The 144,179-nt window shown below is 42.2% G+C and overlaps 2 protein-coding genes and 1 long non-coding RNA gene across 5 annotated transcripts; 1 reads left to right on the top strand and 2 right to left on the bottom strand.

The window, feature by feature from the left end:
* Window positions 1–32,926: 32,926 nt before the first annotated feature.
* Window positions 32,927–48,125, top strand: LOC142193714 (uncharacterized). Its single transcript, XR_012714998.1, has 3 exons — window positions 32,927–33,032; window positions 43,317–43,385; window positions 47,970–48,125. It is a non-coding gene; the product is annotated as an uncharacterized LOC142193714 (long non-coding RNA).
* A 27,864-nt stretch (window positions 48,126–75,989) lies between these two features.
* SMIM29 (small integral membrane protein 29) lies at window positions 75,990–90,385 on the bottom strand. 3 transcript variants are annotated; one of them, XM_075264233.1, is made up of 5 exons: window positions 90,339–90,385; window positions 88,281–88,438; window positions 86,507–86,532; window positions 83,391–83,490; window positions 75,990–80,882 (listed from the first exon to the last, which is right to left on the bottom strand). In XM_075264233.1, exons 2-5 carry the CDS (start codon window positions 88,389–88,391, stop codon window positions 80,814–80,816), a joined length of 306 nt encoding a protein of 101 aa, XP_075120334.1. In that variant the 5' UTR covers window positions 88,392–88,438; window positions 90,339–90,385; the 3' UTR covers window positions 75,990–80,813. The 3 variants fall into 3 exon arrangements, with proteins under 3 accessions (XP_075120334.1, XP_075120332.1, XP_075120335.1); XM_075264231.1 differs by having other exon boundaries at window positions 90,335–90,383; XM_075264234.1 differs by lacking the exon at window positions 90,339–90,385 and adding an exon at window positions 89,382–89,422.
* Window positions 90,386–115,504: 25,119 nt separating this feature from the next.
* On the bottom strand, window positions 115,505–131,071 carry NUDT3 (nudix hydrolase 3). The gene is made up of 5 exons (XM_075264230.1): window positions 130,964–131,071; window positions 125,204–125,314; window positions 119,134–119,178; window positions 118,074–118,158; window positions 115,505–117,570 (listed from the first exon to the last, which is right to left on the bottom strand). Exons 1-5 carry the CDS (start codon window positions 131,060–131,062, stop codon window positions 117,410–117,412), a joined length of 501 nt encoding a protein of 166 aa, XP_075120331.1. The 5' UTR covers window positions 131,063–131,071; the 3' UTR covers window positions 115,505–117,409.
* Window positions 131,072–144,179: the final 13,108 nt, after the last annotated feature.

Raw genomic sequence — 144,179 nt, 5'->3', positions numbered from 1 at the left:
TACAGAAAGAAATTGATGTCCTTACTAAGATTGAGAATGGTTGGATTGGAAGGATAGTACTTTATAAAATGTTGACACTCCCTATAATTCTGTATTATATAAGAACTTTGGTGATTCCGATACCTAAAACTGTTTTCCCGGGATTTCAGTGGTAGATTATGACATTCATATGGAACGGTTGCAAACCTAGAGTAGCCCTGCCGACCATTTTCAAATCAAGGAGTACTGGGGGAATGGGTGTCCCTATCATTATCATTTGGCGACAATTCTTGGCCAAATTAGATTTTGGCTTGCGCCCAAACATGACAAATTATGGAAGTGGAGGCTCAATTAGCTCAGGCTACCGACTGGGAAGGTTACTTATTGGCAACGGATCCCTCTAACTGCTTGATTTTTCCCATCTCTCCTGCCATACAGGCCACAGTGGGAGCATGGCGTGCCTTCTGTGTTATTTCAGTACATTTACACAACATTTCACATCTGTCATTAGAGTGGTGGAACAACTGTGGAATAAAATTCATTTCTGATCTATACAGAGGTGGTGTTATAGTACTCTTCTCTGCGTTGGTGGAGAAATGCAATCTATCTAACAGAGAATTGTTTATCTATACTAGATTAGCCTCTTACCTATAAGATAATCCTTTGACTCAGGTGCGATTGCCACAACCGGTACTCTTACTCTTGACGGTACCTTCCATAACACCAAACATATGAGCTTATGGGAAGATGACCTGGGCTGTAGATTTAATACTAACTGTTGGTGATAGGCGCATATTTGGGCAAAGAGATCCACAGTGTTTGCTTTGGACTGGGAACAGTACAGTAAGCTACTCTTAAGATGTTATTATTCCCCCTCCGTCTTGCAAAGACTTTCCCTACATGTCCCACTGTTGTTATAGAGAGTGCGGAGGAGCTAGTTCATTGTTCCATATATTTTGGCATTTTCCATTATTCGTCCCTTCTGGGTGTCGGAATTCTCTCTGTGTGGTGGAGGAGTGAGATGTTTGCCAGGGATGGAGTTACTCCTGCTGGGTATATATAAGCTAACTAGCAAACATAGAATGGTTGTATGCCAAGTACTGGGAGCTGCTCACCTACTCATCGCATGCAGGTGGAAGTCCACCTCCTGCCCATCCCTGTCTGAATTGATTTCCATGTGGAGTCGGGTTGAGGTAGTAGAGAACTTCATACAGTTATGGTTTTATGATGATATTGTGCCAGGGAAAGATGCTACCATTATGACAATTAGATCTTCTGGTGCGTAGTAGTGAAACGCACGTTTTTAACCCAAAAACTTTAAGCCTACGGGCCTGGGAAGAGCCCAGGCCCAGTTCTCGTTATTTAAAGGGTATTGAGTTATCATTTCAGATCTAAGAGAGAAAGACACATACATGAATATAAATTCATGACATTGTTTCAGACACTAGAGTGTGGGATTAATGCATCACAGGGGTTCATGTCTTTTTACAGTAGCGTGTGATCTGACAAGGACCTGTAAGTGTTTATATTGTCTCCACCAATTACCACATTGTCTTGACCAAATGTCTCCACCAATTGCTTACATTGTCTCACCAACTACTAACAACCCCCCCCTCCTCCTGAAATCTAACACCCTTTGTGCCTGCTCTGTGTATATATATATATATATGCATCCTTCAAAAATGTTTTTAAATTTGCTTTGACAAAGGAGCCTTTTGTGCTTCGAAACGTTAGCCATTTGTCATCATTATGAGTTAGCCATTAAAAAGGTATCAACTACTGAAGATCACCAAGTTTTCGTGTTTTTTTATATTTCCAACCCACTGGCTAACACGGTACAACAACGAACATTTTCCTTTTACCAAATGGAGGATACCAGAATCTACCGGACCATCATGGACCTAAAGACACTTCTGAAGAAACTGGCACAACTGGACAGCGACATCTTTTTTCTATCTAAATGCAAAAAGGAGAAATTAATTCCTAAAGGACTCAGGCTCACAAACCCCATCGCATCTACCTATAATACTCACTATGCACAAAATTTGTGTTATAGAACTTCAGAGAGACTCAGAAACCATCTCATACATCTCTTCTACGGCATCAAGAGCAAAGTCCAAAAGGAAATTACAACAAAATGGAACAACATCGAGGAAAATTCCAGGATAACATTACTACAACACTATGAGAAACTGCAGATATCTCTGATCCTCAATAAGCGAAAGAAACTCCACGGACTGAGACGTGATGCAGGTTTCTACAAGAACACACACAAAGCAAGATATATATCTAACAACAACCAGAATCACACACATGCTGATTTGGAAACACAGAACTGTGTGATCAATCTCTCCACCTATGAACCCACCAAAGCAGAATTTGGGGTACTCTCCAGGGGACTCTCATTTTGTCCTTCTAAAACCATGGACAAAATTGAACTGTGCAGTGACATGGAGGATTTTTTCAGGAGGCTGCGCCTGAGAGAATATTTTCATGACACAGAGGAGACCCAACCCACCCCTTCAGAGGTTCACAGCTTAACTAAGAAGGAGACATCTGATTGGACACCTCCAACTGGACGAAATTTCGTTCTGGATAATTATATAGACTGTTTCAGACACATGGTCAATTCAACTATACTGGATACAAATAAAGCCCTGCCGTCTAACATCACTGCCCAGGAAAGAAGGGCTATAAAATCTCTGAGAAATAATAACGACATCATCATTAAACCAGCGGACAAGGGTGGCGCTATAGTCATGATGAACACATCAGACTACATACAGGAGGCACACAGACAGCTGAATGACACGCACTACTACTCTAAATTAGATTCAGACCCCACAGTGGAGTACTCTAAAAAACTGAAAAAAGTTATCTCTGGCCTAACTGATGGAGCCAAAGGCCTAAGCAGCCTCATACCAACAAGCCCAAGAATGGGAACTTTTTATATGCTCCCTAAACTACACAAACCTGGGAACCCAGGGAGACCGATCATTTCATGTGTGGGGACACTGACTGAACAGATCTCTGGATGGGTGGAGGGCACTCTGAAACCCTTAGTGAAGGATACAGCCAGCTACCTTCAGGACACCACAGACCTATTAAATAAACTAGCCACTATAGGTCCCCTTCCAGATGGAACCATCCTGGCCACCATGGATGTAGAATCCCTGTACTCCAACATCCCACACCAGGATGGTGTAAACGCCTGCCAGTTTTTCATGGAAAAGCGAGGTATGAGCGCTGAATCAGTGGTGAAACTCACGAAATTCATCCTCACCCACAATTACTTTTCTTTTGGTGACTGTATCTATCTACAGCAGACTGGCACCGCAATGGAGAGCAAAATGGCGCCACAGTACGTTAATCTCTTCATGGCCAAGCTGGAGAGTGACTTCCTCTCCACCTGCACCACCAGGCCTCTAGCCTACTACCGATTCATTGACGATATCCTAATCATTTGGACTGGGTCTGAACAACAGCTGAAAACCTTCCATGAACTATTCAACCAATTCCATCCCACCATCAACCTGACGCTCAATCACTCCTTCTCGGAAATAAACTTCCTAGACACAGTCATCAAGATACAGGACAACAAAATTGAGACATCACTGTATCGGAAGCCGATTGACCGACCAACCTACCTAGGATGGGACAGCTTTCATCCGAAACACATAAAGAACTCTATTGTGTACAGCCAGGCCATCAGATACCATCACATATGTTCTAACCCTGCAGATAGAGAAGAACACCTCGGAGTCCTCAGAGACACATTCTTGAGGCAGGGTTACCATCCAAGAATGATTGATAACCAAATCACCAGAGCCATCAGGATACCAAGATCGGAGTTATTAAGATACAATACCAAACAGGAGAACAACCGAGTGCCCCTGGTTGTCACTTATAACCCCCACCTGGAGGCGCTGAGAGGTATCACACGCAAATTACATCCACTACTACAAAAAGACAACCGTCTAACATCCATATTTCCGGACCCCCCTCTCCTGTGCTATAGACAGCCACCAAACCTCAGGAATATGATGGTCAGTAGCTCACTATCATCCCCAACTAACACAGGAACATTTCCATGTGGGAATAAGAGGTGCAAAACCTGCCCCCACATACTGACCACTGACAGGATAGAGATACCAAACTCGAACAAGGAATATAACATTCCAGGTACCTTCACCTGCAGCACATCCAATGTAGTGTATTTAATTATGTGTACCAAATGCTCCACTGAAAATCTGTATGTTGGAGAGACCGGACAGCAACTTAGACTGCGCATGAACTCACATCGCCATACTATTAAAGAACAAAGATCTGACCTTCCCGTGTCAAAACATTTTTGCAGGGGGGACCACAACATTACCAATGACATGAAAATTCTGATTTTGAGAGGGAATTTCAGATCTAAGAGAGAAAGACGCATACATGAATATAAATTCATGACATTGTTTCAGACACTAGAGTGTAGGATTAATGCATCACAGGGGTTCATGTCTTTTTACAGTAGCGTGTGATCTGACAAGGACCTGTAAGTGTTTATATTGTCTCCACCAATTACCACATTGTCTCGACCAAATGTCTCCACCAATTGCTTACATTGTCTCACCAACTACTAACAACCCCCCCCTCCTCCTGAAATCTAACACCCTTTGTGCCTGCTCTGTGTATATATATATATATATATATGCATCCTTCAAAAATGTTTTTAAATTTGCTTTGACAAAGGAGCCTTTTGCGCTTCGAAACGTTAGCCATTTGTCATCATTATGAGTTAGCCATTAAAAAGGTATCAACTACTGAAGATCACCAAGTTTTTGTGTTTTTTTATATTTCCAACCCACTGGCTAACACGGTACAACAACGAACATTTTGATTTCCATGGTATCGCTGAACTACTAATTTGAATAAATCTTTGCTCGCAATGGTGGAAACTTAGACAAGTTTCGAAAGAATTTGGAAATTTGGTCGGCTTCCTTCCCCTCACCAGTGGTTCACTGATAGTACGTGTCTGTGTAGGTCTTACTGAGAGATCATCTTGTTGAATACTTTCTAACACCCCTGGAATGCATTCACAAATCCCAGTCTCCAATTCATAGATATTTAGCATTTGGCATGGGTAGGTCTGCGATATCCTTAAGCAGCGGACCGTCTCATTTCATTTCATTTCATTTCATTTCTTTATCTCTTTGACAGATTCCAAGTGTTCCTCTCCCTTCCTTCTGTTTTTTAGACCTGCTATTGTTGTTGTTCATATTTGTGTTTCAGCTCACGGCCAAAAATTACATATATTTATGTTCAAATGTTAATTAATATGCCTACCATACGTTATTCACGTTTTATTTTAAAATAAGCCTAATACTTTTCTTGATGTGTATATTGTCTTGCCATGTAAACCTGTATTATTTGCTGTTCTGACCTTTTGTTTTGTATTTTGAAAAATTTCAATAAAAAACCATTGTCTTAAAAAAAAGATGTTCAGTAGAGTCAATTCTAACCAGCTGAGAGAGAAGCTTAGCAGCATAAACGGGGACAATATCCTCAAAGTGACAGGAACACAAAAAGCATTCTAAATAGGACCACTAAAAAACATATATTTATGGGATATAGCCGGCCAGACATCATAGAAAACCAATATGGCTAACTAAAACAGTAAGAATTGTAATGAGGGATAAAAAGGACAATGTATTAAAAAAAACTATAAAGAGAAAAATGCACTACCGTTCAAAAGTTTAGGGTCACTAGCGCAGTTTTTTTCAATGAAGATAACATTAAATGAATCAGAAATACACTATATACATTGTTAATGCGGTAAATGACTATTCTAGCTGCAAACGTCTGGTTTTTAATGCAATATCTACACTCACTGGCCACTTTATTAGGTACACCATGCTAGTAACGGGTTGGACCCCCTTTTGCCTTCAGAACTGCCTCAATTCTTCGTGGCATAGATTTAACAAGGTGCTGGAAGCATTCCTCAGAGATTTTGGTCCATATTGACATGATGGCATCACACAGTTGCCGCAGATTTGTCGGCTGCACATCCATGATGCAAATCTCCCGTTCCACCACATCCCAAAGATGCTCTATTGGATTGAGATCTGGTGACTGTGGAGGCCATTGGAGTACAGTGAACTCATTGTCATGTTCAAGAAACCAGTCTGAGATGATTCCAGCTTTATGACATGGCGCATTATCCTGCTGAAAGAAGCCATCAGATGTTGGGTACATTGTGGTCATAAAGGGATGGACATGGTCAGCAACAATACTCAGGTAGACTTTGGCGTTGCAACGATGCTCAATTGGTACCAAGGGGCCCAAAGAGTGCCAAGAAAATATTCCCCACACCATGACACCACCACCACCAGCCTGAACCGTTGATACAAGTCAGGATGGATCCATGCTTTCATGTTGTTGACGCCAAATTCTGACCCTACCATCCGAATGTCGCAGCAGAAATCGAGACTCATCAGACCAAGCAACGTTTTTCCAATCTTCAATTGTCCAATTTCGATGAGCTTGTGCAAATTGTAGCCTCAGTTTCCTGTTCTTAGCTGAAAGGAGTGGCACCCGCTGTGGTCTTCTGCTGCTGTAGCCCATCTGCCTCAAAGTTCGACGTACTGTGCGTTCAGAGATGCTCTTCTGGCTACCTTGGTTGTAACGGGTGGCTATTTGAGTCACTGTTGCCTTTCTATCAGCTCGAACCAGTCTGGTCATTCTCCTCTGACCTCTGGCATCAACAACGCATTTCCGTCCACAGAACTGCCGCTCACTGGATGTTTTTTCTTTTTCGGACCATTCTCTGTAAACCCTAGAGATGGTTGTGCGTGAAAATCCCAGTAGATCAGCAGTTTCTGAAATACTCAGACCAGCCCTTCTGGCACCAACAACCATGCCACGTTCAAAGGCACTCAAATCACCTTTCTTCCCCATACTGATGCTCAGTTTGAACTGCAGGAGATTGTCTTGACCATGTCTACATTCCTAAATGCACTGAGTTGCCGCCATGTGATTGGCTGATTAGAAATTAAGTGTTAACGAGCAGTTGGACAGGTGTACCTAATAAAGTGGCCGGTGAGTGTACATAGGTGTATAGAGGCCCATTTCCAGAAACCATCACTCTGGAGTTCTAATGGTACATTGTGTTTGCTAACTGTGTAAAAAGGCTTAGGCTGAGTTCAGATGGGGTTATTTGGTCCGGAAACTGAGGCAGAGGCCTCCTCAGTATCCGAACCAAAAACCGGGTAGCTGCGACTTGATGCCGGAGCGCACTCCGCTGGGCCTAGTCTGGAGGAGGCTGTGTCTTCAGGCAGATTCGCGAGACAAATTGGCCTGAAGAATGAGCATGTCTGTTCTTTTTTCCGGGAGCCAGAACAAACGGCTCCCGGAAAAAAGACCTGACCGGCTCCCATTGATTTCAATGGGAGACGTCTTTTTGGTCGGGATTTTGAGGCGAATACAGCCTTATGGATGCTTAGAAATCCCTTGAAAACCCTTGTGCAAGTATGTTAGCACAGCCGGAAACAGTTTTGCTGGTTAAAGAAGCTATAAAACTGACCTTCCTTTGGGCTAGTTTAGTATCTGGAGCATTACACTTGTTGGTTCGATTAAACTCTCCAAATGGCCAGAAAAAGAGAACTTTCATGTGAAACTCAACAGTCTATTCTTGTTCTTAGAAATGAAGGCTATTCCATGCGAGAAAGTGCCAAGAAACTAAAGATTTCCTACAACAGTGTGTACTACTCCCTTCAGAGGACAGCATAAACAGGCTCTAACCAGAGTAGAAAGAGAAGTGGGAGGCCCCGTTGCACAACTGAGCAACAAGACAAGTACATTAGTCTCTAGTTTGAGAAATTGATGCCTCACAGGTCCTCAACTGGCAGCTTCATTAAATAGTACCCACCAAACGCCAGTGTCAATGGCTACAGTGAAGAGGCAACTCCAGGATGCTGGCCTTCAGGACAGAGTGCAAAGAAAAAGCCATATCTGAGACTGGCTAATAAAAGGAAAAGATTAATATGGGCAAAAGAACAGAGACATTGGACAGAGGAAGATTGGAAAAAAGTGTTATGGACAGATGAATCTAAGTTTGAGGTCTTTGGATCACACAGAAGAACATTTGTGAGATGCAGAACAACTGAAAAGATGCAGGAAGAGTGTCTGATGCCATCTGTCAAGCATGATGGAGGTAATGTGATGGTCTGGGGTTGCTTTGGTGCTGGTAAAGTGGGAGATTTGTACAAGGTAAAAGGGATTTTGAATAAGGAAGGCTATCACTCCATTTTGCAACACCATACCATACCCTGTGGACAGCGCTTGTTTGGAGCCAATTTCATCCTACAACAGGACAATGACCGAAAGCACAACTCCAAATTATGCAAGAACTATTTAGGGAAGAAGCAGGCAGCTGCTATTCTATCTGTAATGGAGTGGCCAGCGCAGTCACCAGAGCTCAACCCCATTGAGCTGTTGTGGGGGTAGCATGACCGTATGGTATGCAAAAAGTGCCCATCAAACCAATCCAATTTCTGGGAGGGTCTTCTGGAAGCATGGGGTGAAATTTCTTCAGATTACCTCAGCAAATTAACAGTTAGAATAACAAAGGTCTGCAAGGCTGTAATTGCTGCAAATGGAGCATTCTTTGACGAAAGCAAAGTTTGAAGGAGAAAATTATTATTTCAAATAAAAATCATAATTTCTAACCTTGTCAATGTCTTGACTATATTTTATATTCATTTTGCAACTCATTTGATAAATAAAAGGCGAGTTTTCATGGAAAACACAAAATTGTCTGGGTGACTCTAAACTTTTGAGCGTTAGTGTAAATTGTGCAAAAGACAAATAAAGGAGGCGAAGATCGAGGCTGAGAGAGAAATTGCCAAGGAAAGTAAAAGTAATCCAAAATTACTCTTCAATTACATAAATAATAAGAGAATAAAACCTGACAATGTGGGCCCTCTCAAAAATAATCCATGTGTATTGGTGGAGGTGGATAAGGAAAAGGCACAACTACAGTCCTATGAAAAAGTTTGGGCACCCCTATTAATCTTAATCATTTTTAGTTCTAAATATTTTGGTATTTGCAACAGCCATTTCAGTTTGATATATCTAATAACTGATGGACACAGTAATATTTCAGGATTGAAATGAGGTTTATTGTACTAACAGAAAATGCGCAATATGCATTAAACCAAAATTTGACCGGTGCAAAAGTATGGGCACCTCAACAGAAAAGTGACATTAATATTTAGTACATCCTCCTTTTGCAAAGATAACAGCCTCTAGTCGCTTCCTGTAGCTTTTAATCAGTTCCTGGATCCTGGATAAAGGTATTTTGGACAAACAATTCAAGTTCAGTTAAGTTTGATGGTCGCCGAGCATGGACAGCCCGCTTCAAATCATCCAACAGATGTTCAATGATATTCAGGTCTGGGGACTGGGATGGCCATTCCAGAACATTGTAATTGTTCCTCTGCATGAATGCCTGAGGATTTGGAGCTGTGTTTTGGATCATTGTCTTGCTGAAATATCCATCCCCGGCGTAACTTCAACTTCGTCACTGATTCTTGAACATTATTCTCAAGAATCTGCTGATACTGAGTGGAATCCATGCGACCCTCAACTTTAACAAGATTCCCGATGCCGACATTGGCCACACAGCCCCAAAGCATGATGGAACCTCCACCAAATTTTACAGTGGGTAGCATGTGTTTTTCTTGGAATGCTGTTTCTTTTTGGACGCCATGCATAACGCCTTTTTTTTTATAACCAAACAACTCAATTTTTGTTTCCAAAATGAAGCTGCCTTGTCCAAATGTGCTTTTTCATACCTCAGGCAACTCTATTTGTGGCGTACGTGCAGAAACGGCTTCTTTCTCAACACTCTCCCATACAGCTTCTATTTGTGCAAAGTGCGCTGTATAGTTGACCGATGCACAGTGACACCATCTGCAGCAAGATGATGCTGCAGCTCTTTGGAGGTGGTCTGTGGATTGTCCTTGACTGTTCTCACCATTCTTCTTCTCTGCCTTTCTGATATTTTTCTTGGCCTGCCACTTCTGGGCTTAACAAGAACTGTCCCTGTGGTCTTCCATTTCCTTACTATGTTCCTCACAGTGGAAACTGACAGGTTAAATCTCTGAGACAGCTTTTTGTATCCTTCCGCTGAACAACTATGTTGAACAATCTTTGTTTTCAGATCATTTGAGAGTTGTTTTGAGTAGCCCATGATGCCACTCTTCAGAGGAGATTCAAATAGTAGAACAACTTGCAATTGGCCACCTTAAATACCTTTTCTCATGATTGGATACACCTGGCTATGAAGTTCAAAGCTCACTGAGGTTACAAAACCAATTTTGTGCTTCAGTAAGTCAGTAAAAAGTAGTTAGGAGTATTCAAATCAATAAAATGATAAGGGTGCCCATACTTTTGCACCGGTCAAATTTTGGTTTAATGCATATTGCGCATTTTCTGTTAGTACAATAAACCTCATTTCAATCCTGAAATATTACTGTGTCCATCAGTTATTAGATATATCAAACTGAAATGGCTGTTGCAAACACCAAAATATTTAGAACTAAAAATGATTAAGATTAATAGGGGTGCCCAAACTTTTTCATAGGACTGTATTAAATGCCTTCTTCTCTACAGTGTTTACACATGAAAATCCAGTGGCCAGCAACATGATTAGGGGTAATGTCAACTCTCTTTTGTATGTAAATGAGCTCTCTCGCAGCACTGGGGGCGGGCCCCAGCACTCAAACAGCACTGGGGGTGTTCCCAATGCTGCCAGAGAGCTCTCCAGCGCCGCCTCCATCTTCTTCTGCGACTAGGTCTTCACCGTGTCTTCTTCTGGCGGCGTCTTCTTAATTTTAGGCCTTGGGCCTAGTGCAAGCCGACTGCGCATGCCCGCCGGACATGAGAAAATGGGCGCTTACAATACATTTACATACCGAGAAAAAACGGGATTGCAGGCGAACGGCGGCATGAAGAAGAAAAGGAAGGGTAGGAGACGAATAGCCTTTCTTAAGGATATTCCGACATGTTAGGGAGAAAAAATTGTGTTTAAAGATAGAATCCCTTTAAGGATTCAATAATGACTGGGTCTGTTTCACAGGATTGGCGACTAGCAAACGTGGTGTCAATTTCCAAAAAAGGGTCTAAAAGTGAACCTGGAAGTTATAGGCCAGTAAGTTTGTCTTCCGTGGTGGGTAAGATATTTGAGAACTTTCTAAGAGATGCTATCCTGTAGTGTCTCAATGTAAATAATCTGATAACATCCAATCAGCATGGGTTTATGAGGAATCGGTCCTGTCAGACTAATCTGATCAGCTTCTACTGTTGTAGGCTGGACATGGGTAATGCAGTGGAAGTGGTGTATCTAGACTTTTCAAAGGCTTTTGATACTGTATCACATAAAAGGTTGGTATTCAAAATAAGAATGTTGGGACTGGGGGAAAACAATGCATTTGGATTCACCACTGGCTCAGTGATAGGAAACAGGGTACTTGTTAATGGTAAATACTCAGACTGGGTCACGGTCACCAGTGGGGTGCCACAGGGGTCAGTATTGTGTCCTCTCCTGTTTAATATCTTTATTAATGACCTGGTAGAGGGTTTACAGAGCAGGGTGTTCATATTTGCAGATGATACTAAACTTTGTAAAATAATCAAAAATGAGGATAGTAAAATATTATGGGGGATCTATGGAAGCTGGAAACATGGGTGGAGCCTTGGAAAATTCCACACCAATTTCTGTCAAACAGAAAAAAACACCAAATTCCTATGTGCTAAATCCCCTCCCCTTTGTGATCAATGAGGCCCCAACAAGTGGGACCCCTAACTAATCAGTATAATAAAGGGTTTCAGTCACTCACTAGAGTGCAGCTCCTTTACTGAAGTAATGCTACAGCACTACTGAAGTGCAAAGAATTTCTCTACATTGCTGTTGTACAATACATTAGACATTGTGATGTTCCACATAAGTGGACAGTAAAAGACTTTAGTCTTTATGCAGAATTTCATAGGACCTTGCAATGAGAGGGAACACTGAAACAGCCTTACAATGAATGGACAGTGTCTAAGCTAAAGATAAGCAAACCCCATAAGATTCATTTCATCCTGTGTTCGGACGAAGCATTCTCCCAGGTCGATCTAATGTCAGAAGGGAAATTAATATACTTTGCAGTCACTTCAGACCAGGGAAGGTGACAAAAAAAAAACGTTTATACTAACCTTCCATTAACTCTTTTGGGCCTTCTCACTGTTGGAGATTTAGCATCATGTTCAATATGCTATTTGTACATTTTACACAATTGAATGGTCTATTTTAATGCAAATTATTCTACCAAAGAACTGAGAATTTCAGGGTCTTTTGGTATATATAAATGTTTCCTTTGTAGTAATTTTATTGAACTGCTTGAGGATGAGACCAGTTTAGTTTAATAATGCATACCAGTTTCACAATAATATACTTCATTGTGTTAATCTACTTTTCTGCTTCAACAACCACCAATGTGGACCGCAATGAATTCACTGAACTACATTTTCTCTAATTGAATTGTTCTCATTCAGCAAATATGTCACTGGCCAAATTTTAATTTCCTGAGCACCATTAGATTCAGAGTAACAATTAGAAATGGTTGGAACTAGCCCGGTGATCAAAGAAGACATTTTTCAAATAATTTAAATATATACTAGACTATACTGTACTTTTTTAAAAGTAATATGTCAAATTTGCTGGATATAAGAAAATAGAACTTACGGTACCTTTAAGGTAAGAGCTTTCTGAACATCCACTGTGATGTATGAGGAGGTTACTGTGGAGGGATGGGGAAGAGGAGCAGAGCTTCACCTCCTAATGCCAGCAGTGGATCCTGTGTTATCTGCCTCCAGCTTTATAATACAAGTGCTACATGGTAACTGCTTATCATGCATCTAGAGTACATATCAGAAGCTGAACTGTGACAGACATGTGAGGGCTCAGTGACTAGTGAAAAATGGAATGTTTAATAATAATAATAAATTTTATTTATATAGCGCCAACATATTCCGCAGCGCTGTACAATTTGTAGGGTTCAGATACAGACAGATACAAAACAAAGAACGTCTAAATGTTTAAGATATTATATTATAAAAAGTGACTTAAACTTTTGTTTGAAGTAGCAAAAAACTTGATTTCAGCAATAGGTCATTTTCAGATGATAGTTACACTCTAATCCTTTCAGTTTCTGAAGCTACTTCCTTTCTTTTCTAATGTAAATTGTGAGACCCATATAGGGCCCACAATATACATTTTTTCGCCCATCAGTAAGTTTTGGAGTATAGGAGGAAATCCACGCAAACATGGGGAGAACATAAAAACTCCTGGCAGATGTTGCTCCTGGCAGGATTCAAGCCCAGGACTCCAGCGCTGCAAGGCTGCAGTGCTAACCACTGAGCCACCGTTTTGCCCCTCTGATCTTTTTCTCTTGCTTGCCCTAATTCACTGCATTTTCCTGCAGCAGACAATAGTGGGAACACAATGTAAGATTTTTAGAGCTTCTATTGAGTTCAATGCTAGCTGTATTAATTCCTATGCACTCAGCTTTCCCTATTGGTGGCTGTAGGCAACAAGTTTTATCACTGTAAAACTGAGAGAGCAGTATCAATGTATTTTTACTAAATGTATTTTTATAAAATGGGAACTGACAAGGCATGTCAAAATGATTTTGACATAAAATTGAGACTTTTTGTCCTGCTGTAATAGTATGACATGGGAAGTTGTTAGTTATCCACCATACCATACTATTATAACATGAGTATGTTGCTCGCTTTTAGCTGTAACACTCTAAGTCAGAGATGCCATGTAAGGGGTTTAGCAAAACTTCAGGGGGCACCGTTTTTTGTTTTTTTTCCGTGTCAGGCCTGTCTTCTTCATTCCTGTCTATGCTCTTGCTTCTAGTAGGATCTCTGACAAGCTGACAACCATTACATATTCTAATACTTCAGTACTGAAGTGTAAAATACTGAACAAGCAATCAGATGATTGCTGGTTCAATTCCCATAGTGGGATTAAAAAAAGAATGTAGAAAAAATGTTTTTAAAAATTGATCAGAAATATAAAATAAATTAATGAAACGCAAATAAAAAGACCCCTCTACCATATAAAATTGTGAGAAAACAAATGTTGGGTGCGCTTTCTACTACTACTACTACTTGTGTAAATTTAAAATTTTGAGTTAAAGTAACCTCTCATTGTGAAATATTTTTTTTAGTTGTTAATGAATTATATGAAACACCTGTGTGACAAAAGTAATTATTACCATGGGCAACACAGTGGCTTAGTGGTTAGTACTGCAACCTTGCTGTGCTGGAATCCTGGGTTCGAATTCTGCCAGGAAGCAACATCTGCAAGCAGTTTGTATCACATCTACATTAAAAAAAAAAAAAGTGCTTACTACCTGACTTGAAGCATTCCATGAGGGAAGTGGTCACTTTTTAAGATTTTGCATAGTACATGTACTTTAGGTATTCCATAAAAGCAATATGGAATCTGAAAATTACACCTGCAAAAAAGCCATATTGCTCATTTTCTGTTCTAATACCGGGTTCACACATAGTTTTTTGGTCTGGATTTTGACGTGGAATCCACATCAAATCCGGACCAAAAAACTGCCTCCCATTGAATTCAATGGGAGCCGGTCATTTCAAAAACTCGCCTCCCACTGAATTCAATGGGAGCCGGGAAGAAACCGCTCGTGGAATAAAGAAGCGACCTGCCCTTTCTTCCCGCGGATTCCGCGACTGAAATCAGGTGCGCAAAATTCCCTCCGAACTAGGCCTATTCATTTGGGCCTAATCCAAAGCGGTATTCCACGACTGGATGCCGGAAAACTCTGTGTGCACTGCACCGGCATCCAGTCATGGCTAGCCTTGGGGTAGATTTTTTCTTTTTTTTTTAACTCAGGTTTATTGACAGAAAAAATAAACAGAACAATGTAGTCACATGCACTGCAAAAATCTCGAGGCGCAGCTCGGAGTTCCAGAAAGCAAAAAAGGGCAAAAGCATATAAGGCTACAACACAATTGAGTCAATAAACACCTTTTAGGTTTTTTCATAATTATTATAACACAAAATAAGGGAAGGGAATTGGGATACATAAAGGTAGGGGAGTTGGGAGCAGATACTCACAGACAAGGGAGAGAACACATAGAAGAAGAGGAGGGGGTAGATGAGAGAAAGAAAGAAAACAGAAAGAGGGAGAGAAGAAACAAGACAGAAGAAGGGGAGAAAGAGGCAGACCTAGAGGAAAGAAGTAGAAAAAAGGGGGAGTCTCAGAGGTGACACCTAATCGGCCTAAAACACCAGAGCAGCAAGTACAAATAACATGAGTATGACAAAGTCATCTACAGTCCAGCCATGGTGACCATGTCTTCACATATGAAGTTCTATTTCTTCTGGTCCAACTTAACATTTCCTCAAACCTAGCAATCTGATTTGATTTAGCAATCCATTCCGCTACAGTGGGTGTCTGTTTCTGCTTCCAATAAGCTGGTATCAAGGTTTTTGCTGCAGATAACAAATGGTAGATCAGTTTCTGAGTATGAGCAGACAAGTCCAGAATTGGTAGAAACAGAATTAACAAAGATGGGGTAAGTTTAAAAGTATCCGAGGAGATGGCTTGTAACTTTGTCTCCACAGAGTCCCAAAAATCCCTCAAGAGCGAGCAGGACCACCAAAGATGTAGAAATGTGCACGTCTCCGTCCCGCACCTCCAACATTCAGCAGTATCAGAGAGTCCATGGGCGGCTAGCCAGGCCGGAGAGCGGTACCACCATGACAGCAGCTTGTAATGGGTTTCTTGTAGTCACACACAAGTAGATGTGCCTTGGGGTAGATTTTTTTGTGCGTCAAGTTACGCTCCAAAAAGCCCCGTGTGAACCCAGCATAAGTCTCGATAGTGTACTCATACAGTAATTTACAACCAGATATAGGGCATTTCCATATTCGTAAGGAGTTGCATAACAAATTGTTTAGTACATTTTCTCTTTTATCCCCTTGTAAAAATTAAAAAAGTGGGGCTAAATGGATTTACGGCAGTTATTGGGCTTTTTTTTTTTTAATTTTTCATTTTCATGGCTCAGTGTTAAAAAAAAATTCAATGACATACCTGTGGGATCAAAATGCTCATTATAGGCCCTGATAAGTTTTTTTTTTTTAGTTCTGTGGTTTTCAAGATGGGGGTAATTTTTTAGGTTATCCATTGTACTAGTACTTTAGGGGCTCTGCAAATAAGACATGGCACCTGAAAACGGACAAATATGCACTTCAAAAGCCAAGTTGTGCTCTTTCCCTTCAGTGCCCTGTTGTGTACTCATACAGCAGTTTTCAACCACACATTCGAAGTTTCCACATTCTGGAGAAATTGTAATACCATTATTTTTATTTTTATTTTTTTTCTCTATTACCCCTTGTGAATTTTTTTATTTATTGGAAAAAAAAGTCTTCACACCCTAATGTTATATGAAATGGCAATGATGACCAAAATGATCCCTGCAATTTCCCTTCTGCGCCCTGCGACGTTTTTTTTTATGTAGATTGTGAGCCCCACATAGAGCTCACAATATACATTTTTCCCTATCAGTATGCCTTTTTAGAATATGGGATGGAAATCCATGCAAACACAGGGAGAACATACAAACTCCTGGCAGATGGTTTTTTTGCCCTTGGCGGGATTTCAACACCAGGACTCCAGTGCTACAATGCTGCAGTGCTAACCACTGAGCCACCGTGTGGCCCCTTGCAACCTGCCATGTGATCATACAACATTTTACATTCAGATGTGGGTTATTTCCATACTTAGAAGACGTTTCATGATAAATTTTGGGATGCATTTTCTTTTCTTTTTATCTCTATTTACCACTTGCAAATGCGTAAATCTTCAGGTTAAACGGCTGTTAAACATTTAAAGGGTTAATAAATTTCTTAATTGTTGTTTTGAATGATTTTAAGGGTGAAGTTTTGAAAATGGGTTGTTTCACGGAAGGTTTTAAGAGCCCCTTTAGAAAATGGGAAAATTGCTGTTAGACTTATAAGCATCCTAAAATAATTGAAGGACTTAAAAAAGCCAAGATAAAGCAGAACTATGGTAGGTAATATGTATTAACCAGTGTGGGTGGTATGACTGAAAAGCAAGGCAGTTGACATTTTGAAAAAGGCAACCAAATTTCCTATTTTTCATAAATAAATGCAAAAAATATCAACCAAAGATTGCCACTAACACGGAATGCAATGTGTCACTAAAAAAGAGTCTTGAAATTACTGGGTAAATTAAAGCATTCCAAAGTTATCCTATTAATATTATAAATGTGAAAGTTTGTGAGTTTGTGGGTTTGTGGGTTTGTGTGTTTGGATGTTTGCATGTTCGGATGTTTGTTCCTCAATCACGGAAAAACCGCTCCACCGATTTGGCTGAAATTTTCCACAAACATAGTTAATACACCCGATTAAACAATAGGCTACTTTTTGTCACAATAGCGCACATACGTTTTTCCCAGGACCCCCACAAAACCCAAACTCACACCACTATCTCTGCAATCTCACACACTTTGGACCCCGATTTGGCTGAAATTTTCCACAAACATAGTCCCTACACTCGATTGCGCAATAGGCTACTTTTCGTCACAATAGCGCACATACGTTTTTCCCAGGACCCTTTGGATGTTCGGATGTTTGGCGGTCAATCACGCAAAAACCGCTCCACCGATTTGGCTGAAATTTTCCACAAACATAGTCCCTACACTCGATTGCGCAATAGGCTACTTTTCGTCACAATAGCACACATATGTTTTTCCCAGGCCCCTTTGGATGTTCGGATGTTTGGCGGTCAATCACGCAAAAACCGCTCCACCGATTTGGCTGAAATTTTCCACAAACATAGTTATTACACTCGATTAAACAATAGGCTACTTTTCGTCACAATAGCGCACATACGTTTGTGCCAGGACCCCCACAAAACCCAAACTCACACCACCATCTCTGCAATCTCACACACTTTGGACCATAGCAAGCCACAAAATTCCTATTGCCCTCTACAGCCTCGCCCCTAACCCCACACAATCACATATACATATACTTTACCACTTTGCCCCTCACCTTAACGATTCTCTAGGAGGCTCTCTTTAACGCTCCGGAGCAGCCATGTTTGCCCCCACCACTCTGACAATCCGCGACACCGCCCACCCATGTCAATACCCCTAGGCGGTCTAATAAATGCAAAAAAAAAAAGTTTAACAAAAAAGTAAAAAAAATATAAAAAAAATAAATAAAAAGGATTAAAAATTCAAATCACCCCCCTTTCCCTAGAACACATATAAAAGTAGTTAAAAACTGTGAAATGCATACATGTTAGGTATCCGCGCGTCCTAAATCGCCCGCTCTACAAACTTATACAAATATTTTTCCTGTTCGGTAAACGCCGTAGCGGGAAAAATGGTGAAAAGTACCAAACCGCCGTTTTTTCACTGTTTTGATTCTGCTAAAAATTTGAATAAAAGTGATCAAAGCAATAACATTTCCCAAAAATGGTAGAACTACAAAGTACACCCGGTCCCGCAAAAAAAGACGCCCTATACATCCCCGTACACGCACGTATAAAAAAGTTACGGCTGTCGGAATATGGCGACTTTTCAAAAAATAATTTATTAACACAGTTTTGGATTTTTTTTAAGGGGTCAAAATGTAAATAAAACCATATAAATTCGGTATCCCCGGAATCGTAACGAAGCACAGAATACAAGGGACATGTCATTTTGGTTGCACAGTGAACGCCATAAAACCAAAGCCCGTAAGAAAGTCGCAGAAATGCATTTTTCTTCAAATCCATCCCATTCTGAATTTTTTCCCTGCTTCCCAGTACATTATATAGAATAAATAATGGTGGCATGAAAAATTTGTCCCAGGAAAAATTAAGACCTCATATGGCTCTGGGAGCGGAGAAATAAAAAAGTTATGGGGTTTAGAAGGAGGGGAGTCAAAAACGAAAATCAAAAAATGCCATCGGCGGGAAAGGGTTAACTTCAAATACTTCTGTCCCAAAGTCACTATGTAAAGTTTCTCACAACACCGTATATATAGCAGCTCACATACAAAGTAACTTCAACACAAAAGTCTCATGTATTCTCTGAATTACAGCAAAAACAAGATACAAACTTACATTTCATATCCCATACCATATTCACAGTACGAAAACCTTACCCACGCCTGTATATACCCACTGCTACAATCACCGCAGACGAAGTCGCGGGTACCAGCTAGTTACCACATAAAATGACACATCAGATTTGGAAAATGATAGGTCTTTAAGGTGATTTAAGGTCGTTAAGTGGTAAGAGATGTAAACTTCCTAATAACTTTGGCGCATTTCGCTCCAATACTCCAACACTGTTGTTCATTAAGATTAGCATACTGTATACCTTTCTTAATAAAATCATCGCCATGGATAATGTACATTAATGTAAAGCCATGTACACATTTATTTCATTGAAAAGATTCCTTAGCTTTATAAAAACATCATGGGGGGCCCTTATTACATATCGCTGTGGGGACTTAGATGTCTGTGTATGCCCCTGAGATGGTCTTCTCATCCTTGGTCCCCACCATGGCAACCTTCTTAATTCTAGCATTCAGCATGGGTCCTTCTTTGGACCCTTCATTCCTACTCAACAGTATGGCTTCCCCTCTCATTACCTGTCCCCAGCATTTATACCCTCCTCTCATCCATGGTCCCCAAAATGACTCTTAGCGGTTTGTCCTTTATAAGGTGGGTTGATTTCAGCGTTCCTTACCGCCAACATCAGAGCAGTCATGCTACATGTATTTTTGTTTATTTGGTCATTTTGGGCAAAGAATGTGAATGGAAGTATCTTTCTGCTATAGCCCCTGATGATTCTCTATGAGAGGAAACGCGTAGGAAGTAGAGATGAGCGAACAGTAAAATGTTCGAAGTTCGATATTCGTTTCAAGTAGCCCCTCAATATTCGACTACTCGAATCGAATATCGAACCCTATTATAGTGTATGGGGGGAAGCAGTCCGAGCAGTCTTCTCCTTGCAGCGTCCCCGCTGCGTCTTCCAGCTCTTCATTCACTCTGCCAGGCATCGGGCCTGGGCAGAGCCGACTGCGCATGCCCGCAATACAAGCGGACATGCGCAGTCGGCTCTGCCCAGGCCCGATGCCTGGCAGAGTGAATGAAGAGCCGGAAGACACCGTGGGGAAGCTGCATGGAGAAGACTTCTAAAGGTAGGAGAAGAACCAGCGTTGATTGGCCGACTGTATAGCATTCGGCCAATCAATGCTGGTTCTGCATCAAACTTTTACATTCGAATAGCAAGTGGTACTCGACTACGAGTATTTCGAATACCGTAGTATTCGATCGAATACCTACTCGATCGAGTACTACTCGCTCATCTCTAGTAGGGAGGTTTATATGCAGTTACATGAACAGTTTATCTAGCTCCATGTCTTTTTTTAAACCATTCTAGTGTGGGAAGTGTTGTACCTGTGTAGGGATACATTAGACACTGATCCCTGTTGGTGTGGCAATAGACCAGAATCCTCAGGGTAGGTGCTTATGTCTCTCTATAGCGCATCATTATACAGGTGAACACATACATTATATTATAACCACACTTTAAATGTTTTTTTTTACTTGTCCTTGTGGTATAGCGAATGAGGTATTTCAGTTGGAGGGATATGACATCTAGTCTCATAGGGCAGCATACCCTTTTATACTCCTCCTTCCACCAGCAGTCAAAGGGACTTGTCTTAGTCTTTATTAAGAAAGAGCTATTTACAGCCTTCCTATGTATGGTGAAGTGTGATGTACCTTACTGTGATGACTCTATTTTTTATGTTACACAATATCGTTTTTTTATATCATACAAATAAAAGTGAAGTTTTATATTAGAAACACTTAAAACTTAGCTTTTAATTAGCTTACGTTAAAATAGGGCAAAAGACGGCCCCTATAGTATCTGTAACAGTGATGGTGTTGATACTAAACACCTAAAGGTAATAAACCAGACCCCAAATCAGCTGTCATGGGGTGAAAGCAGCAACGTTTTTGGATGCAGTCAGAGTTCTCTTTTTCAGTCCACAGTGTGACTACCACCTATCAGCCTGTAATATCACCCTGAGGGTGGCTCAGTGTTAAAACAAATATTGAAATGCCACAACACACTACAGATAGTAATTGTGTGTCAAATATTGATAGCCCTATATACTTTAAAGCCAAGTAGCTATCATGATATGCACAAAATTACAGTTGGGCTGAGTGTCTGGGCTAAAGAGCTGTATTATCCCTCTGCCTCAATTGTTGGGCCGCTTTGTGGCTACAAAGTAACATTCCCAAATTCCTGGGTTCTAGGAATCCAAGTTTCTGGTCTGACTTGTGAACCCCATAAGGCATTGCTAGTGACTAGTTCAAGATCACCGCTGGCAATAATTATGCCTTGAGACCTATGTTTAGTATCAACATCATCACTGTTACAGATACTATAGGGACCGTCTTTTGCCCTATTTTAACCTAAGCTAATTAAAAGCTAAGTTTTAAGTGTTTCTTTTTACTTTGGGAGCACTCTTATTGTTTATTTATTATTTCTTTGGTAGTCCCAGATCCATTGTACCCTGAAGTTTTATGTTAGTTCTATATCAGGGTCTTTAGAAGTTATGGTTTGTGAATTAAAGGGGCTCTATCATTGGGAAAAGTCATTTTTAGCTAAGCACATACTTGCATAGCCTTTAGAAAGGCTATGTCACGGGTACCTTTAGTATGTAGATTGCCTCAGTAGTTTTTGAATAAAGCCGTTTTTATTCATATGCTAATTAGCCTTCTCCGTGCACCGGAAGTTTCACTTCTCTCTGCTATTCTATGTGTATGTACAGCAGAGGCTGCTGTACTGATGAGTCATCTCCCTGCTCTCATACACGGTGAATAGCAGACGGTAATCACAGAAACTTCCAGGGTGCACTGAGAAGGCTAATTAGCATATGAATAAAAACAGACTTATTCCAAAACTACTGAGGTGAGACATTGCATTAATTAAGTGAGAGATATCCTTTTGGAGGGTCTGAGGCAAAAAGCTGCCTAGGTACAGTTGTATGTGCCCTTTTAGGTTCGTTACAGAAAAAGTTAAGCAAACCTGGACGGTGTGGGGCTGATCCCAAGAATAAAAGAATTACAGCTATAGAGATTGTAAAAGCAAAAGAGCATGCTGATGCAGTGAAGGAGTGTAAGAAAATGTTCAGAAAGACTGGTATGCCTAAGACAGGATGTTTAGATGTTGCCTAAGTTTAGGGTGCCAAAAGATGTAACTTTGTTAAAATGTTAAAATGTAGAGAAACGTGTTAATATACAAATAAAGGATGGTTATCAGCCAAAAGGTTTAATAGACAAAAAATGTGTTGGTTGAAAATGCCTAAGGAAGTTCATAAGGGTTGATTTAAAGGGATCCAATCAGTCAGACACAATTTTTTCTAGGTACCATGTCGGTATAGCCTTAAGAACGGCTTTTCGTCTCCTACCTTTCGTCGTCTTCTCCGCGCCGCTGTTCATCTACAATCCCGGTTCTTGTCGGTATGCAAATTAGCTCTCTTGCAGCACTGGGGATGGGCCCCAGCGCTCAAACAGCACTGGGGGCGTTCACAATGCTGCGAGAGAACTCTCTCCAGCGCCGTCTCCATCTTTGTCAGCAGTGTCATCTTCAGTCTCTTCTTCTGGCGGTGGCTTCTAACTTCTGGGCCTTGGGCCTTAGGCAGAGCAGACTGCGCATGCCCACAGGCCACGAGAAAATGGCCGCTTGCACAGTATTGCCTCAGGCGCAGTCTTCTGAAAAAATTTTCCATGTCACTGCACAGCTCTATTTTATCCATGGTTTTAGAAGGACAAAATGAAAGTCGCCTGGAGAGTACCCCAAGTTCTTCTTTGGTGGGTTCATAATCAGAGAGATTGATAACACAGTTCAGTGTTTCCAAATCCGCGTGTGAGTGGTCCCAGTTGTTAGGTATATATTTTGCTTTATGTGTATTCTTGTAGAATCCTGCAGCAAGTTTCTTCTGGAGTTTCTTTTGTTTATTGTGGATTACAGATATCCGCAGTTTATCATAGTATTGTAGTAATGTTATCCTAGAATTTTCTTCGTTATTGTTCCATTCTGTTTTAATCTCCATTTGGACTTTGCTCTTGATGCTGTAGAAGAGATGTATAAGGTGGTTCCTCAGTCTCTCTGAAGTTCTATAACACAAGTTTTGTGCATAGTGAGTATTATAGGTATATGAGATGGGATTTGTGAGCCAGAGTCCTTTAGGAATTACTTTATCTTTTTTTGCATTTAGATAGGATTCTGTTTTAATCTCCATTTGGACTTTGCTCTTGATGCTGTAGAAGAGATATATAAAGGAAAAAGATGTCGCTGTCCAGTTGTGCCCGTTTCTTCAGAAGTGTCTTTAGGTCCATAAAAATCTGGTAGATTCTGGTATCCTCCATTTAGTATAAGGAAAATGTATGTTTTTGTACCGTGTTAGCCAGTGGGTAGGAAATATAAAAAACAAAAAACTTGAGCGTCTTCAGTAGTTGATACCTTTTTTAATGGCTAACTAATAATGATGACAGATTACAACGTTTCGAAGCTCTGGGCTTCTTCTTCAGGTATATCTAAAAACAATTTCACACAAAAATTACATCCACTACTGCAAAAAGACGACAGTCTAAAATCCATATTTCTAGACCCCCCTCTCCTGTGCTATAGACAGTCCCCAAATCTCAGGAATATGGTTATTAGCAGCACACTGTCACCTCCAACGAACACAGGGACATTTCCATGCGGACAGAAAAGGTGCAAAACCTGCCCTCACATACTGACCACTGACAAGATACCAAATTCCAACAGGGAATATAAAATCCCAGGTACGTTCACCTGTAACACACCTAATGTAGTGTATTTAATAATATGCACCAAGTGTTCCACTGAAAACAGGGACGTCGGGTTATATACCTATCCATCTACGCCTTCCACACACCATGTCAACAGGTATATTACACATGCCTGTCATGTGATCTTTTTGGTTCTTTGACATTAGTATTTTTGACCACATAGACCATGCTATATTTATTCTTGCATGACTGAATTAGGTTCAATCCTATGACATTATTGGTTCTTCTGACTATATCATGAGCTTGTGGTTCTTTTTAGCCCCCATGTGTCATATGGGAACTATAGTTTGACACACATATTGATATTTTTATTGATTTAAGATCTATGTGATAGTGGCTGTCCGTTATTTTCACATGGGGGTCTAACTAGATATTAACCATTTAGGTATTTGCACTGGTGTAGTGATTTGCTAATTGGATGTTTATATGTGCAATTATATATTTGAATCACTATTTTAGTGTCCATTATGTAATATTATTGCATATTTATTTTCCCTGATGTAATTACAGTGTTTTATATTGGCTTGTCTGCCCAATTTTGCTTGTTAGTCCATGTTTGTCGAAATTAACTTTGATGTCATTCAATAAATATTTATTAATTTTTATAAATGAGACAATAATTCTTTAAACTGAGTTGTTTTTGTGGTAGTTTTGGTGTTTGCATATATTTATTCTCAGTTTGCGAGGTATGTGTTTTTGTGCTGGGATAAAAAGTAGCCTATGTGTTAATCAAGGTTACAAATCTACCCATGTGCCAAATTTCATTCAAATCCATTCAGCCGTTTTTGCGTGATTGAGTAACAAACATCCAGACACACAAACTTTCACATTTATAATATTAGTAGGAATAGGATAGGATAGGATAGGATAGTGTGGGGGAAAGTAAAGAGGGTGGTATACTTGTGTATTAGTATAAAATATGGAGGGGAGCCTGGCAACTTGTTTGACAAAATTGCGGAGTAATGCTTATCAATGTAGTTCTGATAAAGAGGGGCATGGCTAACAAATTTGATAGGGGCCCTGAGATGACAACTGAACAGTACAGAAGCAGAATTATTATCAGAAGCATCTGTGGTTGACACATACTATTATTGGAAGCATCCATGGTTGAACCGTAGTAATCAGAAACATCATACAATCATATAATCAGAAACATCTTTGGTTGCCATATGTTGCTATTGGGAAAAGTGTGAGAAGGAGCGCTATCGCAAGTCCTTCCTTCCAACCACGATCAGGCTGTATAATCTACATCAGACCAAGCGAAGATCACTCCGAACAGAAAACTAATTGAGTATGATTATGAAGTCTTCCTTCTTTCTTCTGTTCTTAAGCTGCTATGGACGCCTAGTTTATCATCTCTTCTCAGCATATGTGTACTTCTGTAATATATTAGGGTGCCTTCACATGATGTAACGTGCAGTGTGATGTGGCACGTATAAGGCCTCGTCATTTTGCGGCCATGATTTTGCGGCCACAAAATCACGGCCGCAAAATAACGCCGCGTATATGATCCTAACTCCCATTGAAATCAATGGTAGCTTTTACGGCGTGCAAACACTCACACATAACACACTCTCGCCACATCACGCTGCACGTTACATCGTGTGAACGCACCCTAACTGTGTATTATCCTGTATCTGTATTACTATGCTGCTGTAACATACTGAAATTTCCCCACTGTGGGACTATTAAAGGATTATCTTATCTGTAGTTGAGTTATAATATTATTGGAATCATCTATGTTATTCGGAACACCTGTGGTTGAACCATAATATGAAAAGCATCTGTCGATGACATACTGTATGTTAAGAGGAGCATTTGTGGTCGACACATACTGTTATCGAAAGTGTCCATGGTTGGAACACAAAGTTATGGAGGAGCATCTGAGGTTGAACCCCATTATTATTCAGAGCAACTGTGTTAGACACATACCGTTAATAATAGAATTTATGCCTTAACTATAATATCAGTAGGATCTGTGGTTAACACACAGTTATCAGGGTTTAAACCGCAGATCTGGAGTTGACACATTCTTTTATCAGGGGCAACTGCAATACTGTTGGTTGAATTACACTGTTATTGGAAGCATTTGTGGTTCAAGCATTTTGTTGCTGGGAAGGTCTATGGTTCAACCTTACTTTGGAAGCATGGGAGCTGACAAGTTATTGGTAACATCTGTGATTGACAAATACTGTAATGTTATTTTGAAGATTTGTGGTTGAATCGTACTGTTACCAGGAGCATATGCTAGGGCTCATTTACACATTTAGAATTTGTTGAGGATTTTGGTAAAGATTCCATCACTGTTATCTTCATCAAGAAAGTAGTAATTTAGCTGCACGCATACGTTTTAGCTTGAGGTGAAAAGAAGTAATCCTTTAATTGTGACTTCATAACAGGAAGTTTTTGTACAAAAAGTTACACACCATGTAATACCCATGTAATAACATCAAGACAAAGAATGACCAAGCTGTGGATCAAAATATGCTGTAACGTTTCGGTCAGTGTGAGTAGGGGCTACTATAGGTCTTAATACTGTATGCAGGGTCCACAATGGGGCATAATACTGTGTGCAGGGGCCACTATGGGGCATAATACTGTGTGCAGGGGCCACTATGGGGCACAATAATCTGCGCAAGGTCCACAATAAGGCATAATACTGTGTGCAGGGCCCACAATGGAGCATAATACTGTGTGCAGGGCCCACAATGGAGCATAATACTGTGCACAGGTGACACTATTGGGCTTAATACTGCGTGCAGGGGCCACTATGGGGCATAATAGTGTGTGTGGGGCCACTATGGGGCATAATAGTGTGTACAGGGGCCACTATGGGGCATAAGACTGTGTGAATGGGCCACTATGGGGCATAATACTGTGTGCAGGGGCCACTATGGGGCACAATAATCTGCGCAAGGTCCACAATAAGGCATAATACTGTGCGCAGGGCCCACACTGGAGCATAATACTGTGTGCAGGGCCCACAATGGAGCATAATACTGTGCACAGGTGCCACTATTGGGCATAATACTGTGTGCAGGGGCCACTATGGGGCATAATAGTGTGTGTGGGGCCACTATGGGGCATAATAGTGTGTACAGGGGCCACTATGGGGCATAATACTGTGTGCATGGGCCACTATGGGGCATAATACTGTGTGCATGGGCCACTATGGGGCATAATACTGTGTGAATGGGCCACTATGGGGCATAATACTGTGTGCAGGTGCCACTATGGGTCATAATACTCTGTGCAGGGGCCACTATGGGGCATAATACTGTGTGCATGGGCCACTATGGGGCATAATACTGTGTGAATGGGCCACTATGGGGCATAATACTGTGTGCAGGTGCCACTATGGGTCATAATACTCTGTGCAGGGGCCACTATGGGGCATAATACTGTGTGCAGGGGCCACTATGGGGCATAATACTGTGTGCAGGGGACACTATTGGGGATAATACTGTATGCAGGGTCCACAATGGGGCATAATACTGTGTGCAGGGGCCACTATGGGGCACAATAATCTGCGCAAGGTCCACAATAAGGCATAATACTGTGCGCAGGGCCCACACTGGAGCATAATACTGTGTGCAGGGCCCACAATGGAGCATAATACTGTGCACAGGTGCCACTATTGGGCATAATACTGTGTGCAGGGGCCACTATGGGGCATAATAGTGTGTGTGGGGCCACTATGGGGCATAATAGTGTGTACAGGGGCCACTATGGGGCATAATACTGTGTGCATGGGCCACTATGGGGCATAATACTGTGTGCATGGGCCACTATGGGGCATAATACTGTGTGAATGGGCCACTATGGGGCATAATACTGTGTGCAGGTGCCACTATGGGTCATAATACTCTGTGCAGGGGCCACTATGGGGCATAATACTGTGTGCATGGGCCACTATGGGGCATAATACTGTGTGAATGGGCCACTATGGGGCATAATACTGTGTGCAGGTGCCACTATGGGTCATAATACTCTGTGCAGGGGCCACTATGGGGCATAATACTGTGTGCAGGGGCCACTATGGGGCATAATACTGTGTGCAGGGGACACTATTGGGGATAATACTGTATGCAGGGTCCACAATGGGGCATAATACTGTGTGCAGGGGCCACTATGGGGCACAATAATCTGCGCAAGGTCCACAATAAGGCATAATACTGTGCGCAGGGCCCACACTGGAGCATAATACTGTGTGCAGGGCCCACAATGGAGCATAATACTGTGCACAGGTGCCACTATTGGGCATAATACTGTGTGCAGGGGCCACTATGGGGCATAATAGTGTGTGTGGGGCCACTATTGGGCATAATAGTGTGTACAGGGGCCACTATGGGGCATAATACTGTGTGCATGGGCCACTATGGGGCATAATACTGTGTGAATGGGCCACTATGGGGCATAATACTGTGTGCAGGTGCCACTATGGGTCATAATACTCTGTGCAGGGGCCACTATGGGGCATAATACTGTGTGCATGGGCCACTATGGGGCATAATACTGTGTGAATGGGCCACTATGGGGCATAATACTGTGTGCAGGTGCCACTATGGGTCATAATACTCTGTGCAGGGGCCACTATGGGGCATAATACTGTGTGCAGGGGCCACTATGGGGCATAATACTGTGTGCAGGGGACACTATTGGGGATAATACTGTATGCAGGGTCCACAATGGGGCATAATACTGTGTGCAGGGGCCACTATGGGGCACAATAATCTGCGCAAGGTCCACAATAAGGCATAATACTGTGCGCAGGGCCCACACTGGAGCATAATACTGTGTGCAGGGCCCACAATGGAGCATAATACTGTGCACAGGTGCCACTATTGGGCATAATACTGTGTGCAGGGGCCACTATGGGGCATAATAGTGTGTGTGGGGCCACTATGGGGCATAATAGTGTGTACAGGGGCCACTATGGGGCATAATACTGTGTGCATGGGCCACTATGGGGCATAATACTGTGTGAATGGGCCACTTATGGGGCATAATACTGAGTGCAGGTGCCACTATGGGTCATAATACTCTGTGCAGGGGCCACTATGGGGCATAATACTGTGCGCAGGGGCCACTATGGGACATAATAGTGTGTGTAGGGGCCACTGAGGGACATAATACTGTGTGCAGGGGCCACTATGGGACATAATACTGTGTGCAGGGGCCACTATGGGACATAATACTGTGTGCGGGGGCCACTATGGGACATAATACTGTGTGCAGGTGCCACTATGGGTCATAATACTCTGTGCAGGGGCCACTATGGGGCATAATACTGTGCGCAGGGGCCACTATGGGGCATAATACTGTGTGAAGGGGCCACTATGCGACATAATACTGTATGCAGGGGCCACTATGGGGCATAATAGTATGTGTGTAGGAGCCACTATGGGATTCAATACTGTGTGCATGGGCCACTATGGAGCATAATACTGTGTGCAGGGGCCACTATGGGACATAATACTGTGCACAGGTGCCACTATTGGGCATAATACTGTGTGCAGGGGCCACTATGGGACATAATACTGTGTGTAGGGGCCACTATGGGACATAATAGTGTGTGTGGGGGCCACTATGGTCCATTATACTATGGAATGCGGTTTGTGCGGGGGAAAGCTGGGGAGCCCCATGTCAAATGTCCTCCTTGGGGCGCTGCCTTTCCTAGTTACGCCATTATCCATGACGTTACTGACGGCCAACGGTTTTACTTTGAGAAGACGCCGAATGAGCAGAACCGGACCAACTGGGAGGACTCCGGTGAACCAGGGAGTATGATTTTTTTTTTTATTGTTTTCACCTCCCCTCCGACCTATATAAAAATGATATTTTGCATGGATAGCCTCTTTAGCTCTGCTACATCAGTATAATATAGACATACTGCATATGGCAGCTAGCCTACCCGTCAGCACACAGCTATATTATTACAGCTGCTGTCTTGTAAACCCAGTGTATAGGGAGGGGATCCCCATCGCGGCCAGACAGCGCTGAGCTGAACAGACCTCTCCGGGCTATCACCTGCTCTGGGGCCTATGGCGACCTGTGGTATGGACTCTGAGGATAAGGACAGGTTAGGGCGCTGGATTAGACGCCCATCTCTCCTATGCACTGTCCTCTCCTCCCATCAGATGACATGGGCAGGACACAAACACGCCCTCCCGAGCCTTTAATCTGCTCTGATAGTATAAATATAGGAGCGGGGGAGGGGTAATCGTCCTTTCCTGCACAGCTACAGGGTAAGTATTGTGGGCACAGGCTACAGGTAACAACACGAGACGTATATTATTATTATGGCGGAGGGAGATGCCATGCGTTACATATACTGACGGCAGAGGGTTACTGCTATGGGAAAGCTCTGCGTTCTAATAGCGATACATGGCAGCGAGAATAGCGCTGGGCGTAGCTCCTCGTTATCAGGGTGTGGGGGCACCATAGCCCTTATTATAGGGTGGGCTCAGTGCATGTTATGGGGAAAGGGCATTAGCGCGGAGGATGAATGAGTGTGCTGTGTGCTTCATCTGCCTGGCACTGCCTGACGACCCCTCACAGGGCATGGGAAGTAACCACTTGGGTGGGTGGTCACAATAATGGCTGATAGTACCCACTAAAACCTATTAATGAGCTGAGATTCCTTAGGTTTATGCTTGGCTGCTCCTCTAGAGTTACTAAGTCTCCTTATTGAGTTCAGTAGTTTGGATATGTCGGTGGTTCTGTGGCTGACAGAATATCCTCATGACAGAGTATGCCATAACATTACAACTGGTTAGGTATCTGACCTCTCTGGCATCTCTGCCAGCTTAAAGGACAAGTTCTTTTAACCCCTTCCCGCCATGGGTATTTTTAGATTTTCGTTTTTGACTCACTCCCACATCCTTCCTAAACGTATTATCCCCTTAACAAAAATATAAAAATGTGAAAAAAATTTTTTTGTCTAAAAGTTGCCATACTTTGACACCCGTAACTTTTTTTATACTTCCATATATGGGGATGCATAGAGATTTTTATATACCATTTTGGGGAATTGCTATTGCTTTGATCATTTTTTATTAAAATTTTTATCAGAGGCAAAACAGTGAAAAAATGGTGGTTTGGCATTTTTCATTTTTTTCCCGCTAAGGCATTTACCATATGAGAAAAATATTTTCATAGATTTGTAGACCAGGCGTTTTCGGACAGAGGGATTCCTAATGTGTAGGTGTTTCACAGTATTTTATATGTCTTCTAGTGAAAGGGGTGATTTGAATTTTTAATACTTTTTTTTTTTTACTATTTCTTTATTCATTTATATTTTTGCATTTATTAGACCCCCTACAATGCTAATGCATTGCAAAAAAAATTGTCATTTCCTTTGCAGACTACATAGAGTAGCCTGCAAAAGAATATCATTGAAGACAGGCCTAAGCCTTCATAAGGCTCCAGGCTGTCATGTCATTGTGACAATAAAATAGTGTCCTGTTTGACTAGAACACTATAATTGGGATACTAACTTCTCTATTCCTAGATATATGGAGCATGTAACAGTCCTCTTTAGCATATTGTAATGTTTGTGGGGTATGTTTTGCTGCCATAGGGTCAAATGCACACTATACCATTTCATTTGATAATCTTTAATAATATCAGTGACGTTTAGGGTTTGTGAATCACACCTGGTACTAATTTTGGTACTATTCCGTTATCGGGCCAGCAGCAGCGCAGTTCAGCAGCAGCTTTCGGGACAGCAGTTCAGCAGCGGGAATTACAATGACATCCGAGGACTGCTGGCCCGATGCTTGTGCCCAGTAACCAGTACATCGATGACCCCCCTCCCCCATCCTTCTCCTCCTGCCAGTGCTGCCCCCCAGCTCTCCTTACATCTTCCCCGTACCCTCTCCCCGCCACACGACTAGGCCTCACCTCAGCGCTAGTACCGAGACCGAAAGGAAAGACACCGGGGCTCAATCCAGGCCCTGACAAGAAACACGCCGACTATAGGAACGGTGAGCTACAGCGAGCCGGAGGGACAAACTTTCTGCAGCGTCCGGCGGCTATCTAGTAGCATTCATTGCTCAAGATTTACGGTGAGGCCTATTACAGGGAGAGGGTACGGGGCAGATGTAAGAAGAGCTGGGGGGCAGCACTGGAAGGAAGAGGAGGATGAGGGCATCGATCGATGTACTGCCTACTACACACAAGCACGGCCTCTATCATCGGGCCAGCATCGGCTTAGTCATGTGGCGGGGAGAGGGTACGGGGTAGATGTAAGGAGAGCTGGGGGGCAGCACTGGAAGGAGGAGGAGATGGAGGGGGGGTCATTGATGTACTGGCTACTGGGCACAAGCATCGGGCCAGCAGTCCTCGGATGTCATTGTAATTCCCGCTGCTGAACTGAACTGCTGTCCCGAAAGCTGGTGCTGAAATGCGCTGCTGCTGGCCCGATAACGGAATAGTACCCTAATTTTAAATAATAAAGTATTGCCTTTGTCTTAGGGCTAGTTCACACGGGGCACGGTTAGGCGTATTTTGGTCCTGATTTTGATGCGGGAAGCCACGTCAGAATAGGGCCAAAATGTGCCTGCCACGACTGTCGCGGCTTCTGACAGTCGCAGCTTCCCGCTCCATAGTAGGCTCAAATGAATGGGCCTAGTACGGAGGACGCCAGGGCTGAATCAGCCGTGGAATCTGCCTGAAGAAAGGGCAGCTCGCTTTTTTTTTTCCGTGAGTGGGAACATACTGCTCACGAAAAAAAGTAAGCTAGTGGTCTACATAGACCTCTATTGTGAGGGGGCGGATTCTGACGTAGATTCAGCGTCAAAATCCGCCCCCTCTTGCCCCATGTGAATGAGCTCTAAGGTGTTCATTTTTGCTTTTTGTTTTAGATTTATTTTTTGAACATCAACCCCTTTATTGTATTATATTTGTGAGCTTGTAGGAAAAATAAATTCTTCTACTTCAGTACCTGTTACAACTTAGTCTTTCAGAGTTGTCAGCATGAGTGACTCAAAGGCTAAAACTGATCCAAAAGGTGATACAGCAGGGGAGACTGAGAAACGAGGTAGAGGACGTCCTCGAAAAAAGACACAGGTATGTGTACAAGCTTGTTTTGTTCACAATCTCTTTGGAAGTTGTGTTACTGTGATGTGTGTTTTTTTTTTTTTTATTAGCCATTTAATGAAGACCTTTTTTTGTTTATGGTAAATTTATTAAACACACATATACAAGAAATTGTAATGGTGGTCACATTGCAATTAACAAATTATAAAAAAAACAGAATGGAAAGTAAATAAATTTAACTTCACCCATGACAGCACCTCTGTGAGTAGGATCACCCATCCATGACAGGAAACCTGAAGCTATAAAAAATGCACAACCGCATCACACCTCAGTTTAGGTTTCCTTTCATCGAGATGGTTTATTCTGGAGATACTACCTACTCACACTCTTGGCTGATGGAACATAACTCATCTTATGACGCTGCCTGATACCCAGTGTGTCCTGGCCTGTTCTGTGGTCCTCTCCCACTGCCAAAACTAGTTTGGCGCAATGGACGTTCCCAGTGCCTGGAACTTTCTCTTTGGGGCCTTTTTAGGAGGGGGAAGGTGCTCCTGGTGATGGCCGGCGGTTCTACATACTTTTCAGACCTTTGGTTTGGCATCAGTGCTTCTATATACCTCTAAAACGCTACTTCTGTTGGCATGTGATGTTCCTTCGGAACACAGACCTGAATTAACCACTTTGTGGTCAGAAGTTGGTGTGGGAATATCCTGGGTGAAGCGTCTAATGTATCTTCAGCACTGCAGGTGATGGCGCTTTAAAAATAGGCACAGACCAGGCAGCCAGCCTAAAAAACTGTTTTGTACTAGGAAACTTACTTATCTGGAACAAGCTGAAGGTTAGCCTAGCTGCTGCGGACATAACTGAAGCACCAGAAGAGTGCCGACACTGGAGAATACCTCAATCATCCACTCTGGCATCTTGCGGGTTCCAACTATTTTTCTGCTTCTGATTGAGGTAGGAGATCCTCTGTGAATGTTAATTGGCAGGTTTTTTTTAATTTTTTATTAGACTAAACTGGTTAGGAAGCAGAGTTCGGGTTGTAGAACCAGGTCATGTGGCATTTGTAAAAGTACTTTAACCTTGCCACCATGACAGCACCAACACTGGAGAGATTGACCCTTGACCCTTATAGAAACAGGAACAACGCTCCTCTGTGTTTTCCTGTTAGGATCAGGTCGCAGAGAGTCCATCTCTGATGAGGTGTTATCCTGGTGAAAAGGCAGCAGGGCATCGCCACTTTCAAGGTAGCCTTCCGGCATAAAGTCTGTTGTTGGGGTACATTCATCCAGTCTGGGGCTCCTTCTTGCTGGTGAACAGCGCTCCAAAGGGATTTAAGTTTCTGGCATCACCATACCTGGCCCAGGTTCCCTAAGGTAGGTTCTTCCTGGAGCCTCTGCAGCTTGTTCACTTCTGCTTCGCAGAGTTGTTACGTGTGTGATGCAAATGTCACAGGCCGGGAAATTTATGTTTAATGTGATTTTATTAAAGTTCTCAAATATAACAGAAAGGCAGAAAGAAAACAAGGAAATCAAAACAAAGGCGTAGTGGCTCACATGCGTCGCCTATGAACAAGAGGCCAGGGGGTGATACCCCAGCCGGCAATATAAAACTGGCTAATATAAGAAAAGTGATGTAAGGCTCAAAAGTACAGGGCCACAAAAAACACCATTGAAACATATATGAGGGCAAAAAACAAACAGACAAGGGGAAAGCACATAAGGAACTGCTTTCGGGAAAGCGCATACAGAAAAAAGAGGGGAGGGGGGGGGGGGTGCAATAGAGAAAAGAAGGAAGGGTAACCAGCACCCTCTGCCAGGGGAGGTAGAGAGAGGATGAAAGATAATACAGCAAGGCTGGGAAATTTTAAAAAGGGCCAGCTGGATACTCCTGCATAGACCAGAGTGGTGTTTCCCTTCCTCTCTGTTCCAGACAGAGCGGGCGGGGCTCCTCTCTTTGATGCCAAATTCAGACCCAGAAGATATTTAAGGTAAGAGATGTACTTCTACTTGGCTTTTTGGTGGCTTTTACTTTTCCTCAAGTGGAAACGCAGACTTCTCAAAAAAATAAATAAATAGATTTTCAAGTGTTTAGTCCTAAAATCAGACATGCAAATGACCTTTCTTCGCCTGAGAAAAGAAAATCAAATTGGGGGAAAAAAAATATAGCCTTTCAGAAGAAAGATCCAAACCTGAGCAACCTGGTATCCAGAACCAATAATCACAGTTACCACTGATGCAAGTTGGCTTGTGGAGCAAAACTCCAATCCACTCTACTGCAGGGTCATTTTTTCCCCCACATAAAACCACTATCTTCCAATTACAAAACATCGAGGGCAATATGGGATATACACCAAACTTCTCAGCACTTTCTTGCCAATCACCATGTGAAAGTTTACTCAGACAGCTTGACTGCAGTAGCCTTTCTCCATCATTAGGGAGGCATAAAGAACAGGTTGTTACAGTCACTATATCAAAAAATAATTTGCTCAGCGGAATGCAATGTCTGGTCTATTACAGTGGTATATCTGAAAGGCAAAGAAAATATGGTAGCAGACTTTCTCAGCAGACCTGAGAGAATGGTCCCTAAATCAAGAAGTGTTTGTTCTCCTCACTGAAAAAGGGGGGCATCCAGACATAGATTTGTTTGCATCAAGAAAAAAAAAGACAAAAAATTCTTCTCCCTAAACAGAGCAGAAAACCCTGCAGCAGTTGATGCTCTAGTACAAACCTGGAACTTCAAACTAGGTTATGCCTTTCCACCACTTATGTTGATCTCAAGGGCTCTGCAGAAAATTCAGTGTGACCCCTGGTAAACACTAGCATATGTATTTCGTCCGGGGAGAGTCCGCATGGAGACCCATCCGGATGGAATACAATTGCAAGCGCTGTGTTGTCAAAGCGCACGGACCCCATAGACTAAAATGGGGTCCGTGTGCTTGCCGCGCAGTGCCCGCATGAATGATTCGTGCGGGCAGTGCGCGGCAAGCACACAGACCCCATTATAGTCTATGGGGTCTGTGCGCTTTGACAGCACAGCGCTTGCAATTGTATTCCGTTCGGGGGGTCTCCATGCGGACTCCCCCCGGACGGAATACATAGGCTAGTGTGAACCAACCCTGAGAACATTCAAGTGATTTTTGTGGTCTCCTTCTGGCCATAGAGGAGATGGTTCAGTTTTCTACAGGACCTAGCAGTGGAGGAACCCTTCTCTGTACCAGTAAGAGTCAACCTGCTAACTCAGGTTCCAGTGTGTCATTTGAATCTGCCAAACAGCTTGGAAATTGAGGTCAGTCCTAGCTAGAAAGGATATATCTACTGCAGTAGTTACCGTGCTGTCTTCAAAAAAGTTACTTCTGCAATTTTTTATAACATTTGTATTAATTTTTTTTTTTCATGGTATGGATCCTCTCCTCCTGCTCTATCCAAGCCTAATATTTCTCAAATTTTGAACTTCTTCCAGGCAGGTTTAGAAAAGGGTCTTTTTTACCTAAAGCTGAAATATTAACTTTGAGGGTACTTCCTTTGACACTCCATTAGCAGAACATCGTTGGATCAAAAGGTTCCGTAAAGCAGTCACAAGATTGAAATCTAGAATAGCTAATCTAACCACGTCATGGGATCTCAATTGAGTCTTGTCAGGTTTAATACTGTATCCCTTTAAATTCCAATTTGCGAATTCTAACCATAAAAAATGTTTTAGTCACTATTACCATGGTTAATTGAAGTGAGATTCAAGTCGAAAACAGACCCAGTATTTGTTCCCAAGGTGGTCACTGACTTCCACAGGTAACAAGATATTGGTACCCTCTGTTTGCAAAAATCCAAAAAACAGGCTTGCTATACTCTGGATGTACATCGGGCGGTTCTGGCTTACCTGCAGATAAGGTGGGTGGATAAAAATCTGCTCAACCAGTTCTAAGGTCCTAACAAAGGCAAGAAATCCTCTATTTCTCATTGGTTAAAGTTGGCAATTTGTAAAGCCTAAAGGCTTTACAAGGATCCTCCACTTTCAATCCGATAATTCCGTTTCACATGCGCCTATGACAGTATCTCTGAATTTCCCTCCCTTGAATATATTATAGAACCCTATATGAGTGATCCTATTTATGAAACCACTGATGGGGAGGGTGCTTTTAATCTGTGTTCCTGTTCCTATTGGGGTTAATGAGCAATCTCTTCGGTGTTCGTGCTTTCACAGCATCTCGTGAAAACGAATTATCAATAAGGCATAATTCTACCTTTTTGCCTCGTACCCTAAGCATTTATGCCATCCTAAGATTGAGGTGGAAGAATCTCCTTCAATGATAGATAGTATAAGGCAAATTGTCAAACGGTAGGTCTACTTTTTCCTACAGAGAAATAGACTTTCTTCCTCTTTACAAAGTGCATCTAGAGTCCCAAGACCATGAACATCCCAGATATGTCCAGCTGATGAAGTTTCTGTTGGAGAACTAAACTATGCCTCCGATTCCTCTTCAGAAGGAACTTCAGAAAAACCATCCCTTCTCCAAGAAGATAAGGAATTTTTAGAACTATAATGTAGTAGAAAAATTCCATGGAGATCAGCCCTACTTCAGACTTAATGTTCAAGATGGTCTTCCTGGTTCACAATAATGTAAAATTTCTAACAAAAATGGAGTGTAAAAATCCAAATAGAAAAGTTTCTTTTTCACTATAGAGTAAATACCCCTTTGATGAAAAGGACTGAGGATTTGGTCAAGGCTCCCAGTGTGGACTCCCCAAGGTCTCCAAAAAGGATGCACTTCCTTTTGAGAATATTAGCTCTCTGGGTGACCACCTAGATAGAAAAGCTGATGCCTTTCTTAGGTGCTCCGGGGGGGGGGGGGGGGGGGGGCTGAGACAGGTAGCTTTAGACATAGTATTGCAGCTACATACGTGACTAGATCAATGAATGTCTGGCTTGCTCGAATGGAATCTCACGTTAAAGACAACATACCTACTGAGCAGTTTTTGGCCTCAATTCCTTAGTTTATGAATGCCTTAGCCTTAATAGCTGATGCCTCGACAGACTTAAACTCACTGCCATATCTTTTTCTAACTCTGCATGAGGGGCCTGTGGCTAAAAGACTGGAAAAAGGGGTTCAGGGATCAAAAAATAGGTTGTGTTGGATTCCATGCAAGTGCAGATTTTTCCTTACTTGTTGCCTACCTGCAGTGCACCTAAGAGAGAAAGAGAACATATACATTCTCAACAGAACTCGCCAGGGAGAACGGTATTTACACAAAAACATTTTCATTTGGCTAAAAGGCAGGTGAAGTTTGTGTTTTTTTTTTTTTTTTTATTAAATCCCTTAGCCCAATGGCAGTAGATGCCTTCTGTCAGAGTTAGAGTCTGGCTCTAGGCTATGCTTCTCCCCCTCTGCTTGATTTGGAGAACCGTGAGAAAATTCGGGAGGACAGAACAGAGGTCATTCTTTATTGCTCTGAACTTACCCAGGACAGCCTGGTACTCTTGATTATTAAAGGGGTATTCCCACCTCACATACTCATCAGTCTCTACTGCTGTAAAATCTTCTTTCTTCCTGGTTTCTTGCATCATTTGGTGGGCGGGGTTTCACATGCAACCTGCCGTTTAGCTCCGCCCCCAGATTCATGTGTAGCTCCTCCCACCCATATTGGACTATGAAGTACAGACAGCAGCAACTCCATTCTGTGTTACATACAGAGACTGCCTGTCTCTGCCATAATGAACACAATTGAATTAGCTGGCCTGATAACTGGGAGAACAGAAGAAATGAAAGCAGCTACTCTCCCCTATCTGCTAACAGGAAGCTAGGTCACGTGGTGTAGACACAGGAATAGCTAGATACACAGGCTCGCTCCCCTGCACTTAGCCCCTCCTCCCTCCCCCCTGAGAGCAGCAGATACATCACTTGACTCATGAGCAGCTAAGTCAGGGCTGTGGCCACAAAGAATTGAATAAAGTAAGATAGTGGGCAAACAAAGCAGTTTTACTGAAGCATTGTATTTAGGAAAAGTCTTACATCCACATTAACAAGCAGTATAGATAGGATCCTTGTGATGGGACAACCCCTTTAACCCTTTTAGTGTCTTCACCCCACCCTTTACCCCCATGGCCTCTACCAAGGAGGGAGGACCTTCTACCATATGGGCCTCTGTTCCACTCCAGAGGCAACAACCTTCAACTAATGCCATGAAACTTGAGGCAAATTTTTTCTAGGAGGGAATTCTCTCAAAACATAGAAGATACCTTGTTGGTCAATAAAAAAAAAACAAAAAAAAAAACCTATTGCACCTTAAATCTATTTAAAGATTTGGCAGGTTTTCATCTTGCCAATCACTTTTTATATCTTCAGATTTCCTTTCTGGGATCTTACTCACAGGGGTGTTGTCATGGTCTTCCAGAAAAATAATTACCGGTAAGTGTAATTCTGGTTTTATCAAAGTTGTTCAAAACTAATCAAGTCTTCGCACTGCAAAATAAATCAAATTGCCAGGTTACAGCATTCAGTGCAAGTTGCACAGTGGTAGGTCCTAAAATGTAGAATGACAGAATCCAAAAGAGCACAGGACTGATCACATCTGGCCATGAGCACCTTGTCCTTGTTAAATTTTGACCGATATGTTTTGTCTTTCAATGTGAAAAAATAGTAAATTTGGTGAAAACTTTGAAATAATGTTTTCGATCTTTGAAATTGCATTGTTTTCATATAGAAAGTCAAAATTAGTACTCAAAATTACTTAATGTACCATATCTCTGCTTTATTTTGGCATCAAACTTTAATCACCCTTTCATGTTTTTCAGCTATTTTCAAAATTTTCAAGAATATTTCCATAACACATTTTTCAAGGGACCAGCTCAGTTCTGAAGGGTTCCTGAAAGGCCTCTCTAATAGAAACCCCTGTATATCACCCCATTCTCAAAACTACATTTCTAAAAGATTTCAGTACAGCATTTAGAAAGTTTCTTATCCTTTTCAGCATTTCACAGAAATGAAAACAAAATGGAGGTCAAGCATTTGGACCCCACTGGTATGACATTAATTTATTTTCCAGAAATTGCAGAGGATGACAGTTAGACCTGTGCACCGTTCATGACAGTATAAGGAGGTGATCTACCATGGAAAATAAATGTATGAAATGAATTCATGTGTGGTACAGTCTGAAAAAATCAGAACGGCTCGCATAGACAGCAAATGACCCCAAACATACACAAAGACACAATAGATGTACTGTAGAAAGCAGAGGTCACAGAAAAATTCCAATCACATAACATAAGTAAAAATCTCAATTTATTGAAAAATCTACATTTTAAAATCAAGAAATGAAAAAGTAATAGCGGGGCCACACAGTGGCTCAGTGGTTAGCACTGCAGCCTTGCGGTGCTGGAGTCCTGCTGTTCAAATCCCGCCAAGGGCAAAAAAACATCTGCAAGGAGTTTGCATGTTCTCCCCGTGTTTGCATGGATTTCCATCCCATAGTCCAAAAAAGATACTGATAGGGAAAAAATGTACATTGTGAGCTCTATGTGGGCTCACAATCTACATAAAAAAAAAATGAAAAAGTAATACAGCAGGACTAAGAATAACAGAACACCAATACTACATCAGAAACTCACAGGTACATATATATAATCAGTGCACAGTGGCAGTCATTGATCAAATAAGCAAAGCTAAGATGTAGAGGTCAAGAAGCAAATAAACAAAGTTCTGGTTATGACCACACAGACTCCAATGAGTCAATATGCAGATAGAATAATCTACATGCACACCTTCATGCACAGGTCAGGTTTTTCGGGGCAGGTGTCACATTGATATATTGTGTCTTTCCTTATTCCTCTTTTGGAACAGACTGCACCTTTTTTGGCTCTTCTCTTTCTTTGCAGTTTGTAGGATTTCACTGGAAAAATGTTGCCCTGGTATAATACAGGCGCCTTCAGTTCCAGAAGTACTTGGACTTCTAGGTTTCCAAATATCAGGGTCTTAATAACTGCCTCCAGAAACTTAAGGAAAGTTTCTGTTGTGGTGGCACGTAAACATTATACATCGCCATCTGCACGATGTACACGACCAGCTTTTTGTACCACACTTTTGTTTTCCGCATGGCACTGTTTGGCTTCAGGAGTTGATCAGATAGATCAGCCCCTCCCATGTACCTGTTATAATTCAGGATGCAATCTGGTTTGGGGGCAGTGATCCTGGTACCACACAGCGGGACAGGTTGTTGCTGCTGCCATGAATTTTGGTCAGTACAAGTATAAGGACAAAATAGATGTCCTTGAACAACAGCATATTTTCATTGCAGACTGCCCCACTCACCCCTTCTGAGGCAATGCACTAGATGTGCCCTAGGGAGGCCTCTCTGATTTATGCCCACTGTCTCACAAGCTTCAGTTCCTCTGGCACTGAGGCACCTATAGAGTGTGATACTGGTGTGGAATTCATCTGCATATAGCTGATAACATTGGTCGAGCAGTGGGTGCAGCAAATCCCACCCTATTTTCCCACTAATTCCTAGGATTGGGGGGCATCGTGGGGGCTCAATCCCTGTGTCCCTTCCTTCGTAAACCCTAAACTTGTAGGTGTACCCTGAGCTGCTCTTGCACAGTTTTTACATCTTAATGCCGTACCGTGCCCTCTTACTGGGCAGGTATTTGCGGAATTTCAGCCTCTCTTTGAAATTGATCAGGGACTCATCTATAGAAATGTTCAGATCAGGGATGTATGATTACAAATTTGGCGTTAAAGTGGTCAATGACTGGCCTGACTTTGTATAGGCGGTCAAAGTTTGGAGTATCTTAGGACAGGCACTATGCATTATCGTTTATAGTGTAAGAATTTCAGGATCATTTCAAAACATGTCTTAGTCATGGCCTTTCGATAGATTGGAGTATTATACAAGATGTTTGTACACCAATATTGTTGAATTTTTGGTTTCTTCACTATGCCCGTGTGCAGAATAAGACCCCAGAAAATCTTCATCTCTGCTGGTGTCCACCTCTGGGATATGAAGAGGGGGAATTTTGTTCTATAAGTTGTTGCGCATACAAACTTGTTTGGGCCAACATTAAATCTATGAACTCATTTGAAGAAAAAGATTTTTAAAAATTAATTTTCTCTAAATCCTTCAGTCTCGATGTGTATTCATGACCTGCCCACATTCAGGAAGCTGAGGCTGAGCTGATGTTCTGGGGGTGGGGCTATATTGGTTCTGCAGCTTTAGAAACTACCTCCGCAATAGTTTTAGGGAAGTTGCTGATCACTGGATTATGAGGAAAAGAAAAAATAAAGGAATGGGGCATTTTCCTCTTCTCCCTCACTAGCATTGAAATTAATGCACGCAGCCGGCACACGGCGGGTTAAGCGGCCGGCTGCCGTCAAACCGGAAGCACCAGGTGCTTCCATTCATTTCAATGCGTGCGTGCTGTTCGGATCGCTGATCCGAACAGTACTCGCTCAACTCTACTAGCGGTATCAGTTTCTCAAAGGCCTATGCTTCTTCTATTGAATACCTTTTTTGGGACAATTGGGAGCTCTGGGACATTTTTGTATTTACTGTGTTTTACACATGTATAATCTTTTTCTTGAAAGTGTAGGATGTATGTAGTGCTTCAAGACACACATATATGTAAAGATGTCACCTTGCACTAAAACAAACTGAGCACAGATGTGATCAGTAACGTATGTGTTAGGGCCCCTTCACACAGAGTTTACTCTGTCTACGCGCTGTGTATTCTGTACATTTTACAGGTGTAAAAATACACGTGTAAAATGTAGTCAACCATTGAGTTAAATTGCTTTTTCGCGCGTGCAAAAAGAAGTGTGTTATACAAACATTCCATTGAACTCAATGGCTAACTACATTTTACACGTGTATTTTTACACCTGTAAAATGTACAGAATTATAATATATATATATATATATATATATATATATATATATTTATATATATATATATATAATTATAATATATTTATATAAAAATTATAATATACAGAGCGTAAACTCCGTGTGAAGGGGCCCTAACTGACCAGCACTCAGTGGTGGCTGGACTTGCACAAAAAAAAGCTTGTACAATAAAAAAAAAAAAAAAAAAAAAAGGGTTTCTACTGATTTTAGCTAAAATTGAAATGTATGCTGGGTTTCCGTCTACTGTCCAGTTTCTCGGGCAGAAGACAAACCCACAAAGCGGAGACCGAGCGCAGGTGTGAACCCGCCCTTATAAGTTATGTTTTGTTTTCTTTATCAGTTTTGTTTGTCTCCCCTTATTACACCTTTACTTGTGTTTGGATAAAGGATGTTGTATTTACTCAATATTTCATTTACTAAGGTGACTTCAAGCCAAACTTCTAAATCGTCCTCCCCTTCACAAGCACAGAGTGATTCAAAGGAAAGCGGGGTAAGTCCAATCAACACTTTACAATATAACCTTGTCTGTGGCTAAGGCTACACGCGGAAAAACAGTTTTTGTTGCAGATTTTTACATTGTTTTTGAGCCAAATCCAAGAATGGCTTCAGAAGGAATGGGAAATGTCAAGGAAGCTCTTATACTTCTTCCCTCTAAATCCATTCCTAGCTTAAAACTCAGCAAATCTGCAACTTGAAACAGCTTTTCCATGTGTTACTTCAGCCTGAGACACCGATCACAGCACAAGTATCATTTTATATTCTGCTCATAAAATACAAAAGCTGTATGACTGCTCTTTTGGGTAGTTTTGGTAAAGAATGGCTGATTGTTTTGCACTTTTGATGACTTTGACTGTCCATGGTTGTCAGCAATTTATAAAGTAGTCTGAGCCAGACAGGAGCAGGCAAAATTTATTTGATTCAGGAAAAAAATAGTGATTGTGATAACGTGGGACGCAGAAGAGACTATAGTGCCTTAAGACAAGACAGAATCTGAGCAGGGAGAGAGAAGCTGCTTATGCTAACTTTCAACAGCTGGCCAAGAAGATGAAAAAATCTCTGGGGGAAAAGGGATTGTCTATCAGTTATGTATAGGGTCCTTGATGGAACATAACTATGACCATTGCAAACTTTCCTGACTTTTTCTGCCAGTAAATGTAGAACAATCTCTACATTTAATTGCACTCAAAATTGCATAGTATATTTGGTGTTTTATTTTGAAGCTGGCGTAACGTTTTTTCTGACTCAAACTCTACAGTTTGGGTTTTAAGTTGATATTGTGGACAAACAAATTTGTTCTGCTTCCAAGATTTTCCGAACTCCTTCACTAGACACTACAGCACTTAACAGAAGGATTTACTACCTCCCATAGGGACATGAAACTGCATTAAATAAAAAGCCCCTCCCATATCACATCACCAGTTGTTTCCTGTCTCCTTTAGGGCATTGCAAACAAATACCAACACAAGGCACAACAAATGGCAGATTCACCATAAAAATAACAAATCTTATTTAAGTTATAAAAACATAACATGAAAAGAATGAAATACAGTACACAATAAAGAAAGGGGGGACCAAAATGCTTCCAAATAACATGTGGGATAAATGTTATAAATGACCAATCATTTCTGTGGGATTACAGGGCAAGGTGCAACAAGTGAGGAAATACATATTGTGGGGAACCGCTCAGGTAGATGCTTGTAGCAGAGCAGGAAACAGGGACACAGACACTGGGTTGCACACAAGTTCAGGCTTTATTCACTTGCAGTGCATTAATTGCCTTTGCAAAGGCACAAATAAACTAAACAAATCCTCTGCTGAGAACTAAATTAAACACAAGCAAACTTTTCCCTGTCTATACAGAAGTCTGGTTACCAGACTCCCACCTTGGCAACCACAACGGGTGGCACAGTACCTGCTTTGTATGTTTGGTCTGAACAGGTCAGCTCTGTCAGTGTGGTGCCACCCTTCCCAGTCTTCACACACAGACTATATCAGGCCTTGATTACCCAGCTGACCTCCCTGGTGTGGGTCTTTACCAAACACCCTTTAGGTGCCTGGCTGGAATGTACCTGTCTTCTCAGACCACACCCTTCACTCTCTTACAATATGGATGGCTACAAAGACTCAACCTGCATTCTAGAGTGGTGTATACAAAAATGCTACAAGTCAGCCAAACATTGTAATAGATGTGTACATAAGCACCAAAAGACCCTATTAAAATTGCATGTGCATATTTTATGTACCTACCACTAGACATGCTCTGACGCGCGTTTCGCCATTACAGCTTCGTCAGATTGTTCCAGCATCTCAGCAACTAGCTGGGACGCCATATAATGAGCGTTTTGTTTGCACCGATGATCCCCCTCAGCTCTGCTTGAGGAGAACTCAGTTGACTTCTTGCTACCTTCATAGCTGTCGTTTAGAATTTTGCAACACATTAGATTTTCCTTTTCCCGGCATGTTTAAAAGTAGCAAAGTGCCAATTTGGATTAAAGGTGTTTTCCCATCCAGTGTGTCAGCACTGCCTGAAGCAGCTCAGATAATATGCAAATGTGTGTACACAATGGACTGAGGGTTAACTCGGTGTTTACATAGAGAGATAACAGACCTGGCTTTATCAGAACCTGAGATGAGCTGCTGCCAAGAGCAGTGTAATATAGTTTGTGAACACAAATTCATAACAGTTGTGAAGCCATGTCATTTACCGAGATAAAAAGTAGCCTATGTGTTAATCGAGGTTACAAACTACCTATGTGCTGAATTTCTTTCAAATCCACTCAGCCGTTTTTGCGTGGTTGAGGAATAAACATACAAACACACAAACTTTCACATTTATAATATTAGTAGGATTGGTTAAAAAGGGCCTGGTTTCCTTTACTCCATCTTTCAGTTGATCAGTACTGGACTTTGCCACTGGTGCTGGATCTTCTGCAAGGCCCACTCAATTATTTCAAGATGTAACAGCTTCACTGTTCTTTTTAGGAGACTTCTTTCAGCCTACAGGCAAAGGATTTTCTGATGCTGTAATTTCCACTATTCTCAATAGTAGGAAACCCATCACCTAAAAATTTATGTTTGCATTTGGAATTATTTTTTCTACTCTTCACAGACAAATCCTGGGATCCTTCTTCTGAGCCAAATAGGTGACTTGAGAAGTTTGAAAATCAGCTCCCTGAAATTACTTCTATGAATTTGGTCCTTTCTGTGATTTCAGAGGCCCCCTTTGAGCAGATTTCTGAGATCCCTCTCAGGATACTATAATACAGAGCCTTGTTTCTTCTGGCCATTAGTATGAACAGGAGAGTAGAGGAACTTCTGGTGTTTTCTTATAAGCCCCTTAGCCTTTCGACCTGGAAGACAGAATAGTTCTAAAACATCATCCTTCGTACCTATCAAAAGAGGTTGCTCTTCAATCTTTGTGTCCTAATATTCTCTGAGAAGGAAAAAACTTCATTGTCTTAAATGTATTTCTCTGCATTCTATTTTAAGTAGATTAGAAGAATTCAAGTAGTCCGATAGATTACATTTCGGTTCCAAGGCCCAAACAAGGGCCCTGGGGCCAATAAACCAGGTTCCTCAAAAAGGGCTTGAGGTTTACTCCACCAGGACAGTGTCTGCTTCATAGCCTTAGATTGCAAAAGCCAACAGATATGCTGGGTTAATCATTCAACCTTCTTACATCAATATAAAGTTTATGTACTCTCAAATTCCAACTTGTCTTTGTACGGAAATTTCTGTCTGCTATTGTTCCTCCCTCATGGTCTCTTCTGATAATCCACTTAAGTGGCATTGTGACGGCGGCGTTGGGAAAAGATGATTACCCTTACTGGTAATTGGATTTTCTGTAGCCTTCACAACAGCATGGGATTCCCCCTCCCCTGTCTCATCCTATCCTATCCTTCCTATCCTATCCTACTAATTCTCCTACTAATATTATAAATGTGAAAGTTTGTGTGTTTGTTCCTCAATCACGCAAAAACAGCTGAACGGATTTGAATGAAATTTGGCACATAGATAGTTTGTAACCTCGATTAACACAAACGATATTTTTTATCCCGGTAAATGACATGGCTTCAAGACTGTTATAAATTTATGTTCACATACTATATTAAACTACTCTTGCAGCAGCTTATCTCAGGTTCTGATAGCCACGTCTGTTAGCGTGTAAACACATGCTAACCCTCAGTCCATTGTGTACATGCATTTGCATATCATCTGATATGCTGCAGGAGGTGCTGACACACTGGATAGGAAAACACCTTTAATCCAAATTGTCAATTTGCCAATTTTAAACATGCCTAGAAAAAGAAAATCTAATTTGTCGCAAAATTCTAAAACAACGACTAGGACTTCTGACTATGAAGGTAGCCAGAACTCACAGAGTTCTCCTCATGCGGAGCTGAGGGGGATCATTGACACCAACAAGGCACTCTTTATCTGGTGTCTTAGTGAACTGCTGGTGCAAGGAACAAGTTCAGCGGCAGGCCAGCTTGAGAGCTGCTGAAACGCAGGAGCATGCGGATCATTGAAGCCAACAACATGCTCATTATATGGCGTCCCAGCGAGCTGCTGAGATGCTGGAACAATCACAGGCACGGCGTGAGAAACAAGTTCAGCAGCAGGACAGCTTAAGATCTGCTGAAACACCAGAGCAGGCAAACCATCGACGTCAGCAATTTGCTTAAAATAGGCGGGTCATCGATGCCAGCAGCACGCTGACAAAGTCGCGGGTAGAGGCTAGTTTGGTATAAATATATATCTCTTCCATTTTGCTCTCCATTTACTAACTACCTTATCTAGTGGCTTTTTATTTTATTCCATGCTGTTTCCTGTCCCAGCAAGGTGGGGAATCTTCCTTTTAAGTGCAGTTGTGAAGGCTACAGAAGAGTTACCAGTTAAGAGTAATCTTCCTCTGTCCCTGTTAGTCAACAAATAGTATGAAATACTGTGATAAAGTAGAAGCATGTGTATAGATAGATAATCTATTATATGCTGAGTAGGCAAAGGCAAATTGTGTTGCACAATGCATAATTGTAGTCACTAACACCTAAATGTTTATATTCAAATGTGAAAGGAGCCAAGCGGTTCTCCCACTAGGAAGCGTCAACGTGGTCGCCCTAAAGGCAGTAGAAAGAAGGTCAATGCAAACAAAGTAACTGCAAATAGTAAGGTAAGTTTCAGACTATGTGGCATCCCAACCTCATGTTTGTCTCTTGCATGCCTCAACAAACTAAAACTAAAGGCTGTTTAGAGTCTCTGTCCAGCTGTAGAGCAAGGTGAAAAACATTCATGGGTTTTGAATGAAATGGCTGATCCTCACTCTTACCAAGTGAATCCTATCCAACATTCTGAATGAAAATGGATGTGGTACAGCACAGTCTGAGGATGTGTGTAGGCACGGCACACATGGACAGACTGAGTGTTTGGGAATCCACATGGCAAATGAGGTTCAATGTAGATAAATATAAAGTTATGCATCTGGATCAAAATAATCTGCATGCAACATATGTCCTAGGGAGTGTAAAGTTGGGAGAGGCACTGGTGGAGAAGGACTTGGGTATACTTGTAGATCATAGATAAAATAGCTGCATGCAATGTCAATCTGCTGCTTCTAAAGCCAGCTGGATAATGCAGTGTATTAAAAAGGGTATCAGCTTGAAGGAGTGGAATGTAATATTACCACTTTTAGAAATTTGTGCAGCCCTATCTGAAATATGAAGTTCAGTTCTGGGCACCACTTCATAGAAAGGATGTGCTAGATTTGCGAAAAGGTTCAACAGAGGGACATGGATGACCTCAGTTATGAGAGACTTGAGGCATTAAATGGTCACAAGCTTTTCAGACCACTTAGTCTTATTTCATAGAGCATGTATTTATGGACAACAATGTAATACACTTTTTAAATAAAAAGTGGCTCCTTTATGCCTGGACAACTTCTCTAAAGCTCCTGACACTCTCCCTTCTAATTAGCAGTTCACTCTTTTGTTACCAAGGAAATCATCCATAGATATTTTCCATTCTGTCTTGCTTATCTCAATGAGTGGAGAGGGCAGTTCTTTACTCTCTTTACACAGTGAATGCTGAGAAGGGGCTGATTCTCCTCACAGCTTACATAAACATGTCTGCAAACTGTTGCTGTGTGCAAAAGACTGAGGATTATGCAAATCTCATAGCTAATAATATTTATAGAGCGGCAACACTTTACAAATCAGAGGACACTTGAACAGACAATACGAGAAATTACAATATGACAAAGAAATTCACATATCAAACAATAAGAGTGAGGGCCCTGCCCGGGAGAGCCTATTTTCTATGAGGAAATAAGGAGACTCGAGAGGTAAAAAGACTTGTTTGGTGCAAAGGTTCAGTCATCTTTTAATAAACAAGGTTGCATAACTAAAACAGTATGAGCCCATCATCAGCCAGCCGGTATCTGTGAATATAAAGATACTAAGTGCAGTGTAACTTCTAGATGAAGTGGTCAGGATCTGAGAAAGAGAGGAGGAATGATAGGATAAGAAATGTTAGTGTAATGTGCAGAGGTATAGAACAATGTGCTTAGGTCATGTGATAAGCCTGCCTAAACATGTAATTTTAGGGCAGTTTTGAAGCTGCTGTAGTTGGGGATTAATCTGATAGTCCAGGGCAAAGCGTTCCAGAGCAGAGAAGTCTTGGAGGTGAAAGTGGGATGTTCAGATAACACAGGATTCAAGTCTAATGCCATTGGCAGAATGAAGAGGACAGTTACGGCAGTAGACAGTGACGAGGGAGAAGATGTAGGGAGGTGCAGCACTACGGATGGATTTGTGGGGGGAGTGTGATAATTTTATATTGTATTCTGTGGCGGATGGGTGACCAGTACAGTAAATCACACAAGGTAGATGTATCTGTGTACCAGTCTGACAGAAAGATGAGTCTGACAGCCACATTCAAAACAGATTGTAAAGGTGATAGTTTAGTAAGAGGAAGCCCAATTAGAAAAGAATTTCAATAGTCAAGACAAGAGAAAATCAGAGCAACAATTAGGGTTTTTGATATTTCCATGGTGAGAACTGCAAATTAAACTGTCTGTGGGGTGAAGGTGAGCTCTGAGTCAAATACAACCCCCAGTCATGCTGCCTCTCTGTAATAACACTACAGACAGAAAGGGAGATATCAGGATTAGGTCAGTTAGTGGATGGAGGGATCACAAAAAGTTCAGTTTTTGAAAGATTCAGTTTCAGATAGAGAAGACGTGATGTTACAGACAGCAGAGAAACAGTCACTGGTGTTCTGTAGTAGTGCTGGGATGATGATACACAGATATATACCTCATCCGGTGACCTCAACATAAAGATGGTATTGAAAGCCAAATCAGCTGATGGTCTGCCTAATAGGGGCTGTGTACAGAAAAACTGATGGGACGCCATGTATAAAGACTTGTACAATCTTGGTACAGAGTGCCTCGCAAGACTTTCACAAATTTCAACTTTTCTTGGAAACCCTTACACAGGCACTTTTCAATTTTTATTTTTTTATACCCCCTGCCTTCCAATATCTCTATATTATAAAAAGGAATTCTTGTCTGTCTGTTCTCTATGCGCGACCAAACGACTGGACCGATCTTCATCTTTTGTACAGATATCAGGTATCTGGGAAGGTTTAAGACGATACTCCAACTCACTTGGACGTACCGTTGCTGAGATACAGCCTTCTCAACACAATGCCCCCCCCCTTAGTCAATACAAACCTGCAAGTCTTTCACTCATATTCCAACTTCAAAACACACGGTCACTCCACATGCACAATGCAACACTGATATCCAAACTGAGATACACGCATCAGAGGATTAGATACACAGATCAGCACACAGTATCACACGCCAGAGGATCAAATACACGTGTCTGCACACAGTCCCACACACCAGAGGATTAAATATGCACTTCTGCACACAGTTCCACACACTGAAGGAATAGATACGTGCATCTGCACACTGTTCCACATGCCAGAGGATTAGATACACGCGTCTGCACACAGTACCACACGCCGGGGGATTGGATACATGCATCTGCACACAGTACCACATGCCAAAGGATTGGATACACACATCTGCACACAGTTCCACACACCAGAGCATAAGATATGCACGTCTGCACACAGTACCACATGTCGTAGGATTAGATACGCGTGTGTACACACAGTTCCACACTCCAGAGGATTAGATACACGCGTCTGCACACAGTTGTACACGCCATAGGATTAGATACACGCGTCTGCACACAGTACCACATGCCGTAGGATTAGATACACACGTCTACACACAGTTCCACACGTCGTAGGATTAGATAAGCGCATCTGCACACAGTTCTACGCGCCAGAGGATTAGATACATGCGTCTTCACACAATACCACACACCGGAGGATTAGATACACGCCACTGCACACAATAACACATGGTAGAGGATTAGATATGTGCCTCTGCACACAGTACCACATGCCAGAGTATTAGATACGCGCCTCTCCACTCAATACCACATGTCGGAGGATTAGATATGCGCCACTGCACACAATACCACATGGGGCAGGATTAGATACATGCCTCTGCACACAATACCACACGCCAGAGAATTACATCCGCCTCTCAGCACACACTACCACACGAGGGAGGATTAGATACGTGCGTCTGCACACAGTACCACACGCTAGAGGATTAGATACACGCGTCTGCACACAGTACCACACGCCAGAGGATTAGATATGCGTGTCTGCACACAGTACCACATGCCGTAAGATTAGATATGCACGTTTGCACACAGTTTCGCTTGCCGGAGGATTAGATTCACGCCTCTTCACACAATACCACACGGGGGAGGATTAGATACACGCATCTGCACACAGTAGCACACCAACAAGGGTTAGATACTTGCGTCTAAATACAGTACTACACGGGGAAAGATTAGATACTTGCGTCTAAACACAGTACTACACGGGGAAGGATTAGATACAGCTTTACTCCAGGTATCCATAACAACTGATCACAGGTTTTTCACTGATATCCAAAATGAGCTACACATAATCACATGACGCTTATGAACATACCTACAAACCACATACAAAATACACCAATGCAAAATTGGACAATTCTTATGGGGCCATTACACAAACATAAAATGTAATACACTCGTGTGAAGCCGGGTCCTTATGTGTGTGTGTGTGTGTGTGTGTGTGTGTGTATTTTTTTTATTTTTGCGGTTCCTGATTTACTTTATGGATTCCATTCTGGAGAACATCTGATGGTTTGATTGGGTTTTCATTAATGCTTTCATTGCCAAGGGTCTCTGGAAATTTTGCACCTCCAGTAGCCAGAGCAATTTTCACAGTTTTGTAAAGGGACAAATCAAACCTAAATTGCAACATTAAAAAAGCATCCAACCCCCCCATACCTATATATTTTCTTAAAGTAGACATCTGCAGCATTGTCAGAATGCCACTTGATACTGTATATGAACAGACACCTTCATGCAATTTTGATTTAATGTGAGTGTTTTATGAAGAAATACAAATAAATGTATATTAGTTGCTAAAAGCGGAAACCAAACAAAAAAATTAAATGCACCAAACCTCCTAAAAATAAGAGTTCAACATGTGCAGAGTTCATTCATATCACTATGGCCTACAACCGCATGCACGTGTCTTCAGAAAATCACCAGAACTGGAAGGAACAAAAATCTGCTTTGAAGCTGGAAATGTTAAAGTATCATCCTATAAAATGTAGGGATTTCACACCATGAAAAGTAAGTGAACCCCTAAACCCTATATATTTTTTGAAAGTAGATAACCTGAAGATTACAAATGTCTTAATGGGTCATCAATAGCCACATCCACCTTCATGCAACTAATTTTTTGAAAAAATGCAGTAAAACACATATTTGAACCTAAAACTCATGTTCAATCTCACATTCTTATACAAAATACATTTAAAGTAATAGCTTAAGGTGTAGACATAGTGTGTGTGTGTGTGTGTGTGTATATATATATATATATATATATATATATATATATATATATATATATATATATATACTATACTATACTATACGTACTGCAAACATCAACTACAACAAGAGTTCAGACTCCCAAAATCCTTAATACAGAAGATAGGTAGGATTTTTCTGTTATTCACTAATATGTTAAAAATCTATACTGCACCTTGCAAACTGTGACTGTGATACCAAAATCTAACTTTTTCTAGATTACACAGCATACCGTATATAAAAACACAATTTAATAGTTCATATATACAATCATCTTCATGCAACGTTGCGGCAAACAGATTGCAAGCAAAAATTGCACAAAAATTCAAATTTCAGTAAAGTGCGGCTCAAACAATCCCTTTCTGCAAACAAAATGTACTGTCAAAAAAACTGCAAGATATGAAGAGTTCATACATACCACACATGTATATATTTACAGGGGCGGGTGGTAAAGAAACGCCAAAAATCGCAGAAATGCGCCATCCCATTTTGTGCATGCAAATTAAGTAGGACTTTACATAAAAATGTTATTTTCCATCCCCCTATAAAAAATTTAGCAACCTATACATTCATCTCTATTGATAATCATTATTACTATTATTTTAGCGTGTAGCGGACATCACTAGAGACGTATTTTACTGTAGAAAGCTCAGGTATGGACAGGACAGGGATTGGGTGAAATGTAAACTTTATTTGCGACTTTGTATATATGTTGTCTAAGTGTTTGGTGTGACTATATTTTGGCGCTGCGACCTGGACAATAGTAAAGTCTGGGTCACAACGCCAATAAAGTTCCTGGTTATGTTTAGAGGGTATTACATAAGAATACCCCACTAGTAAAGCTCAGGGGGAATTATATTTTACCTGTATGTGACAATCAGACAGCAAATGTATAGTATGCTCTCTGATTGGCAGGAGAAGGGTTAATAGGGACAGAAGAGTCCCTGCCACCCCCCTCCTGGTGTCACATACAAGTTATGCAGAGTCAGATTGTTTCTCTGTCTCTGTTCATGCTGCTGGGCTGCTCGTGCCCCGCTCCCTTTCCTGTTACAGTTCGCAAATTGCTTGCTTAGACAGGAGGGGGGGACCTTTTAGAGCTCTATATCTTTGGACTGCATCAACATATCTTGATGCTTTAAAATGCATTTTAAAAATGTGAATCTCATGTTTAAAATAATACCAAGAACTTGATGAAACAACTTATAGTTTTGGAGCAATTCACTGTTGAAATGGTGTCGGGAATTGAGATCTGCAGTTGGATCTCAATGCCAAATAGCGTATTCATCAGTGACTCACTCCAAAACTGTAAGTTTTATCATCAAGTTCAAATGCATTTTAAAGCATCAAGATATGTTGATGCAGTCCAGAGATATCGGCATTAGTAGGGAGGACGTAGTAGCTAAGTCCTCGGCTACTTATGTGCCACCTTGGGAGGACGTAGAGCTACGTGCTTGGTAGTGAAAGGGTTAAAGAAAATTTTTTTGGGGGAGATGAAATGGCAAAAAAAGCAGTTTGGCCTTTTTTATATATATTTTTCTTAAAAAAAACTTATTGCATGTCTAATAGACTGTAGTTCAACTGTATTGCACTCTATGGGAGATTTGCTACATGACTATTGAAGCTGGTCATATACAGGGTCGGACTGGCCCACCAGGGAACCAGTGAATCCCCTGAGCCCCGACTGTTAATTCCCCATTTAGCCACAGCAGATGCACTGGTCGGGGGCCTGAACGGGATCCTGAGCAATGCATTTGCCTCAACACACAGGGGCCCCCCATTAGCTGATGCAGAAGCTGTACATGGTGTCCTCCCGATATATAGGGAAAGTACATATCAGAGGACACCATGTGCAGCTTCAGCATCAGGTAATGGCCATTCGTAACCCCTCACTTATCTGCAGTAGCGATCTCTGCTTTCTTCCCTGTCCGTGCTGCCTGAACTTCTCCCCTCCCCCTCATAAACTATTGCCTCATCTCTTACATCGGAGCGTGTGGGGAAGACAGGGAGAATCTGCTGCGATGCTTCGCTTCTGACAAAGGTGAGTATATTCTTTTGGTAAAATATGTATATTTAATATGTATATATTGTCAGGGTCTGGGGTTGCTAGGTGGGGTGGCATAGACACAATAGTCCAGTTTCTTTTAGTCCAAAACAAAGGTAGAGTTTATTTCACTCAAAAAGGTAGTGCAGCAACAAAAGGAAACAATATAAAAATAAATACCTGCCCGGCTAGGCTCTAACTAAACATAGAATAGGTTACTTCACCTAGAATAACAGAAATCCAAAAGCCAGTAGAATCATTCAGGACACAGCTCCAAAAATATGACCTCTCTGTCAGCTCTCCAGCCAAACTCTGCCAAAGGTCTGCTGCTGGAATTGACTTCTTAAGCCTCCTTGACGAAGAGACTCTCAACAGCTGAGTCGCTGCCGGAACATCCCCAAAGTGTGGACTGGAGGGGGAGGGGGTGGAATGACAGATCCCATTACCAACCTACCTGCCATTCCTAAAAATCCAGCCCAATAACCGGAAATTTGAAATAACACTCAGCAGACAAAATTATCTGCTGAGAAACATTCTTTCTGGAGTTTTCTCATCTCACCCACCTTAGTAGTCTGGGTGAGATGTACACCCCTTCCATTACCCGACCAGCCATCGGCTTACAATATGTGTACATTTCTTTAAAGTATGTGTCTTGTATACTGTGTGTTTGTATACAGGTATGTGTGAGTATATATAGTATGCTATAATAAGGTGTATGTGTGTATATATAGTATTCATATACAGTCATATAGTATATAGCAAATGGATTACTGAACGCAGATGTGAACCAGGCCTGAGTGTGCCGGTATATAGTGTGTGCAATCCCATCCACACATTGCAGAAAAATACACGCAGCAGACACACTGCAATTTCCAAAACTGTTGTGGTTTTGGAAATCGTACCATGTCACTTATAGCTACAGAAACACCGGCGGTTTCCCTATAGGTATAATGGAAGCAGAAAGACCTCAGAGGAAACCTCTGTGGAATTTCTGCAATAAAGCGGTGTACACACTGCCGAAGCTGTCCACCCCGGGGTGTCTGTGGTATACCCTGGGGAAACCGGACAGCAGACGGCTTGCGAGCGGTCGGCTTTAAAAACCATTAATTTGAATGGGTTTTCAAAGGTGACTGCCCGTGAGCGTTTTCAGTCTCTCCGCCTGGTGTCCAGGTTTTTTCCGCGGACACAAAGTTCTGCATGTAGGATTTTGTGTCCGCGGAAAAAAAACAGAGACCATGCGGAGAGGCTGAAAGCAATCATGGGCAGTCACCTTTGAAAACCCATTCAAATGAATCGATTTTAAAACCGACCGCTCGCAAGTCGTCTGCTGTCCAGTTTCCCCGGGGTTTACCACAGACACCCTGGGAGGACAGCAGTGGCAGTGTGAATGCCGCTTTAGCAGTGTGGGAAAAATTGATGCATTGCCGCCAGGATTTTTCTTACAGTGCTTTTTTTTTCTGTGGGATTCTACATGGGGCCTTAGCCTTAGTGTCCATTCACACGGAGGAAAATGGCGCTGAATTTGGTGCTGAATTTCAGTGCTGAAAAAAGCCTTTCATTAATTTCAATGGGTTTCTTTTTCTGCTAGCAAAAAAAGGAAGAACCAACCCATTGAAATCAATGGAAGGCTTTTTTTTCAGCGCTGAAATTCCACACTAAATTCCTCACCATTTTTCTCCGTGTGAATGCACCCTTACAGTGTAGTACACAGTATACTGAGATGATAAGGATGAGGCCCAACAGTGAGACTCAGCTAAAAACCCTGTGGAGAAAAATAGAGGTGAATCACAGTGTATTTTTTCCACAGTATTTTTCATTGCGCTTTAGATGCATTTTCCCTGCACTTTCTCCCAGTTGCACAGCTGAAAGTAACCGGCCATGTTTTTTTGAAGCGCACACATTTTAGAATTTGCGGCTGTTCCACATTTTTTTTTCCTGCAACGTGTAGATGAGGTAAATTTAATTCACTTTGCTGATTTTGTAAAACACTTTTTTTTTCTGTAGTAGCCAAAGACGTTGCGTCTCTGCAATGTGGGGTTTCAGGTATTTATGGCCTATACTGAGCATAGGCCATAAAAAAGATTAACCCTGGACAACCCCTTTAATATGTCCCACAGTGAAACGTCCCCCTTCCGCACATGATAGCCCCATCACTGCTCCCACACAGTATAATGGCCCCATCACCGTTCCCCATACATTATGGGGGACCAATGAAGAGGCCACTGTATGGAGGGAGCGGAGAAGTGGCCATAAAAGATTTGGCCCAGATAACCCCTTAAAAGAAGTTGCCTATAAACGGGAGTTATCACTGTGGTGGTTGCCATGGAGGTGCATACTCACCTGTCCCCAGCACCCCGTTGTTCCCTGCCTGTGTCTGTCAGTCTCATGGCAGCAACTCATTTCTGGAAATCCTGTACCTAATTGGTCTCGGCGATCACATGACGTGCAGGACTCCCAGCAAGGAGGTGCCAGCATGAGACTGAACGGACACTGGCAGCGCACAATGGAGACAGGTGAGTATACTTTTTTATTTGTTTTTTATTTTACATCTCCTGTCCGGCACATGAGTTGCTCCAATTCCTGGACAACCACTTTAAAGGATTTTTCCATATTTCTAATATTGATGGGCTGTCCTTAGGATAGGCCATCAATATTACATCTGTAATGATACAACAGCCAGGACCTCTGCAGATCAGCTTTTCCAGGACGCTGCAACTACAGGTAATGGTAACATTTCTAGGAGCCACGCTGTTCACTTGCCATACAAGGTGTAGCAGTAGGTTTAGGTAGAGCACATGGTATAGTGCGTGAGCATCATGGCTCCCGGCATGTTATTACCTTTAGCCATCGTGTCTTGGTACCACTGATCTGCAGGGTCCTGGTGGTGGGCCCTAGACACCCCAGTCCGACCCTGCTCCCAGATAAACAATTGGTAACTAATTCTGGTTTTATCATCGCCCATGAGAGCACCCCTAGTGAGATTAAAGGGTCTCTTTCATTGGGAAAAGTCATTTTTGAATAAGCACATACTTGCATAGCCTTTAGAAAGGCTATTCCACACCTACCTTTTTTTGTGTAAATCGCCTCAGTGGTCTTTGAATGAGCCCGCTTTTATTCATATGCTAATTAGCCTCTTGGTGCACCACGGAAGTCTCATTGTGCACTCTTTTCTGCTATTCTTTCCTATGTATGTGTACAACACAGTTTGCTGCTGATGATGACTCAGCTTCCTGCTTGCACACACAGATAGGAGAGAATAGCAGAGATGAGTGCTGCTGGGAACTTCCTGTGCTGGCTGGAAGCTAATTAGTATATGAATAAAAACTGGCTCATTCAAAAGCCACTGAGGCAATTTACATAAAAAGAGTGTGTGGAATAGCCTTTCTAAAGGCTTTGCAAGTATAGTGCCTACAGTAGTACCTTCGCCTCACCTCTGTCATTCTTTTTGCAGGCGCATCTTGTAATGTCCTCCTTGCATAAGTGTTTCTTTGTTTTCTTTTATTTTATATTTAAAGGTGGTTCAGTAGGGTGGTGTGAGGGTTAAAGTGCTTGTGATATTCATGTTCTGACTTCCAACAATACAAAGAACCAGGGTCTGGATCCCCCATCCTGATAAAGTGGCTGAAACTTTGTTATGCCACTCCTCCATTACAATGAGGGAACTGCTCCCCTGTTCTTGGGATCAGTGGGAGTTTGGGTATGGGAAAACTTCATGTTCTATCAACAATGAATAACTTTTTAAGTTGTAACAACCCCTTTTAACCTTTTCGCTGCCAAGGGTCTCTGGAAATTTTGCACCTCCAGTAGCCAGAGCAATTTTCACAGTTTGGAGATGGACAGATCAAACCTAAATTGCAACATTAAAAAAGCATCCAACCCCCCCATACCTATATATTTTCTTAAAGTAGACACCTGCAGCATTGTCAGAATGCCACTTGGTACTGTAAATCAAAATTGCATGAAGGTGCCTGTTCGTATAAAGTGAATGTTTTATGAGAAAATGCAAATAAATGTATATTAGTTGTTAAAAGCGGAAACCAAACAAAAAATTAAATGCAACAAACCTCCTAAAAATAAGAGTTCAACATGTGCAGAGTTCATACATATCACTATGGCCTGAACCCGCATGCACGTGTCTTCAGAAAATTGCTAGAACTGGAAGGAACAAAAATCTGCTTTGAAGCTGGAAATGTTAAAAAAAGTATCATCCTATAAAATGTAGGGATTACACACCATGAAAAGTAAGTGAACCCCTAAACCCTATATATTTTTTAAAAGTAGACAACCTGAAGATTACAAATGTCTTAATGGGTCATCGATAGCCACATCCACCTTCATGCAACTCTGCGACCAACACAAATAATTTTTTGAAAAAATACGCTAAAACACATATTTGCACCTAAAACTCATGTTCAATCTCACATTCATATACAAAATACTTTTAAAATAATAGCTTATGGTGTATACAATGTGTATATATACTATATGTACCGCAAACATCAACTACAACAAGAGCTCGGACTCCCAAAAACACGAATACAGAAGACAAGGAGGATTTTGTTGTTGTTCACTAATATGTTAAAAAGCTATACTGCACCTACCAAACTGTGACTGTGATACCAAAATCTAACTTTTTTCAGAGTACACAGAATACGGTATATAAAAACACAATTTAATAGTTTATATATACAAACACCTTCATTCAACTTTGCCGCAAACAGAGATTGCTAGCAAAAATTGCACAAAAATTCAATTTTTTTTTTTTAAATGTAGATTATGAGCCCCACATAGAGCTCACAATGTACATTTTTTCCTATCAGTATGTCTTTTTTGGAATATGGGATGGAAATCCATGCAAACACGGGGAGAACATACAAACTCCTTGCAGATGGTTTTATGCCCTTGGTGGGATTTGAACACCAGGACTCCAGCGCTGCAAGGCTGCAGTGCTAACCACTGAGCCACCGTGTGGCCCCAAGAATTCAAATTTGCCACTAAAGTGCGGCTCAAGAAATCCCTTTCTGCAAACATAATGTACTGTCCATAAAACTGCAATATGTGAGGAGTTCATACATACCACACATGTATATATTTACAGGGGCGGGTGTTAAAGAATCGCCAAAATCACAGAAATGCGCCATCCCATTTTGTGCATGCAAATTAAATAGGACTTTACATAAAAATGTTATTTTCCATCCCCCTATAAAAATTTTAGCAATCTATACATTCATCTCTAGTGATAATCGTTATTACTATTATTTTAGTGTGTAACGGACATCACTAGAGACGTATATTACTGTAGAAAGCTCAGGTATAGACAGGACAGGGATTGAGTGAAATGTAAACTTTATTTGCGACTTTATGTATGTGTTGTGTAAGTGTTTGGTGCAACTTTTTTTTTTTGGCGCTACGACCTGGACAATGGTAAACGTCTGGGTCACAGTGCCAACTAACTTCCTGGTTATGTTCAGGGGGTTTTACATAAGAATACCCCACTAGTAAAGCTCAGGGGGGAATTACATTATAACTGTATGTGACAATCAGAGACAAATGTATAGTATACGCTCTGATTGGCAGGAGAAGGGTTAATAGGGACAATAGAGTCCCTGCCACCCCCCTCCTGCTGTCACATACAAGTTATGCAGAGAGTCAGATCGTTTCTCTGTCTCTCTCTCTCTCTGCTGGGCTGCTCGTGTCCCTCTTCCTTTCTTGTTAGAGATCGCAAATTGCTTGCTTAGACAGGAGGGGGGGACACTTTGGAGCTCTATATCTTTGGACTGCATCAACGTATTTTGATGCTTTCAATTGCATTTTAAAGAGGAGAATCTCATCTTCAAAAGTTTATCAAGAACTCGATGATTGGATGTACAGTTTTGGAGCAATTCACTGTTGAAACGCTGTCGGGAATTGAGATCTGCAGTTGGATCTCAATGCCAAATAGTGTTCAACAGTGAATTGCTCCAAGACTGTAAGTAAAATCATCAAGTCCCTGGTATCATTTTAAAGATGAGATTCTCTTCTTTAAAATGCATTTTAAAGCATCAAGATATGTTGATGCAGTCCAGAGATATCGGCATTAGTAGGGAGGACGTAGTAACTACGTCCTCGGCTACTGAACTGCCACCTTGGGAGCACGTATAAGATAAGATAAGATAATCCTTTAATAGTCCCACATTGGGGAAATTTCAGCGTGTTACAGCAGCATAGTAATACAGATACAGGATAATACAGAGTAATATATTACAGACGTAGACACAGATAAGCTGAGAAGAGAAGATATACTAGGAGTCCATGGCAGCTAAGGAAAAACAGAAGAGAAAGAGGAAGACCTCATGGTCATCGTCATAATCATTAGTTCTCTGTGCGGAGTGATCTTCGTTTGGTCTGATGTAGATTATACAGCCTGGTCGCGGTTGGAAGGAAGGACCTGCGATAGCGCTCCTTCTCACACTTGGGGTGAAGCAGACGGTCGCTTACAGTTCTGCCAAGTCCCATCAGGGTCCCATACATGGGGTGGGATTTGTTCTCCCGCATGGAGGTCACCACAGACAGTATCCTTCTGTCACCCACCACCTGTACTGGGTCCAAGGGGCTCCCCAGGACAGAGCTGGCCCTCCTGATCAGCCTGTCAAGTCTATTTCTGTCCCTGGTTGATATACTGCTTCCCCAGCAGGCCACACCAAAAAAGATGGCTGAGGCAACCACAGAGTTGAAGAAGGCCCTAAGAAGTGTCCCCCGGACTCCGAAGGCCCTCAGCCTCCTGAGCAGGTAGAGTCTGCTGTGGCCCTTTCTGTGCAGCGCCTCCAGGTGATCAGCCCAGTCTAGTTTATTGTTGAGGAGCACGCCCAGGTACTTATAGGTCCTGACTATCTCAATACATGTTCCTTGGATCTCCACCGGGGTCGGAGCACCTCTCCGTTTACTAAAGTCCACCACCATCTCCTTGGTCTTCCCAGCATTAATCCTGAGCTGGTTCTGCTGGCACCATTCAACAAAATCCCGGTTTAAGTCTCTGTATTCCCTATCATCGCCATCAGTGATAAGGCCGACTATAGCAGACTCATCGGAGTACTTCTGTAAGTGCCTGAAGTCAGCAGTGTACAGTGTGAAGAGGAATGGGGCAAGAACTGTACCTTGTGGTGCCCCCGTACTACAGATCACAGTGTCAGACACACAGTCCTGGGCTCTCACATACTGGGGGCGGTTTGTCAGGTAGTCTAGGATCCAGTTGGACAGGTGATGGTCCACACCACCAAGGTTCAGCTTCTCCCTCAGTAGCCCTGGCTGAATGCTGTTGAAAGCACTAGAGAAATCAAAGAACATTATTCTCACAGTGTTCCTGGGTTTCTCCAGGTGAGAGAGAGCTCTATGAAGAAGGTGGATGATGGCATCATCTACCCCAATGCCTGGCCGGTAGGCAAACTGGAGGGGGTCCAGAGCTCACTAGGGGGCGTAGGTGTGTCAGGACCAGTCTCTCTAGGACCTTCATCAGGTGTGATGTCAGTGCTACTGGTCGGTAGTCATTGTGGCCCATCGGGTTGGGTTTCTTTGGGACTGGTACCACGCAAGATGTTTTCCACAGTTGAAGTACTACTCCCAGCTTCAGGCTCATATTGTACATGTGCGTAATAATGCCACCCAGCTGGTCACTGCACATTTTAAGAAATCTTACGCTTATACCATCAGGTCCCCCCGCTTTGTTTGCTCTAATATTCTTCATTTCCTTACACACCTGAGACTCCTGCAGGATCAGATAGTCAGATTGCAGTTGACCGCAGTTCAGTGGGGGTTGGGTCTTGGTGTGTGAGGGGAGGGCGGTTGGCTGACATGCTGGTGGAGGGAGCATTTGCTGGGAGTCGAATCTATTGAAGAATAGATTAAGCTCGTTAAGCCACTTCCTGTCCCCTACTATTCGGTGCCCTGTCTTTTCCTTGTGTCCTGAAATTGCCTTAAGGCTGTCCCACACCTCAGAGATTCTACCCCCCCCCCATCTGTAGCTCCATCTTCCGCCTGTAGTTGGCTTTCCCTTCTCTGATCAGTTGTCTTAGTTGTTTCTGCACCGCCCCCAGGCCATTTTTGTCCCCAGACCTAAAAATTCTCTTTTTTTCCTTGAGGAGAGTTTTAATCTCAGAGTTGATCCATGGTTTGTTATTGGAGAAACACCTCACCTTTCTAGTTGGTACCGTGCTGTCCACACAGAAATTAATGTAGTCCGTTATGCAATGTGTGAGTCCCTCAATGTCCTCTGGAAATGAGTCTTGAAACACTTCCCATAAAGTTATATCAAAGCAGTCCCTTAGAGACTCGACACTTCCCTCTGACCAAATCTTCACTGTACGGGTAACTGCCGGTTCTCTGCGCACCAGTGGAATGTATGTGGGTCGCAGATGTACCAGGTTGTGATTTGATCTGCCTAGGGGTGGTAGGGCAGATGAGTTATATGCATCCCTCACATTAGCAAAGAGCAAGTCCAGTGTTTTGTTGTCTCTTGTATGGCAGGTTACATACTGTGTGAAGCCTGGTAGAGTGGATGCTGAGACGTGGTTGAAGTCTCCCGACACTAGGAGCAGGGCATGGGGGTGAGATGATTGCAGATCGCTCACAACCGCATGGAGGACCTCACAGGCAGAGTCAGCTTTAGCAGAGGGGGGGACATAGGCAGCTAGTACGATAACATGTGATAGTTCCCTTGGCAGGTAAAAAGGTCTCATGCTCACGGCTAGCAGTTCAATATCCTTTCCACACAATTGTTTCTTAACCACAATATGTCCTGGATTACACCATCTCTCATTGACAAATATTGCAATCCCTCCGCCTATTCGCTTACCGCTCTCCAGTGTTCTGTCCGCCCGAAGAAGTTTGAAGCCCTCCACGGAGGCAAGTGTGTCCGGAGTGATTTCAGTAAGCCAAGTCTCTGTAAACAGCATCATACTGCACTCACGAAAATCCTGTTGATGTCTGGTCAGTGCTGTCAGTTCATCCATCTTATTCACAATTGATCTCACATTCCCCATAATGATGGACGGGATCACATGCTTTTTGCGTTTTTTTCCTTCGCGTCTCAGTATAGCTACGTGCCTGGCAGCGAAAGGGTTAACTCTTTAAAAAAAAGTCTATTCTGACCATTTCCTATGGATACCATCACTGCTGGATCCCAGGAACATGTATTCTTGACAATGTGCAGTGACATACTGCTCAGCCATGTCTGTATCAATACATATCTATGGAACCGTTGTCAGCAGTTGCAGTGGCCTTGAGCTGTCCTCTAATGCTACATTGACCACCTTCCTTTCCTGTGTTCCTCACCCTACCACGATGCAGCCGTTATACTGATGAAGGTCATTCTAGACCGAAATGTTTATCATTTGAATGCAAATAAAGCACAATTCTTTGCAAATTACTAAGAGTGCTAGAAATTCTTTTCTATTTTGCTCTAATGTTACAGTTAACACACAGCTGCCAAGTGGCAGTAGTTTGTATATGAAGTGCATGTGTTGCAAAGCCATGGATCCAACAAAAGGCAAAGAATAAATTCTGGGTAAGAAAAGAGTCTGGAGGTTAATAATTTTATTTTTTTCAGGGCAAAAACTGAATGACACAATTTTTTTTATTTTTTTTTACATATCAGGATGGCAGCTATTGTCAGTCAATTTACTTACAGCTATTGTTGATCGTCATAACTCACTGTTATAGGGAGTCTAATATTAGAAAATTACCTCTTGAAGTAATGGCACTTTGGAATAGCCTTTAAAAGGCTATTCTACTCATACCTTCCATTTTCTTCTGCTCCCCGCTGTTTCTGTAAAAATCTGATTCTTGTGATATGCAAATTAAGCTCCAGGAGCACAGGGGTCGTTTCCACTGTGCTCCAAGCACACCGGCATCATCAGGTTTGTATGAGGCTGGTCACAAAAATGTTAAACAAAGGTACACTAATTTTATTTTTTTTCTCCCCACATCTTCTAGAAATCTGAAAGCAGAAAGGATAGTGGGAAAAATAAAGCCTCTAAAAAGCAGGTAAGATAGTATAGTACATTTACCATTGGGGAAGGGTGATGGGGAGTAAATACTTTAGAATCACCTCTACAAGATGCTGTAATTTATACTGTGTGGTTTATACAGTCTCATATAAATTACCAGTCTATCCAGTCTATATGGAAAGGAGGGGGAAAGTGCCTGGGAATCTTCTGGTCTCCACAGCAAAACCGTTTTTCTTTAACTGGACACAAAGTCCTGCATGGCTGATTTTGTGTCCAGTTAAGAGAAAACGGTTTCGTCGCGGAGGGCAGAAGGCGCTCACGGGCAGACACTTTGCAAACCCTTTCAAATCAATGGGTTTGATAACTGTCTGCCGGTTTCAGTCTCCTGTCCAGTTTCTCGGGCAGAAGCCTGAAAGCGGAGATCGGGTGCAGGTGTGAACCTCAGGCCCCTTTCACACCATATTTTTCATGTCAGTTTAACTGATCAGTTTAACGGATCTGTTATTTTAATCAAAAAACTGACACAAACTGATGTCAATTCATGCATCAAAAAATCTGATCCGTTAACAGATGTGCATCCGTTTGCATCAGATTTTTGCTAAAAAAAAAAAAAAAAAAAAAAGGATCCATTTTTTTTATGTTTACCTCTGCTCTCCCCCACATGTGTTTCATCTAATACCATCAGGGGTAGCACATATGGGGAGCAGCAATCAATCCCTAATGGCTGCCCCCGCAAGTGTGCTGCCCCTTATGGTATTAGGTGAAGCACATGTGGGGGTAGAAGAGGATCTTTCCCCCAAGTACTACAAATCACAGCACAATTTTTTTGTTGAAGCACTCCCCACATGTACTTCACCTAATACAGGGGTCTCAAACCCACGGCCCGCGGGCCAACTGTGGCCCTCGGGACAATAGTTTGTGGCCCCCCCGGCGGACGCCGGGAATCGGGCGGCCGCCATAGCTGCCGGGTGTCTACTGTTTTACACAGTAGACACCCAGTGCTAATGCCCGCAACGATCAGAGGCATTAACCCCTCCAGCGTCTCAGTCAAAGCTGACCGAGGCACCATTATCCTGGCGGCGCATGGGCGCCGCTATTTTGCCTGTGATCGCCGACACCTGGAGCATGCTCCAGGGCCGACGTCACGTTGGCATGACAGCTGGGAGCCTTGTAAAGGCTCCCCGGCTGGTCTGCAGTGAATTTCTTTTGCAGGCTGCTCTATAAAGCCTGCAAAAGAAATGACGATTTTTTGCAATGTATTGCAATGCATTAGCATTGTAATGCATTGCATTACTGATCAGACCCTGGGGTTCAAGACCTCTAGGGGGTCTGGTAAATCCCCCCCCCCCCAAAAAAAAAAAAAAAGTAAAAAAAAAAATATTAAAAAATTAAAAAGTATTAGAAATTCAACTCACCCCCTTTGCCTAGAAGACATATAAAAGTAGTTAAATACTGTGAAACACATACATGTTAGGTATCCCTGTGTCCGAAAAAGCCCGCTCTACAAATCTATAAAAATATTTTTCCTGTACGGTAAATGCCGTAGTGGGAAAAAAAGTCAAAAGTGCCAAACTTTATTCACTGTTTTGCCTCTGATAAAAATTTGAATAAAAAATGATCAAAGCAATACCAATTCCCCAAAATGGTATAACTAAAAAGTACACCTGGCCCCGCAAAAAAAGACACCCTATACATCCCCGTACACGGATGTATAAAAAGGTTACGGGTGTCAGAATATGAATATGAAAAAGAAAAAATTTGGGAAAACCTGATGCGGCCCAACCTCACCCAGACTCTACCTCCAGCGGCCCCTGGGTAAATTGAGTTTGAGACCCCTGACCTAATACCATTAGGGGTATCGCATGTGTGGGGGGGTAGCAGACGTGAGGATGCACCTAAATACCATCAGGGGTAACACATGGGGGCAGTCATTAGGGTAGCACACGTTGGGGTGCAATCAATCCCTAATGGCTGTGCCCCTCATGTGCTATCCCTGATGGTATTTGGTGAAGCACATGTCGGGGTAGCAGAGGAGCTGTCCCCATGCACTCCAAAATACAGTACAAATAAAAAAAATTGTGCTGTGATTTGAAGTACTTGGGGGACACCTTCTCTGGTACCCCTGCATGTCCTTCACCTTATGCCATTAGTGGTGGGCGAAGCTATTAGGGATTGATTGTCTCCCCAATGTGTGCTACCACTGGTTTCAGCATGAATGATACTGCCATTTGTAAGCCCCATTAGAGACTGCTGCTTCTGCCGCCCCTCCCCCACTTCTTGTGTGTCCCTGCTCCCGAATGTCTGAAGCGCCTCCCCAGTCCTATCTTCTCCTTCAGAGGATGAACTGATCAGCAATAACAGAATGCTAGCTGCAAATTGCTCACATCCGTTTACATAGGGACCACCATTGTGGATCTGTTGTGGTCAAAAGAAAAGTGTAGTAGTACACGTTTTTTTCTGTTTGAAATAACAGACAGGGGCATAGAGAGACCACAACGGATTGTCTGTTTGTTTTTTATTAGAGGCAATGGGTCCGCTGACGACTGTGCTACAACTGGCCGGCCATGAATTAAAAGCATGAGGGACACGGGGCTGTTCTCTGTGTGCCGCCCATGCACGGGCCGTGCTTCCACAGCTCTTTTCATTAAATGAATAGGAGCCACAGAAGCAAGGGCCACAAAATAGGACAGGAATAGGACCTGTTCTATATTTTGCAGCCTGGAGTGTTAGCCTCCACACGGGACCGTGAAATTCATGATCTTATGTACGGGCCCATAGAAAAAAATGTGTCAGTGTGCTATCCATGAAATACATGTATAGTACACTGATCACGAACGTCTGCAAGATGCCTTAGATGAACACATGAAGAGTGGTGGGGGAGTTAACGAAAATTAGACCAAATCGCAAAAGCAGGCTCTGAAATTTTATTAAACTATTACAGATTTCATAGAAAAAGCAAGGGTAAGTAGCAGCCGGGTGCTGCTAGTCAAATCTTTGAGTAATAGATCATCAGCAAGTGTGACTTCCTTTATAAAAGGAGACCTTTTGGTACGTTTGGTGTCAGAAAAACACTAAAAAATCTAGCATGCCAAAAAAATAACATTTAACTTTTACTTCATATTAGATAAAAAAAAAAAAGTCCAATAACATGAATCCATGAATCAGATAAGAACAAAATACAGCTTACGCGTTTCAGGAATGCATGGTGGATCCCTTACTCTTAACTCAAACCATACTGACAAATAAACCTAGTTATATAGCAGTTGGATCCACATAGCCTCACCCATAAATCAATAAAGACTTTTAACTCTATCTGTGCCATTAGAAATAAATAAGCATTATTGCAATAACAGATGAAATATGATCATGAGAACCAGTAATTGACAAATGTATAGATATATATATCTCAAACACTCAGAATGAACTAGAACATATTGCTGATGGTATATCAGTATTGAAAAGAGTTCACACTATGCGATTTAAAAAGGTGATGTAACTTAACCAAAAAAAAAAGGGGTAAATAATGAATAACAAAAACCCAAATATCTGAAGAAAAGAAATATAAACATAATATAACAATATCACAATAACAAACCTCAGATATATGGCCAGTGATGCAGTTTGTCTTCCGCTTGCTTAGGTATTACACACCACCAAACTTATAGTTTATTGGTGAGTTGTGTGTTCTTTTCATCTTATCGATCGGGACCTTGACTGTCATCTACATGCCGCAGTGAGTTTAATGCTGTTTACTATATGTTCTAAGTTCATTCCTTTAAAGTTGCATTGCATTGCTGACCAGGGTCAGTCATCCATGTATATGTGGTGAGTTTCATATTGCTCACCGAGTGTTTTAAGCCCATTTTTTTTTATTTAAGTTCACCAATACGTTTTTGATGTGTTTTGTATTTGTATATAGATTCATATCATATCTGAGGTTTGTTATTTTTATATTGTTATATTATGTTTATATTTCTTTTCTTCAGATATTTGGGTTTCTGTTATTCATTATTTACCCGTATAGCTCATAGTGAACCAAGGGTTGGAAACCTCTGTACTACATGGTACATTGTGTAGGAGCTGTGCTTGGTACTGGGTTGTTGCTGTACCATGTGACCAATGCATGTGGCTGAAAATGCTTCTTGCCTGTGTCGAAGCAAACGGCTGACTTGTGAGGGTGCACAGGGAGATCCCATGTACCAGAAATGAAATCTTCACCAGTCGTAGATTTATTTGTGTGGCAGAAAAATCTATCTGACAGGCCAATGAGTCACCAGCACCTGATGGCAAACTGAATAAAACAGGAAAAGTCAGTTATTGCGCAAAAACTCATGCATGTGTGACAAACTTACTTTTTATGGCTTTTATACCACAAAACTAGCAACAAATGCATATTAGATCAGACTTGGTTATTACTGCTACAGTTGGTTTGACAAACCATTGATCAATAGGGTGTACTTTAATTTATTTATATGTGGCTTTTACACATTTTAGTTGAATTAAAACAAAGGTCTTCCAGAGACCAGATTCCAAAATTCAGATGAGAATATTTTGTCCCAACACCTAACATAAATTGCAGACCGACATAAAACATTGATAAACTGTACTTGTGATGAATAAAACAACAAGAGATTTATGAAAGGACGGTCTCTTGCCCAATGCAACCAATCACAGTGCAGCTTTAAGAACTCCATAAGAAATTAAATATGTTCTGTGATTGGTATCAAAGGCCATTTTTCTTTCAGAAGTTCTCTAAATTGGGTCTAGTGTAGTAGGACAAAGGAATGGCTACCTGATATAATGTAATCTACATTGATGTGTAAGGAGTCACTATGATGAAACGAACACACCACTGTAAAAGCCAGTGAGCAGTAGGTACTTGATTTGGTAAGTTTTCTTGTACTTTCTTGCAGTTTTGTCTTACACTGATAAATAAGCCATAACTGATAAATTTACATAATCTTTGTCTTCTCAGGAGGACGAGGAAGAAGAAGTGGGCACAGCAGAATCTTCAGAAGATCAGTGACCTCATCTTTTCAACCAACCTCAGCTTCTTATTTGAGATCATGTTTATAGTTGGACCCATCTATGTGACCCTTTAAGCTGACAAAAAACTTATGCCGCCTTCTACAATACTCAGGTTATTAGTGCTGTCGGTTTTGCTACAATCTGCTGTGCTAGTACTGGTATATTCTGAATTCATGCTTTCATTTAAGTCTGACAGCATTAATATAATCTTTAGATCATAGGAGTATGCAGTAGTAACTTCCCAGCACAATGGTACTTTACTGAATGACAAAAATATCCTAATGTGTAATATCCACCAATTATCAAATTGGCTTTTTATCTGTGATTCAAGAACACTGGGGCAGATAAACAAAAATGGGAAGACAGTGCAAAGTTAAACTAGACATTCTTAAACTACATCAGAAGTGTCTAGTGCCATTCTAGACTGTCTAATCCAGTGGTTCTTAATTGGGGTTCGATCAAACCCTAGGCCCTATGCACGGTTCATTTTATGTACCAGTAAAAAAAAAACATATACCTATGTCTTGAATTTGGAAAAAAAATCATATTTGATTTATCACTAAAGAAGGGTTCGGTGAATGTGCATATGAAACTGGTGGGTTCGGTACCTCAAACAAGGTTAAGAACCAATGGTTTAATCTAAGGGGGTGTTCACACTTGCGCTCATGTCTGCTGGGTTGTTTGGCACTCCTGCGGTCACCCTCCTTACCTTTACTGAGCCCTCTCATCCTGTGAGTGTTCGGGTCTCATAGGATAAAGTTTTATAAATTTTATATATTAACCCCAAGTGGGTCGGTACTAGCCACAAACATACATAGAGACATATCAGCGGATTGACAAGCAAATACAGTTACAACGGCATGGTACAGTACAATAAAAAAAACAAAGGAGAACAAAAGGTTAGAAAAAGAGATATAATACCTAGTTGGGTTGCTGGAGTTTCTTCTCATAACATCCAGGGCACATTGCTTGGAGTCCTTAATCCTCAGGCTTTTGGGGGGGCATTCCCCATCAGTAGAACAGTCCAGAGCGCATGGCTTCTTTAGTCTTAGCACATAGTATCCATAAAGCAAGAGATTATAGTCCAGGTGTGGCACCTGTAGTATCCAGGGTAGCAGAACACACAGCAAGTCCATAAAAGTTCATCAGTACCATCAAATGGCTTCCAGTCCTTTTGTTCCCCATCCCCCCCTCCATACAATGTTTGGACCTGGAACATGCGCCTTCGCACTGCGCACCTGAGGAATTTATTGAGGTAAATGTAACATATTCTCCTGGGGCAATATCATCATCAAAACCATATCCCTTTGAAGTGGACTTGGCTCCCCACAGTCTGAGCTGTGGGCCCTAGGTTTCCTGCTTGATAGGAAAACCCCTGTGGAGGTAATGGCATTGACCAGGACGTAACAAAAGGCCTTGATCAAAGCTGTTCGGCCACTTCTAGTACTCAAACAGGCTTGCCCATTTGACACCTACCCCATATCCTGTGATCAAGAAGGGCGAATATGCATGTGGTAAAACACATGAGACAAGTACATGGCTGAAGATGGCGGTCAGTTTTAAAACACATTCATTTGAATGGAGTTTTTAAAGCAAACCACCAGTGTCCATATGCAGCCTCTCTGCAGGGAAACCATCATTTTCTGACATGCAGGGCATAAGTGTGAACACCCCCTGACTTTACATCACTTAAAGGGGTATTCCCACCTCACATACTCATCAGTCTTTACTGCTGTAAAATCTTCTTTCTTCCTGGTTTCTTGCATCATTTGGTGGGCAGGATTTCACATGCAACCTGCCGTTTAGCTTCGCCCACCCATATTGGACTATGAAGTACAGACAGCAGCAACTCCATTCTGTGTTACATACAGAGACTGCCTGTCTCTGCCATAATGAACACAATTGAGTTAGCTAGCCTGATAACTGGGAGAACAGAAGAAATGAAAACAGCTCCTCTCCTCTATCTGAGAGCAGGGAGGTCATGTGGTGTAGACACAGGAATAGCTAGAAACACAGGCTGGCTCCCGTGCACTTAGCCCCTCCTCCTTCCCCCTGAGAGCAGGCAGATACATCACTTGACTCATGAGCAGATAAGTCAGGGCTGTGGCCACAAAGAATTGAATAAAGTAAGATAGTGGACAAACAAAGCAGTTTTGCTGAAGCAGTGTATTTAGGAAAAGTCTTACATCCACATTAACAAGCAGTATAGATAGGATCCTTGTGATGGGACAACCCCTTTAATTGGCTGATTTTCATGGCACACTATCTGGCTCAGTTTAGCATATTAAACCATGCCCCTTCTCAACAAGCACCATCCATATTCCATATAAGGAGTCTAAACAGAAAGTGTCTAAAACACATAAAAAATAAAGTGTAAAGCATGTATGCCACTTTTGGTGCATATTCAGTATGTGCTGGTTTTGCAGTTATGAATCTCTTGCAAATGAGTCCCAGGCAGAGCCCATCTTCTAACCAGTTAACTTGGTTTGTATCCATATGTGCCTGGGTAACAATGGTAGTATAGTGTGGCCATTTATGGGACCACTTGGTGCAAACTGTATAAATGGTGCTAATGATGCCCATATCTTTTGAGTTTTGCACTAGTTTTGATATAGCAGTCAGTTTCCACATATATCATTTTTGGGTCCTTTTCTAAATTTGCTAATGTTTCAGTGCTGTTTGAATACTAAATACTACATTACTGAATAAAAGTGCTACAAATGTAGACAACGGTGTAGAGGAAATAATTTTACTGTGGTTGAAAGGATGTGTTAACTATTAATGAATGATTCTGATTGGTATTCTGTGCTTGTATGTGTTTTATGTTTGCAAATACAATGTGCTAGATTTGTTTTACAAAGTGATGTTTCTACTCATGTAATCTGTTTAGCTAAAACTAAATGTACAACTTTTGATAAAGGACACTGAAGAGTTGATGTGAATACTGCTCTAGTCTTAACAGGTCTGCTTAAAGTTACAATAAAATTCACTTTTTTTTTTAGTGCAATTGTCATCTTCCCATTTATCCCTCTATTCTTAATAAATAGTCTAATTTTCATCTTCCTTTTCCATCTATTTTAGGTCTGCTAAACTATGGGTTTCTTAGCCTACATTCACTTGAACCTTACTGGAAATTACAGTTCTGGAAGTTAAAGGGGCTCTATCATTGGGAAAAGTCATTTTTAACTAAGCACATACTTGCATAGCCTTTAGAAATGCTATTCTACAGTCATGGCCAAAAGTTTTGAGAATGACACAAATCTTCTATTTTCACATGATCTGCTGCCCTCTGGTTTTTATGTGTGTTTGTCAGATGTTTTTATCACATACAGAAATATAATTGCAATCATATTATGAGTAACCAAAACTTATATTGACAGTTAGAATGAGTTAATGTAGCAAGTCAATATTTGCAGTGTTGACCCTTCTTCTTCAGGACCTCTGCAATTCTCCCTGGCATGCTCTCAATCAACTTCTGGACCAAATCCTGATTGATAGCAGTCCATTCTTGCACAATCAATGCTTGTATTTTGTCAGAATTTGTACGTTTTTGTTTGTCCACCCGTCTCTTGATGATTGACCACAAGTTCTCAATGGGATTAAGATCTGGGGAGTTTCTAGGCCATAGACCCAAAATCTCTATGTTTTGTTCCCTGAGCCATTTAGTTATCACCTTTGCTTTATGGTAAGGTGCTCCATCATGCTGGGAAAGGCATTATTGATCACCAAACTGCTCTTGTACGGTTGGGAGAAGTTGATCTTGGAGGACATTCTGGTACCATTCTTTATTCATGGCTGTGTTTTTAGGCAAGACTGTGAGAGAGCCGATTCCCTTGGCTGAGAAGCAACCCCACACATGAATGGTTTCAGGATGCTTTACAGTTGGCATGAGACAAGACTGGTTGTAGCGCTCACCTCGTCTTCTCCGAATAAGCTGTTTTCCAGATGTCCCAAAGAATCAAAAAGGGGATTCATCAGAGAAAATGACTTTACCCCAGTCCTCAGCAGTCCACACCCTGTACCTTTTGCAGAATATCAGTCTGTCCCTGATGTTTTTTTCTGGAGAGAAGTGGCTTCTTTGCTGCCCTCCTTGAGACCAGGCCTTGCTCCAAGAGTCTCCGCCACACAGTGCTTACAGATGCACTCACACCTGCCTGCTGCCATTCCTGAGCAAGCTCTGCACTGCTGGTAGCCCGATCCAGCAGAAACACTTTTAAGAGACGGTCCTGGCGCTTGCTGGTCTTTCTTGGGCGCCCTGGAGCCTTTTTGCCAACAATGGAACCTCTCTCCTTGAAGTTCTTGATGATGCGATAGATTGTTGACTGAGGTGCAGTCTTTCTAGCTGCAATACTCTTCCCTGTTAGGCCATTTTTGTGCAGTGCAATGATGACTGCATATGTTTCTTTAGAGATAACCATGGTTAACAGAAGAGAAACAATGATGCCAAGCACCAGACTCTTTTTAAAGTGTCCAGTGGTGTCATACTTAATCATGAGATTGATCTACAGCCCTGTCCTCATCAACACCCACACCTGTGTGGAGCAATCACTGAAACGATGTTAGCTGGTCCTTTTAAGGCAGGGCTGCAATGATGTTGAAATGTGTTTTGGGGGATAAAGTTCATTTTCTAGGCAAATATTGACTTTGTAAGTAATTGCTGTTAAGCTGATCACTCTTTATAACATTCTGGAGTATATGCAAATTGCCATTAGAAAAACTGAAGCAGTAGACTGTAAAAATTAATATTTGTATCATTCTCAAAACTTTTGGCCATGACTGTACACGTACCTTTTGTATGTAAATCGCCTCAGTGGTTTTTGAATGAGCCCATTTGTATTCATATGCTAATTAGCCTCGTGTTGCACTCCAGAAGTCTCATCGTGCACCTTCTGTGCTATAATTTCCTATGCATGTGTACAGCACAAGCTGCTGCTGCCTTCCTGCTTCCTCTTTGCACACACAGATAGGTGAGAATAGCAGAGAGACAGTGCTGCTGTCTCTAGGGACTACCACTAACATAAGTAAAATGTGTCACCAAAAAAAAAAAAAAAATCTCAATCATTTATGTAAGTTACTGCAAAGTGACATATAAAGTGACATATCAGTTTTGAAAAATGAGGCTGTGTCCTTAAGGGGTTAAAGGTATCTTGGTTGTTTGCTGTTCCTTTGGGGCTGTGGAATTCTTCTGGAGGTGCAGTTGTGTAGGTGTGGAGAAAAAAAAAAAAAAAATTTTTTGAGCGCTTGTAAACAACTACAGGCATCTACCCCCCACACAGGTAATTTTTGGACTTTTTTTTTTTTTTTTTTTTAAACTTAAAAAGCATCGCAAACTTAAGTGCTGTGTGTTTTAAACCATTTAGACATACCTGGCCTGCACAAATTATAATGCCCTCTCAGTGGCCCCACATAGTGTAATGGCCCATCATGTATTAATTTGCCCACCAGCAGTCCCTCAGATGAGTTGAATTGTGGACATGCCACAATTTGGCGGTCCAAAGGGGACCCCAGCTTCTGCTATAGACCTCACTAGTGACCTGCCATCCCTTGATGCTGACGATGTTACAGGATACAGATGTAGTCAAAATGAACATGACCAAGTAAACAGTTGGTAATCATTTTTCTTTCCGTTTTTTTTTTTAAAGGAGCTATCATTGTCATATTGTCAAGTTAAGGATGGCTAAATCTGAAACTATTATATAAACTATGTATATATAGCATGCTGTACTTGTGACAGTTCACAAAGTTGATATTGGGCCAAATGCAATGTGTTGATGACAGGACACGTTATTTCCAATAATGATTATGATTTTTTTGAGCATAAGAGTTTACACCCCCCTAAAAGTGACTATAAAATATAGGTATGGCATTTCATAAAAAATATTTTTACCCAGCTTCATATTTTTTTATGATATATCAATCATCCAGCACAGAAGACTTGGTGCTGCCAAGCCACTAGAGGGTGCTGTTCTTCAATAGCGAATCATCATCAGCCAGGACTCAACATTAGGAGGCTAAAAGAACTAGACCATTACTTTTTGACAAACAGCTTTACTTTTGTAATAACTTTTACATGGATTCAACACAATTCATATATTTAACAAAAAAAACTTAAAAGGAATATTACCATGAACATAACCAGATCTAGATTTGTAGATAATTAAAAGTTAAACATTTTTGCAAGTATAAGTAGTTAAAAATTCTGCAGAGTTTTAAAGATTTTCTCTAATGTGGTGACATTTGTTGTCTTCATCAGTTGCCAATAGATACAACCATGAATACAAAGACTTTCTAAGGCCTACAACTAGTCAGGAACTCAGCCATGATTTTCTTTTTTATTTTAGCCTGCTTATCAGGCATGGACACTACATGTATTCGAAGAAATATCGGCAACAATAAAGAAATCAGGGCTGTTTTCTTTTTTTTTTCCTCAGAAAGGTCCTGCAACCGATCAAGATAACAAAACTGTGACCACAAAATATTTAGAGAAAATCTTTAAAACTGCAAAATGTTTAATTACTTATATTAGCAAAAATGTTTACATTTTAATTATCGACAAATGTAAAAATGGTTAATGTTTGTGGGAATACCCATTTAAGTTTTCCATAATTACAAAATATCAGTCAGCAAAATACAGTAGAGAAATATATTGTAATTAGGGCTGGGCGATTATGCCCCAAGTCAAAATCACAATTTACAGTGTTGGGCGGACCTCAGGAGATTCACCTCTCCTGGGCTCCCACATGACTCCCTGCTAACATCAGGGATTGCTGAGGACTGTGATTGGGTCTCAGTATCACATGATGTTGTGACGCCATATAACCGCTAAGGCCCAATCACATGCCTCAGGCATCCCTGACTGTTTGATCGCCTCTGATTATTATACGAACATTAGCTTTGTTTTGGACATGTTCAGTCTGAACAAAACTGCAAATATTGCAGTAACTGATGGGAACAGGTTGATGTTCGGTTTTAGTTGTTTCCCAATTGATAGCCCAGCACTAATTGCAATCTACAACCCATTATTGAGAAACAGAGACTACAGGAAAACAGGCAACACTCAAAAGGGGTATTCTCAGTTTGCATAAGATATAAATGTCTGCTTGGAGGTCAAGGATTCCAGAAGTAAGACCAGCACCTCTCTCCCCATGAAAGTGGCAGTTTGCTCCTGTGAAATCAGATAGTGGGGGCCATACTTGCTTGCAGGTACTATAATCAGAGCCACCGTGGGGCCATCTTCTTGAAAGATTCAATCCCATCCAATGAAAAGCCAAATCTGAAGTCTAAAGCACTGCTCACTTTGACGCTTCTGTGGTAATGTAGTAAAGTCTGACAAAGGGAATTTCAAGTGTCTTTGAGGCTACAAAAAGTACAGTTAAACCTTTAAGTAGTTGGTCACTTTCAGACCCATATTGAGAGACAAATTTTATTGTTTGTATAATAAAAAGTTGCATAATTTTTCAATATACTTTCTGTATCAATTTCTCACAATTTTCTACATCTCTGCTTGCTGTCATTCATTCTGCTTACTCTCAGTGGATAAAAAACAGTCTATGGTCATGTAATGGACACTCAGCTCTTTATAGTCACTGCATAGTAATTGGACAGCTGCCTGGTAATGAGCTGTGCCACTGTGTCTTCATCACATGACTATGGTCTGATTTTTATCGATTTGGAATAAGAGTAATCAATGAAAGCATTCAGATGGTCTAAAAAAAAACCATGAGGAATTGATACAGAAAGTATATTGGAACATTGTACAACTGTTCATTATACAAACAATAAGGGAGCCTTCACACAGGCTCATTCTGAATGTAAAACTCGTTCAGAATGAGCGCGTAAAAACCTGCTCCCATTGATTTCTATGGGTGCAGGCAAACGTGCGCTCCCCATTGAAATCAATAGGGGAAAAAAGCCTCCCATTCATTTCAATGAGGAGCGCTCGTATGCCAGCACCCATAAAAATGGGATCTGGTTTTTACATGCTCATTCTGAACAAGTTTTATGTTCAGAATGAGTGGAGTGTATACTCCATGTGAATATTGGTCTCTCATTATTGATCTGAAAGTGGCCAATTACTGGGCCATACATAATTTTAAAGTATATATCACATACACAAAATAACATCCAGATATAGCCACAGACAAAATGTGCTGAATGTTTGAATGAAACACATAATGATGGGATGTACTCTGTAAAAAATGTCTGCTCCTGTTATAAGGCACTTGTAAATGTACCATCTTGTAAGCCAGAAGCAAGAAAGGTCTATCCAACTGAAGAAAACATTGGAGGATTTGAGCAAGAATACCATTATCAAGTAAAAGTTTGGGCAATGGTGGTTAGTGAAATATCATACAGTAATGGAATATATTTATAATAATTATTCAACACTGCACCTTTATCACAAAATAGAATAGCTACGCTTTGGCATTATATATAACTCATTAGAAACAAAACAGTGTTAGGATTCATTCACGCTGCAGTATGTTTTATGCCAAAACTAGGATTGTAGAATAAAAGAAGAAGAGACTCTGGCACAAAACGGACAGTGCTTATATGGATTAAAGTATAAAGTGGGTAGAGCTGGATCAAAATAAAATTTTCAGAGCCAGTTTCCAATAAAAATAGTCAAGAAGCTGATGTCAATTTTTCAGTAACAAAGAGTGGACTAGTAATTTGAGGATTCACTCCAGAAAGACTAAAGCAGGGCACAAGATGTTTTAACTATTCAATATACATTTATTATGACATTTTTATTGTGAACCACTTGAAGGCTGAAATCCCACATTGCAGAAGCACAGCTTTTTTTTGTTGCAGATTTTTCAGCAGTTTTTTTTTTAGCCTAAGGGCTTGTTCACATCTGGTCTCCATTATACAGGTTTCTGTTTCCTGCCCGAAACTGGAAAGCATAAAACGCTCACCAGCACTCACAGCCGGAGTCTGACAGGTTTCCGTCTTCTGCCGGCAGAAGACGGAAACCTGAGTACGGAGACCAAACGCTGGTGTGAACTCAGCGCATCCCTTCAGCAGGAAGTAGAGAAGAAAAGACCAAGCCTCAGATTTGGTAACAATCTGGGAAATAAGGAACTGCGCTCCCCTTCTTAGTTTAGTAAAAACGGTTTTATTTATGGTAAACTCATACACAACGCTTTTCGGGTGTTTGCAGCCCAGCGGTTAAGAAACTATTGCACCTGAAGAAGGGCGTGGTTAGACGCCCGAAACGTGTTGTGTGTGAGTTTACCATAAATAAAACCGTTTTTACTAAACTAAGAAGGGGAGCGCAGTTCCTTATTTCCCAGATTGTTACCAAATCTGAGGCTTGGTCTTTTCTTCTCTGCATACGAACATCTTTTGAGGTGTTGGGATTACTGCTGCTGAACCCGTGGTGGACACTCCGGTTATACATGTGAATACAGAGTTGTGACTTTGATTCACAACCATTAAAGGTGAGCGTTCACCACTTATCAGGACATTTCCCATTCCAGAATTTACTACACTATGGTTGCTCGGTGTCGTTATTCCCTTTTGTTTTGAGCTTCAGCAGGAAGTAGAAGTCCTATGCATTTCCCATTCCTTTTGTAGCAACTCTTGCCTTGGATCAAAATATTGCAGCAAAATCTGCAAAAAAAAAAGACTTACCTGTAAAGTGGGACTTCAGCCTACGACTGCCTGTACATGGCTTTTTGTAGACTGTTAAGGTCCAATCTCCACACTTTTTGCAAGGTATTTGCTTTGTCTAAAAAAAAATTCCAGAAAGACTCTAGTGTTGCATGAATTTGTTTATGGCAGGTTTTGTTTACTGCATTTTTCTTATAACAAATGCCTGAAAGAAAGTGCCACAGGATCAGATCCCATTACATAGAAGCAGGAATTCTTCTCCTAAGGCCGGGTGCAGACGATCGTGCTGCAACTGGTCTGCCGTGAATTAAAAGCACAGGCTGCAGATGGGGATATTCCCTGTGCTGCCCGTACAAGCGCCGTGCTTATGCAACTCCTTTCATTAAATGAATAGGACAGGAATAAGACCTGTTCAATCTGATGCGTCCCAGACACGAAACTGTGAAAAGAATGGGTCAGTGTGCTTTCTGTGAAATACACAAATGGCACACTGACCCACACCACGGTTGTCTGCAAAGGGCCTTAGCGAAAGGTTTTAGCGTTTCCATCAAATGGCATCTGATTTCATTATAGATCCAAAGTAGATGGCGCTCACAGACAAAAATACAGCCATATAAATTCAGCTTAAGGTTCATTTCACACTTATGCTTTAGGAATATTTTCTCCTTTCTATTTATGTTCATGAAAAATCAAGGAGTCTCATTCTAGAGAGGGAAAAAAAAGAACTCTGAGGCCAGGGCTCCATGTACTGTAACACCGCAATTTGGTTGCAGCAGAAACACCGCAGCGTTTTAAGTACAGTACAGTAGATGGGATTTTGGATAATCTTATCGACAGTGCTGCGATTTTTAAAACTTAACATTTTTTGTAAATCGCTGCATGTGAATTATAGCTATTGAAACACTGGCTTTTCCATATAGCTATTACAGGAGGAGAAAGTCCGAAGAAGGAAAAGTTTCCTCCTGTCATTGGCCGTGAACAGTTCCTTGTGAATTTAGTATGAATGTAAAGCTGAGTGGCAACAACTTATTCTTTCTCATATCAAATGGTGTATGCTGACAACCATACTCCAATTATATATACATGCAAATTTCCACACAGAATTGTTAGATATGTACATAAAGACAATATGTTTTTTTTAAATAAAATATTAAGTAATAAAAGATTTTTAAATAAAGAACCACTGTAGGTCTCTGACAGGGGAGGATTCTGTGCTCTTCCAACCCGTGTTCAGACTTTCTTTATGCTGTCACATCCCTTAATGATGCCCTTTTGTATTGATGGTATCCACTTGTCCAGCCACGTACAACCTGTAACAGATTATATATTTTGAGGAAAATACATTTCAAAGCTTGATTCAATCTGTCTACAATTCTTATAGTTAACTTGTCTTCCTAACTGTGACTTTTACTGTTATTATTTCTCTTACACTCTAACCACACAAAGCTAAGGCTTGAACATGTGTAAAACAGACTAATCTTTATATAAAAAAAAAAAAAAAAAAACACCACATGCTTTATTTTTGCACAGATCACTGACAGCATATGAATAAGGAAGTCGATTGACTGAATAGGTTCTTAAGAGTTCACTAAGATACATCTGAGTGTACATCCAAGGGTAATCTATTCTCACGGATCTCTCATTCAATTCAGTCAATTGAGGGGTCCATGAAAACGGCTTGAGTAAAATATAGATTTCTCTTACCAGTAATCAGATTTTCCATAGCCTCCATAACAGCACTCAACAGGAGGATTCCCTGACTTCCACAGAACATGAAACAGCATGGGACCCAAGATAAAAGAGCCCCACTATACCCCAGTAAGGGCTAGTTCACACAGGGCAAAATGGTCAGGATTTTGATGCGAATCCACGTCAAAATCCTGCCGCCTCCCATTGAAATCAACGGGAGCCTTTCTTCAGGCGGATTCTGTGGCTGATTCAGCCATCCGCACCTCCCTCTGGACTAGGCCCATTCATTTGGGCCTAATCTGGAGCGGAAAGCTGCAACGGAATGGCATGTGAACTAGCCCTAATAAAGTAATACCAGACTGGGAAGCCATGACAGATCTAAACAAACAACTAAAAAAAGAAAACAGAACATAGGAAGGGAAAAAGAAAAAAAAAAACAACATCAACAAAAAAACTGTGCTGCTGTGGAGGGTATGGAAAATGGCACTCAACAGGCGTAATAACAGAATAGTTACATATCTAGGGCAGGACCATATATATATATATATATATATATATATATATATATATATATATATATATCAGAGTTGGAGAGGATATCCAGGTTATAATGACAGAAGAAAGTCTGAGGATTGGTTCACATTGCAGCTCAGCAGCTCTGATCTATAAACAGCGCAGTAGGCTTCGAGAAGCTCTAGGAGGGACCATGTCTCAAGCCTCATAGGCCAGGGAAATAGTCATCTTTATCCAACGAGCAATGATGGCTTTGCTGGCTCCATCGCCTTTCTTCATCATTCGAAACTGAATGAGACATTTTTCAGATTTCTTTAACTATTCTGATCCCTTTAAATAGGTTATAACACAATAATGGACATCAGACAATGAAAAGTCTTTTCTCAGTCAAAGGATTTGGACAAAAGGAAGGCAAGACCACTTCTTGTTGCTGATGAAACATCAGAGACTACCTTTGGTTAAAAGAAAAAAAAAAAAAAAAAGGAAGTCTGATGCTTAAGAACAATCCTATTGACCTAGATCAATAGATAAAGGAGGCTTACACAAGAAGCCTGCTGCTCCATTAGGAAATGCTTATAGAAAGATTCCTTATCAGCTAGTTTTTGATCCAGTTAGGCACTTAGTGCTGCTACATGGAATCTAAGAGTCCATTCACACGGAGAAATTTGGTGCGGATACGGACGCAAAACTTGCATCAGAATCTGTGCCTAAGCCTCACATTTATTTCAATGGGTTCCGTTTTCCACGCAGAACCCATTAAACTCAATAGGAAAAAAAAACCTTCCATTGATTTCAATGGGTTCTGCACGGAAAACGGAACCCATTGAAGTCAATGGGAGGCTTATTTTTGCTAGCGGATTCTGACACGAGTTTCACGTCTGGCACGGATTCTGACACGAAACTCGCATAGGAATTTGTTATTTTGTGTCTGTTTATTTTCTGCACATGCTCAGAAAGCATAAACCAAAAAAAAACAAAAACGGACCGTATAAAAAAAAAGGACACTAACTGATGCGGACACCAACTGATCCATTTTTTTAACTGATCCATTAAATGGATCAGTTTAAAAAAAAAAACAAACAGACAAATTAACATCAGTTACATCAGTTAGTGTCAGGTAATGTGTGTTATGATAGGTGTCCGTTTTTTTTTTCTTTTAAAAGGACACCTTTATAACGGAATTCAACGGTAGTGTGAACCCTGCCTAACATTGTAATCACTCATATGTGTAAAAGTAATGATATAACTAACATTTCATTCACTTCCAACAACTCCGTCAAGTGTGTTATTTTGTGTCAGTGAATGTATTTGTATCTTATGAAGATATTGCGTTTATCACCTTAACTTCACGACATTTGAATGGCGATTTCTATAATTCAGCAAAATGTTTTGATAATACTGACTCATTCACCTGCAAACCAGCTGATCAGCTGCTGCTATGGAGGAATTCTTTAACAAATCCAGCGACTCTTAAGAAAAGCACCACTCCAGACCTGCTCAGTGAGCCCTACAGTTATCTGGTAATACGCCCCTCAAAGCTCTTGGATCAAAAGATGGCTCATCCCTGACACTTCTGGTTTATGATAGCCTGCATTGCAGACAAATGAAATAATTACTTTTGTGTCTTGTCCTAGTAGTTCCTGTTCTGCTTCATGAATTTCTTCTGCAGGGTCATAGCTGTATAAGGGTAGTAGATGATGCCGAAGTCTGTCCACTCTAAACAAAATAAAACACAAACTTTTTTTTTATTTTTTTTATCACAAACATGGACAAAAAAAAAATAGATTACAGGTTGTGCAGAGGTTGATTTACAATCTAGAAAAATGAATACTACTCTTATTGGTAATGAGATTTCCTCAATCCCATAACAGCACCCACAAAGATAGGAAGATATGCCACCAAGGATACATAAAATCTTTCAGACCAACTTTTGTCATGAGTGTAGTTACCAAGCTTGAATCTAGGAGAACTGTTAATTACCTGGACCTCACATCCAGTAAATAGCGCAGAATAAGCTCTTTCTTGTTAATGCATACCCCAACAAGATGTATGGATGTACACAAACTTGGACATGCAGGACTTCGTGTCTGTGCGAAAAGAATGGTTTCACAGCAAAGAGGCTGCATAAGGACACCAGTGGGTTTGCTTTAAAAACCCATTGAAATAAATGGGTTTTTAAACTGACCGCCGGCAAGCCGTCCCCAAGCTGTTTTTCCTGGAATTTCAATGGAATTACAGCAGGCGAACAGTGGTGCAAGTGTTAACGCCCCATTAGTGCTAACCTCATAGCCAACTCTTCCATAATATGCATCTAGTCTGGAAAAAGAAATGAGCTTCCTACTGAGGAATTTATTATCCCCAAAAACCTCCTTACGTTGGGTTCACACCAGTGCCTGAACTCCGTTTTCAGGTTTCCGTCTTATCCTGTCATGACGAGTCCGGCCGTGAGCGCCTTATGTGCTCCGCGGCAAAAACAGTTTTGTTTTGTTTTTAAACCGGACACAGAGTACGGCATGTCCGACTCTGTGGCTGATTTTTAAAAAAAACGGTTTCGCTTGGAGCGCATAAAACGCTCACCGACGCACACGGCCGGAGACTTTTCTAGCCCATTCAAATGAATGGGCTTGAAACATGCCGGCAGTTTTCTGTCTCCTGCCCGTTTTGTGCAGGAAACGGAAACCTGCAGAACGGAGTACGGGCGCAGATATGAACCTGTGTCCATCGCATGACCATGGACTGATTTTTATCCACTAAAAGTAAACAATGAATGATAGCAGGCAGAGATTAGAAAACTGCACCATTGCCTCTCTGCCGTGTCACCAACCAGTGAGTCTGCGTTCGGGATCCAAATCCTATGCATGATCAGTTAGTTCTGCCATGTTGCTTTGGGACATTTTCTTGTGGCCAAACAGACGCTTGTGTAAGAGGCCACAGGAAAATAGCTGAAAAGACATACGCAGTTGGCTCTGCCTAAGGTGCCATGGCAGAGCCGACTGAGCATGTGCAGGATTTGGATCCTGAACGCAGAGTCGCCAGCTGATGATGCGGCAGAGAGGCGTCGGCAGAAGAAGACAGAGGCATCGCTGGTGAGTCTTTCGTGAGCATAGAATTGTAAAAGATAGAGAAACACCAAGCACACTTTATAGTGTAGACAGTCTATTCACCTTTTTAGATAATTGTAATGAATGTATCAGACCTGGTGGCCTCTCACCTGGTTTGCTTGTGAGCGCGTTCACAACTCCTTACTAAGGTGTATATGATACCAGGTATGGGGAGCAGCACGTCTCAAAGGCACCGGTTGTGTCAACCGGAGAAACAGCAGAGGAATAGGGCAGGACGGCGCTCACAGGTCCAATAGATTTTACTAATAAGAAGAAGTGCAATTCTTCTTATTAATAAAATCTATTGGACCTGTGAGCACCGTCCTGCCCTATTCCTCTTTCGTGAGCACGGGGACGGCCCCTGTGCTTACTGAGCACAGGGGGAATGCCCCCTGTACTTTCTGAAGACTCATTTGCATAAGGAATAAAACAGAAAATTCTCAGGAACGGTGGCGCAGATCTGAAAAAGGCTATTCCTACATGGTCTTTGTAGCTCCACCCACTTCTCTGCTGACTCCGCCCATTCTCAATCATTTTTCCATGTGCCCCACAAAGTAAAATCCTCCTACAATCACCCTTACATTATACCCCCCCCCCCTTCCCACATTATAACGTTTCCCTTCAAATGTCCCACAGTATTAAGTCCTTCTCCTGGTGCCCCAGTATAAACTAGCAGAAACTAGAGGGACCATTAAACTGGGGCAGCTGGAGGGAGACATGTCCCCCTCCAGCTACCCCCCATGGTTTAATATCCTCCTCCAGCTGCCCCAGTTTAATGTCACCCTCCATCTGCCCCCTAGTTTAATGTCCCTCCCCCCCATGTGTATTCAGTTTAACTGCCCCCCTACATCTGGCCCTAGTTCCCACCTCTTGCTCACACATGCTGTCTCTTCTCTCTCCATGCTCTCACATGCTGTCTCTTCTCTGTACAGCTGTCTCTTCTCTGTACAGCAGCCTCCATTGCCGGCAGCTTACAGAGAGCACACAGTCCCGTGTGGCTCTGCCCACTAACGAGTCATAGCCTATCCTGGTGATAGGCTGTGATGACATCATCACAGGTCCTCTCTCTATCATTCAGCAGCCCCCATTGCCAGCAGCCTGGTGACATCATCACAGGTCCTTGAAGAATCTTACAGTAGCTATGCGGGCCGCGTAGAAGCAGTCAGAGGGCCGGATGTGGCCCACGGGCCGCACATTGCCCAGGTCTGTCTTTGTAGATAAAGAGGTTCTAATGATAGAATCCCTTTAACTAAGGGTGGGTTCACATCTGCGCCAGAGTTTCTGTTGGAGGCCACTGATAATCAGCAGAGAAAAAAGACCTGCAAAGAGGACCTTTTTCTTTCCTGCTTTCTGTTTCCAACCACTGTGTAGCAGTCCGGTTCTCTGTCGTTGGGGGTCCCAGAACCTGGCGCTAGTATGAACCTAGTGTCAGTTTCCCAGATTTTTCCCTTACGATGTAATTAATATTTCCAATACAACAGTCTCTAAGCAGCCCATTCCTCCATATGACCTCCATATACCCCTACTATTTCTAAGCTTAACTTTGAGCCCAACATCTCAAAAAGAGGATTGTGTTTCACAAAATAAAACAGAGATCTTATAAACTTGTTTGTTTCAATTTTTGTAATTACCTTTTCCTCTTCTTTACATACATGATCTGTTAAGTGACAACAAAAAGAAGTACAGGGTTATCAACAAAGATATACAGAACGGATTTAAGAGTTGCATATTAGATATACAGTATATTTGTTCCCATGGCCACTACCATGTGAGAAAAAGGAACTACAAGATAGAAAGTAGGTCCTGCTGTTATTACAGGAAGGGAAGGTTGCTGAGGGTAGCTGCCTTTTGTAACAAGGGTAGAAGACCAGTTAAAGAGTTCAACAGAACTGCATTTAAACTTGCAGACAATTAGAAGGTAAACATTTTTGCAAAGATTAAATATATTAAGGATTAAAAAGTTTTCTCTAACCCTCTTAGCAGCGGCTTGTCTTGATAAGTTGCTGATATGACCATAAATGCAGGAACCTAGGACTGGCAGTTGTCAGATAGGCAGCCGTGATTTCCTTATTATGTCAAGGTTATCAGACAGGAAAAAGAAAAGAAAAGAAAACACACATGCGTGCGCGCGTACACATACGCACGCACACATACGCGCACGCACACGCACGCACGGAAATTATGGCTGCTGTTTTGAAAAGTACCTGACCATAGAATGTTCCTGCACTTATAGTCATATCCACTGGCAATCTATCAAGAAAAATATTTCACCTCTAAAATGGTTAGATAAGATCTTTAAAAAATCTTCAAAATATTTTTTTTTTCCAAAAATGCTTACCTTGTCTACAAATTTATATCTGTTGTGTTCATGGAAAATCCAAACTAAGGCTAAGGCCCATGAGCCAGAACTGCCGCACTAAAGCGCTGCGGGAACAACTGCAGTGTGAACACATTGCGGTTCTTCCCACAGCACTTTGAACAGAAAGTTCACAGAGATTTCTTCCACGGACTCTCTGTTACAACTATATCTATGGGAAAGCCGCTGGCGTTTCCGTAGATATAATTGACATGCTGCGATTTTCAAGCTGCAAAAGTTTTGGAAATGCTGTGATTTTTTCTGCAAAGTGGGCATGGGATTCGCATGAATTCCATCCACTTTCCAAGTACTGTAAAATGCAGTGGCATTTCCGATTGGAAAGTGCAAAGTAGTATGAAGATCATACTTTTCTTTTCAAAAATACATTCATTAGACATTCCCCAAACTGATATAAATAAAAGTACATCTGATCTCGGCTTACGTAGCCTCATGTACAAAAATATAAATATGTTACAGGTCATGGAATATTGCAGCTCCAGAAATGTTTTTCTTTTTTAAGGAGTTAAAAAACATACCAAAACTATATTAACTTGGTATTGTCGCATTTGTTCCAACCCACAGAATTCAGGTACATGTCAATTTGGCTGCAAAATTAATGCAGTAAAAAACTGAGCCCGTAAGAAAGCTCAAACACAGTTTTTTAATTCCACCCCATTCTGGAATTTTTCTTCTAGTTTCCCAGTACATTGTACAGAATATTAAATGGTACCACTGTGAAATACAATTTTTCCTACAAAAATTAAGTCCTCATTCAACTCAAACAAAAACATTAAAAAATTATGGATTTTTAGAAGGCAAAGAATAAAAACAAAACAAAACAAAACTGAAGAATGGTTGCAGAAGGGAAGGGATTAAAAAGTAGCTTTTTTGACTATTAGAGAATTAGTAAAACCTCAAATAACATGTTAACCCAGACTCGCATTTACTGCACTTCCCTCTCCCCTTTTTCTGGTGTAATATGAAGAAACTGCTCCTTAACCAGCATCCCTACAGCTATCACTATAGTCTAGAAGGCATCAAATACTCACCACAGCCACGATGACACCAATCACAGTAATAAGGAAGAAAGGTACCAAAACAATTCCTCCCATAGAATCAGCATCCATATTACTAGGCCCAGGATCCGTAGAGTTACTCATGGCGGCAGTGAGGAGAGCATGAGGATGACAAGGAGCCGCAGACAAAACTGTAGTATGAATAGAAGGAGAAAAAAGAATTAGCAAGAAGGACATGGTAAATGAAAGGAATGGGGTGATGTACAGAAACTATTGCACACTATGATACCAAAAAAAAAAAAAATACTGTCCATAAAATTCAAGTAAAATTTGTTTTAGATCTATTTAACAATACAAGCAAAACAAAAAAAAACTGTTGCTATTATTTTGCAGCAAAGGAAAACTATGCAAGACAAAAATACATCTAAGGCGGGGTTCACATCTGGGTATTGTCAGAAAGTCAAAAATCGGAGGAATTTTTTCTCGCCCGCTTTCAACTTGAAAATGCTGTACACCCTGAAAATCATATTAGAGGTAGCGTATTCGAATGATGAAGAGCACAGTGCAAATGAACTTAGCGTCACATTGATTAATTTCCATATATGTACAGTGTAATACTATCTCCAGTCTTCAAAAAAAGTATATATTCAAGCCACAATGAATATAACTGCAAACAACATCTCTATCATTTACTTTTCATATTGGTGTTGGACAGTTTTTTTCCCCTTAATGTTCAAAAAGGCTTGTACATTGGGGCAAGAAGTAAATGGAAAGGGCAAATGTCTATATGAACACGTCCCAAAATTGACTTCTATGGGAGTTAGCTCTGTAGGTGTGACTGTCTAGGACTCCTGGACCCCATACGATTCAGTTGTTCCAGCTGCCTCTGGGAGCCGGTGTATACAGAACAGCCCTCAATTAATGGTCAGAAACCAGAGCCAGGAAATCATAGCTCAAAACCACAGTAAAAAACAGCAGTTGTTTTTTTTTGCAGGTGGGCCCACTATGGGATGCCCTCTGCAGGTAGTGCACACAACACATATGAGCTAACATTAAAGGGTTTCCCATCCCAAACATCTATAGCATATTCACAGGATAAGCCATACATTTCTTACAGATGCAGGTAACATCTACCTTAAGAACTAGGGTCAGGGACCCCCATATCCTGCAGTCACTGTGGGAAAAAAAAAAGAAACGAGGTGGCCATTCAACATATCAACCATGGACAGCAAACAACACTAAAATTAGCAGGATCGTAGGGTTTCTGCAGTGTGTGGCCTCAATCTCAAAGTGGATTTCAATGATCACAAGTGGGTTTTCTAACCCAATTCATATGCATTGTACTTTATTCATAATACAGATGTAGTTGTGCAGATCACTGGGCCTAAACAGATAGGGAAGAGAGCAATAGCCTCCCTTCCCCATCTGTGTACAGTGGTGTGGTGGTTGTGTAAGCCATAGAAGAAGGGAGGCTCTGTGTTAGCATTTTATGACAATGGTCAAAGTGCAGGGAGAAATGCAGGAAGGCATAGACATTGTATTAATCTCTGGTTTACTACAGGTCGCAGATATTACATTGGCCTTCTGTAAAACAACTGACCCTTGTGTTGCAATGAGAATTGTTATTACAGCCACGAACCCCCCTCCCCCCATTCCACAACACTCCCTGCACTTTGTGTCACTGGTGTGAGAAAGACCATTACAAATGTCAGTCACTGTCATGTGCTTCATGGGACTTCCCGGAAGGCGTTATATAATCCTATTCATTCTTGTACAGGTCCCTTGTTAGGACAAGATAATATTCCCATCAGGCTCCACAGCAGAGGTTTATGTAGACAGTACACACAGCGAATAATAACAATGGAAACAAGCGGACACACACTGTGTACATGCACGACCAGGTCACAAGAGTTCATGATCTGAGGAAAGGGAAGCGGCGACAGAAAACAAGAAAGGAATATCACTGACAAAGGTCAGAACCCCGGAACAGAGGGCGCCCATCAGTCCGCAGACAAAGCCAGACACAGACATGATGGAGGACACGGCCAGGGTGACAAGACACAAAGCGGCAGCCACAGCAACCTCACCCACACTCTCAGCTCTCCTCTCAGCCCCGTCTCTCTACCCGGAAGACTAGCTCACAGACTGTAGCCAATCAGCGCACGGAGGCGGGGCTTATGGTCTAAGCTTGGCGCTGGGAGGAGGGGCCTTGTATCTATTAGGACTCTGAGCTGATGGAGTATTCGGCCCAAGCTCGAGAGCAATGAATAGGGGCAATATAAGTGTGTGGGAACCGAGGAATGGCTCCTCCTGTCTATTGACGGAAGTGAACAAGAGCCTAGGCTACAGCCGCTTTATTACTGCCATGGATAAGAGGGTGGAGGGTGTATTCCCGTATAGCCAGAAACTGTGTCTGTACCACAAATGAGTAAGATATTACTAGCAGTGTAATATATGAAGTAGAATGGGGCAAATGCAGGTTTTATGAGGCTCTTGCTCCTAATATGTTTGAGAAACTGAGCCAAAGCCTCAGAGTGGCTACAGTGGAGCTCACAATTTTTTTTCTGCTATTGGGGGAGGTTGGGGGCTGTTGGCCATTTTTGTAATATACTGTAAAACACTTAAAGGGGTTGTCCCATCACAAGGATCCTATCTATACTGCTTGTTAATGTGGATGTAAGACTTTTCCTAAATACATTGCTTCAGCAAAACTGCTTTGTTTGTCCACTACCTTACTTTATTCATTTCTCTGTTGTCACAGCCCTTGACTTATCTGGTCAAAAGTCAAGTGATGTATCTGCTGCTCTGAGGGAGGAGGGGCTAAGTGCACGTGAGGGGGGGGGGGGCACCAATACAGACCCGGCATCCGCTGTAATAGAGAGGCGGATGCCAGGAAGTGTAGACGCCGCCACATGTGCCTGCAACATCGCTACGCTCCTGCCCTGCATGAAGCCAGCAGCAGCAGGAGCGATGCTGCTATTCCAGAGGGGGGGGGGGGGGCGGAGGAGCGGAATAGCAGCATCGCTCCTGCCGCTGCTGGCTTCATGCAGGGCAGGAGCGTAGCGATGTTGCAGGCACATGTGGCGGCGTCTACACTTCCTGGCATCCGCCTCTCTATTACAGCGGATGCCGGGTCTGTATTGCATTGTGAAGGCTGTACGTCTGATGCCTAGCTGCATTGGGAGCGCACACGCAGGGCCAGCTGCATAGAAGCGACGACTTCTCGCTGCTGGCTTTGCATATGTAACCCCGCCCACCAATGATGCAACAAAGAAGAATTTACAGCAGCGAAGACTGGTGAGTATGCGACGTGGGAATACCCCTTTAATCGCTGTACCCGGAGGCTTTAGGGAGCTGCAGGTGCAATGTGAGTGACATCACCACATCGCTCCTTCAACTCCCAGAGCACACAGGGGAGGAATGGTGAAGTAGGGAGCATATGGCTCTATCTGCTTCACCTTTGTATTCAACTCATCTGCATCCGGAGGACAAACCTCCAGGCGACTGAGATATTGGGCAGGACCCGGAATCCAGGACTGTCTCACTGAATCCAGGACTGATGTGGGTATGTATAATCAATAGAATAGAATCTGAGATATCACTAGTTAAAATACAGTTGGGAATTGAACTTAAAGGGGCTCTATCATTGGGAAAAGTCACTTTTAACTAATCACATCCTTGCATAGCCTTTAGAAAGTCTATTCCACACTTACCTTTAGTATGTAAATTGCCTCAGTGGTTTTTGAATAAGTCCGTTTTTATTCATATGCTAATTAGACTCTTGGTGCACCATTGTGCACTCCTCTTTGCTATTTTTTCCTATGGGTGTATACAGCACAGGCTGCTGCTGATAATGACTTTCTGTTTGCACACACAAGAGAGAATAGCAGAGACGAGTGCTGCTAGGAACTTCCTGTGCTGGCTGGAGCTAATTAGCATATGAATAAAAACGAACTTATTCAAAAACTACTGAGGTAATTTACATACTAAAAGTAGGTGTGGAATAGCCTTTCTAAAGGCTAAGTAAGGATGTGATTAGTTAAAAACGACTTTTCTCAATGATAGAGCCCCTTTAAAGGGGTTTTCTGGGTAGAATTTATTTTATTATAAAGGTCTGAGAGTGCTAGTAATGGGTTAAGAAGTACACCCATATACCTTTAGCAGTAATTAAAGTGATTTTTGGGTGTCTGGTTGCTGTGCGGACTTCCTGTGAAGCCGCTGCACTAACTCCCTCTCACTCAGCACCCCCTACTCTCTCGCTCCTACACTCCTCCTCCCTGTCTCTCATTAGAATAGCAATCCTACCCGTTAATAACCCCTCCCACCCTCACATGTCTCTCTTTAGAATAGTGATCCTGTCCATTACTAGCCCCGCCCACCCACTCTTCTGTCTCCCTGGCTAAGCTGTTCCGTCCCCTACCAGAAGACAGGAAGAGGGGGAGGAGCCATTCCCTGGACACAGGAAGGCTGATAAGTATTGCAGGGAATAGAGGAGGGGGAAGAGTAACAGTAACGTTCTGTTTTGGAAGAAGTGAAACAGAATGTTACCAGATTGAAAGTGTCCCTGGGGTGGTCACATGGCCACTCCAGGGATATGGGTAATTATAGAATTTTTTATAAATTGAAGTAAATTAGAAGTTAGGGGGGGGAAGGGAGTTTAGTTTAAGGATTAATTTTTAGTTAATCCTGGACAACCCCTTTAATATGTAATCTATTATATAATATATTATCCTACTAATATTATAAATGTAAAAGTTTGTGTGTTTGGATGTTTGTGTGTCAATCACGCAAAAATGGTTGAACGGATTTGGATGAAATTCAACACATAGATTGTAACATCGATTAAAAAATCTAGGCTACTTTTTATCCCTTTAAATGATATGGCTTCACGACTGTTATGAATTTTTCTTCACATGCTATATTACACTGCTCTTATCTCTGCTTCTGAGAATGCCAGGGCTGCTATCTCTCTGTGTAAATACACGCTAACCCTCTGTGGTTTGTGTTCATTCATTTGCATATTATCTGATCTGCTCCAGGCACTGCTGAAAAACTGACATGGCCAAACACCTTTAATCCAAATTGGCAGTTTGCCAATTTTCAACATGCCTGGAAAAGGAAAATCTAATTTATCGAAAAACAACAAGAGTTATGAAGGTAGCCAGAAGTCACAGAGTTCTCCTCAATCGAAGCTGAGGGGAATCATCGACGCCAACAATACGCTCATTATATGGCATCCCAGCTATCTGCTGAGATGCCGGAACAATCACAGGCACAGTGCAAGAAACAAGTTCAGCGGCAGGCCAGCTTGAAAGTTGCCAAAACGCCGGAGCATGCGGATCATCAACGCCAACAACGCGCTCATTATGTGGCATCCCAGCGAGCTGCTGAGATGCCGGAACAATCACAGGCACGGTGTGAGGAACAAGGTCAGCAACAGAACAGCTTGAGAGCTGCCAAAATGCCGGAGCTGGTAAACCATTGATGGCAGCAATTTCCTGAATATAGGCGGATCATCGACACCAACAACCCGCAGATGAAGTCGCGGGCAGAAGCTAGTACATATATTACGTAATATATATATACATGTAACATATAATATGATATATTATATATTTATTAATATATTAATAGTAATATGTAGCAGCTCATGCTGCATATAAAATAACATTTCTGTGCTTTTCTTTACTGAAATCTCTAATTATTTTACAGCTACTATTTCAATCTTGACAGCATTAGAGATGAGCTAGTAGTGAAATATTCGATATTCGTTTAGAGTAGACCAGGGGTCGGCAACCCCTGGCACGCGTGCCAAGACTGGCACGCAAGGCATATTTTGCTGGCACGGTAGCCAGCCTGCAACTTTCATACACTAAATTGAGAGAGAGCGTCCTTTCAGTGCTCTGGTAGAGCTGTGGTGTAGGACACGCCCCCTTCTCTCACTGCCCACCAATCAGAGGTGAGCCTCTCACTGCACAGGATAAGGGCTCCCTGGACCTGCTGTTACACGTGAGGAGGAGCTCCTGCCGTCTGCAGCCCTGAGGAGGAGAGGAAGCTGAGCAAAGTAAAAGCAAACACAACACCAGGTACGTGTGTGTTACTAACAATTCTTATTACTGTCAGGCATTTGGGGTTATTACTTTAGTTTTAGTAACTCCATGTGCCTCACATTAATAGCAGTTATCCCCATCATGTCCCTCACATTAACCCCTGTGTGGCTCACATAAGGGTTACTGAGGTGTGAGACATATGGGGGTACTAATAAAGGACCTATATAATGAAGATATTCACTTATTACCTCCATATGTCTCACATATCAGTGTCCCTTATGTAAAGCACACAGGGGGTTAATGTGAGTGACATGATGGGGTTAACTGCTATTAATATGAGGCACATTGAGTTGTAACCTGCAATGCACATGACCAGACTCTTTATCTACAACTGTGGATACAGTACAGACCTATATATTTCAATTGACCCATATATACAGCCATTCTTTTTGTGGCTGTGTATCTGGGCCAAATTGAAGAGCTGAAAACTATTGAGCAGGTCCTATATCTGTCCTATACATCCCCTATATCTGTCCTATACATACCCTATATCTGTCCTATACATCCCCTATATCTGTCCTATACATCCCCTATATCTTTCCTATACATACCCTATATCTGTCTGCATTTGCAGCCCTGTCAATTCATTTTTAATGTATAGGTCAGTGAAAATCACATGCATGCCACTTGTATGCAGGAGGTGTAAGGCTGAGGCCCCACATTGCAGAAACGCAGCATTTTTGATGCAGTTTATTTCAACCAAAGCTAAAAATGACTACAGAAGGAATGAGAAATGTATAGGAAACTTCTTATACGTCTCCCTTCTGCTCAATACACTCCTGGCTTAGGCTCAGAAAAACATAGCAAAATATGTAACAAAAAAAGCTGTGTTCCAACAACGTGGGGGCCTTAGGCTAAAGCCCCACGTTGCAGAAACAGCTTTTTTTCGTTGCAGATTTTGCTGTTTTTTTTGAGCCGAAGCCAGGAATAGATTGAGCAGGAGGGAGACATATACAGTCCTATGAAAAAGTTTGGGCACCCCTATTAATCTTAATCATTTTTAGTTCTAAATATTTTGGTATTTGCAACAGCCATTTCAGTTTGATATATCTAATAACTGATGGACACAGTAATATTTCAGGATTGAAATGAGGTTTATTATACTAACAGAAAATGTGCAATATGCATTAAACCAAAATTTGACCGGTGCAAAAGTATGGGCACCTCAACAGAAAAGTGACATTAATATTTAGTAGATCCTCCTTTTGCAAAGATAACAGCCTCTAGTCGCTTCCTGTAGCTTTTAATCAGTTCCTGGATCCTGGATAAAGGTATTTTGGACAAACAATTCAAGTTCAGTTAAGTTAGATGGTCGCCGAGCATGGACAGCCCGCTTCAAATCATCCCACAGATGTTCAATGATATTCAGGTCTGGGGACTGGGATGGCCATTCCAGAACATTGTACTTGTTCCTCTGCATGAATGCCTGAGGATTTGGAGCGGTGTTTTGGATCATTGTCTTGCTGAAATATCCATCCCGGCGTAACTTCAACTTCGTCACTGATTCTTGAACATTATTCTCAAGAATCTGCTGATACTGAGTGGAATCCATGCGATCCTCAACTTTAACAAGATTCCCGGTGCCAGCATTGGCTACACAGCCCCAAAGCATGATGGAACCTCCACCAAATTTTACAGTGGGTAGCAAGTGTTTTTCTTGGAATGCTGTTTCTTTTTGGACGCCATGCATAACGCCTTTTTTTTATAACCAAACAACTCAATCTTTGTTTCCAAAATGAAGTTGGCTTCTCCAAATGTGCTTTTGCATACCTCAGGCAACTCTATTTGTGGCGTACGTGCAGAAACGGCTTCTTTCTCAACACTCTCCCATACAGCTTCTATTTGTGCAAAGTGCGCTGTATAGTTGACCGATGCACAGTGACACCATCTGCAGCAAGATGATGCTGCAGCTCTTTGGAGGTGGTCTGTGGATTGTCCTTGACTGTTCTCACCATTCTTCTTCTCTGCCTTTCTGATATTTTTCTTGGCCTGCCACTTCTGGGCTTAACAAGAACTGTCCCTGTGGTCTTCCATTTCCTTACTATGGTCCTCACAGTGGAAACTGACAGGTTAAATCTCTGAGACAACGTTTTGTATCCTTCCCCTGAACAACTATGTTGAACAATCTTTGTTTTCAGATCATTTGAGAGCGGGCTGTCCATGTTCGGCGACCATCAAACTTAACTGAACTTGAATTGTTTTGTAGAAAGAAATGGTCCAAAATACCTTCATCCAGGATCCAGGAACTGATTAAAAGCTACAGGAAGCGACTAGAGGCTGTTATCTTTGCAAAAGGAGGATGTACTAAATATTAATGTCACTTTTCTGTTGAGGTGCCCATATTTTTGCACCGGTCAAATTTTGGTTTAATGCATATTGCGCATTTTCTGTTAGTACAATAAACCTCATTTCAATCCTGAAATATTACTGTGTCCATCAGTTATTAGATATATCAAACTGAAATGGCTGTTGCAAACACCAAAATATTTAGAACAAAAAAATGATTAAGATTAATAGGGGTGCCCAAACTTTTTTTATAGGACTGTAAGAAGCTTCCTATATATTTCCCATTACTGCACTGCCAGGAACTAAAAGTGACAAATTAATCTGCATTTCATTTAGGGAGCGTTCACACTACCGTCGGTGTCCGACAGCTAGTGTCCACTGCTAATGTCTGTTCAAAATCTTGTGCGGACATTAGCAGCGGACACTAGCTGTGTCCGTGACATTTTGCATTGATTTAAACGGACACCGGGTGCGTTCTTTTACTTTCTGTGGGTGTCCTTAACTGTCCGTTCTCAAAGATGTCCGACTTTTCAAGTGGACAGCAAAAACCTACATGTTGGGTTTTGCTGTCCGCTTGAAAAGTCGGACATCTTTGAGAACGGATAGTTAAGGACACCCACAGAAAGTAAAAGAACGCACCCGGTGTCCGTTTAAATCAATGCAAAATGTCACGGACACAGCTAGTGTCCGCTGCTAATGTCCACACAAGATTTTGAACGGACATTAGCAGCGGACACTAGTTGTCGAACACCGACGGTAGTGTAAACGCTCCCTTACAGAAAACTGAAGTTACTAACGGCCAAGGACTGGATGGAGCATACAGGTACATTGTGTGTCAGCTCTTTACAGGTATGACCTTACTCTGCTCCCAGTCACATACATTACCACTAATTGTGGGTTACACATGTACTTACATTGCTTCTAAAGGAAAAGAACATGTGTATCCAGGCAAATAGTGGTAAGCGCATGTGGCTGGGAGCGCAGTATGACAGCACCCCTATGTTGTGGTTTGTGCTATATGACTTTAGTGTAGGTGTCGTCAGCTTTACAATTATTGCCCGGCACTCCGAGGACCTCATCTTTGATTTTTTAATTTAAATCGGCACGCCGAACAAAAAAGGTTGCCTACCCCTGGAGTAGACCCTCAATATTCTACCGAATATCAAATCCCATTATAGTCTATGGGGAAAAAATGCTCGTTTCGGGGGAAACCACAATTCGACTAAGGAGAGTCACTAAGTCCACAATGACACCCCAAGAAATGATGCCAACAACAATGCAACTGGGACAGCAGGGGAAGCATGCCTGGGTACATCTAACATGCCCAAGTCCCAGTATTACCCCACTATCACAGCCTATCAACTAGACACTTTCCACACTCAATATAACCTCTATGAAAGTGGAAAAATACTTGGAAACCTTCTTTCCTCTACATTAATATGGACAGAAACACAAATTTAAACCTAAAGAAACATTAGCAGGCGCTCATCACAATCCCTGACTTGATAGCTGCGTTATGCAGGGTACAACGCAGACCAGGCCTGAGCACCAGGAACAGGTGTTACAAGGGCTAGCGGATAATGCTTCCAGCTGCTTTTCCACCAGCCAGTCAGCCACTACCTCCAGTCGTGTTCATATCCAAGAGTCTGCCCCTCCTTCCTCCCAACATGCCCAACCTTCCCAGCAGAGTCATCCCACCCTCGCCCCCTCCCAGGAGCTACCAGAATAATTTCTTTGTCCTGATGCCCAGGAAATCCAGCTGGGGGCCCAGGCCTCGGTGAAGCTACTGCGGATGCAATGCCTACTGGTGAGGGGCAGCCAGCACTGTGCTCATCCACAATCCATGGCTTGATGGCAACATTAAACAGGGTGCAGGGTACAATGCAGACCAGGCCCGAGCACCAGGTACAGGTGTTACAAGGGCTAATAGATAATGCTTCCAGCGGCTTTTCTACCAGCCAGTCAGCCACTACCTCCAGTCGTGTTCATACCCAAGAGTCTGCCCCTCCTTCCTCCTAACAGGCCCAATCTTCCCAGCAAAATCCATGTTCACACGGACAAAGTGATGGTCAGTATTAGATGCCTATAATCTACAGCCCCTTAAACGGCACTGCGTTAACCTGTTACTGTTGCAGCCATTTTACATGCCTTTATTTTAGTTTTTTACTCCACATATTCAAACAACCATAATTGAATCTGTCTGCTCACAGAGCTTTATGGGGGGCTTATTTTTTGGTGGGACAAATTGTACTTCTTAGTGGTACTATTTGAAGGGGTTTTCCCATTTCCCTCTCTCAGCAGCTTTGCCTGCTTGCTCTTGTTCCCATTTCCTGCATTCATCAGCAAGGTGAGGGTTGAGCTTTTACTGTTTGATGAACAAGACATTATGAAGTACCTCATAGACATTGCCTTTACTATGAAAAATTATTTATTATGATTACTAGAAATCTAACATAAATGCAGATAAAATGCTATGCATAGTAAATGTATATTACATTATACAGGGTGGGAGAGAACACTTATCTGTGTTCCATTCTTTATTCTATAATTGTAAGGCGATGTGAGTTCATCCGCATTCTAAGCTTCTGACCAGTCTCTCCAACATACAGACTTTCAGTGGAACACTTGTTGAATATTATTAAATACACTACAATAGGTGTGTTACAGGTGAAGGTGCCTGGGATCTTATATTCCCTGTTAGAATTGGGTATCTTTATCTTGTCGGTGGTCAGTATGTGAGGGCAGGTTTTGCACCTTTTTTTGTCTGCATGGAAACATTCCTGTTGTGGCAGGAGGTGACAGTGAGCTGTTGAAAACCATATTTCTGATATTTAGTGGCTGTCTATAACACAGGAGAGGGAGGTCTGGAAATCTGGATTTTAGACGTCGTCTTTTTGCAGTAGTAGATGTAATTTGCGTGTGATGCCTCTCAACATCTCCAGGTGTGGGTTGTACGTGACGACCAAAGGTACCCGGTTGTTTTCCTGTTTGGTATTGTATTTTAATAATGCGGATGAACTCATATCGCCATACAATTAGAAAACAGAATGGACCTTCCCGTGACAAAACATTTCTGCAATGAAGATCACAATATCACCAATGACATGAAAATTTTGGTTTTAAGAGGAAATTTAAAATCTAAGAAAGACAAGAGGATTTATGAGTACAAGTTCATGACCCTGTTTCAAACACTCCAGGATTGAATTTGTCACATGGGTTTATGGCACCCTACAGAAATCATCACTGATCAAAGCAGACATAAAAGACCAGCTGATAAGGACTTGGGAACTGATCAATTGTTTACTTGTATGTACCAATAACCTTCCACCCTCCCACCTAAAATTGTATTCCTATAAGTCTCCTTGTACATAAATATGCATCCTTCAGAAATTGTTTTTAAATATACCTGAGGAAGACGCCAAGAGCTTTGAAAGCTTGTCATCATTCTTATTTAGCTTCCCAGCATGCTCATCCTCTAGGGTCTCCCCCTCGATTTGTATTCTACTGTGTGGTCCTGTGAGGCTGTCTTCCTTTGGAACCTAGGGCCTGCGGCCCTGTCACTCTGCGTTTGGAATTCGTTCTTTGTTTTGTTTTTTCTTTTATTGTTCTTGTTTTGCTTAACGTCTTGAAAACTCAATAAAAACCTGATTACACCTAATCTGTCATCATTATTAGTTAGCCATTAAAAAAGGTATCAACTACCAAAGACTCAAGTTTTTTTTTTTTTTTTTTTATTTCAAAAATGTATAGTTATCCAAATTTGCTTGTTATCCAGTGAGGATCCGTTTCCCTGTTTCCAGAAATGGAACGTCACTACTACTCCTTCCCCCATCCACTGCATCAAACTTACCTCTCTTCCTTCCAGGCTTCCTACTACAGGACGGCTCCTCCCTTTTTTCTGACTGCCAGTACTCACTATAGGTCCAGCGCTGATTGGTGCTCTGCAGCCGATAATCCACCTCTACTGTACAGTAGCAGGTGGATTGCGAGTAGCTCCTATGACTGCGCAGTAGAGGTGGATCGTCAGGTGCAAAGCACAGAGCAGTGCTAGGTTTATAGCGCGCTGTCAGAATCAAAAAAGAAGGGTGGGCCGTACAGAAGGAGGAAGCCTGCAAGGAAGAGACGTAAGTATAATGGGGTCAGAGGTTGGGGTGAGTAGGTTGGGAAGGGCTAGTAGTGGGCGGGATAACAAGAGAGACAGTGAGGGGGTCTATGGGAGAGAGGAAGCGGAGGAGTGAGGTGATTGGGAGCTACTGTGGAAGTTACATAGCAGGAAGCTGGACCATGTAAATAAATGCAGAGGATACCAGGAGCTTCTAGAGAAGCCCAGAAATCAGAAAAGTCATGATGATGAGATACACTGATTGTGAGACATTTCATCCCACTGCATAGGTCAGATCCCAGAGCTCTCTGCTTTACTTGTTTACAGATCAGTACACCTCCATTGAGAGGATAAATTCCAACTTCACCAGCAATTTAGGTGGATACATAAATTTAGGGTAGTTTTCCCTGATGGTATTAATGAAAACAGAATTTGTTTGTTTTCTTTGATTTACTATTCAACTGGGGACCTTCTGATGACCTTATCTACAAACCCTAAACATGCTCTAAATATGGACATGCTTCCCTAATCCTATATTTAATCTGCGATGCAGCAGTGCCAAGACGCGCTTTAGCGAGGTTGGGGTTGGAGGGTGTGGGGGTTGATGGGGGGAAAACACGTTGGGAGTTGAGGGGTGGGGCGGGGGAGGAAGGGCATGGGCGCGGGGGGAAGGGGCCAGGTGTGCGGAGGAGAGGGGGCCGGGGCCCCGCGGTAAGTACCTAGGCTGCGGGAGGGGAAGGGGGGCTGAGGGCATGAGGGCTGCGGCACATCATAACTAGAGATGAGCGAGTACTATTCGAAACTCCCATTTCGAATTGCACGCACCCATAGGAATGAATGGACGCTGCCATTCATTCCTATGGGTGCATGCTATTCGAAACGGCAGTTTCGAATAGTACTCGCTCATCTCTAATCATAACCAACACAAATTCACTACATAACAGCAGCTCAGCACCACACGCAACCCGCAGACGAAGTCGTGGGCACATGCTAGTTTATTTATATATTTGTTTTGTCACATCATACTATAAATTGCATATCTGTACCTACTTCATTATGCTGGATCATCTGCTTGTGTAACAATGTGGTTAATATCTTTATACTTACCATTTCCCTGCATTAGAGTAAAACTTAAAGGGGTTGTCCCATCACAAGGATCCTATCTATACTGCTTGTTAATGTGGATGTAAGACTTTTCCTAAATACATTGCTTCAGCAAAGCTGCTTTGTTTGTCCACTATCTTACTTTATTCAATTCTTTGTGGCCACAGCCCTGACTTAGCTGCTCCTGAGTCAAATGATGTATCTGCTGCTCTCAGGGGGGAGGGAGGAGGGGCTAAGTGCAGGGAGCGAGCCTGTGTATCTAGCTAATCCTGTGTCTACACCATGTGACCTAGGTCCTGCACTCAGATAGAGGAGAGGAGCTGCTTTCATTTCTTCTGTTCTCCCAGTTATCAGGCTAGCTAATTCAGTTGTGTTCATTATGGCAGAGACAGGCAGTGTCTGTATGTAACACAGAATGGAGTTGCTGCTGCCTGTACTTCATAGTCCAATGTGGGTGGGCGGAGCTACACGCGAATTTGGGGGCGGAACTAAACGGCAGGTTGCCTGTGAAACCCCGCCTACCAAATGATGCAAGCAACCAGGAAGAAAGAAGATTTTACAAGAGTGAAGACTGCTGAGTATGTGAGGTGGGAATACCCCTTTAAATGTGATTCCCAGTATATAGTAAACTAGCTGAGCATATTTCTGTCTCTAATGACTCTAATAAATTTCACAATTGTCCCACCATGTTCACTGCATTTCTTTGTCTTCTCTCTCACTGCCATTATTTAAGATCTCTTCATTCCAAAATCTTTCAACCTGCTGGCTGTCACTGAAACCTGGATTAAAGAGTCTGCTACTGCCTCTCCTGCTGCAGTAGCAGACTGCTGCCTGAGGATGGGCAAAGTGGATGGGTAGGAGTCCTACTATGCACACCATAATGCACTTTTCAGGTCATTTCCTGAATACCATTGCTCTCCTTCCACTCTTTTGAGGTCCACACTATTCGACTTTTTATTTTTATTTTTTAACATTCCCATTAACATCCCTGTCTCCTCATCTACCATTTCTATTACAGGGTTCAACACTGAATGAATGGGGCCACAGAAGCATGACTGGTGCATGGGCAAACAGGACTTTGTTTCAAGCCATAGCCATAAAGTTCCTTAAAGGGGTTGTCCCCTTTAAGGATCCTATCTATACTGCTTGTTAATGTGGATGTAAGACTTTTCCTAATTACACTGCTTCAGCAAAACTGCTTTGTTTGTCCACTATCTTACTTTATTCAATTCAATTCATTGTTGACACAGCCCTTGACTTATCTGCTCAAAAGTCAAGTGATGTATCTGCCTGCTCTCAGGGGGGAGGGAGGAGGGGCTAAGTGCACGGGAGCAAGCCTGTGTTTCTAGCTATTCCTGTGTCTGCACCACGTGACCTAGCTTCCTGCTCTCAGATAGGGGAGAGGAGCTGCTTTCATTTCTGAACTCGTCTTCTGTTCTCCCAGTTATCAGGCTAGCTAATTCAATTGTGTTCATTATGGCAGAGACAGGCAGTCTCTGTATGTAACACAGAATGGAGTTGCTCCTGCCTGTACTTCATAGTCCAATATTGTGCATATAGTGTTGTTTGAGGACCTTTGATGACATCACAGGCCCTTCAGCCACCCCATAGGATCACGCTATGCGGTGGGCGGAGCTACACACTAATTTGGGGGCAGAGCTAAACGGCAGGTTGCATATGAAACCCCGCCCACCAAATGATGCAAGAAACCGGGAAGAAAGAATATTGTAGAGCAGTGAAGACTGGTGAGTATGCGACGTGGGAATACCCCTTTAAGTATCATTGTTTAGGGATAATGCCTGTTCTGCCATTTCTATCACTTCCTTTAGTTTCTATGTTTATGGCTCTGTCTTTTAGTTTTTTTTTGTATATATATATATATATATATATATATATATATATATATATATATTAGATCTGTAGCACAGGGGCACCGCAAGGTACAGTTCTTGCACAATTTCTCTTCACACTGTACACTGCTGACTTTAGGCACAACTCATCCAGCTGTTACCTACAGAAGTACTCCGATGACTCTGCTATAGTAGGCCTTACCACTGATGGTGTAGATAGGGAATGCAGAGACTTAAACCGGGACTTTGTTGAATGGTGCCAGCGGAACCAGCTCAGGAGTAAAGGAGTAAAGGGGTTAGCAAAATTATGCTAACAGAGCCCCACATATGCGTGAATAGCCATTAAAAAGGCTATTCAGGCACCGTAAATGTTATATTAAACCCCCGTCCCGTTTTTAAATAAAAGCATTAAAACATATATGCAAATATTACCGAACGTGCACCATGGGTGGGGATGCACGATGTGACGTCAGCTTTGGGCACGCCTGCCTCTTCTGTCTTCTTGTAGTAACGCCCTCTGGTTCCGTGTCTTCTTCCGGCTTCTTCTCTTCAAATCCCGCGCCTGCGTAGTAGCGCTTCCCTCCGGAGCGCTACTGCGCAGGCTCACTCACGAACTGCCATTAAGTAAAATGGCGAGTGAGCCTGCACAGTAGCGCTCCGGAGGGAAGCACTACTACGCAGGCATGGGATTTGAAGAGAAGAAGCCGGAAGAAGACAAGGAACCAGAGGGCGTTACTACAAGAAGACATATATGTTTTAATGCTTTTATTTAAAAATGGGACCGGGATTTAATATAACATTTACGGTGCCTGAATAGCCTTTTTAAAGGCTATTCACGCATATGTGGGGCTCTATTAGCATAATTTTGCTGATAGAGCCCCTTTAATGCTGGGAAGACCAAGGAGATGGTGGTGGACTTTAGCAAACGGAGAAGTGCTCCGACTCCGGTGGAGATCCAAGGGACATGCATTGAGATAGTCAGGACATATAAGTATCTGGGTGTGCTCCTCAATAATAAACTAGACTGGGCTGATCACCTGGAGGTGCTGCACAGAAAGGGCCACAGCAGACTCTACCTGCTCAGGAGGCTGAGGGCCTTCGGAGTCCAGGGGACACTTCTCTGTGGTTGTTTCTGCCATATTTTTCGGTGTGGCCTGCTGGGGGAGCAGTATATCAACCAGGGACAGAAATAGACTTGACAGGCTGATCAGAAGGGCCAGCTCTGTCCTGTGGAGCCCCCTGGACCCAGTACAGGTGGTAGGTGACAGAAGGATACTGTCTGTGGTGACCTCCATGTGGGTGAACAAATCCCACCCCATGTATGAGACCTTGAAGGCACTTAGCAGCACTGTAAGTGACCGTCTGCTTCACCCCAAGTGTGAGAAGGAGCGCTAGCGCAAGTCCTTCCTTCCAACCACGACCAGGCTGTATAAGCTACATCAGACCAAGCGAAGATTATTCCGCACAGAAAACTAATGATTATGACTATGAAGTCTTTCTTCTTCTGTTCCTTAGTAGAGATGAGCGAGTAGTGTTCGATCGAGTAGGTGTTCGATTGAATACTACGGTATTCGAAATACTCAATCGAACACTACTAGCTGTTCGAAGTTTAAGGTTCGATGCAGAACCAGCGTTGATTGGCAGAATGTTATATATTCTGCCAATCAACGCTGGTTCTTCTCTTACCTTTAGAAGTCTTCTCCGTGCAGCGTCCCCGTGGCGTCTTCCAGCTGGAATTCACTCTGCCTAGGCATCCGGCCTAGGCAGAGCCAACTGCGCATGCGCGGGCATGCCCTCGCATGCGCAGTCGGCTCTGCTCAGGCGTCGGGCCGGGCAGAGCCGACCGCGCATGCGCAGTCGGCTCTGCCTAGGCCCCGATGCCTAGGCAGAGTGAATTCCAGCTGGAAGACGCCGCGGGGGCGCTGTGCTGGGAGAAGACTTCAAGGGGAATCCAGCCCGACCGTCACTCGTGGACTTGGTAAGTATAATTTTATCGAATTTTGCGTACCCCTGAAACGAGCATTTCCCCCCATAGACTATAATGGGGTTCGAAATCTGTTCGAACAGCCGAACAGTGTGCGGCTATTCAAATCGGATTTCGAACCTCGGACATTTTAGTGTTCGCTCATCTCTATTCCTTAGCTGCTATGGACTCCTAGTATATCTTCTCTTCTCAGCATATGTGTCTACGTCTGTAATATATTACTGTGTATTATCCTGTATCTGTATTACTTTGCTTCTGTAGCATACTGAAATTTCCCCACTGTGGGACTATTAAAGGATTATCTTATATATATATTGTAAGCCGATGGCTGGTCAGGTAATGGAGGGGTGTACTTCTCATCCAGACTACTAAGGCGGGTGAGATGAGAAAACTCCAGAAGGAATGTTTATTCTCAGCAGACAACTTTTTGGTAAATGCTCAGTACTGGTGTGGATTTTTAGGAATGACAGGTAGGTTGGTAGTGGGACCTGTTATTCCACCCCCTTCCAGTCCACACTTTGAGGATGTTCCGGCAGCGACTCAGCTGCAGAGTCTGCTCATCAAGGGAGGCTTAAGTCAGCTCCGGCAGCAGACTATGGGCAGAGCTTGGCTGGAGAGCCAACAGAGAGGTCAAATTTTTGGAGCTGTGTCCTGAATGACTACTGGCTTTTGGATTTCTGTTATTCTAGGTGAGGTAACCTATTCTACGTTTAGTTAGAGCCTAGCTGGGCAGGTATTTATTTTTGTATTTTTCCTTTTATTGCTGCACTACCTTTTTGAGTGAAAATAAACTCTACCTTTGTTTTGGACTAAAAGAAACTGGACTTGTGTGTCTATGCCACCCCACCTAGCAACCACAGACCCTGACTATATATATATATATATATATATATATATATATATATATATATATATATATATATACACACACAATATATATATGAGGACTTGATAAGAAACCCTGTAAAGATAGCAAGTTGTTGTGGGAATGGAACTATGTATTGCATTGAACAATGACACTCATAGCTGACAAAAATAACTGGTGGATAAAACGAAAAAAAAACAAAACAAAAACATCATCATCAGTAACGAAGTTGCTATTTATTTTGTTTAATCAATAGTTAATTTTACATACAAAAACACTATACTATTAAAATCACATTTAAAATGGCTGTGCAATGTGTCATCTTTAAAATGCAAATGAGCACATTCGGCAGTGTCCTTTAAACTGGTGTACGCTGAATATGATTCTCTACCATTTTGGTTCCAACAACAGAGTCTTATTTTTATTTTTTATAATGAAAAAGCAATACAATTTAAATATAAACTATCAATTCTTCATAGCTTCTAAGCTCTCTGCAAAGGGAAAATAAAATAAACATGCCCCACTCATTAGACAATACAATGAACTGTACCGTAGTACATTACATGACCAGGACCGAGCGTTATCCAGTGTTGGACAGCAGAGAAAGTATATTGGAAATTCTGAGACTGCATTTATTTGCAGTCTAGTAGCAATGTTTGTCCATGTACACATAGCTTTATAGTTTTCACATAACTCTACAGTAAGGTTTTCTTCATAAAGGACCATATAGCTGACCATATCCAAACTTTTTCTGTTCAGTACCTATAAACTTAAATAAAGGCAGATGTATGCCAAAAAGTTGTCAATCTGCAGGTGTACATTATCGTATCTTTAAAAAGGCAGTGATTACGCAATAACTTATTAATATTCTGGATGCCGTAAAAACATCCTTTGAACTATTCCATACATTGGTTTGTGATGTCAAATTAATGTTTCTCAAATGCCCTCCATGACAGCACCACAAGTTTTATCCCCACCCACCATTAGGGACAGGAAAAGCACACAAGAGATTAAATAGTCCCTCCCTCTTCAGTGTTTTTTCCTGTCCCTATTAGGCCGGGTTCACACGGAGTATTTTGGCTCGTAATATGGTACGTGGATGCCGCGGGAGCTTTTGCGGGCCGTATACGCTCCCATTGTTTTCAATGGGAGCCGGTACCGTATACGCGGCGCTATTTTGCAGCCCTGATTTTGCGGCGGCCACAAAATAGCGCCGCATATACGGTACCGGCTCCCATTGAAAACAATGGGAGCGTATACGGCCCGCAAAAGCTCCCACGGCGTCTACGTACCACATTACGAGCCAAAATACTCCGTGTAAACCCTGCCTTAGTGGGAAGACAAGAGGTGTAGTGATGTACTTACCGGGCCGAGTGCAGTCCGGTGCGGCTAAAGTGGAGTGGTAAAGTGGAGATAAGTAGTGCAGGCCTAGGTGGTTCTTCAGAGGCTCCCTGGCATGTAGTGTCCCCTGCCTGCCTACCAGAACCTGTATTCCATACTGACATCACTTTCAATTTCAAATGGAGCACTTCGGTTTCAGAAAAAAGGCGCCAAAAATGGGTTGGGCCAAAGTGCCAAAAATTGATATACAGGTTACTATAGTGGGGATAAAGACAACTTTTCCCTTTGAAGATCCATCTCAACCTAAAGACCCGTTTGACAGGAAAGTGGACAGCCTCTTTAAGAAAACCTGTGAGTGCTCTTCAGCTGTTTTACAGATTAACATTGGTTTAACTCGTGTGGTAAGGTCTATGTACAGATGGTTAGACCAACTTGAAATTCATCTTAGAGAAGACACTTCAAGGGAAGATATCTTGTCCTTCATTCCTCTGCTACAGAAAGCCACGGTCTTACTAGCAGACAGATGGGCAGAGTCTGCGAGGATTACCCCTAGATCTGGAGTTCTCTCAAATACAATTCACCGTGCTTTAGGTGGGCCGGTGACCCAATATCTAAACAAAAGCTGTGTGCTATTCCCTTCCAGGGAGAATATGTTTTTGGTTCTGAATTAGATATGTTGCTCCTTTGGAAAAGTGATGGCGCAATTAGTATCCTTCCTAAAGAAACAAAGTCTGATAAGTGGTTCCTTATCTAGATGATATTTTAGTGGTAGCTCAGGTTCAGACTGTGTCAGACTCTAGAGAAAGTAGAATGGATCATAAATTTGGAGAAATCAAACATAGTCCTAAGGTATCACAAAACATTTCTAGGTATCCTATTTGAATCCCATCTGCAGATGTCTTTTCTCCCCCTGGACAAGATAGTTTCTCTATTTTCCAAAGTTGCAGTCTTTCAGAGAAAGACAAAAGTATCCATATGAGAAGCAAGGACAGTACTGGGGTCAATGATCTCTTGCATTCAGGCAGTACCTTGATTTTAAGCTCATTCAAGAGATCTCCAATCCCTGATACTATAAATTAGGAACAAGAATCCCTCAATGGTTGAAGCAAAGCTCATATCTACAACAGGAGTCCATTAGAATCTCTCTGTAGCAATTCAAATCATTACAGATGCATGCAGATTGGATTGGGGAGCAATCCTCCCTCGGAAAACATTACAGGGGGTATGATCCTCAGCTCTCTGCAGCCATTCTTCAAATTTCCTGGAGCTAAGGGCAGTATGGAAGGCCTTAAGAGCAGTGAAAGCCTTCATAAGAGACTCAGGTCAGGATATCATCAGACAACATGACCACAGTAGCATTTCTGCACCACCAGGGAGGTGGGCTGACCTTTTCAAGTATCTATGTCCACCATCAGGATGTAAGGAACAGCAGATTTCACTGTCCTATTATTTTTGCAACCTAAGATACTATCATTATCTCCTGATAAACCCTACATATACAGTAATGGTGGAAACGCATGGAGATAAAATAGATCTGTACTGATATCCTTACTTAGCTGCCTAGTGAGCTGGGTGAAACATTTGAACAGCTATTGTAAATGGGGGACATTAGATACCCTCAAAGGGATATTGAGTTGTCGGATTCATCTCTGCACTCTCAATCTTTATAATAGTGTTACTGGGCTATGGCATGTTTACCAACATGGATACTCTGCAGTAATATAGCGACATCCAGGACCCAGGGTGTATTTTTGGCACTGAGGCAGATTTTTTTTAGTATCACAGCTATTACAAGCTCTAGTATCCGTGATTGTAGGAACTCACCCTAGGACTGGTTGCTTTTGGAGTTAGTCTGTTGGTCATACGTGGAAATTCAACAGCAGAAGTGTAGCTGCATTAACCATTTAGATAACGTACAGAACATTGAAAAGCTGGGCCTTGTAGTTCTACATTGTAATTAGTGGGACTAGTTACTTTAAGAATTAGTCTGTGGGTGACATGTGGAAACTCAGCAGCAGAATGCAAGTAAAGCTGCATTAACTATTCAGACACATATAGACCATGGAGAAGCTGGGCCCTGTAGTTCTATTTTGAAAATAGTGGATACTTGAGTTTGTGTAGAAATGAATATAAGCACAGCATATAGAGTCGCAGTTTTCATTTGATATCCAAAGGTTATGTAGATATTGTTTTATTGAACCTCACATCTGAGACTTTATTTTTTTAATGCAATCAATAATATATTACACATTTTAATCACTTTTGACATATTACTCAGTGAATTTAATTAGTGTGAATTTTTTGTTCCTCTGTGACCACCAGGGAGGTACTCTATGGCGGAATCTTCAAGCTCTCTCAGCACAAATATTTTCCTGGGCAGAGAGACACCTAAAATCCATTTTATCTCTCCATCTAAAAAGTATTTCAAACTGCCAAGCAGATTTTCTCAGCAGTTAAAATCTAAATCCTGGAGACTGAAGTCTGAAACAAAGAAATCTTCCAGCAGGTTTGTCAGAACTGGGGGACTCCAGAAGTAGATCAATTTGACGATTTGCCAATCGTCAAAACACAAAAGTTCCTCAGTTCTTTTCACTCAATCCATCGTGTCCGCACCATTTTCTTTACCGCGTCTTTTACCACAAAGTGGGAATGCGATTTGCTAGAATCCCATCCACTTTGCCCTGACTGTAAAATGCCGTGTTTCCGTCCCGTGGGGCCCCGACCTAAAGCTCATTCTACCAGAGCAATGCCAGTTTCTTGGGCTGATGCCTCCTTAGATCAAATTTGTAGAGCAGCTGCTAGGTTTTCGGTCTATACATTTGCTAAACATGACAGATTGGACATTTCTCGCCCTTCGGACCTCTCTTTTGGAAGAAAGGCCCTGCAAATGACAGTTCAGCCATCAAAACAGTTATCTGGCATTCCTCCTGTGGTGCTGTCATGGAGGGCATTTGAGAAAATGGAATTAGTATTTACCGGTAATTTGGTTTCCAGTATAGCCCTCCATGACAGCACCCTGATTTACCTCCCTTTATCTAGACTATTATTTGATGTAGGATATATTAATAGTGTTCATTTGGAATACACTAAGGAGGGAGGCGGAAAGGGGCTATATAACCTCTTACATGCTTTTTTTTCCTGTCCCTAATAGTGGGTGGAAATACAACCTTCTGTGGTGCTGTGATGGAGGGCTGTACTACAAACCGAATTACTGGTAAATACTAATTCTACGTTTTAATACCATCAATGAAAATTCAAAGCAAAACCAATAACCTTTTAATTATGGAACTTATGAAGTTGAACTTTATGTCCAATCTGAAGGTAGAATGTTATAAGGAACTGAGAATATTGATATTTTTACTTTTCTTTTTAAAAAAGGATAAAATTCGATATAACTTGGAGTTTATCCATTTTTAATATTGCTCTGTCTATTCTTAGGAGCCCAGTTCTTTGACAGCCTTCCTCCTTTTACTTTGCATATACAGAAGGCTGCCAATCACTATTAATAACCACCTGCTTGACTCTTAAGCAAAGGAAGAGCAGTGATTTAAATAAATGATCTAGACTGAATTATAATCAATCTGCTCAACAGATCATGCTCTATAATATGCTGGTGGCAGAGAAGACTTCACGTGAAAATGTAAAAAAGAAAAAAAACATTTTGTAATATACTGTATAAAATTTTAGCTTCTTCCTCCAACATCCTGGTCTTCTTTATGGATTCATTTATTGTTGAAAACCGAGGACTGCTTTTTACTGGAGTACGGACTCCTGTATAGCTGCGGGTGGGGCAGGGGTTCACATCACACAGTTATCTCTCGGTATTATAAAACCTAGAACAGATTATTCCCAAATTAAGCACCAGTTGAACAGAGTGGAGATCGGGAACACCATGCAAGACTTTATCTTCCGTTCACAAAAGTAAACAACATGACATTGGTGTCAATGGGAACGGACAAAGAATCAGTCTGTGACAGTTAAAGTCCATTAATGTCATCCTATGACAGAAGACAGCAACAGACTTTAGTAACGGTAGTGTGAACTCCCTCTTAATTGTTTTAAAATACCAGAGCTATATTTAAAGTGACACTGGCCACAGCTTCAGCTTCACTGCGTTACAAAATTACCGCATACTTTATATTAAGATTCACTTTATACCTGTACAACAGTATGGTTTTTTCATCTGGAAATTGTTTACTTTTATTTTAGTATGGTCTACCTCCTAAAACATTTTTATTATTATCTTATCTACATACAAAATCTAAATTCTCAATGAATTTATGAATGAATGAATGAAGTGACATTTTATCAGTCATAACAAAAAGCATGTTATGCAGGACAAGAAAGCATCCATGACTAACATATTAGCTAAAGGGGTTATCCAGCATCCAAAAATTATCCGCAAATGCACCCACATTTGTGCTAAATACTCACTGTTCCCTTGTGCATCCACATCAATGTCCCATATTCGAGGTCACATGCTGCTGTGATGTTTCGTTTGCAGTGCCCCCCTTCCCCCGTGAGCAGCTACATTACAAAAGCATGTAACCTCGGATGTGGTGCAATTACCTGCGAATTCATTGCAGGGGAGATTGGCACAGAAAAGGGTACACAGAGCATGAGAGCAAGCAGATGAAGCATGCAAATTACATTTTTACTGGATGGAAATACCAGTGCTCAGCTTTTTTTTTTTTTTTTTTTACTTGCAGCTTTTTGTATCAAAAAGGTGCACAAGGGAGCAGTGAATATTTAGCAGTGCTGTGGATGTGTTTGCAGATAATTTTGAATGTTTTAGGCCTGTTTCACACAAGCATATTTGTAAGAGTGGGTGATACAGACAGCGTGTCCCCCATTACTGATTATATAAGTCATTTGTTTTACCGATTCATAATACTGACTGGTTGTCTTCTGGTGGAAATTACAAAAGATAGATGCTGAAATATGGATGAAATACTGAGAGCATACTGATGCAATACAAATGACAATTTATGAAAGCTTGAACGTGCTGCTTTTTTAAAGGAAAAAAAAAGACATGCAGATTTTATACATCAATGTCAACAGCCCCATAAATTAACATTGTTGCTGTGCTCAGTGTCACTTTCACACAGTACAGATTAGGCCATTATTTTCGCATTCATAATTTTAAGGCAATAATGAGGGTAACAAAAAAAAAAACAAAAAACTATAAATCTGAAGGTTGTAAATGTGGCCTTACTCTTATTTTGCATTCATTTCACATACCCAAAGCCCACTGATTTTAGCCATCAGTTGTATTTCAACCTGTAGAAGACATTTCTGTTTGTTTATTGGTTACATTGATCAAATTAGTATAATTGTAATCATAGATGTCATTTGAAAAACAAAGCTACATTTATCAGTATATGGAGTATTGATAAAATATAGAAATTACATGAAATGTTTGAACAAGTATGAATACAGCCATTCTAGTATTTTGACTAGCTAACCCACTAACCTATATGTCTAAAATGGGACACGAATAGAGGCTAATGAAACTCCTACAAACTTTATATATAAAAAAAAAAGTCATTTTTAAAACACAACGGATTACACAGCTCTTATACAAGATGGAATTTCAGGTAACAACTAAATAAAGAGTATCTAATTCCAGTTCTACTACCAAATAAAATGGAAGAAAGCGTTTGTCACAGAAAGGAACCTGGGCTCTTTATCATACTTCATATTTCTCTCTTTTAGTGTAGATAGAAAAACAAAACAAAAAAACACAATCACAGTAACCCGCGACCAATATTCTAACCATTTAGTTTGTTTCATCCCACTTTCATTTGCATCTATAATTTGAACCCTTAGTCATATCAGCACCAGTCAGACCATTAATAACAAAACGTGTGACCTCGCTTAGTCCTACAATCACACTACATATAAATGAGGCTTCTTTACCCCACGATCTTGAAGCAACTCCTACACATCAATGATGATATCAATGGATTTAAACCAATAATAACAATAATCTGTGAGATACAATATAAATTACCACATAGTTTCATTTATACCATCTCTGATTTCAGTCAAATATAACAACATATCCAGCATAGGTTGGACAAAGTCTTTACCGCTGCAGGATTACTGTAAGGTAAGAATGTGCAGGCATCCTCCTTTTACAGCAATCCCGCTGCTGTAGTTTTTTTTTTTTGTGCAACCTATCATGGATATATTGGTTTGAAATCAAAGATGGATATATGCAACATTGATTATGGCTATATGTTGATGAAGACAAGGTGATTATATCTCACTGATAAATTATTGCCACCATTGATGTTTTTGAATCACCAATTAGATCGCCACTTAAGAGCTTGCACTCTTGTTTAAACAAAATCTATAATGTGTGGCTGAGTACCTTTGATCGATGCTGATTAAATTCTGTAGTTCAAAGATCTCCTGAAAGCTCTCAAACATCTATCCTCCCCAAATAGCTGCAACCTTCTTGTTCCTCTGTAGGTCTCTCTAGGGTAATGCCAAGAGTATATAGGTTTCTAGGAGGATCCAACAGTGCCATACAACCCTTACCTTAACCCTAACTGTAGTCCAAACCCCTTTTATTATGTATATATATTAAAAAAAAAGTCCCACAGTGGTAAAATATGAGAGTCCCTAGAATGATTAGCTGAACTGCCTAATCTTTGTCATCAAGTATGAAAAAATTCTCACTGTAAACACGCTGTTTTACACAGCTGCTCCTTCTACTTGTCAGGTCAGGCAGATATTGGGACACATCTACATCACAGGCTACAGGAGGTAATCAGAGGAAGAGAAGGAACCAAGACGGTAAATAGCACATAGAATAAAAATAAAACGGATAAGTAGGAAAGCCTATAAATTATTCTTTAATGCAACCAGGATCACATAGGATAAGGGATAGCCTGCAGATCGGTGGTGTTCTGACCAAGTCCAACTGCCTTAACTATTTCCAGTGCTCCATGTGTGCCCATCAAAGACAACACTCTATTCAGAACAGGTATTAACAGAAAAAAAAAAAAATAAAAAATATATATATATATATATATATAACAAACTACATTGACTGTTGCTTCATTCCCTACCATTACACGGTTATCGCTAGCATCCTTACAGCAGTGAATGAAGCAACACTCTCGCAATTGCACTGGCACTTCATTGATATGGAGGACCCCCCAGTGATCTGCCATTTACCGTATATACTCGAGTAAGCCGAATTTTTTTTAGCACAGACTTTGTGCTTAAAAAGCCCCCCTCCGGTTATACTCGAGTCAAGCAAAAGGGGAGGGGGGGGGTGTCTGACCAGCCGCAGTAGTAATGTATAGAATCTCCCATAAAATAGTGAAAAATAAAAAAAGCTTTAAAAAATATAATAAATAAAAGTTCTAAATCCCTCCTTTCCCTAGAATAGATATAAAAGTAGAAAATTACTGTGAAACACAAACACATTAGGTATCCCTGTGTCTGAAATTGCCCGGTCCACTGAATATAGAGTATCTGCAGTGCTCCTGTTCCTTCGGGAAGGGGGTTAATAGGAGCACTGCAGATACCCTATATTCAGCCAGGCTGAATTCCAAACGGGGGGGGGGGAATTCCTCAAGCTCAGGGAAGGGGCAGACAGACAACCAAAACACCCCCTCCTCTTTCCCAGCATCTCCTGCACCCAAAAACCCCGACCATTTTAATTTTTGAAATTTTCCAGTAGCTGCTGCATTTCCCCCCCTCGACTTATGCTCGAGTCAATAAGTTTTCCCAGTTTTTTGTGGTAAAATTAGGGGGCTCGGCTTATACTCGAGTATATATGGTATCTCTTATCCTATGTTTAAGGGTCCTTAATGGGACAACCCCTTTAATCCTTCATATATATTCCCTAGAAAATACATTGGATTGGATATCAATAATTGCATTTTAGTACACCTGCGTATAACAAAAAAAAAAAAAAGTATTTGCCATTTGTCACGATTAACAAAAACACCTTCTTTTGAACATACTTTTTAACAACCAATAATAGTGACTCTGGTTACGATTAGTAAAATTTGCAATCTGATTAGATTACCAATCGTGTGCTAACCACAAGCTTTTATAGTTCATAGCCTAGTAAAAGATTATTTCAAATGAATATGTAGTTGTGTACTACCATTGTTAACAACTGCTATACTATTGTATAGAAATGATTTATCATAAAGTTAACCATCTTTTCCAGCTATTAGGTGAAAGAAATCAGAAAAAGGCGATTTGCTTCATTGGAAATCCCTTCATTATCTACACTGTAACTAAACATTGTACCAACATAACTGCATCATTCATGACAGATGTAAAATTTGTGAAACTGCACACTAAGTACTAAGAGCCTTGGATAATCAATCAGTCATCTATACCTTACCTATTCTCTGTAAAGAAACATTTTTCAAAGTAGGTATCCAGTAAAGAAGGACCCCTTCATTATGTAACACTACACATGTTATCTTAATTGTGAGCATACAGCTCAGGAGGTAGTGGGTTCTGTTTTTCTATACCGCATGATTAAAAACAAAAAAAAAAAAAAAAAGACTTTAAAATTTGCAAGTCACAGCTTATAAATTCCTGTCATTAGTAAAAGAGACAGGTCAACAAACAGATCAGTAAGAATCACAGTATGACGGAAACACAAGAAAATAAAGTTTTGGAGAATATTCGCCAGAAAAGCTTGCCACTTACAGAGTGGCAAAAAGAGGAAAAATACATTAATGTAAGAACATCAGATGTACAACAGATCTGATATATTGTAAAAAGTCATTTGTAATAACTTGTTATTAATTGTGTGAAATCTGTATGCACTGCAGTTTAGCTACTAAGGAGTACAGTGCAGACAAGTTTAGGATTCCAGGGTAGCCGTACCTAGTAAATGGACTTTTGTATATTTTACATATGTTGCCTCCACAGGGAAGGACACCATTTAACCATAATGGAAATTTTCCATCAAAAATGTTACTGATAATGTTATAAATGTAAAAAAAAAAAAAAAGTATTTTAGTATTCACCAACATATAGCAGTATCTATAGCTATACTTTAACACTGTTTTTTAATAGACCTGATAAATTAAACACAAAAAAAAATTAAAAATAAATTACCAAGTATGGGTAAGAAACCCTTACCAACACTTCTGAATACTATTATTAAAGCAGCTTGACATATCAGATAAAAATCTTAGGAAGATGAAGTTATTTACGAAAACTAGACCATTAAATGGATGTAAGCATTTCAAGGGGGAAATGACATAGGCAGACCTGAAAGCCAAATGAAACTAACATACATACAATCATGGCACAGATAAAAGTAAAAAGAACATAACAGGGCACTAGTAATTGAACATGTCCTTCTCAAATATGGAAGCAAAATCACAGCATGCACAATCCATTGCTCACAACACACTGTCAGAAATCCCATGGAGTTTAGCACTTTCAGTGAAGCTCTGTTTGCTGGAATCTGCTTCTTAGGGTTTGGATAAAGTAAGTGGACAAGGTTTCAGTCCATATGATGAATAGGTCATCTGATATCAGGCAGTGCACTCTGGCTTGGCATGGGGATCGCTCCATTGTTAGGATGGCAACTTTGTCTTAGGCTTTGAAAGTAGGATGCTTGCACAGGTTTGTGACCCTGTAGAGCTCGGACAGCTTCCTCAATGCTGAACCAGCGGCGCTTCCGTCCTATGAAGGAGTGACTGAAATTGTCATTAGCGGTCACAGTTTTCATGACTACCAAGCAAACAGTCATTAATCATTCTTCATTATGTAGTAATGGAAATTTCACAAATACTCATTCAATTTACCAAACAAAAGTTCTTTTCTTTGTACTGTTGGCAGTAAGACACTTGGCTGTTAGCCACTACCCATTTCCCCTTCCTTATTATACACACACCCTGGCTGGCAAAACCCTGCAAAAATGCATGGTTGCTAACTAACTCGCCTATCCGTCTTAACAATGTGCTCCTGGAATAATAAGTGTCTACTGGTTACATTGTTGAGTAGCCAATATTTTGTTTACACAGCGATTTCTGCCTATAGTTTATACCCTTACTTAAGCGCTAATAAGTTAATATATTACTATGAATAAAAAAAAAAAAAAAAAAAAAAAAAAAAAAAAAAAAACACACACACACACTTTCATGGTAATGACACTATTCAGTGTAAACAAACTAAATGGGACGTACCAATAGTTACTGAATCTTCCCAGTCATCAAGGATATCAGTTACAGTCATGACATATACAAAGGTTCTGTGTTTCCGTTCAAAATTCTGTTGAAAATAGAATTTGAGAGAGAAAGAAAAATCAGTGCAAGTCACATGGTCAGCTAGTAAAAAAATAAATAAATAAAAGTTGCTCTTACAGTGTTTAATAGTATCGAAAAACCATTAAATGGGGAGTCAAGATGTGAGGATAGCTTAATATACAGTATTTATATGCCAAATCCTTAAAATAGATACACTTTTTCACAGGGTAGCTGCCTAAGAAGAGTATGTCATTGTATCTGGACCTCCTGGGACACATATTGCATTCTAAAGGGTCTCTGACACTTGACTTCCTTCCCTCCCCGTTTTTTCCCCTATTGTTCCTTCCATGTGTCTTGTGATTATCCCCACCCCCGTTCTATCTTCTATACACTGTTCATTGGTTTATGTAATTGGTTCGTACTTATTAGGGAATATGGCGGGTAGCCTTCCCCTCACTGTTCTGTCTGTGTATAACGAAAAAACTCTGCAATAAAAGATCACGGTTTTTGAGGGTTTGAAAAAAAAAAAAAAAAAAAGGGGGGGGGGGAGGATTTCCCCATCAAGGCAAGTTCTTGGCACTATTAAATAGGCTCCCCCCTCAATGATTCAAACACATTTGGAGCTTTCTCTGTAGCCCTCACCGTTCCTGGGCAATGAATACAGTTAGATTTGGCATCTGATATGCTGCTTAGGCTCTGTACTGTCCGTTAGGAACAGAAAAGGGGTAATGATTCAGAGCTTCAATCACAGTTGGACATTGGCAGAGCTAAGAATCACACCTCTGGCCTGCTCTTGCCTGAAGGCATGAAATCTAACAGAACTTGACAATGCAGACTGTATTCAGCATATAGACTAGTTGAAAGATTGATAAATTCAGTATAAGGCTAAAGTTCAGACAGTGGAAAACAAAAAGGAGTTTGAATCTGCCACAAAATCAGCATCAGATTCAGCCAAGTGAACAGCTCTTAATCTTGATCATTACTGTATTATAGGACATACCTCAAACACTCCAAGAAGACGGCCTAATATTCCTTTAACACCAGCCTATTGAGGAAGGGGAAAATGTTGTTATATTTTAAGTCATCACTACCCCCTATAAAGCAAATGTCAAAACAATAAATGAACACTGTACAAAATGAACAAATAAACAAGCTGCTGAAGTCTTCTGGTTTGTCTTATATTCCAAATGCAGGTTGTGAGCAGGGCAGGTTAGGAGGAGATTTTGAGCTGCATGAAAGATCCTTGCAATGTAGTTATATGGCATCAGCAATGTCACATGCTGTGTGTACCTATACTTTTATCGGGTCACTGAACAGTCACATCTTACACAGATTTCTGTAAATTATGACTTTCAGAGAACATTAAATACATTTGTATAGAGAACAATGAATCTGTGTAGTGGGTGTGCTGCATACAGTCACAGTATGCCTCTCTATAAGGTATGCTGAGCTAGTCAGCTTCACTGCCCTCTCCATATCTTGTAGTATATACACCTTTACGGTCCCCACTGTGCTGGGTCTGCTGAGACAAGAGCAGATTCATCAACTTACTAACTCTGAAAAGTACATTCAGGGAAGGGTAGGTTTTAAAAAGCTGTTGCTCCTTAGTAAGAGAACCATCCCTCTTCGACTCCTCCTTTCAGCCAGCAATTGCACTCAGGAACAAGGTCCCCTACTTTAAAGATGTGGTATAACCCAATGCAATACCTCTTTCAATGCCCATTATGGGAGCTGTTATGACAATTTGATAAAACATGACCTGCAAAAGGTAAATGAAAAGATATGAGAAATGGAAGGTGGGGTTAGCATTGTGGAAGACACAGTACCTCTTCTGCAAAGAGATATAGGCAAACTTGAGCATAATGTATCTCTGTTAATCAACAAGTCAGATGACCTTAAAAGCGATTAAGGCACAAAAACTTGAGTCTCATTGGGATTCTGTAGAAGGCAAGGGTCCAAAGCTGGCTGAGTTTTTTTCAGAACTGGCTTATGTCAAAATCTGACAGAGAGACCTTGACTCCTTTATTTGCCAACAAGAGGGCTCATCGGTTCCCATTTAGACCTCTGCACATGTGGGGGCACCAGCCAGGCCCATGCTGATTCGTATACTACATTATCGAGATAGAGAGATAATTCTCAGAGAGGCCTGACATAAGGCAGATCTCCTTATAGATGGAAATGGGGGACCTTACAGATACCCTGATCTGGCATGACTGTTATTGCTTTCTTTGCGTCATCTGCATGACATATGTTGGGTACCACCAATATTATGTTTTCTGTTCTGAGTTTTGTTATGCTAATGTTCGACAGTTTTTGTTTTTTTCCTGTTGATCAACTCAGAAGCACATCTGATACATAGACCAACAGTGAAGGGACAGTCTCTTGGGATATGGCATTATCCTTCAGGTATTGAGCAACAGATTTATTATGGTTTGTGTCTTTAACATGATATATTGGAACATCGGGGCACTGGGAACTTGGCGAAGAGGCATGCTATATTTTCCTGTTTGCAAAATTACCAACCAACAATACCCTGCTTGGCAGAGATGCACTTAACGATAATACATTACTGCATTAAAAAGAGCATAGATGTCATGAGTACCACTCCACGCATGCTAGGGGTGTGTCAATTTACATTTATAGAGCGATCCCTTAGGGTGCATGCACACTACGTAACGCCGGGCGTGTATGAGAGCCGTACACGCTGGCGTTACAGCAGGGCTGCCAAACACTTCCCATTCACTTCAATGGGAGCGCTCGTAAACGCCGCTGTTACGAGCGCTCCCATTGAAGTGAATGGGAAGTGTTCGGCAGTCTGCTGTAATGCCGGCGTGTACGGCTCTCATACACGCCCGGCGTTACGTAGTGTGCATGCACCCTTACCATCGTGTTTCATCCCTTATTAATCAAGGCAGACACTTTGTATGTCTCCGTTGTATAATCTGCGGCTCATAATACAGCAGCTATATATATTCTTGAGATTCTCAATAGGGCAGTTTCATTCTTTTTCCCCAGATGACCCAACTTTATTAACTGGAGACTAAAAATCAGCTATTCTGGAATGAAAGAATGCTGCCTTAACTAGTTCCTCAGGAGCCCTGACTTCACTGGCCGGGCTTATAAATGAGTTTAGCATGTGTGATTTATGGTGTATGCAGTATCCTACTGCAAGGCAATACTCAAGTTACTCAGGTTCTCATAGCTCTCTGTCCAATACCGATCTTCTGATTGGGACGGGATAGACAGCCATTATCCGTGAAACTTATTACCTCCCCAGAAGTATATACAATCATTTTCCCATGCATCATGGGTTTCACCTGGGATCTCCTCACCATTTCCAGGGAAGACTTTGTAGACTGGTAACAGTTTTGTGATTGTATGAAGGCCTATCTCAGGGAATATTATATTGGGTAGATTAATGCTCATAAAACTAAAAATAGACAGTTCACTGAATTTCTCCAGCAGAGAGTTTTGGATACAGAGGCCAAATTCGTATCTACCCCGACAATTTGAGGATCAGGCATCGTATCTGGAAGCACCACAACATTATAGAGATAATCTACTGGTTAAGGCAGACCAGAAACGATTCTTTATGAAACAGAAATATTGTGTGGAAAAAAAAAAAAGTGTCACATTGTGGAATGGTTAAAAGGGATAAATTATCTGCATGTTTCAGGAGTATTTTAGTGATACATATGCCACACAATCCAGGGTTACCGGAGATGACTGACTATCTTTGCTGACCTCCTCTTTTCTGTGTTGTCTTCAGAACAGACTCAGCAACTGGATCAACCAATTCTAAACTCTACTGTCTCGATTATTGGAGGTGTACCAACATACCTTTAGGGAGGGGTGCTCACAGTATCAAGGAGGGAAGCCATTATATTTATTAATTTTAAACCCGTAAAAGACTTGAGGAAGCCAGGTGATCATCACCCTATATCTTTATTGCCTGTCAATGTTAAATTCATTGCTTAAGCCCTGGCGATCAAACTCCTGACTGTAATTACCTCCTTATTACACAAACATCAATCTGGATTTAAGACGGGCAGGTCAACTGCTCTAAACATAAATCTGTACAGCAACTTGCCTAGGGATATGGATGAACTTAGATACAAGGCTCCCCATTACTCGATGCTGCCAAAGCTTTTGACAGCATTGGGTGGGAATTATGGACTGCCATGTGCAAGACAAGTTTTCGGCCCACTTTTGTATCCTGGATTCGCTTATTGCATATCCAGTCAAAGAAGAGAGTCAAAGTTAATGGCGGGCTATCCACCTCATTTGTACTAGAAAAGGGTGCCACACAGGGTTGCCCTATTTCCCCGTTATTTGCCATGGCTATCGAGCTATTTGAATGTGCAGTACGAGTATTTGCAACGTGTTTCTTCCCTAAGAAACACGTTTCATTGCATGCAGAGGACATGTTGCTGTACACTGGTTACGTTCAGAGGTCAATAGATCCCATTATGTCAGTTATTGAAAGGTTTGGAGATTGGTTCAGTTTGCGTATAAATTGGTGCAAGTCCATGCCTCTGACTGCTCTTTTGTGGGTATAAGGTTGGGGAGTTTCCCAAATGCAAACCGTGCAATAGCTAAAACATCTGGGTGTGATTATATCACTTACAAATCTTATTGGAGAGATTTAAAACCAAGATAATTCCCCGGTGTAAATTGCCCCTAGAGTGTTAAAATGCACATAAGGCACCAAAGTTATGTGTCAGTAATACAGTATTTGAGCCAGAAATTTAAATTTGTAATAAATTGTGTCTGCTAGGGGTATAAGTTAGAAATTGTAGTAATCATACTAACCCACAAAATAAAGGTAAAGGGAGCGTTCACATTAGCAGCGGACACTAGCTGTGTCTGTGACATTTTTCATTGATTTAAATGGAGATCAGGTGCGTTCTTTTACAGTCCGTGCCTGTCCTTAACTGTCCGTTCCCAAAGATGTCCGACTTTTCAAGTGGACAGCAAAACCCGACATGTAGGTTTTTGCTGTCCACTTGAAAAGTCGGACATCTTTGGGAACGGACAGTTAAGGACAGGCACGGACTGTAAAAGAACACACCTGATCTCCATTTAAATCAATGAAAAATGTCACGGACACAGCTAGTGTCCGCTGATAATGTCCGTGCAAGATTTTGAACGGACATTAGCAGCAGACACTACCTGTCGGACACTGACGGTAGTGTGAACACCCCCTAACACATTATTTATGAAGCAGGTAAATGTACAAAACTGCTAAAATTACCCCTGAACGTTGGTATTGAAAAGTATACTATTCTAATTGGATACTTGTTTATTCCATAGCAATGACCCTTGCTTCTATATGCCTGCATCTTATTATTACATGTATTCCTTGGCCTGCAAGCGGTTTAGTGTTGTCACACCAGTTTTGTGACACTCTGCATAGTTGTAAAGGTCACTGCATTTTATTTATTTAGTGCCATCATATTCCACAGCACTTTTAAAGACACTGTCAGTCTCTGTCCCATATAGGGCTCACAATCTACATTCCCTATCAATCAGTATGTCATGTTTGTATGTTAACAGGAAAAAAAAAAAAAAAAAAGTTAGGGATAGTCCACATAATTATTTCATTTTATTTTTTTAATTCCATTGTTTTGATCCAACATGGAATCAGAAGGGACTAAAATTTAATACAATGATGATGTGGGGGGAGAACATGCTCTTTGTGGTCGATATCGCTCATCCTACTATTATAAATGAACGTTTGGATGTTTGTCACTCGATCACACGAAAATGGCTGAACGGCTTTGGATGAAATTTGGCACATAGATAGTTTGTAACCTCAAATAACACACAGACTACTTTTTATCCCGGTAAATAACATGGCTTCACGACTGTTATGAATTTATGTTTACATACATAATATTAAACTGCTCTTGGCAGCAGGCTGATAAAGCCCGGTCTGTTGTCTCTCTATATAAACACACAGATAATCCTGAGTCCACTGTGTACATTCATTTGCATATTATCTGATCTGCTCCAGGCAGTGTGCTGACACACTGGATGTGATAACACCTTTAATCCAAATTGGCAGTTTGCCAATTTTAAACATGCCGGGGGGGGAATCGAATTTGTTGCAAAACTCTAAAACAGCGAGAGCTATGAAGGTAGCCAGAAGTCAACAGAGTTCTCCTGAAGCGGAGCTCAGGGTGATCATCGACGCCAACAACACGCTCATTATATGGCATCCCAACGAGCTGTTGAACCAATCACAGGCATGGCGTGAGGAACAATTTCAGCAGCAGGACAGCTTGAGAGCTGGTGAAATGCCGGAGCAGACAAACCATCGACGGTAGCAATTTTCTGAATATAGGCGGATCATCGACGCCAAAAAACACGCAGACAAAGTTGCGGGGAGAGGCTAGTAGTAACATAAAAACAAACAAGCTGGAAGCTTTCTTTTACTTATTTTTACATGGATAACAAGTCCTGCACACAGGTCTTTATCTTCCATTTGAAAAGTAAACTGGACAGAAACTTTTCTCCATCTTCATCTGTCATTATATTAGTTTTACAGTCCCATCATAGGATCAGAACAACGGATTTAAAAGGAGATATGTGCACTTAACCTTAAAGTGGCTCTATCATTGGCAAAAGTCATTTTTAAATAATCACATAATTTCATAGCCTTTAGAACGGCTATTCTACACATACCTTTTGTATGTAAATCGCCTCAGTAGTGTTTGAATAAGTCTGCTTATATCCATATCCTAATTAGGCTCCAGCGTGCACGGGAAGTTGTCATCCAGCTCTCCTCTCTATGCTGTGTCTTGTGTGTGAGAGGAGGGAGGAGGAGTCAGCAGCAGCAGCCTGTGCTGTATATACAGAAGACAGTGTACGAAGAGACTTCTGGGGGTGCCCGGAGAAGCTACATACACGGAGAAGCTTACATACAACAGGTATGTGTGAAATAACATTTCTAAAGGCTATGCAAGCATGTGATTAGTTAAAAATTACTTTTTCCAATAATAGAGCCCCTTTAAAACTTACTCAAAAAACAAGCCTTCATGCAGCTATAAAATGAAAGCAGTTAATACCTCTTCACAAACTTCTCTTACAGCTGCTGCACTGGGTTCTTCTTCTGGCTCCAACCCACCACCAGGTACAATCCAGCGGTCTGGATAGCGGCTGCTACTTACCAACAGCACCTGAAATAAACCAAAATTAAATAAGTATTTGAACATTTATACAGATTTCATGTTTGTACACTTGATTATTTATTTATAGTGTTAAGGGTCTACTCATATGAAGTTTTGCATCCTTCTTAGCATCTGATAGTGGAATATATTTGAAACTCAAACAAAAAACACACACACTGGATAGATCCATGTGTAATATAGTTGAATATGACTGACTGTCAAAGGTGCGGCACGAGCAGATGCCAATAAGGGTGAAAAATTGTCTATTCATTTCAATAGGAAGCAGTGTCATGCCCAGCCTTAACCCAAGTCCCAACCTTTCTGCTGCCAGCAGGAAGATATTGGTTTTAGATTTTGCACAGTGGGTCTTAGCGCCATATGAACCTATTCTTAGTAAACCTTGTGTCCTTGACAAAAATCCAATAACTTTTTCTGATCAATAAAAATCTTGTTGCCCCCTCCCTCATCGGAGGATTTTACAGTCTCAAAACCAACCACTTGTAACAATGTAAAATCACCTCATATTCAGATTTGGAAGGGTTTTGGAACTGTTCATGTATTGATAAAATTCTCCATTCACAAATGTTTTAATCATTAAAGCATGACTTAATCTTGTATGAACTGCATGTAGCAATTGATCTGAAGCAGGTTATGTCGGACAATTCCGGCAACTATATATGCAGAAAAAGGCAACATATACGTTTAACTATTGCAGTACCTTATTAAACCACCTGAACAGGGTGGGACAAACAAACAAAAAAAAAAATCCCACACACAACCTGAAGTGCTTTTTTTAAAGGGGCTCTATCATTAAGAAAAGTCATTTTTAACTAAGCACATCCTTGCTTAGCCTTTAGAAAGGCTATTCCATAAGCACCTTTTGTATGTAAGTCGCCTCAGTGGTTTTTGAATGAGCCCGTTTTTATTCATATGCTAATTAGCCTCTTAGTGCACCCCGGAAGTCTCATTGTGCACCCTCTGTGCTATTCTTTCCTATGAAAGTGTACAGCACAGGCTGCTGCTGCTGACTTCCTGCTTCCTGTTTGCACACACAGATGCTGGCTGGAAGCTAATTAGCATGTGAATAAAAAACGGACTCATTCAAAAGCCACTGAGGCGATTTACATACAAAAAGTACGTGTGGAATAGCATTTCTAAAGGCTATCCATGTATGTGCTTAGATAAAAATGACTTTTCCCAATTATAGAGCCCCTTTAACTTTAAGAGATCATAGGCAACTGTTTTCTTGCCATTTCATCCTCCAAAAAAACAAACTGAATAAAAAGAAATCAGAATGTTAGACGCCCCAAAATGGTATGAATTAAAACTAAATCTTGTCAAATAAAAACCCCACTATTAACTTGGAAATATTGAAACAAAAGCTACAGTTGTCAGAATACTGTGATTTATAATCACGAGAGGGGTTAATGGCCCTGATCGGGGGCATCAGCGCTGGGTCTCTACTGTATAAAACAGTAGACACCCCACAGCTATGGCGGCCGCACAGCTCCCGGGGCGTCCGCCATAGTTAAACACCCGGTGTCCAGCGTACTAGTACAGTGGATGTCGGGAAAGGGTTAAAGAAATTATCAAGGGCTGTAGTGAGCATTAGTATCTCAGACGTGACTGCACAGCATATGGTGGAGAGTATATATGCTGTGCGGATTACATTGGGAAACACCAAATTCTCAACTATATCCCCAGTAGTACCTATGATTGGAGAGGTAACTTGGGGGGGGGTCAACTCTGGTTTATTTTCCCTCGTAAGCTCTAATTAAATCTGGTTTGTACCCCAATAAAAGCACGCACGGCTTATACACTCTCTCTACAGCCAGTTTTGTTCTAATGATTTGGAAATTTTTGTCTTCACATTGTACAAGCTTTTTTTTTTTAATTATTATTATTATTATTATTTTTCTGGCGATGTAGCCACCTGAGGGCTTGTTGTTTGCGGTATAAGATGTATTTTGTGATAACATTTGTGGGTGATTATAACTTATTGACTAACTTTTCTAAACTGGTTCTTGGTGGATTTAAAAAAAAAAAAAAAAAAAAAAATCCCCATCAATTCTGGTAGTGTTTTATTTTTTTCCATAAAGCGTACAACATAAGTGACATAAGTTACTTTTATTCTGCAGGTCGTTACGATTACGGCAATAACTCATTTATATTGTTTTTTTTTTATGTATTACTACTTTTCAGAACAAAATTCTATTTGGGGACATACCGTATATACTCGAGTATAAGCAGAGTTTTTCAGGACAGTTTTTGTGCTGAAAAAGTCAGCCTCGGCTTATACTCGAGTCATTACGGTAATATAGTTGCAGACCCGGCATACAGACACCGGGACGGGTACCGGGCCGCAGCATCGCCACACTCATAGCAGGAGCGTAGTGATGCTGCTCATTTCAAACTGCAGAAGTACTTACAGTACATCTACGAGCAGGGCCGGAGTACAGACCCCGCCCCCCCACTCCATCACACACCGGGTGACGTGGCCACGTAAGCTCAGGCCTGCACCCGGGGTGTATCTGCATTCTGGGCCTGCTAGCAGAAGTACCGTAAGTACTTCTGCAGTTTGAAATTGACAGCATCGCTACACTCCTGCTATAAGCGTGGCGATGCTGCAGCCCGGCACCCGCTCCGGTGTCTGTATGCCTGGTCCGGATGCTGGGTCTGCAACTATAATGGTGCCGCTCTGCTTCAGAGCGGTCACCATACCAACTGGCACCTCGGAATTGCAGGCATGGGGAGCTACAACATCTCTGCTGTAAGTGTTACAGCGGAGATGTTCTACGATGTCCCGGTACGAGGGAGGGAGGGATCCTATGAACTGTGGCCGGCCGACTGCAGAAGCGCTTCTGCTAGGAATTTCCCTCAGCTCTCTTGCCGCCGGCCAGCTACAGTTCTCCTTCAGGTCCCGTCGACTGGGGATTCCCTTCAGAGCTCTTGCCGGGGATTCCCCTCAGAGCTCCTGTAAAGGCTCCCCGGCTGGCAGTGCCTCTCTTTTGCAGGCTGCTCTATGCAGCCTGCAAAAGAAATGACAATTTTTGCAATGTATTAGTGATCAGACCCCCTGGGGTTCAAGACCCCAGGGGGTCTAATAAATGCAAAAAAAATAAAATAAATACATTTAAAAAAGTGAAAAAAATAAAAAATATTAGTAAATAAAAAGTATTAAGAATTCAAATCTTCCCCCCTCCCTAGAGCACATATAATACTAATACTGTGAAACACATACATGTTAGTTATCCCTCTGTCCAAAAACACCCGCTCTACATACCTGTAAATATATTTTTCCTGTACGGTAAATGCCGTAGCGGGGGGGGGGGGAAAGTTGTCTAACTGCCCCTTCCCCGAGACTGAGTCCCCCCCCCCCCCACCTTGGAATTCAGCCTGACTACATCCAGGCTAATTATAGGGTATCTGCACTGCTCATATTCCGTCGGGAAGGGGTTAATAGGAGCACTGCAGATACGCTATATTCAGCCAGGCTGAATTCCAAGTGGAGGAACAAAAAAAACAGTCCTCAAGCTCAGGGAAGGGGCAGACAGACAACCAAAACACCCCCTCCCCTTCCCCAGCAACTACTGCACCCTAAAACTTCGGCCATTTTAATTTTTGAAATTTTCCAGTAGCTGCTGCATTTCCCCCCTAGGCTTATACTCGAGTCAATAAGTTTTCCCAGTTTTTTGTGGTAAAATTAGGAGGGGGGGGGGGGTCGGCTTATAATCGAGTATATACGGTAAATCAATTAGTTTTGCATCACCAACTTCTGAGAGGTGTAACATTTTTATTTTTTGGTTGACAGAGTTAGTTGATGGCTTATTTTTTTTCGGACAAACTGCTTTTAATTGGTACTTTTTTGCGGTACATGTGACTTTTGATCACTTTTTATAGCATATTTTGTAAGATGAGATGCATTCCCCCCCCCCCCCCCAACGTTCACAGTGTAGGTTAAATGTTTCAGTTTTATTGTATATGTTTTTATAGAAGCGGCGATGCAAAATATGTATTGTTTTAAATTACTTTTTAGGTTTTTGTTTTATAGAACACATTTGATATAGTAAAAGGGAATTTGGAGCTTTATTCATTTACTTCACACACACTTTATAATTTTTTTTTTTTTGCCTCATAAGGACACCTGAACCAGCGATCACAGCTTCGCTGGTACAGTACTATAGACTGCAATACACGTGTATTGCAGTCTATAAAGGAAGTCAGCCTATGCAGGTGAATAGGCCGACTTCCTGCATCTCAGCAGGATCAACCAGGTATCTGGGTGCTACTAGCAGCCTGGGGTCACTGGCCAGACCCCAGGCTGCAGAAGATGCATATGGGCACCCCCCGATCTCACCACAGGGGGTGTTCAGGGGGACATTAGACATCACTGAACCCCTTGGATGCCGCGATCATGTTTGACCGCAGCATCCAAGGGATTAAAACCTCCTATCGGAACTCTGCTCCCAGGTTAAGGAGCAGGGTGTCAGCTGTCAGATAAAGCTAACACCCACTCCCAAAGCCGCCCGCGGGCAGGCAGCAGCTGATATCAGGAAAGGTTTGTTACTGCAACAAACTTTCCCTGATATGGCGGCTACATGATCAGGACCTGAACCTATCAGTTATTAGCGCTGTGTTTACGGAGTTCCTGACCCTTGTAGAGACCTGATTTCCAATTTAGCAGGGTCCGTTTATAAACGTTGGCTTGGCAAGTTTATATACAGTGGGTAGTCGAGAAGTGGTTAAATATGGCGGTGGTGCATGGGCATCACCATCTTGGAGAGGATACATTGCCGTGATAGCTGGGAGTCTATATGCAGCTAGAAAGTAGACAGTGTGCCACTGCTCAAAGCATCACTGCTGAACCATGAGTAAAGCCCTTCTGACAGCGGGGAGATATCGGTGTCAAAAATAACGGCACTGATATCTCCAGCAGTGGGGCACATACCAGGAAAGCGCTCTGTCAGTTTTCAAACAGCGTATAAAAGCGCACTTTCATGAGGACCTTTCACGTCAGCTTTTCCGTTATGTGCCCCAGGGCTGAAGATATCAGTGCCGTTAGTTTCAGCACCATTCTTTCCCCACTGTCATACAGGCGTTCCTGACAGGCTAGCTGTGTTTAAAAAAAAAACAAAAAACTGTTTCCCATATAGGTATAATAGGGGACAAAAAGTCTACAGAGAAAAACATGATTTATTTCCACAGCCTTTTTGCCATGTGTGGCCTTAGCTTCAGAGACGTTACAAACAAGCTGGAAATCTCCTTTGTGCACTCAGAACAGTCCTTGCGTCTCCTAAACCTCAAACTATGAGCCCCAACAACAAAAAAAGTCATTTAAACAGATTGCAAAGTGTCGAGCTGTAGTCTTCACATTTCTTTCATCCGTATGTGACCACTACCATAATGTACTCTATATACAGCAAACATGGCTGAGCAGTGGCAGCTGACTGTACACGAACCCATAACAAAGCCTGGCCGTGCGCCCGCAGACAGGCAGCTTCAGCTGTCACCAGCCTATAGAGCAGAGTCTGCGCTGCTTTCCCTTATAGCCTCCCTACGTGCCTCTCCCTCACACCTCACTGACTCCATTGTGTACACAGCATATTGTTTCGATACACCCCTCCCCCGTATACAGACAAAGCACTACAGTATACACACTTCATCTTCGGCCCCGTTCCGAAAGCATACGCACGCCGCCCGCTTCTTATACCCATCCTGGTCATACGTCCGGGTCTGACTGTTCTTCAGCTTCATCATCCTATTCCTCCTCCGTCACTTCCGTTCTCGGTTCCCGCCGCCAGTCTCGACTGTCCCGAAGGGACTACGTAAATGACGTAGACTGTGCCCGTGTATACGGACGCGCGCTGAGGGAGCTTAACTCTGCAGTCACTTGTGGATTAGATCAGTAAAATGGAGACAGATTGAGATGTTTCTGAAAGAGCAGCCATTTTATAGGGACCAAATTCTCCTGTGTACATCAATGAGCACAAATTACCGTAGATGGCCGAGTGTGTTCCTGCAGGTTTCATGTGCCAGTGAAAACCAAAGTAACTTTACTATTGTATAAAAATGAATACAAAACACAGAATGTTCGTTGTTACGTATATAGTGTCAACCACAACAAAGTGCTGGGTATGTCACATGAGGTAAACCAAGGGTGGTGTGTTTACATGGAGTTCTGTTTTTTCCATCATATGTAAAAAATATGCACTGACCACTGATATTCTTGGATTCACTGAATGTTGAATCTTGTCTGTAGTTAACCCTTAAAGGGGTTGTCCCATCACAAGGATCCTATCTATACTGCTTGTTAATGTGGATGTAAGACTTTTCCTAAATACACTGCTTCAGCAAAACTGCTTTGTTTGTCCACTATCTTACTTTATTCAATTCATTTTTGACACAGCCCTTGACTTATCTGCTCAAAAGTCAAGTGATGTATCTGCCTGCTCTGAGGGGGGGAGCCTGGATGGGGGGGGGTTACACTTTCGGGGGAAGGGGCCGCCAATACAGACACGGCATCCGCTGTAATAGAGAAGCGGACGCCGGGGAGGGTTAGATGCCAGCACAGGTGCCGGGGCCTGCGAGGGGGGGGGGCGGAATAGCAGCATCACTCCTGCCGCTGCTGGCTTCATGCAGAGCATGAGCGTAGGGATGTCGCAGGCACCTGTGCCGGCGTCTAAACCTCCTCGCCATCCGCCTTTCTATTATAGCGGATGCCGGGTCTGTATTGGCATTGTGAAGGCTGGGGAACTGACTGGTCTCACCATCTATTCGCTGTATGTCCGATGCCTAGCTGCATCGGGAGCGCGCACGCAGGGCCAGCGGCAGAGAAGCGACGTCATCTTGCCGCTGGCTTTGCATATGTAACCCCGCCCACCAATGATGCAACAAAGTAGGAAAAAAAGAAGATTTTACAGCAGCGAAGACTGTTGAGTATGCGACGTGGGAATACCCCTTTAAGGACATGGCCAAAAACTGTCTTAGGCCCCTTGCAGAGGACCGTGTCCGAGTTCTGTGTGCTATCCGGGTTTTTCTACACTAATTTATTAATTTCTATTGGTCTATGTACATGACCGTCTATTACACGAATTAGTGTTTGGACTAAAACTCAGGACAGGTCCTATTCCTGTCTGGTTTTGTGGCCGTGCTTCTGTACCTTCTTTTCATTGAAAGAATGGGTCCGCGGAAGCATGCACGGCACACATATCACATCTGTGCACCAGCCTTGTCATTCAGTCACTGCCAACTGCCAGCAGATGGTCATCTGCACAGGGCCTGTGGCCAAAGCCCCACATTACGGAAACACAGATTTTTTTGTTGTAGGTTTTACTACAGTTTTTTGATCCATAGCCAAGAATGGCTACCAAAGGAATGGGAAATAAATAAATAAGCCTAAACAACATATACCTAGTATTTTAGCCCTATAAGTGCTTAACAGGAATTAATACAAAATGGAGGTGAAATTTTCAAATTTGATTTTATTTTACTAATATTTTCGTTTAGCCCTAGAATTTGCACATTCACAAGGGGTTAAAGGAGAAAACTCATCCCACAATTTGTTATGCAAGTTCTCCCGACTACCATAGTAACCCACTTGTGGGTGTAAACTAATATATGGACGCACAGCGAGACGCAGAAGGGAAAGCGCGCCAAGGAGCTTTTAGAGGGCAGATCTAGCTGTGATCAGTTTCAGGAACCATGTCGCATTTACAAAGCCCTTGAGGTGTCAAAACAGTGGAAACCTCTAGAAAGTGACCCCGTTTTGAAAACCGCACCCCTCAAAGAATTTATCAAATGATCTAGTGAGCATTAGTAACCCCGAAGTGAATATGTAAGCTGTGCGGAGTAAATTGGGTACACCAAATCCCATTCTATTTTCCCACTAGCTCCTATGACACGGACAGGGAAGAGGGGCATTCTGGGGGATCAGCGCTGGTGTATTATCTCTCATAAGCTCTAAATATGGGGTGTCCCCTGAAAACGCTCGCACAGCTTATACATTTCCTTCTAGTCGCAGCCACTTATGTCCTAATGATTTGGTGACTTTTGGGGTTTTTGTCTTCACATTGTACAAGCTAGATTTTTATTTTCTGGCAATGTGGCCATATGAGGGCTTGTTGTTTGCGGTATTAGATGTGCTTTTCAATGCCCCCATTTTGGGGTGCCTGTAACTTATTGACTACATTTTATTAACTCTTTCTGGGTGGGATGTAAAAGGAAACATCAATTCTGGCATTGCTTTTTAGCATTTTTTTTTTTTTCCGTGCAGCGTACAGCATAAGTAACATGTTACCTTTATTCTGCGGGTCGGTACGTTTACGGCGATACCTCATTTATATTATTTTTTAATGCGTTGCTATTTGTGCAGAATAAAATTCAATTTAGGGAAATAAATCAATTATTTTTGCATCACCATCTTCTGAAAGGCGTAACATTTTTATTTTTCAGTAGACAGAGCTGGTTGAGGGCTTATTTTTTGCGGGATGACCTCTGCTTTTTATTGGTACCATTTTGGTTTTCATCTGACCATTTGATTACTTTTTATTGAACGTTTTGTAAGGGAAAGGTGGTGAATAATCATTATTTTGTGCGGTTTTCTACGTTTTTTTTATGACGTTTGCCGTTCGGGTTAAATAATGTTTTAATTTTATTCAGGTTATTACGGACATATTACCAAATATGTAATGTTTTTTTTCTATTTTTCTTTATTTTACATAATAAAACATTTTATATGGGGAAAAGGGGATTTTTGGGGCTTTATTTATTTCTAATTTATTTTAAACTTATTTAAGGTTTTTTTATTTTTACTTTTTTTTCACTTATTTTTCTGTCCCCATGGGGGATTGAAGCAGTGATCTATTGATCACTGCTTCACTAGATGTATCTGCAATACACGTGTTACGCTAGGTTCACACCTGCGTTCTGGTCTCCGTTCTGTGCTTTCTGTCTTCTGCATGCAAGAAGACGGAAAGCACAGACCAGGTCCGGCCGTGAGTGGCAGTGAGCGTTTTATGCTCTCCGCCGCAAAACCGTTTTTTTAAATCCAGACACAGAGTACTGCATGTCCGACTCTGTGTCCGGATTAAAGAAAAACGGTTTTGCGGCAGAGAGCATAAAACGCTCACCACCGCTCACGGCCGGACAGCTTTCTCACCCATTCAAATGAATGGGTGAGAAAGACTCCTGCAGATTTCCGTCTCCTGCTCTGTTTTATGCAGGAAACGGAAACCTGCATAACGGAGTGCCGGGCGCAGATGTGAACGAGCCCTTACACGTGTCTTGCAGAGCACAGGAAGCAGTCATCCTGTGCAGACGCACGGGATGACTTCTTCCATTCCTGGTAGGATCAACCAGGTAAGTAGAGGGGGCGGCATGGGGTAGACCCGGGGTCACTGATCAGACTCCTGGCTGCCCACTACCAACACCGGCACCCCCCGAAACCGGCGCGGGGGGTGCCGATCGGCACCAATATATCACGATCCCCGGAGATGCCGGCGGTCAAGTATATCTCTACTTTAATTTGCCATCCCCTTTTAATCGTGCTTCAGTTTATTGTAATTTTACAACATTAGAAAGCTTACAAGTCTAAGGCTCCGTTCCCACGGAGTAACGCGCCACTCATTTAGACACGTAAACACGTGTGAGAGCGAAAACAGATGGGTGCCGGGTTATGCACGTAACACATTGAAATCACTGGGTTATAAATAGAGATGAGTAGGCATTCGAACGAATACTACGGTATTCGAAATACTCGTTCGAATACTATCGCTATTTGCAGTAAAGATTTGATTCAGAACCAGCGTTGATTTGCTGAATGCTATACATTGTATAGCATTTGGCAAATCAATGCTGGTTCTGCAGCAAGCGCGTCCTTGCTAGTCGGGAGATCTGGCAGCTTGCATTTATGCGGGAGCTGACTTTTTTCTCATAGGAATGCATTGACCAGTGTTGATTGGCCAATGTACAGCATTCGGACAATCAACGCTGGTTCTGCCGGAGGCTCGTTTGTGAGGAGGCGGAGTCTAAGATCAGACCACAGCAGTCTCCATTGTGGTCCGATCTTAGACTCTGCCTCCTCACAGACAAGCCTCTGGCAGAACCAGCGTTGATTGGCTGAATGCTGTACACTGGCCAATAAATGCTGGTCAATGCATTCCTATGAGAAAAAGTCAGCTCCCTCGTAACAGCAAGCTGCCATCTCTCCTGACTAGCAAGGACAAGCCTACTGCAGAACCAGCGTTGATTTGCCGCAGGCTTGTCTTTGCTAGTCGGGAGAGCTGGCAGCTTGCTGTTACAAGGGAGCTGACTTTTTCTCTAGTGACAGCCCATCATATGCTAGTTGGGTGAGCTGGAAGTTTGTATTTTGCGGGAGTTGGATTTTTCCCATAGGAATGCATTGACTGTACTCTTGAGTGTATCTCGGGCTGAGAAGGACGCAGCAATGGGAAAATTCATATGCAAGCATATCTAGTGACAGCCCATCATAGGCTAGTTGGGTGAGCTGGCAGCTTGCATTATGTGGGAGTTGAATTTTTCACCTAGGAATGCGTTGACTGTACTCTTGAGTGTATCTCGGGCTGGGAAGAACGTAGCAATGTGAAAGTTCATATGCAAGCACATCTAGTGACAACCTATCATAGGCTAGTTGAGTGAGCTGAATTACGAAAAAATGGAGAATAACACAATACTCAAATTAATGTATAAAAATAAAACCAATTTTTATTAAATATCATTAAAAACTAACAAGACAACAATACAAAAAGGAGGGTTCTATCCCAACAAACTGGCAACCAGTGGAAACTGGTACTTGTAAGGTAATTTGCATATTAAAATCCAAAAAGGTCGAGATATTACGAATCAAAGAATGATTGATATATTCAAAGGCATAATACAAAAATTCACCACAAGGTGGCGATAAAGTCACACAAAAGCAGCATAATCTATATAGATATAAATATATCTCATTTGCCGAAGAAAATTTCAAAAATAAGGAATGTATGTATATCTCCTCAGGAATATATGTAAACTAGTGTCTAATTATTGTACTAAACATTGTCACTCATTAGTGTATATGTAGCTGAGAATTAGACATAATGACGTGTGCCCAACAGCCAGGGGTGAACCTGCCCCTTTCGCCGCCCGAGGCCAAGTACAGCGTGGCTTTTATGAAGGGGCGGGGCTTAACAGAGGGGGCGGGGCTTAGCAGAGGGGACGGGGCTTAGCACCGTTCGCCGGCAGAGAGCAGGTCCGGAGACTGCCTGCGCGTGCGGGGAGGCTGCTGGAGCAGCTCTGCTCCAGTGGCCTCCCCAAACCACTGCTCCGTGCTAAGCCAGTCCAGGACAGCTTTGTCCTGGACTGGCTTAGGTTAGCAAAAATGCCGCCCTCCCTGAGGCCCTGGCATAGCGCCGCCTGAAGCGCTCGCTTCAGGTCGCCTCATGGGAGGTGCGGCACTGCCAACAGCCACACATACACATACCTCCCAACTTTTGAAGAACCGAAAGAGGGACAAAATGTGTGGCGCGCGTAGTGCGCCGCGGCAAATTTAGCCCCGCCCACTTTTGTGTTGGCTCCGCCCACTCGTTAATTTTTCATGTGCCCGCACACAGTATAATCCTCCTACAGTCACCCGTAAAGTATATGTCCCCCCTCTATCTCTCCCCCAGTTTGATATACACCCTTCATCTGCCACCAGTTTCATGTCCCCCTTCCATCTCTGCCCCCAGATTAATGTCCCCTCCATCTCTGCCCCCAGTTTCATGTCCCCTCCATCAATGCCCCCAGATTAATGTCCCCTCCATCTCTGCCCCAGATTCATGTCCCCTCCGTCTCTGCCCCCAGTTTCATGTCCCTCCATCTCTGCCCCCAGATTCATGTCCCCCATCTCTGTCCCCAGATTCATGTCTCCACATCTCTACCCCAGATTCATGTCCCTCCATCTCTGCCCCCAGATTCATGTCCCCCATGTCTGCCCCCAGATTCATGTCTCCACATCTCTACCCCAGTTTCATGCCCCCCCCATCTCTGCCCCCAGATTCATGTCTCCACATCTCTGCCCCCAGATTCATGTCCCTCCATCTCTGCCCCCAGATTCATGTCCCCCATCTCTACCCCAGATTCATGTCCCCTCCATCTCTGCCCCCAGATTCATGTCCCCCATCTCTACCCCAGATTCATGTCTCCACATCTCTGCCCCCAGTGTCATGCCGTCCTCTCCTTCATCTGCCCCCAGTTTCACGTTCCACCTCCACATTACACTTACCTTCTCCTCCGCTCCCTTGCCGCTCTCTGCGCGCCTCTCTTGCTGACACATATGCGGTTAAAGGAAGGAGCTGACACATGTCAGCTCCTCGCTTCGCCGCTGCCGCCGGCTACTGGCTTGCAGACGCGATGTGACACATGTGATTTGTCATGTGACACATTGCGTCTGCAAGCCAGTAGCCGGCGGCAGCGGCGAAGCGAGGGGCTCACACAGGTCAGCTCCTTCCTTCAACCGCATATGTGTTCAACTCAGATCTGCGTCCTCTGGACGCAGATCTGAGTTGAAATCGGGACATACCTCCCTCCAACCTTATATGTGCAAATACACTGTAAAGCATGATCAGGGTCCGTGGCTTCCTGAATTCGAGTACGACCTGTCCTTTTTATACATCACAAAACACACTGCAAAATAAAATTATGGTCTAGGGCTCCCTAATTTTGAATGAATCTGCCCAGGCGTTTAGTTCCAGTGCCCCAATCGAACAGCGTTTTGTCTGCACCCTCTGTTCTTTCTGACAAGCAGACAAGGGCCAGCGTACATATTGGCCGGCCGTAATAGCCGGGGTAATGTGCGCATGCGCGGGTTTCCCGAACATGCGAGCAGCCGCTCGGAGCGCCGTTCGGCTGTCTCTGTAACGTGGTGCCGTGCAACGAGCATGCGCACTGGGGAAATAACACGAGCGGGTTACACCGCTCCCCCTAGAGACGAGCAATGCCTTTAACTTTATCTTTTTAGGGGTTAAATACCAGATGTCCCTGTTATCCACAGGGATCTTCTGTGGATAGCAGTTCTCAATTAGTTTGAGCAGCTGGTGGGGAGTAACAGTTTAGATACATGTGACCCTCCCTCAGGGGTGAACCTGGGCTTTCTGCCTCCTGAAGCGGCGTCAGAACGGGTTGAACGGAAAGGGGGCGTGGCCGAGCTGAGCGAGCGGCGTTCGCAGGCAGAGAGCAGGCAGGGAGAATACCTGCTCTCTGCCTGAGTGTGAGGGGCGGCCGCTGGAGCAGCTCGCATCCCGTGTTGGGCTGCAGACACGGTGACGCTAAGCCAGTCCAGGACAGTTTGTCCTGGACTGGCTTAGGTAAGCAAAAATGCGCCCCCCCCCCTTCCCGGGGCCCTGGTATAGCGCCGCCTGAAGGGCTCGCTTCAGGTCGCCTCATGGGAGGTGCGGTGCTGCCCTCCCTACCAGCGCGCGTAGCAGGTAAAAGCCCGCTTTACACACGTGGTGGATTCACTCCACGCTGTGTATCACAACCATACTCCAGCAGGGAAGCTTCTGCTCCTGATCCCTGCTCCTGACTTTCTGTCTGGTAAGAAAACTTACTCTAACCCTCTTCCTATCTGGCTGTATATGGTATTTTAAAGGAAACTTTATATGTTGTTGGTTTTGGATGATTTACATTTGATGACTTATACTCTGTATCTGTGTTGGTTTGCCTCTTTAGCTACCCAGACCATTTATTAGTGACAACCCTTTTTGGAGGGTAATACTGAGGTCTTTAATAATGGTTGGAAAAGACTAAAAATCCATGTCTAGTTGTTTACTTTTTTTTTTTTTTTTTTTTAGGAAACTATATCCTGTATTCATTATGATATTTGTTTGTTTTTATTAAGGTACATTGTGTTTCTGTAACACTTGAGAAAGGGGAATCCCCCGAAACGCTGTATGTAGCGTCGTGTTTTTAAGAAAAGTGGAATAAAGAACATATTTTATCTCAAGAGAGTAGCGCAGTTTATCCTCGCATCCATCGGTCTTTCTTCTTCATATACCTGGTAATAATCCCAGCGTCATTGCAAAACAAAGGCCTCTTGGAAGGTCGAGCATGATGCTAAAGGGAGCAGCCTTTATTGGGTTATTTCACTGGAGTTCTGTCTTCCTAACTACATCAGGGAAGACAGGCTTGCACATTCCAGTGAGCGCCCTCTATTGGTTTGCAACACTGAGGCAGCAGCAGCTGACTTCCTAATTACATCATGGAAGACAGATTTGCATATTCTTCCCATAGAAAATACTAGTGATGATGGATATGATGATTATGGCAGAATCGGTGTACCATAGTGTACCATGCAAAGTATATAGCTGAAATAATACAAGTTCTACAAAACATTACACCATGAAGCACCCATACCCCATTCTAGACAATATATAACAAGATTGCATGTGCTCATACATATAAATTACGGCCAGGAATACAGAACACTCTGAGTGAAATCCACCTATCTAGACATCACGAATAGTAATAATTGACGTATACACTCACTGGCCACTTTATTAGGTACACCATGCTAGTAACAGGTTGGACCCCCTTTTGCCTTCAGAACTGCCTCAATTCTTCGTGGCATAGATTCAACAAGGTGCTGGAAGCATTCCTCAGAGATTTTGGTCCATATTGACATGATGGCATCACACAGTTGCCGCAGATTTGTCGGCTGCACATCCATGATGCGAATCTCCCGTTCCACCACATCCCAAAGATGCTCTATTGGATTGAGATCTGGTGACTGTGGAGGCCATTGGAGTACAGTGAACTCATTGTCATGCAGTGGCGGATCCAGGGTTTGCGGGGCCCTGGGCAATTGGCTTTGGCGGGGCCCTACTTACTGGGGGTCTCGCACTTCTAACCTGTACTTCCCAACTGTTGAAGACTAGAAAGAGGGAACAAAACGTGCGGCGCGCTCAGCGCGCCGCAGCAAATTAGGCCCCGCCCACTTTTATGTTGACTCCACCCATTCTCATTCAATTTTCATGTGATTCCACACAGTATAATCCTCCTACAGTCACCCGTAAATTATATCTCCCCCCCATTTTCATATACACCCTTCATCTACCCCTAGTTTCATGTCCCTCCCTCTATCTCTGTCCCCAGTTTCATGCCATTCTCCCCCTTTATCTGCCCACAGTTTCATTTCCCCCCCGTCTCTGCCCCAGTGTCATGCCATTCTCCCCCCTCCATCTGCCCTAGTGTCATGCTGTTCTCCCCCTCCATCTGCCCCAGTGTCATGCCATTCTCCCCCCTCCATCTGCCCCAGTGTCATGCCATTCTCCCCCCTCCATCTGCCCCAGTGTCATGCCATTCTCCCCCCTCCATCTGCCCCAGTGTCATGCCGTTCTTCCCCCCTTCATATGCCCCAGTGCCATGCCATTCTCCCCCTCCATCTGCCCTAGTGTCATGCCATTCTCCCCCCTCCATCTGCCCCAGTGTAATGCCGTTCTCCCCCTCTTCATCAGCCCCAGTGTCATGCCGTTCTCCCCCCTCCATCTGCCCCAGTGTCATGCCATTCTCCCCCCTCCATCTGCCCTAGTGTCATGCCGTTCTCCCCCTTCATCTGCCCCAGTGTCATGCCGTTCTCCCCCTCCATCTGCCCTAGTGTCATGCCGTTCTCCCCCTTCATCTGCCCCAGTGTCATGCCGTTCTCCCCCTCCATCTGCCCTAGTGTCATGCCGTTCTCCCCCTCCATCTGCCCCAGTGCCATGCCGTTCTCCCCCTCCATCTGCCCCAGTGCCATGCCGTTCTCCCCCTCCATCTGCCCCAGTGCCATGCCGTTCTCCCCCTCCATCTGCCCCAGTGCCATGCCGTTCTCCCCCTCCATCTGCCCCAGTGCCATGCCGTTCTCCCCCTCCATCTGCCCCAGTGCCATGCCGTTCTCCCCCTCCATCTGCCCCAGTGCCATGCCGTTCTCCCCCTCCATCTGCCCCAGTGCCATGCCGTTCTCCCTCCTCCATCTGCCCCAGTGTCATGCCATTCTCCCCCTCCATCTGCCCCAGTGCCATGCCGTTCTCCCTCCTCCATCTGCCCCAGTGCCATGCCGTTCTCCCCCTCCATCTGCCCCAGTGCCATGCCGTTCTCCCCCTCCATCTGCCCCAGTGCCATGCCATTCTCCCCCTCCATCTGCCCCAGTGCCATGCCGTTTTCCCCCTCCATCTGCCCCAGTGCCATGCCGTTCTCCCTCCTCCATCTGCCCCAGTGCCATGCCGTTTTCCCCCTCCATCTGCCCCAGTGCCATGCCGTTCTCCCTCCTCCATCTGCCCCAGTGCCATGCCGTTCTCCCTCCTCCATCTGCCCCAGTGCCATGCCGTTCTCACTCACACACACACACACACACACACTCACCATTCCTCGTTCCCTCGCAGCTCTCTCCCTCATGCACATATTGTAGCCGCGATGTGATGACGTCATCACATCGCGGCTACAAATGCCGGAGGCCCGGAGCTCAGCGTTAAAGCCGGAGCTGAGCTGTGACAGCTCCGGCTTTAAACGCCTATGCATTCAGCTCATCGGCGTCCTACCGCCGATGAGCTGAAATACATAGGCGTTTAAAGCAGGAACTGTCAGCTCCTGCTTTAACGCTGAGCTAAGTTGGAGTTGGGACATGCCGACCGGGACCATTTTGTTAGGTCCCGGCCGCGCCGCGGGGCCCCGCTAAGCGCGGGGCCCCGGGCGGTTGCCCGGCTCGCCCGGCCCTGGATCCGCCCCTGCTGTCATGTTCAAGAAACCAGTCTGAGATGATTCCAGCTTTATGACATGGCACATTATCCTGCTGAAAGTAGCCATCAGATGTTGGGTACATTGTGGTCATAAAGGAATGGACATGGTCAGCAACAATACTCAGGTAGGCTTTGGCGTTGCAACGATGCTCAATTGGTACCAAGGGGCCCAAAGAGTGCCAAGAAAATATTCCCCACACCATGACACCACCACCACCAGCCTGAACCGTTGATACAAGTCAGGATGGATCCATGCTTTCATGTTGTTGACGCCAAATTCTGACCCTACCATCCGAATGTCACAGCAGAAATCGAGACTCATCAGACCAGGCAACGTTTTTCCAATCTTCAATTGTCCAATTTCGATGAGCTTGTGCAAATTGTAGCCTCAGTTTCCTGTTCTTAGCTGAAAGGAGTGGCACCCGGTGTGGTCTTCTGCTGCTGTAGCCCATCTGCCTCAAAGTTCGACGTACTGTGCGTTCAGAGATGCTCTTCTGGCTACCTTGGTTGTAACGGGTGGCTATTTGAGTCACTGTTGCCTTTCTATCAGCTCGAACCAGTCTGGCCATTCTCCTCTGACCTCTGGCATCAACAACGCATTTCCGCCCACAGAACTGCCGCTCACTGGATGTTTTTTCTTTTTCGGACCATTCTCTGTGAACCCTAGAGATGGTTGTGCGTGAAAATCCCAGAAGATCAGCAGTTTCTGAAATACTCAGACCAGCCCTTCTGGCACCAACAACCATGCCACGTTCAAAGGCACTCAAATCACCTTTCTTCCCCATACTGATGCTCGGTTTGAACTGCAGGAGATTGTCTTGACCATGTCTACATGCCTAAATGCACTGAGTTGCCGCCATGTGATTGGCTGATTAGAAATTAAGTGTTAACGAGCAGTTGGACAGGTGTACCTAATAAAGTGGCCGGTGAGTGTATGTAGCATATATTGCACATGCATACATGTATTTAAAAAGGTGTATATATACAGGATGAAATAAATTGACATATATATCACACACGTATATGCATTGAAAGAAAAAACACTCATTGATACTTATAGTCCATATTCCTTCTCCTTAAAACAATACATGATGCATGTCATAAAATGTGCATGGTGCCACGCCATTTTGCAATAGGGCGAGTTGAATGATGGATTACCAGATCTTGGTGCAACGACAGCCAAAGGACAGATGGAAAAACTACGAAGTTATTAGAGCCAATTAGTCCTACATACGTAAATAAACAGATGAGAATAAAAACAACGAATAATAAAACACAAACCAAAACACATAAATACAAACAATTGGGGAAAAGAAAACCAAAACAAGGGGCTAAAGAAACTAAGGTCACAGAAAAGTGTCCAAGGGGTGCAAGAGAACCAAGGGACCAAATCCATTTAGATTCCAACTGTGCAAGGCGGCGTTTTAAATTTCCCACCCTAATGTCTATCTCGAGCATTTCTATGCCACAAACTTTGAAATGGGTAGGGTCACTATTATGGAAAAGTGAAAAATGTCGCGCCACTGGTTTATTTCTCTCCTGTAATAAATCAGAGTCACCAGATGCCAGAATATCGCGAACATGTTCACGTGTCCTTACTTTTAATTCTCGGGATGTCATCCCCATATATAACATGGGGCAGGGGCATGTTGAACAATATATAACATATCTACAGTTGCAATTAATCTTTTTTCTAATTTGAAATACCCTATTGCCCATTGCGTTCTGAAATTCTGTCGTTCTCAAAATATTTGGGCAAGCCACACAATGACCACATGGGGTGCACCCCGGTTTCGGGCCACTACTAACAAATGGATTCGGTTCTTTTGCATTGTAATGGCTATGTACTAATAAGTCCTTCAAATTTTTGCCCCATCTGAGGATGATTTTCGGTTCTGGTAGAATGTATTTAGATATTATCGGATCGCCTAACAAAATAGGCCAGAATCTTTTGATGATACCATGCATCTGGTTCCAATGAGAGTGGTATTGTTTGATATATCGTACGTCTGTTAAATTAGACTTAATTTTTGTTGTTGAATGTAATAACTCACCTCTAGGTGTGTTTCTCGCCCGATTGTATGACATTTTAATTATCCTATTACTGTAGCCTCTGTTCCTGAATC

The sequence above is a fragment of the Leptodactylus fuscus genome, chromosome 2, assembly GCF_031893055.1.
Source record: "Leptodactylus fuscus isolate aLepFus1 chromosome 2, aLepFus1.hap2, whole genome shotgun sequence".
Taxonomy (NCBI): Eukaryota; Metazoa; Chordata; class Amphibia; order Anura; family Leptodactylidae; genus Leptodactylus; species Leptodactylus fuscus.
The sequence above is the reverse complement of the archived record's forward strand: the minus strand, read 5'-3'. Positions and strand labels throughout refer to the sequence as shown.

What these genes read in the sequence shown, in the direction of transcription:
- NUDT3 (XM_075264230.1), bottom strand. Translation starts at nt 131,062, where the DNA reads ATGATGAAGCTGAAGAACAGTCAGACCCGGACGTATGACCAGGATGGG. An exon ending in GGAACGGGGCCGAAGATGAA is followed by an intron (nt 125,315 to 130,963) that starts GTGTGTATACTG and finishes GGTTTATTTCAG; the next exon opens with GTGCTGTTGGTAAGTAGCAG. An exon ending in TAAGAGAAGTTTGTGAAGAG is followed by an intron (nt 119,179 to 125,203) that starts GTATTAACTGCT and finishes CTTCCTCAATAG; the next exon opens with GCTGGTGTTAAAGGAATATT.
- SMIM29 (XM_075264233.1), bottom strand. Translation starts at nt 88,391, where the DNA reads ATGAGTAACTCTACGGATCCTGGGCCTAGTAATATGGATGCTGATTCT. An exon ending in TTGGTGTCATCGTGGCTGTG is followed by an intron (nt 86,533 to 88,280) that starts GTGAGTATTTGA and finishes GTCACTTAACAG; the next exon opens with ATCATGTATGTAAAGAAGAG. An exon ending in TACTAGGACAAGACACAAAA is followed by an intron (nt 80,883 to 83,390) that starts GTAATTATTTCA and finishes AATCTGTTACAG; the next exon opens with GTTGTACGTGGCTGGACAAG.